The sequence below is a fragment of the Astyanax mexicanus genome, chromosome 25 (genome assembly GCF_023375975.1).
Source record: "Astyanax mexicanus isolate ESR-SI-001 chromosome 25, AstMex3_surface, whole genome shotgun sequence".
Lineage (NCBI taxonomy): Eukaryota > Metazoa > Chordata > Actinopteri > Characiformes > Acestrorhamphidae > Astyanax > Astyanax mexicanus.
The window spans coordinates 21,783,957-21,928,135 of NC_064432.1; the positions used below are offsets into that span (position 1 = coordinate 21,783,957).

At 38.2% G+C, this 144,179-nt stretch overlaps 5 protein-coding genes across 9 annotated transcripts; 2 read left to right on the plus strand and 3 right to left on the minus strand.

The window, feature by feature from the left end:
- Positions 1-23,705: 23,705 nt before the first annotated feature.
- trim2a (tripartite motif containing 2a) lies at positions 23,706-62,173 on the minus strand. 3 transcript variants are annotated; one of them, XM_015606778.3, is made up of 12 exons: positions 62,110-62,173; positions 36,700-36,878; positions 35,660-35,900; positions 35,104-35,255; positions 34,198-34,378; positions 31,060-31,789; positions 29,518-29,621; positions 29,250-29,417; positions 28,853-29,021; positions 28,476-28,546; positions 28,169-28,309; positions 23,706-27,191 (listed from the first exon to the last, which is right to left on the minus strand). In XM_015606778.3, exons 2-12 carry the CDS (start codon positions 36,831-36,833, stop codon positions 27,039-27,041), a joined length of 2,244 nt encoding a protein of 747 aa, XP_015462264.2. In that variant the 5' UTR covers positions 36,834-36,878; positions 62,110-62,173; the 3' UTR covers positions 23,706-27,038. The 3 variants fall into 3 exon arrangements, with proteins under 3 accessions (XP_015462264.2, XP_007230342.2, XP_007230341.2); XM_007230280.4 differs by lacking the exon at positions 62,110-62,173 and adding an exon at positions 52,586-52,709; XM_007230279.4 differs by lacking the exon at positions 62,110-62,173 and adding an exon at positions 45,711-46,177.
- Positions 62,174-71,770: 9,597 nt separating this feature from the next.
- fgg (fibrinogen gamma chain) lies at positions 71,771-78,552 on the minus strand. The gene is made up of 9 exons (XM_007230282.4): positions 78,421-78,552; positions 77,387-77,440; positions 76,867-77,050; positions 75,817-75,901; positions 74,920-75,050; positions 74,420-74,553; positions 73,804-73,988; positions 72,706-72,983; positions 71,771-72,253 (listed from the first exon to the last, which is right to left on the minus strand). Exons 1-9 carry the CDS (start codon positions 78,478-78,480, stop codon positions 72,066-72,068), a joined length of 1,299 nt encoding a protein of 432 aa, XP_007230344.3. The 5' UTR covers positions 78,481-78,552; the 3' UTR covers positions 71,771-72,065.
- Positions 78,553-91,746: 13,194 nt separating this feature from the next.
- On the plus strand, positions 91,747-94,762 carry lrata (lecithin retinol acyltransferase a). Its single transcript, XM_007230283.4, has 2 exons — positions 91,747-92,327; positions 93,974-94,762. The coding sequence occupies exons 1-2, from the start codon at positions 91,788-91,790 to the stop codon at positions 94,124-94,126; spliced, it is 693 nt and encodes a 230-aa protein (XP_007230345.3). The 5' UTR covers positions 91,747-91,787; the 3' UTR covers positions 94,127-94,762.
- A 6,858-nt stretch (positions 94,763-101,620) lies between these two features.
- Positions 101,621-139,606, minus strand: map9 (microtubule-associated protein 9). Of its 3 annotated transcripts, XM_022682032.2 has the most exons (16): positions 139,455-139,606; positions 138,483-138,562; positions 138,304-138,400; positions 137,336-137,899; positions 136,328-136,542; positions 136,098-136,209; positions 135,876-135,934; positions 134,648-134,718; positions 134,393-134,555; positions 133,068-133,157; positions 132,799-132,960; positions 131,696-131,841; positions 130,965-131,100; positions 129,903-130,014; positions 112,213-112,292; positions 101,621-102,445 (listed from the first exon to the last, which is right to left on the minus strand). In XM_022682032.2, exons 2-15 carry the CDS (start codon positions 138,555-138,557, stop codon positions 112,255-112,257), a joined length of 2,040 nt encoding a protein of 679 aa, XP_022537753.2. In that variant the 5' UTR covers positions 138,558-138,562; positions 139,455-139,606; the 3' UTR covers positions 101,621-102,445; positions 112,213-112,254. The 3 variants fall into 3 exon arrangements, with proteins under 3 accessions (XP_022537753.2, XP_022537750.2, XP_022537752.2); XM_022682029.2 differs by having other exon boundaries at positions 138,483-139,606; XM_022682031.2 differs by lacking the exons at positions 101,621-102,445; positions 112,213-112,292 and having other exon boundaries at positions 129,676-130,014; positions 138,483-139,606.
- npy2r (neuropeptide Y receptor Y2) lies at positions 119,641-123,683 on the plus strand. The gene is made up of 3 exons (XM_007232754.4): positions 119,641-119,985; positions 121,582-122,206; positions 122,441-123,683. The coding sequence occupies exons 2-3, from the start codon at positions 121,595-121,597 to the stop codon at positions 122,969-122,971; spliced, it is 1,143 nt and encodes a 380-aa protein (XP_007232816.3). The 5' UTR covers positions 119,641-119,985; positions 121,582-121,594; the 3' UTR covers positions 122,972-123,683.
- Positions 139,607-144,179: the final 4,573 nt, after the last annotated feature.

Below are 144,179 nucleotides of genomic sequence, written 5' to 3' on the forward strand. Positions count from 1 at the left end.
TTGAATGGTTCCACAATAACGAGGGGCTGTTTCCTCAGACTGGCCTGACCTACTTTGAAGTAGGCAACCTGCACCACGAGGAGGCAGAAGAATTGCCGGAATATGTCAGGAGAGGATATACTGGTTACATGGACGACAGCAACACTGACCGCATCGTTGTTGGCATCCCTAAACGTCGTGGCCGCTTCAGGTCAGTACTGAAAAGCATTTATGTGACGAGTCATGATGATGAGAGTAACTTTGACCCAGATGAAACCTTCCGAATCACTCCACAACTCCTCAGTATCATCAGCAACATGGAGCGAAAAAAGTTCCTCAGAAGAATCGTCCCCCGACGCAGATGATCTACACAATGCAGTCCTGGCAACATTTCCCAAAGCCCTGCTTACCCCCTGAGCTTCCATAACTTTACCTGATGTCATCTAAACCAAACTAAAGATTCTGCCTGCTTTTAATTCCCACATTTACAGTTATTTAATTATTAAATTTTTAATAGAAAAAACATTGATTGCCTCATATTGTTGTCTTAGCTTCTGTGTTATCAGCACAGAGAGATAGACGGGGAGTCTGAGTACTTTAGACTTAGGTGTGTCAGGTGAGCTCATACAAAATACACATCATTTATATATTATATGTGTGTGTGTGTATATATATATATATATATATATATATATATATATATATATATATATATATATATATATATATATTTATACACACACAGTACCATTCAAAAGTTTGGGCACACCTTCTCGTTTATTTTATTGTTGTTGCTTTTTTTCTACAAATAAAGTAAATGAATTTTGTAATCATTTTGTAATCATGTGTGTTTTAAACGCTGGAATGTTTTTAACTTTTGTCTTTTAACCCTGATGAAGGCCTAAGCCCTGAAACGTGGTGGTTATTCTTGTATTGCTAATAAATTAGACATTCTCCAGTAAACAAGTGCTGCTGGTTTTCACTGTTTTTTTACCTTTAAAGCTGTCATCTAAGCCAGAGGTGCTACTCTGGTTTGTTTAACACTTTTTTATTTACTAAATAATTTCTGCATAGTTTAATTTATTTTTTATTTTTAAATAATGAAAAAATACTGAATTTCATGTGCATTCAAACCTTTGACTGGTACTGTATATTTAAAAGAATAACATTTTCCAATACAGTTGTACAGTTGTTCTCTCCATTGTTCTCTCCATCAGCTTAGAACTCACCCCGCTTCAACATGTACTGCCTTTTAAGCTTTCAAGTAGTTATGAAAAATAATTCATAAAGAAAGACACAAAAGAAATTGCATTTTTAAATAGATTACCAAAGTGAATAAATGGGAAAATAAGATAAAAGGGAATTACACAAACACACACACACACACACACACACACACACACTGCCATAAATGAAAAAAAAAGATCCAGATCCAGTCAAATTTTCCAGTGCCCATGTTCTTGAGTAAATGTGATACACATACAGTTTTTTTTTTTGTGAGCAGTGTGCCAAGTCCTGCTGAAAAATTAAATCTGCCTCTTAATAAAAGTTCCAGCATCCAGAGATGTTCACAAGTCCCAGTCAAGTCTCCAAGCTGTGTTAATGTGTCCAATTTAAGCCTCATGTCTCTAAAAAACAAAGTCTAAGCCTTCAATTATTTGCTGCTATCCAGTCTGCTAAGAACACTGCACAGCTAGATTTAAGAAATGTAAAGCATTTACTGTATTATAAACAACAAAACAACATTTTTCAAAATAGTTAAAAATATGTGTTGCAAAGATAATCTAATAATTTTTTTTCTGAATATAGAGAGGTATGCTAAAAACACAGACTTTAACTTTGCAGTCTAAGCTTCTTTTTTAAGTTCTTATAATGAATCGTAATTACAAAGGGTACAGCAGCAGCTGCATGTACTGTAGTGCTAATTATACAGTCACAATAGTAGAGTAGAGTCCATTTTTTAGGGTATAAAAGAAAACAAGTACATTGAAGGTGCTTCACTCCTTATTATTATTTTTTTGCTGACTGTAATGTCTACAGTACATAGATTATAAATATATTACATTCGCTAACGTAGCATTTACCCCACTATAGCCTTTATAGGAAGGGTCATAAACAATATATTACACAGGAAAAACAACAGCTAATCAATCCCACAAAAACATACACAATACTATTGGTTGCGACCGCGAACAATCTAGACCTGAGGATTCAATTAATATTTTACAAAAAAACAAAAACAAAATGTTAACTTCATGGTTATTAAATAAATCAGTGTATTGATTCACTGCATGCATATTTGACTGGGTATCTGCAGATTCTTAAAAAAAAGTATTTAATTAATTTAGCTAAAATACGGCCTTACTCTGTCCCAAAATATCCTGAATCCATCCCTGAGAATATTTAAAATGTAGGACAGTAAAACACAGTTTTGCCCTTATTTTTTGCACTCTGCATTTTGCAGTGTTCAGATTTGACATGCAAGTTCAAATATTGGTTAAAATTTGGCACACTCTTACTGTAAAGTCTGTAAACGTGTTATTGGTGTTTTAAAAAATATCTTAACTAGTTATCTTAACTAGAATGTCCCCATACCAGCAGAAACCCTGGTTTGGGTTTCCTGTAGAACTACTCATATATGAGTAACACATTCCTGACTACTAGAGCCACCAGAGTATGAAGCTTTTAGTTTTAACACTGTTCACATTTTCCACAATTCCACATTAAAATACTGCGCATGTTACACTGAACCTGCACTGAAAAAATGTGTGCTTGATCTACTTAAAAAACCTAGAACCTAACAGTTCATCTTTATTCTAACAACACTTTCAATAGAAACACAGAATAAAGTTAATGTTCTCTTACAGCTCTACAACACTGAGGCCTGCCAACCAACTTATATATAACAACTACTGCACGCCTAGGATAAGGTAGCTTTGGGCAACAGACAACACAAAGATGGTAAGTAAGGGAGAGGCCACACCCAATATGCAAATATATGGTACCAGGAGCCTATAGGAAAGCTGCATGACCCAACACTGTAGAAAGAGCATTGACACAGGTAGTGACTAAAACCCTAGTAAATATAACAAGACTTTTGTTTGTTTGTTCAGGTGTACATAAAAAGATTTGTTGGGATTACATAAATAATAATAATAAATTATATTAAGGAAAAAATACATAATGTCTTGTATTTTGAACAAATGTGGAGCAATTAAAAACTAGATATATTCATGTAAAGGTAGAAACATATTTTTTGTTGTTGATAACACAGATTTAATTATGTTACATTTACTAACGCTCACATTTATTTTTTTCAGTGTGCAGTACATGATGGTTAGCACTTTAAGAGATTTATACATTTCTGCTTAAGTTGGACAGAAATTGCAAACAGTCCACATAAAACTGCACCTGTATTCCTAAAAGCTGGAAATATAAAAGCCTGTGTGTCGCCACAGCAGCATTTAAGGTGAAATTATAAATTTAAACAATCTAAAATCCTCATGTGAGTGACGTACTAAAGGTAATAAAGTGTGTTTAAGAAAGTTAGACAGAGGCTACTTACAGGTGGGTGCTTTTTATCTCTTTTGTCAGCGTTCAGAGCGGGTGGAGCTGTAGGTGGAGAAGTTGGCAGGCTCTATAAAAGCGCTCCTGTAGATCTCTCGCCCAATATCTCTACTTGAGAGTAAACTCTTTAAGAGATCAGCAGGAAGAGTAATTGCTGATGTATAAACAGCAGTGCTATAGAAAGTGTGTGCGTGGTAACGCACTGAACATCTAAACATTAGTTAGACGGTGGACACTAGGACCTGTGAGAATGGCGGGCTAATTAGCAACCTGCCCCTTTAAGAATATAAAGACGGTCTGGAGAGGAGCTCACAGGTGAGCGCATTAGTGGGGAGAGTACCTGGGCACCACGTGCTTGGGCAACAACAGCAAAGAGAACAGTAATGCTGTCTGCAACTAGCTTATTTCTGAGATTATTTCCCATCATGCTTCTGGTGGAGTTTACCTACAATACTTATTGCATATTGAGTTACAAATAATGTGTATGTTAATATTGTGATTTATCAGAGGTTCAATTATTTTATGCCACACTGTAACCAGTTCTTGATATTTTTATTAGAATACATTTTGTGTTAGTCTTTGCCTATAAGCTTCTTTTACTCCTTTTTGCTACAACCTTGTAGAGCAAAGAATTACAGTTTCACTGCTGTACATTCACCTTTGTTTTAGATAGAATTAATGCAATAAAGAACATCATTCTTGCAAAATGTGGGTTGATTAAACTTGTTTGTATAAAAAATAACATTGCACAATGAGACAAAATAGTGCAAAATTACATAACTTTACATATGATGACGTTAAAGTGCTACCTGTGTTTAAAATACTGTACATATTAAAGTAAGAACTATATTAAGTATATAAGGTGCCTTGCAATATTGTTCAAGTCACTATTTGCATAAGCAAAGTCTCAAGACTTACCATAATATTAAACACGGTTTACTTTAAAAGAGTGCCAGGACGCGAACTCGACTGACTAAAACTTTCAATAACCTCCTTACACTAAACGATCCAGATGACGCAACCACGACTCTAGCAAGACTCGTAATTTTATCCCGACTCTGTGACAGTGAAATCGCTTGAAAATCGTTAGGTGTAAGGTCGGCATAAGAAAACCGGTTAGTTAGTGTGCAATGGGAACAGAGCTGCTGCAGTGCTGAGTCTGACCACAGGGGGGCACAGCACTTCTATTTACACTATTCTAAACTGAATACAGGAACAGGAAGTGAGGTTGGAGCAGGAAGTGGTGCGAGGGCAGGTAAGATGGTTCCTGTTGGGGGTAAATGGTGGTGTTTGTGTTTGTAAACAGTTTGTATTTATGATTTAGAATCAGATCAGAGTAAAGTTGTACAGCGCTAGATTAACTCTTACTGTTGGGGTTCTGATTAAAGCATATGCTGGAGTTTGTGATCTGTTGCTGATCGGATTTACCAATCTGATCAATACTCTGATACTCTGATTGTAGATTGATTGAAGGCTTTATGGAGAGTGTTATATTGTGTATTATTACTCTGTAAATTACCAATTAATTAAAAAATGCTGCTGTTTGTTCAGGGTTTGGAAAGGAAACATTACCACAACATTTATCACAACTGGTTTCATCAGTGTTATTATTTGTTAACACTGTCACCAAATGAAAATAAAGGCATCAACCCAGGTTGGCACTGTTAGGATTGTTCCAGGTTATCAGTGATAGCATTGGCCGAGGTTAGCACTGATAACACTGGCAAAGGTTAGAACTGTAAAAATTGACCCAGGTTAGCAGTCTTTGGATACCCTAATAATTGCAACCTGCAGTGTAAGAAGTATCCAATCCACCAGATAAAAAAAAAGAAAATTGAAAAAGAAAATGTAAAAAAAATGTAAAAAAAATTGAAAAAAATGTAAATAAATGTGGGGTAATTCTACATCCATTTTCTCCATAGGCTCTGATAGAGCAGACGGGGTAGTCATATTATTTTTTACAAATCAATTAAACCTATGTAAAAACAAAATTAAGTAATTCCAGGAAAGCTATTATATGTATATATTTATATTATAAATATTAAATGCAGAATTATAAATGTTTATGCACCCCACAAACATTAAAAAAAAAATTGAAAAGTTGCTTTATGTATGCTTCCCTGTAATAGTCTGTGGTGATTTTAACTCCATAACTAAAGCCGAGAATACATCCTCAAAAAAAATGGATATGCATCAAATACTAGAATAAATAGAATTTATGTAAATGATAACAGGTAGAAACAAGTGGATTCATGAGGTAAATACATGAAAGATTTTCACCAATTCCGAACTAAAACTTAAATGAGCAAATCTTAGTAATTTTGAATAGAATTGAATTAAATAAAGAAAATAATAAAACATACAGAGGTTCAATAAAAGATTATATCAATAAAAAATGAAAAGGCTAAGTCTATGATGCATCCCTCTTAAAAATAATAAAAAAAGAAATAGATGAAATGAATGAAAATGCATTTAAAAAGGTACAAATGTTAACTTGTGATAAAGAAGAAAATGTAAACGTAGAAAACTGAATAAATATAATAATGATAAAAAAATTAACTTTATGTAGTAAAAATAATAGATAACTATATGACAGCTGAAAACATAAAAATAAAATGTATTAAATATAGAAATAGAGGATACATTTATAAAAAAAAATATTTAAAAACTTTTAGAGTACCGAGGGAAAAATAACTAAAAATTAAATTAAAAAATGAGTCAATTAAACGTAGGAAAATCTCCATAACTGGTTGTGCAAATTGGTTGTGAGCAGGGTAATGTGGGACAACTTAAATACACTAAGAGAAGTTTGTTTTATAATAAATCTGATACTAATTTCTAGATTGCTGCTCTCGATCAGAGAAAAGCTTTTGACTATGTATCACGCAAATATATAACAAATGCCCATGAAATGTATGTTTTTTTAATATAATTTTATAAATATGATAATTTTTGTATACTGAATCCATTGTAAGAGTAAAAATAAATACTCAAGAGTATTAAAGAAGAATTGATCAAGAATATTAAAGAAGAATTGATCAAGAGTATTAAAGAAGATTGTAGACTTAACAGGGTATCAGTAAATGGTAAAAAAATCTAATCTCTGCATATGCAGATGATATCATGGTAATAAAAAGATCAAGGTAAGCATTGGATATAATCTTTGAGCATTTTAAAATGTATGAGAAAGTGTCTGGTGCAGAACTAAACAAGGGAAAATCAGAGTGCGTTTGGGTTGGTACCGACAACCACAAATTCCCTGTTAACATATTAACATCCAAGAATGTGAGCAATTAAAAATATTAATTAGGAGGTTTAGGAGCAATAAATGTAGAAATCAAAATGAAAGTTGCGTGTAAAATTATAGCTAGTACAATATATAGAAAAGCAGAATGGATAGGATATGTAGAAGAGTGAAAATTGGAAAGTGGGTCATTCTAGAAACTATATGCCATATTAGGAACTGATTTATTCAGATTGTGTAAATACATTGAAAGAACAAAATATTAATTGGGTGTTTGACCCTAATAAATAAATATACCAAAAGATAAGTAATGTCTTGTATGGCAATATAGTTTATTATACAAAATATTACAAAATCAGAAGAAGAATTTTTAAATAATTTCCAGTCTTGAGAAATTGAGACAATCCTCACAGAGTAAACTGATACACGACAACATGACTAATAATTGTGACATTCTTGTTCAATTTCATTGACATTTCGGGCATCAACAAAAAATTTTGAATGAGGTACGAGCATTGGCTGCTCATCCATTATGTGGTGCTGTTTGCACAAACTGTATTGAGAAATGCTCACACTGCAGTGCAGCTATCAGTCTGATTTAAGAAATGCACAAAAGTGACTTAGATAATCTGTAATATAATAAACATGTAAATATTATCAAAATTTAGATTTTTAGTTTATTTCCCCCAACAACAATGGGTAACATATTGGTGAGAAAAAAGGCTTCTTCTAGAAATGATATTCCCTACTATAAATTAATTTACTCAGATTTCATAAATAAATTCAAAGAACAAAACATGTATTGTGTCTTTGACTCAAATAAAGATATATTTTCTGAAAAATAAAGTATAATTAAAATAAAATCCACCTGACAAGTTGCTATAGTGTTTGTCCAATCATGTTCTCTCAAGTGTGCCAGGCTCCACCCCATGGTTATTGTGCAGATGCTACCATCAGTGTGAGTCTTACTGCTGGAGTATAAAAGTCAGAGAATCAGTGCTCTTGTAAAAGTTTGGGTCTTCCTTTGGGAGAAACCAAATGTACCTGTTGCTCTCACAGTGCACCAAGCTCTTGGGTTTGGGGTCAGTATGTGGGAGTAATGGTGGTGGTCCTTCTTGGGGGGTCTGGATGAATGGCAATTCACCCAGATGCAGTTGGATTGTTCATCTTCAATGGTAGTTACATAAAAAACACATCATTCTTGCAATATGTAGCGGATGATAGAGGAAAACCATGTATTTACATAAATGATATTAAAATACTAAAATTCTTCTGCACCTTTATGAGAGGTTTAGAAGTTTACACACCTGGATTTGCTTGGTGATTGCCTCATTAATAAACCTCCAGATCCACAGAGTCTCATCTGGGACACTTGGAGGCCCATCAAGGGCCACCATCAGCCTTACAAACTGACCCCAACATGTACTATGTAGGGTCAGCTTGTGACCAGGCTAAATTTGGGCTCTTGAATTTGGAGAGCCCAAATTAATAAAGGGCAACAGCTTCATTGACTCTTATATTCAGCACCGAGCTTCACACTGATGGTAACCTTCCCAAAGTGGTCACAGAGGCGGAGTCTGAAATAGCAGAGACAATATAATTGGACCAACTCTACAGAAATTAGCATAGTGGATCAAGCAAACATAAACATCTATTAGTTAATCATTTATCAAATATACATTCAGCTTTATATAGAAATTAAATGTTTGTATTTTTAAGATTCAATTTTAAGAGACTCTGAAATGAAGAGTTCTGGATTCTATTTACGTACTTTTCTCTATACACCTCCAATCTCAAGTCTTAAGTACAACTCTGTGTTAAACAGATGGGCACTCCAGAACTGATCTTCACACTGATGGTAGCTCCTCCCACTTGATAATGAAAAGGTCTTATGTTTTGACAGTGTTGGGTTTGGGGTTTTGCCTTGCAAAAATATAGGAGGTAGGTGAACTTACTATGATAAATTGTCTGTGGATTGGATTAGGATATTGGATAGGATTGACTGTGTGATTGTGATTGTATGTATGCTCTCGACACACAAAAAACACATATTAGAAGATAGATAGATGGATAGAAGCATGATCTTTTTGGCAAAATGTGAATCTGATACTTGTTCTTCATGTTGTATCAGAATTTAAAGATGAATTCACCAGTAGAAATGCTCCAAAATAACTTTATGATAAAAAGATTAAACTCACAGCACTCTTTTATGGCTATATTTTCTAAACAGTGTTGCTGTAATATTGAGTTTAACCACAGGAGGGACACTTTTATTTTGCTATTTTCTTGACATTTAGGGCAACCCTGCCTACATGAGAAATACATAACGCCTTTTTCCAAATTGCTTTAAGCCATTGGCTGATGCACAAAATAACAGACAGCTACTTTAAACTTTTGATTTGAGAATGCAAGAAATAATTGATAGTTGATCTCTGTCGTACGATTGGTTGGTGCTCGAAATGATTGACAGTACCTCCACCTATTCTCGATGCCCATTGGTTCTCCGGTCTGCAGGTACATGTACTTCAATGTCTAAACAGATCTGCTGTAACACTGAAATTTTCCACAGAGATCAGCACTGTTATTTAGCTACTCTCTAATCAGGTGGCTGGAAGCACATGGAGGGTCTCAGGTGGAGGTGAGCAGCTGTTAAAGTCTCTGTATGTGAGATTAATCTGCTGCTGCTTTAGGAAATGGTCTGGTAGTGGAGTTTATACTGGGAGGACTGGTGTCTAACTCCAGTAAAAAGAGGAAAGTTGGTCAGTAGGAATGTTAATGGGACTGGAATGGACTCTGGAGCTGCTGGTCGTTCAAGGCGATTCAGGACTGCTGCAATTTAGCTCATAATGAGTTAATCAGGCCCTGCTCACCTGAGCTTAATTAAAGCACAGAGACAGGGAGAGGGCGGAGCTGCAGATCTGTGGGATCAGGTATAATTAGAAACAGACCCAGTTCAGTCTGTCTGATTCCAGACTGAGAAGTTGTGGGTCAGTTTATCTGGGCTGCTGAGCTTTACATTGGTTTAGACACACAAACAAGTATATATTTGTATAAACAAATTCTGGGTTTTTTATCTTCAGAGAGGTACTCTCTCATAGTGTTACTTAGGAAACCACAAACTGACAAACCTCCAGCAGCCAGCTAGAGTTTGAATATCCCGAAAAAACTATCTTGAGTTTTATACACTTTCACCACCTCACTCTTGGTGAGACGAGCTTGGCAAAGACTCATATAAAAAAATCTGCCCAACCTAGTAAGATCTCTCCATAGAGCATTCACCACCAAATCAAGAGATGAGTGCTGTGTTAAAGACTCATACAGTCCAGGACTGATCTTCACACTGATGGTAACTCCTCCTGATTAGTCATGAAAACAACCTTTCTAATACTCTTTCTAATAACCCTTCAATGGGTCCTCTGGGTCTCCTTCCTGTTGGTTGTGTCTCTCGTACTTCTCCAGTAGGAGGTGACCGAGTGAGTGGCAGCCAGTACTAAGGGTTCAGTTTAGACAATAAGGATCATAATAAACTGAACATCTCCATGACCATACACCTCTACTGACCCAAAAGTACCAGATCATTTTAAATCAGATGTGGTGGTATGCAGAAACCATAAAAAACCATAAAGACTGTGTGACTGCAAGTGTTTTTCAGAGGTATATGAAAATTATCCTCCACGGTAATATAAATAGGTGTTCATATTTTATAAAATGTTAAGCAAGAAGCAAGAAAATCCTCAAACGGTTAAACATATTTTAACTATTTTTGTAGTTGCAGCAGGAGAACAATAAACCAGTGCAGGACAGGGGTTCTCCAGGTCCGGGACTGGGAGCCACTGGTTTAGGCTGTGCTGCTAATTAGCCTGCTAGCAATGTTATAACATGTGAAAGTGATCTGATCCTAACAATCGTCTACCATGAGTTGAGTGTGCAGTGGAGAACAGTGCTGCTGCAATGCTGAGTCTGACCACCGGCGGCAGCAGCTCTCTTTACCCCCTAAACTGAATACAGGAACAGGAAGTGAGGTAGGAGCAGGACGTGGTGCAAGGGCAGGTAAGGTGGTACCTGTTGGGTGTAAATGTTGGTGTTTGTGTTTGTAAACAGTTTGTATTTATGATTTAGAATCAGATCAGAGAAAAGTTGTACAGCGCTAGATTAACTCTTACTGTTGGGGCTCTGATTAAAGCGAGTGCTGGAGTTTGTGATCTGTTGCTGATCAGATTTATCAGTCTGATCAATACTCTGATTGATTGAAGGCTTTATGGAGAGTATTGTGTTCTGTATTATTACACCAATGTAAATTACTAATACATTATTAAATGCTGCTGTTTGTTCAGGGTCTGGAAGGGAAATGTTTACCACAACTGCTTTGATCAGTGTTACCATTTACCAGTGTTTAATTCTCCCTGTTAGCATTGTCCCAGGTTAGCATTGTAGGCATTGTTTAAAGTTAACATTCTTAGTATTATTATCCCAGGATAAGACTGATAGCAGTACTATTTGGGAATTGCAAATTAAATTTCTCAGTTGGAACTTGGAAATTTTAACATCTGTATTCAACTGGAACGCAGCATAGTGTTTACCTTCTCAACATTTACAGTTTTTTACCATTTCTTTAAGCAATTTCTTTAATCTGCAGATCATCTAGTCACTTGTGCACATCGGAATAGCCATTTCCCATTTATTTTATACAAACAGCTTATTATTTTGTACAGCTGTCTGCTGTTTCTCAAATGATCAGTTGCTTCTGTCATGCAGATCACAAAATATTATACTTTACTCTGCTGAACTGAGCTGCACACCAGAACAGCCAGCCATTAGTTCACTGCTTAAGTGCTTTTTAAAAAATGATTTAAACAAGTTTTCAGAGTTATAATGCAGATTTTATACATTTCTGTTTTTCTGGTACACGTCTTCTGAATTGACAATTAATTAATCATGACTTTTTCTAAAGATAGAAAGTTTGTGATCATGTTCCAGAGGAAATAAAGACCACATGTTATCAATCATACACTGACAGAGGCTGGTCAAAGGGTACAGCTGATTGTTCAAACGTTTCATAGAGAGAACAGGTGTGTAGAAGCATCTGATGTGTATGCATAACTGTATCTTGTCCAGAATAATAATGCATATAATTCGTAAGTCATGTTTTATATTCTGGACTTTAACATAATGAAACAGGAATGAAGCAAAAAATATACCTGAATGAGGCTGAATTTAACCTGATGAAACACAATGTACTGACAGTCTTGTCTGTCTGTTCTGTGGTACAACAACGTCGTAAAATCATAAAGGTGAATTATGTCCAATTTTTAATTCAGGCTCATCTAACCAGTAATGTGTAATTATGTACTATTGAAACTAATTCATGATTCAAAAACTGCAGCATTTTAAAATAAGTTTTAATCTTGAGAAATTGAGACAATCCTCACAGAGTAAACTGATACACGACAACATGACTAATTGTTTTGACTGTCTTGTTCATAATCAATGACATAAGGATTTGTTGTTCTGATGACTCTGACAATCTCTTTGACATAACTAAGGGCATGAACAAAGAATTTTGAGTGAGGTACGAGCATTAGCTGCTCATCCATTATGTGGTGCTGTTTGTGCAAACTGTATTAAGAAATGCTCACACTGTAGTGCAGCTGTCAGTCTGATTTAAGAAAGGCATCAAAATTACCAAGATAATCTGTAATATAATAAACTTATATATTATCATATTTCCCCAAACAAAAATGGGTAACATAACAAAATGGTGAGAAAAAAGACTTCTTCTAGAAATTATATTCCCTACTATAAATTAATTTACTTAGATTTCTTAAATAAATTCAAAGAACAAAACATCATTTGTGTCTTTGACTCAAATAAAAATATATTTTCTGGGGGAAAAAATCCAATAAAAAGTAATTAAAATAAAATCCACCAGGCAAGTTGCTATAGTGTTTGTCCAATCATGTCCTCTCAGTTGGGCCAGGCTTCGCCCCATGGTTACTGTGCAGATGCTACCATCAGTGTGAGTCTTAGTGCTGGAGTATAAAAGTCAGAGAATTGGAGCTCTTGCAAGCATTTGGGTCTCCCTTTGGGAGAAACCAAGTGATCCCCTTATTCTCATGCTGCACCAAGCTCTTGGGTTTGGGGTCAGTATGTGGGAATAATGGTGGTGGTCCTTCTTGGGGTATCTGGATGATTGGAGGTTCATCCAGGTTTGCTGAGAAGGACCATCTAGAACGGATTTCAAGTCCTGTAAAAAAAGAAAATGTTTTTAATATATATTTATTGTTAGAAAAATGTGTAGTTATTAACATCTCTCATACAACAAAAACATCTGTCATTTTATAACACTGAACTCATTCTAAACCATTTTGAGAGGTTTAGAATTTTACACACCTGGAGGGGCTTGGTGATTCCCTCATCAATAAATCTCCAATTCCCCAGATATACATCTGGGACATTTGGAGATCCAGCAAGGGCCACCATCAGCCTTACAAACTGACCCCAACATGCCCTATGTAGGGTCAACTTGCGACCAGGCTTAATTTGGGCTCTTCCATGAGGAGAGCCCAAATTAATTAAGATCCACAGCTTCATTGTCTCTTATATTCAGCACCGAGCTTCACACTGATGGTTACTTCTCCAAGGTGGTCACAGAGGCGGAGTCTGAAATAGCACAGACAATATGATTGGATCAACACTACAGAAATTAGCATAGGGGAACAAGCAAACATAAACATCTATCAATTAATCATTTAACAAATATACATTCCGATTTATATAGAGAGACTCTAGAATGGAGAGTTCTGAATTCTACTTACGTGCTCTTCTCTTTACACCTCCAATCTAAAGTCTTAATTAAGCTGTGTTAAACAGACGGGCACTCCAGAACTGATCTTCACACTGATGGTAGCTCCTCCCACTTGATCATGATGTCAAAAGAGATTAAACTCACACCGACAATTAACCTCTCAAACACTTAATTTTTTAAGAAAAAAAAAACAGAAATCAGTAGTTTTTTTAAGCCTAAAACTAAACAACATTAACCCCGTAAAAAGGACGTCTCTCTGAGCCCTAGCCTTCACATCTATGGTACTAACTGCTCACTCCAACCTCTGCCCACAAACATGTACCTAAAGAAAGACTGTACATACAGCTCTTTTGGACTTTATTTTTACACTACCTATATCTGATTAGCTAATTGCTTAATGAATATGTAAATGAGAGAAATGTGGGCGTGTCAGATAAAGAAATTGAGTGAATAGTACAGTTTCAGGTTTGATGCTGTTTCCTCCACATGAGTATCAGCCAGCTAGTAATGCTAAAAGATCTGAAACTGGAAAACACTCATCTTAGTCAAGCGTTTAGACAGTCTAAATAAAACTGATCACTGCACTACTGCTCACTACTGATGAGATTAAGGAGGCTTTCTGAAGGTTTGAAACTCTCTGGTGAAAAGGTCTTATATTTACTATGTTTATATGTACTTCCATGTCTAATCAGATCTGCTGTAATACTGAATTTGTCCACAAGGAGCAGCACTTTTATTTAGCTACTTTCTAATCAGGAAACAGAAAGCACATGGTGGGTGTCAGGGGGAGGTGAGCAGCTGTTAAATTGTCTGTATGTGAGATTAATCTGCTGCTGCTTTAGGAAATGGTCTGGTAGTGGAGTTTATACTGGGAGGACTGGTGTCTAACTCCAGTAAAAAGAGGAATGGTGGTCAGTAGGAATGTTAATGGGACTGGAATAGACTCTGGAGCTGCTGCAATTGAGCTTATAATGAGTTAATCAGGCCCCGCCCACCTGAGCTTAATTAAAGCACAGAGACAGGGAAAGGGCGGAGCTGCAGATCTGTGGGATCAGGTATAATTAGAAACAGACCCAGTTCAGTCTGTCTGATTCCAGACTGAGAAGTTGTGGGTCAGTTTCTCTCTGTGCTGCTGAGCTTTACATTGGTTTACACACACAAACAAATAAACACATTTTTGCACATATAAATTCTTGCTTTTTTAATTTTCAGAGAGGTTCTCATCTACTCTCTCATGGTGTTACTTAGTAAACCACACACTGACAAACCTCTAGCAACCAGCTAGAGTTTGGTTGTCCAAAAAAAGACCATCTTCAATTATATTCACTCTCTCTACCTCACTCCACGTGGAATTAGCTTGACAAACACGCTCATAAAATTTTGCACGACACAATAAGATCCTTCAATCAAGCATTCACAACCAAACCATGAGCAAAATGCTGTGTTAAAGACTCATACAGTCCAGGACTGGTTTTCACACTGATGGTAACTCCTCCTGATTAGTCATGAAAGCAACCTTTCAGTGCGTCCTCTGGTTCTCCTCTCTGTTGGTTGTGCAGCCGGTACTAAGGGTTCAGTTTAGACAATAAGAATAATATAAACTGAAGATCTCCATGACCCTACACCTCTACTTACCTAAAACCTGTCAACCACAATCATTCTGTGAATCTGTTTTGTGTAGTGATTAAACTACATTGTGTTCATTTAGATCTGAGTGCTGCTGAGAATCTGTGGCACTGTTTAAAAACTGCAGGTCAAAATATGTTCTCCAATCAAGCTGATCGATTGATCTTAATTCAGCCTGAGGATGTCTGATTAAAACTGAATTTAACTGTAAAGTAGGTCTCTCTCCGTGTTCAGGGTTAATTGTGAAGTTAAACTGACAGGTGACTTTTTTGATGACCACAGTTGATCAGTCATTGAAGAAACAAAGTCATTTCATTTAAGAAGGTCTTGATTAACTTAAAGTGGATATAGCAGTCCACACAGACTGTTCAGTATGTGACCTAAAGATAAAGTGTATCCATATACATTTCAGGACTCATTCTTTTGCTTCTGTCCTCTGGGATGAGTTGAGTGTGCAGTGGAGAAAAGAGCTGCAGCAATGCTGAGCCTGAACACCGGGGGCAGCAGCTCTATTTACCCTCTAAACTGAATACAGGAACAGGAAGTGAAGTGGGAGCAGGAAGTGGTGCGAGGGCAGGTAAGGTGGTACCTGTTGGGGGTAAATGGTGGCGTTTGTGTTTGTAAACAGTTTGTATTTATGATTTAGAATCAGATCAGAGAAAAGTTGTACAGTGCTAGATTAACTCTTACTGTTGGGGCTCTGATTAAAGCGGGTGCTGGAGTTTGTGATCTGTTGCTGATCAGATTTATCAGTCTGATCAATACTCTGATAGTGGATTAATTGAAGGCTTTATGGAGAGTATTATGTTCTGTATTATTTCTTTGTAAATTACTCATGAATTATTAAATGCTGCTGTTTGTTCAGGGTCTGGAAGGAAACTGTTTACTATATTGTTTACCATAAAAGCTTTGACTAGTGTTTGACTTGTTAGCATTGTTAGTATTGACCTAAGTTAGCATTGTAGGCATTGTTCAAGGTTAACATTCTTAGTACTATCCCAAAATAGCACTGATAGCAGTCCTATTTTTGAATTACAAATGAAATTTCTCAGTTGGAACTTGGAAATTTGTGTTCAAATGGAACGCAGCATAGTGTTTGCCTTCTGAACATTTCCAGTTTTTCACCATTTATTTAACCAATTTCTTTCATCTGCACATCATCTAGTCACTTGTGGACATCACAATAGCCATTTCCCATTTATTTTATACAAACAGCTAATTATTTTATACAGCTGTCTGCTGTTTATCAATTGATCAGTTGCTTCTGTCATGCAGATCACAAAATATTATATGTTACTCTGCTGAACTGAGCTGCACACCATTCATTTTATTTAAACTTTCATTCAGATTATTTAAACTAGTTTTCAGAAACTGTAATGCAGATTTTATACATTTCTATTTGTCTTTTTCTGGTACACGTCTCTTGAATTGACGATCACTTAATTATGACTTTTCCTAATGATGAAAAGTTAGTGATTACGTTGCAGATGAAATGAAGACCACATGTTATCAATCATACACTGACAGAGGCTGGTCAAAGGGTACAGCTGATTGTTCAAATGTTTCATAGAGAGAACAGGTGTGTAGAAGGATCTGATGTGTATGCATAACTGTTGTCCAGAATAATAATGCATATAATTCGTAAGTCATGTTTTATATTCTGGACTTTAACATAATGAAACTGGAATGAAGCAAAAAATATACCTGAATGAGGCTGAATTTAACCTGATGAAACACAATGTACTGACAGTCTTGTCTGTCTGTTCTGTGGTACAACAACGTCGTAAAATCATAAAGGTGAATTATGTCCAATTTTTAATTCAGGCTCATCTAACCAGTAATGTGTAATTATGTACTATTGAAACTAATTCATGATTCAAAAACTGCAGACTTTTTAAATAAGTTTTAATCTTGAGAAATTGAGACAATCCTCACAGAGTAAACTGATACACGACAACATGACTAATTGTTTTGACTGTCTTGTTCATAATCAATGACATAAGGATTTGTTGTTCTGATGACTCTGACAATCTCTTTGACATAAATAAGGGCATGAACAAAGAGTTTTGAGTTAGGTACGAGCATTAGCTGCTCATCCATTATGTGGTGCTGTTTGCGCAAACTGTATTAAGAAATGCTCACACTGTAGTGCAGCTGTCAGTCTGATTTGAGAAATGCACAAAAGTGATAATCTTTAATACAATAAACGTGTATATATTGTCAAAATTTTGATTTTTAACATGTTTATTTCCCCCAACAAAAATGGGTAAGATAACAAATTGGTGAGAAAAAAGGCTTCTTCTAGAAATTATATTCCCTACTATAAATTAATTTACTTAGATTTCTTAAATAAATTCAAAGAACAAAACATCATTTGTGTCTTTGACTCAAATAAAAATATATTTTCTGGGGGAAAAAATCCAGTAAAAAGTAATTAAAATAAAATCCACCAGGCAAGTTGCTATAGTGTTTGTCCAATCATGTCCTCTCAATTGGGCCAGGCTCCGCCCCATGGTTACTGTGCAGATGCTACCATCAGTGTGAGTCTTAGTGCTGGAGTATAAAAGTCAGAGAATTGGAGCTCTTGTAAGCGTTTGGGTCTCCCTTTGGGAGAAACCAAATGAACCCCTTATTCTCATGCTGCACCAAGCTCTTGGGTTTGGGGTCAGTATGTGGGAATAATGGTGGTGGTCCTTCTTGGGGTATCTGGATGATTGGAAGTTCATCCAGGTTTGCTGAGAAGGATCACCAAGAAGGGATTTGAAGTTCCATAAGAGAAGAAAATTTTCCAATATATTTTTAATGTTAGAAGCACAGTAATGACACATACAATGTAAATGTGCATTTTATTAAACTGGTCTCATTCAAAACCTTTTTGAGAGGTTCAGAATTTTACACACCTGGATTGGCTTGGTGATTTCCTCATCAATAAACCTCCAAATCCCCAGATACACATCTGGGACACTTGGAAGCCCATCAAAGACCACCAACAGCCTTACAAACTGACCCCAACATGCACTATGGAGGGTCAGCTTATGACCAGGCTAAATTTGGGCTCTTCCATAAGGAGAGCCCAAATTTATTAAAGGCTGCAGCTTCATTGACTCTTATATTCAGCACCGAGCTTCACACTGATGGTAACCTCCCCAAAGTGGTCACAGAGGCGGAGTCTGAAATAGCAGAGACAATATGATTGGATCAACACTACAGAAATTAGCATAGTGGATCAAGCAAACATAAACATCTATCAATTAATCATTTAACTAATATACATTCAGCTTTATATTGAGAAAAAAGTTTAACATTTTTAAAATCCAATTTTCAGCGACTCTGGAATGAAGAGTTTTGAATTCTGGTTACGTGCTTTTCTCTTTACTCCTCCAATTTCAAGTCTTAAATAGTAGTCTGTGTTAAACAGACAGGCACTCCAGAACTGATCTTCACACTGATGGTAGCTCCTCCCACTTGATTATTAAGTTACAATAGATTAAACTCACACCAACAAGTAACCTTTCAAACACTTCATTTTTCTATTTTCTGTTTTTTAAGAAACAGTTTTTGTTTTAATAAAAATGTAGCCTAAATCTAAAAGGCATCAATCCCATAAAAAAGACGTCTCTCTGAGCTTTTAGATGGTTTTAACTCTAGCCTTCACGTCTATGGTACTAACTGCTCGCTCCAAGCTCTGCCCACAAACATGTACCAAAAGAAAGACTGTACATACAGCTCTTTTAGACTTTATTTCACGCTACTAGCTAATTGCTTAATGAGTCAGTAAATGAGAGAAATGTGGGCGTGTCAGATAAATAAATTGAGTGAATAGTACAGTTTCAGGTTTGATGCTTGACCTCCTGCTCATGGGGCCTTTGTAGTTTTGTGCTCTTGTGGCCAAACTGAGTATTACAGCAACTTTGTTTAAAGTGTAAATAATAGTGATGCCCTCCTGTGGATAAACTCAGTATTACAGCAGCTCTGTTTTGAGTAGCATGAAATTATTGATGTTGAAACTCCAACATCCATCAGTATCAGATCAGACAGATGGGCAGTCAGTAACTCGGAGTAAAGCAGAGAGATGGATTTAGTTTAGACTGGATTTATGGAGAACAGAAAATATGAAATATTATCAGAGTGTGATTATCTCTCTAATGACTCCAGCAGATCTAAATAAAACAGCTTAACTAAATATAGCCAGACTGCAGTAACTAACAGTGCAGGCTGTGATGTTAGCTTAGCTCGCTAGCGAGCAACAAAGCCTCATAGCCAGGTTAGAAGCAAAGCAAACGTTCTGCTTTTGCTTTACTATGTGAAAAGTGAATGAGCTCTGGATACAACAGACTTCAAACAGGAACAGGTGATCTGAGAGATAATAGAGGTTTACATGGGGTGTCCTACTGAAGATTCTGCTGATGAGTTACCAGAAATGTAAAAACTACTGAATAAATGGACCCAGATTGAGCAGAAATCCAGAAAAAAACACTAGATTTTTCTAGACTTCTATTAAATTTCTTATCACAGACTGCAAGCCTGGTTTCTTATTGAGTTGCGGCGGTGTGGATTTTGTTTTAGCATGTGTAGCTGTCTTAGAGCTTAAATACTCAAAAAAATAGTTATGTCTGATTATAATATGTTAGGTTGGTAGTATTGTTTATAACACCGGTGCTTGTGTTGAATATTACATTTTGAATACCCAATGTATTAAATGCTAAATAATTATGATATGTTGTTTGTAAGTGTGGATTAGTAGTGATTGACCCTGATCATGCCCTAGATTTCTCAGTCATAGCAGAGTAGGTGGAGTCAGTCATTGAGTTGCAGGTGGAGCTCCAGGTGTGTGGAGGGGAAATAGTCCCCCATTATCAAGAAAACTAGCGTGTTTATGTATAATGGAGAATAACGAGAGTCTGGGTATGAGTTTGGATTGCATTATTCCACATGGAATACCAAACAGTACCCTTTGCTTGGTGTCTGAAACCATGATTGGTGTTCATGCCACAAGAAGGCCCCCTGCCTTTACTTACTTTCGTCACTTTACTGACTCCACCTTCTTGTTCACTCTGTTCTTTACCATGTTCACCTTCACTCTCAACCTTATTAGATTTCACCTCTCTGAGGGCTCAGGTCTCACCTGAGACATGAGTAAAGAAGCTTAATTATGAAAGAATGAATGTTTTATATGTTTCTTGCAAGTCTTTTTTTCATACTACTTCAGAAGTGATAGGATTCTACTGAGGCTCTAAGAGAAATCGTGCAAAAAATATATAAATTGTTTTTTTATATATATATTTTTTTCCATGTCTTGGGTAAAAACAGTGCTCAGACAAATTAACTCTGATAAAGCAAGAAGTTAAGATAAATGTGGTTAAAAAGAAAGTGAAGGTGGGAAGCGAAAATGATAAAAAGAATGTTAAGGAAAAAAAAAAACAAGCCTTTTCGCAGTTTTAAAAAAAACACGCTTGGTCCAGAGACTAAGTAACAGATAATGTTTGGTATTCCGAGTGGAATAATGCAAGCCAAACTCATACCCAGACCCTCCTTATTCTCCATTATACATAAACACGCTAGTTTTCTTGATAATGGTAGACTGTTTCCCCTCCACACATCTGGAGCTCCACCTTCAACTCAGTGGCTGACTCCACCTACTCTGTTATGACTGAGAAATCTAGGGCATGATCAGTGTCAACCAATTCTAATCCACACTTACAAACAACATATCATAATTATTTAACGTTTCATACATTTTCTGGTAACTCATCAGCAGCCTCTTCAGTAGGACAACCCATGGAAATCACAATTTCACAGATCACCTGTTCCTGTTTGAAGTCTGTTGTATCCAGAGCCGATTCACTTTTTACATAGTAAGGCAAAAGCAGAACGTTTGCTTTGCTTCAAGCCTGGCTATGAGGCTTTGCTGCTCGCTATCGAGCTAAGCTAACATCACAGCCTGCACTGTTAGTTACTACAGCCTGGCTATATTTAGTTAGGCTGTTTTATTCAGATCTGCTGGAGTCATTAGATAGATAATCACACTCTAATAATATTTCATATTTTCTGTTCTCCATAAATTCAGTCCATCTCTCTGCTTTACTCCGAGTTACTGACTGCCGACCTGTCTGATCTGATACTGATGGATATTGAAGCTTCAGTTTATCTCTAATATCATGCTAATACTCAAAACAGAACTGCTGTAATACTGAGTTTATCCACAGGAGGGCATCACTATTATTTACACTTTAAACAGAGATGCTGTAATACTCAGTTTGGCCACAAGAGCACAAAACTTCAAAGGCCCCATGGGACTCCAACTCATCTAACGTGATGGTGGTTCAGTGGGGTCTTGGAGGTGTGAAAGTTTGAGTAAATGGTGGTTCCATGGGGCCTTGGAAGTGTAAATCTGACACTTGTTCCATTCTTCCTTCTTTATAATTACAGTTTTGGTATTGACTCCTGTAGTGACTAACCATCAAACATGGAGACACCATATTAAACACTCTAAATGTAAATATTGTGGGTGAACTGATGTGTGAACTACAGTCTCTCATGTTTGTGGGGAAAATAGTGCTGAAATCATCCAAAATCTCAGGGAAAAATGTACATATATATTTTTTTTTTTTACATGCAACTCTTTTCATCTAAAACGAAGAAAAGTTACTGTAGAAAAGCTACAGAAAAGCTTTCCAGTTTTATCTTTATTCTGATTTGAGGTGGTTTGCTTATAGTCTTATCCTTTCTTAAAACGAGAATAGTGTATTTTGGCCCATTAGTTTTATAGAAACTGATGAATAACTCCAGAAAAATCTCCCAGGAAAATTCCTATAGTGTTTGTCCAATCACGTCATCTCTAGTAGATTGGGTTCCGCCCCTTGATTACTCTGGAGATGTTACCATCAGTGTGAATCTGGTGGTGGTGGTGGTCGTGGTCCAAGTCCAAGAAGGATCCCCAAACTCCAAGATGTGTGTATAACTCATATGTGAATAAAGCAGATGGTAAAAGTGTTATGAAATTAACGGTACTGGTCCGAGCTTTCAATTCCACATCTCAACTAGGTTACATACATATGGATATTCCAACAATTTCTTTTCTTTCATATCTTGATGTTTCTCTCCAGGAGTAGACTACAACTCCAAACACTTCCTTCTCTCCACCATCAGCTTAATGTATCCTTTAGTGAAAGACCTCTAGCCCCTCTGAACACCATCTGGAATGTTTGGAGATCCACCAAGGACAACCATCAGCCACACAACTGACCCCAACATGCATTATGTAGGGTCAGTCCATGACCAGAAAAGATTTGGGTTCTCCAAGTGGGAGACTCAGAATTTATAGAGGCCCACAGCTTCACTGACTTTTATACTCCAGCACTGATCTTCACAATAATGGTAACGTCCCCAAAGTGGTCAAAGAGGCGTAGTCTCAACGTAATCAACAATATGATCGGACCAACATTTAAGCTAACATATTAACACACTTAGGCAATTTTATTTAAGTGTGTGAGTAAATGATGGTCACATGGGGCCATGGAAGTTCTGTGCTCTTGTGGCCAAACTGAGTATTACTGCATCTCCGTTTAAAGGGTAAATAACAGTGCTGCCCTTCTGTGGAGAAACTCAGAATTACAACTGCTCTTATTTATATAGTAAATAACAGTGCTGCCCTCCTGTGGATAAACTCAGTATTACAGCATTTCTTATTTATATAGTTAATAACAGTGCTGCACTCCTGTGGATAAACTCAGTATTACAGCAGTACTGATTTACATAGTAAATAACAGTGCTGCCAATCGTACAACAGAGATCAACAGTTAATCTGTTCCTTGTATTGGCTAATCAAAGTGTGAAGTACCTGTCATTTTGTGCATCAGCCAATAGTGGGATGGATACGCCGTTCTACTCTGCAGTTGGTCAAAATGTGATTGACGGTTAAAAGCAAAAATGTAATTGGTTGGTGCAAAACATGACTGACAGGCTCCTTCTCGTTTAAAGGGTAAATAAAATTGCTCCCCTCTTGTGAATAAACTCAGTATTATAGCAGCTCTGTTTAAGGAGTAAATCTTGCGGATAAACTTAGTTTTATAGTGGCTCTGATTAAAGTCTCCTGAATACTAAACTGCAATCCTAGAAAAGCTTCTTATTTACAACCAAGATTAGTCCAAATATAATTATGTACTACTGATATTAACCATTTTAAAGCATCATGTAGAGAGATATATGAAAAAACACTCCTAGGCAGGTTATGTTGTGTCCAAATGACTTTTATTAATGTGTACACAATCCTGACCAAAAAAAAGAAAGAAAAAAATGACCATAAGAGCAAAGCATAAATTTGCTAGATGAGGGCTCTGGACTTTACAAAACACCAGTAAAGTGGTGAAAAACTCCCTAAATTTGGAATGTACCATGTTAAGACAGGGCAGCACACAAACAAACAAACAAACAAACAAACAAACAAACAAACAAACAGCTAGTAAAGGACATCTTTAGTGAAAATTAGTTAAACTTGTATGTTTTATTGAAGAACCAAAGAATGCTCTGTTTCCTAACTTTATTCTGATAAGCTCCACCTCCTGCACTGCAATAAAACCAGAATTCAGTCAAGGTAATACCCAAACACAGAGTTAGCGGTTGTTTTTATCTGTGAGAAAAATGGTTTAGTATTTTTACAGAATTGCTTTTTTTTTAAAAGCCTCAAGCTCAGCTGTCATTTAAACATATAATCACATTCAATATGTCTTAATATAACATTTTATTTTAGATGTTATTTTAGTGTTTTACAAACAAATAATGTGTAAAATTTCTTTTTGAAACAAAAACATCTGAATATCAATTTATCAGTTTGACATTTTCTGTCACTTTAGCATGATCTACAGATCTGCCTACTATTTTGGACACATCTAGCCAGATCTAGTTTTTAATGATTATTCCGTTAATTTGATAAATAAGAGAATCTGATCACTGCAGAACATCAGTAATATCAGTTCATCAGTAATCTGACGTATTTACATGAATCTGGGTAATCAGATAATGGTAAAACTCAAAGACAGTAAATCTCAATTCTGAAATCTCATAGTGTAAGACGTGATGTAATCATCACAAAACACAAACTTCACACCGCAGCTTATTTTTAACATATTGAGCTGCAATACGTAAATACATCACATAGAAGATGAAGATCATTAATATATTTTAGTTTCAGCGTCGCTTCAAGTGCTGTATTAATACTAACAGGGTCTGTTTTCACTCATGCGCAGCCTGAGACATCCCAGAATACAAAACCAGGACTCTGATATTGCATAAGCATGGTGTAGGAGGTGGGGCTTGCTAGAATATGTGCAGGAAAATTAACAGGATCAGGATATCTCTCTCTAAACTATCACTTAGAAACATGTTCTGTAGTTAACACTTACTTCTAATTGTTAACTCAACACTACGGGCACTTCTGTTCCATTTGGCATCATGGTTCTGCAACAAGGTTCTGTAACAAGGTTCTGCATTGTTCATAAGTTAAAGCATGCTGTGTTGGAGGCCACAACCATAGTAGCCATTCTTCTTTAGCTATTCATGGTGTATTATATGAAAGTGTCCTAGAGAGAGCTCTGCTGATACACATTAAGCTAGAGATATACTTGCTGTTTGGCTGTACATATGTGTAGATAACCGGCTGCGCTGTGAACTGTGTGCACCTATGTGCTACTAGAATTACTCGAGGCTTCCACTACAGGCTGCCACAATGCCAAGAACAACTTTTACAGTGGAGAATACTAATTTTAGAATGTGTTTTGGGATTGTCAGATACTAGAGGGCACTCCCAAGTGAGTCCACAATGAATGGGTTCATATGGAGCAATTAAGGAAAATCATAATTTATAAATGTTTGATCATTTTTATACTAACACAAATACTAACTGTCTCAACACAACAATATCAAATGTTCCAGTGCTGCAAACATAATTTTTAAGCTATTAAATTCCAGTTTTAAACCTTTTAAACGGGACGAATCTTTTGTATTTTTGTGCACAACAGACACACCAAACAGACGCAGGATACGGAAGGCAGACATCCTGCATACACAAATGCTTAGCTAGCAGCAAGTATATCTCCAACCACAGGCAAGAAAAACTGGTGATGAATTTGTGTTAAACTTGTGTAACACAATAACAGACCCCGGCACTGAAAGACAAACACATAATCAATAATAATGAGGGGTTAAAAAGGTGCTATAAATTAAATACAAATTGAATTTTTTTAAACAAAATCTGGCCTTAAGGCTCAAGGAGCTTATTTATTTATTTTTTTTTTAAATAATAATAAGTGCTTCCCTTTCTTGTTGCATATTACAGAGTAAACATGAATAACGGACTGTACATGCTTAATAATCACACACGGCCTTTTGTGGGCATCAGACACACATAAACAGACACACAGAATGCTTATTGTGTTCATAATCAGCCTAATAATCAACTGTGATTACATCCCTTAAATTCCAGTGCATTCTTGTTTTTTTGTTTTTGTTTTTTAAAGATGACCCCGTAAACACACTGTTATGTCCTCCTAAAATAGTAGAACATATTGTTTTGGACAGAGAACACGGCAGGACTTTATCTATGGGTTGACCTGTGTGTTTAATTTCAGACTATGCTGTCACATCTTTATAAATAAAAGATTTGAAATGGGTAAAACGAGGCTGATCACAGTATTCAACTGTTTGAATCCTGACTTCATTTCCCAGAAGCACAGTAAACAGTGTTAACATGATCTGAACTATTGACTGTATATAAACATGGACAAAACAAAAACTAGTACTGGTTACTAGTACTAGCCTGCTTTTTGGTTGCAGTATGATGTGTAGCCCCACCCAGCCTCATATGTTTCAATGATAAAAACAGCCACGCCCATTTTCCAACTCACTTTTATCCTCTTTATTAACTTTGGTTGCATTAACATTTTTTGCAGTTTTCTATTTTGGCAAGTCTGATATTAGTGTAAAACGACCAATTTTATGCAATTAGCTTTTTTCCAATAGCCAGCTGACGTTAACAGTTAGACGTGCTGGACTTTTCGTCACACTAGACCGCAGCAGCCTTAGTTTGTCTCAGCAGTAAACAGAGATAAGACCTGGTACTGTATTTGATATAATTTAATGAAAATGGAAATGTAGTTTGGTCATAGAATACATGAACTGCACTTTTACAGTTGTAGCCATACAAAACGCTCCACTAGTGGTTTTCAAGGCTGTGCTACAAACTCAATGAAGGCGGCCTGAGACACTTGGTCTGGGAAAAGAGGGTGGGGCTACCAAATGAGTAGGCGAATCTGACTGCACTTTTGGTTTCACTGCACAGGCTCTGATTTTTGGAAGTAAATGGAATCACAGTGTCCGTACTTATATACAGTCATTGATGTAAACTGTAATCATATCAGTCTTTCATAACACTACTGGCTTCACTGCCTGTGTCCTCAGTGCTGTAATATTCAAACTCTTTTTTTTTTTTTTTTTTTTAACCTTTTACCTTTCTTCAAATCTCCAAAACAGCATTCTTCATTCAGCACTCCACCAGAATCAGCTTCAGAAAGAACTCCAGCATCCGACTCCCTCCCTCCCCACCAGTGTGTAATCCTATTTTCTTTCAAATAAAAAGAACAGGTAAGAATGAAGTAAGTGCCTTTGAAAGCTCAGAGAGCAGGAAGTAGGTCAGTATAGACGCCACAGAGGACGATGTGACGCAAGGGTGGTGTATGGCACAGAGAGTGTGGTGAGGCCGAGCTGGGAGATGAGCACAAACGTCTGTGTTTTGAGCAGTGAGGGATGAGGGACGGGGGAGTGTTATTGAAGATATCGGTAAACTTTAAAACAGTGGTTCCCCGAGTCAGCCACCACCACATGGCCGTCGGAGGTCAGGGCCAGTCCCTGTGGGCCGTAGAGCGGGTCAGCGGAGGTGTTGATGTAGGAAAGAAAAGATCCGCTGCCATCAAACACCTGGAACACAAAATATAAGATGTTAATGAGGGTTTAATATATTATAGACTTTGTAAAGTTAATATTAAACCCTCAAAAGGACACAGACGCCTGCCTTGGAGCAGTTTAATGGTTTTAAACCATGTAATGCGGCTAACTCGTTCCAGCCCTGGCGAGACCTGCAGCATTTGCTAACAGCTGGGTTTAAGAATGCTCCTGACTTTCGCTGGAACGCTTAGCTGTGATGGAACTGTATTTCCAAGCAGGATTACTCGCTGAGTTGATGATAGACCGAAGTCCTTGTGTGGCTATAGTAAACCGCCTATGTGTTTTTAGCATTATGTTAACTCTGATACTCATCATTTTGTCTATGTTGTCTCTTGGAATGGAATAAACAACAAAACTAGAATAAACACTGCAATATGACCTAAAATAAATGAGGGACCAGTTAACGGAATCGATATAGCAAGAAATTTCTCTACGATACCTCGCAACATCTGTGTTACTGAAGAGGATAAAAACCTCCTAAATAAGCAAATACCAGGAATGATGGATTATCAGTGTCAGTTTTACAGAATTTAAAAAACAATATTCTTCACCACATGTTTACACGATTCATTTAATTATAGTGCCACCACATAGAGTAATTAAGAAGTTAAAGTTATTAAGTCTTAGTATTAGTATTAGTCTTAGGGGGTTTATAGTGCCTATTTTCAATAAAAATATAAATATTTGATGCCATGTATTGATAATGTATCAAATACTAAAGCAATACGATATACTGTGATAAGGATATTTTGTCCCAACCCTATTCCCAGTTAAGCTGTCCATACAGGCCCCACATGAGCATGAGTATTTTATATTGCAGATGTAAACTGGTTAATGTATTAACTTTTTAGACTACTATGATGATAACAATCAACTATCAACGTGTTTATTACATATTGTGTAATCTTGGAGCAACACAGGTGGCCCACTATTAAGAAAGCAGATAATACCTGTATTCTGCTATTGCCCCAGTCAGCTACTATGATATTGCCATTGACATCCACTGCAACTCCAGTGGGGGCATTAAACTGGCCATTTCCCTCACCATTTGAGCCAAACTTCAGCAGAAATTCTCCCTCTGGATTAAATACCTGTACATGGCAGATTAAAAAATACATTTAAAACAAGATACATCACACTTTATGCAGTTTATCTGATCAAGAATATGCCCCGTTGCATAAGTATAATAGTTTCTGTTTACTATAATTTTTTTATTAAATAGCATGTTAAAGATAATGCATCAATATAAGAACATACCTTTACAGAGTGGTTATGGAAATCAGTTACAATGATTTCATTATTCTGGTTCACTGCTGCAAAATGGGGACCTATTAAAGACCAAACAGAGGAAGGGAATAAGGCTCTCATTTATGCCTCTACTATTCCTTATATTCTCATGCAATAATCTCAGTACAGTAAAATCAAAAAAGGCAAAAATCCATTGCTTGGATTTTTAAGTAGTGCTGCGAAGTGTTGATTAATTGTAGAACTGCAATCAGCCTCACTTGGTACTTTTATTTATTTAGAATGATTGGTTTAAAACATCTGCCAAATCGGCCGATGATTAAAAAAAAAAAAAAAGCAATAATCTGTCAGTACCGATATAATTCAGATAAAATTGCCTTGGGGATTACCTGCAAACTGTTTGTCACCATTACCACGATTGCCAAACTTGGTGACGAGTTTGCCGTTGGGCTGGAAGATGAAGACACAGCAGGCTTTGTTGTCCACCACGATGATGTGGCCATTTCTGTCAACTGTCACACCTTTAGGACCCATCAGCTTCCCTGAGCCGATTTTAGTCTGGTAGAGGAGAGTAAAGGTAAAGTTAGATCTACCTTACATTTCTTTTAGGATCAATGAAGTATGTAAGTATCTGTCTGTGTGCCTGTCTCTGATGCATTAGCTAACATTCACCTGTGATGGCCAAGGGAGAGAGTGCCATCTACCCACCCAGAGAGAGCATGGGTTTGTGCTTTATATATTTTAATAATTTGCATTGGGATGTTGAGCTTTGTGAATTCCCCTTACCTTAAATTTTCCATCGTTGGAAAAAATGCTGACCCATTTGTTATCATAATCTGCGATGATGATGTCACCGGTGGGGTGCACAGCAACTCCGGTGGGCCGCTGGAGCTGCCCTGGCGATCGCCCACGCACCCCAAAACGACTCTTAAACTGTCCATCATTAGAAAATATCTGCAGAAAGCATAGGCAATTACAAAACGCTCCTTACTAATCTAGGACATTTAAAAAAAAATTGGACTTTTAGCCAACTTTCTCACGTTTTTACACTTACCTGAACACACTGATTGTTACTGTCTGCTATTAAGACTTTTCCAACATTGGAAGCTGCCACTCCCTGCAGGTTGGTGAATTCTCCCTTATTTCTTCCTTTAGTTCCTATAATGCAAATACCAAGGTTATAGTGCAATGCAAAAGCCCATTTAATATTACTTCACACTGGAATATTTTGCAGTATTTATAAATATTATGCTATTTATTTACAAAAGAGAACATACATGCACCGACTGTCTGGAAATGCTTTGGTTTAGAGTCTAACTTTCGGGTTTCTGGCAAATATTTTCAGCATATTCACCCCTGCTGTGGTATTAATCAAAACCTATTGTCTGCTCCTCCATTGTGCCTGACTGCAGTACACGTTAGCATGTGTAGCATGACTGTGCTAGCCAGCATAGTCCAGATCATTTTAGCTAACCTAGCTAGCTACCTCAATACCCTCTGCCTTGTTATTCCAGCTGCACATAATCCACTGATTATTTTTATTAATTAAAATACCTGTCCCTAGTAAGCTAACCTAGTAGTTGTGATAAATAACTGGTTATGATAAATGACCTGGCTAAAGTAGCTAACCTGTTCAGGTGAAAAGCAGCAGCTCTGCTTCTGTCTTGTAGTCCTACTGAGTTTGAAGTCTTCTCTTGTCTTCTCCTGTCAAACTCACTGCCAAAATTTACTCTTGTTTTATTCTGTCTTTGATCACTGAGATTTCTGGCAAAAGCTGAGGCTTTTTATTTTTTAATTTGAAATTAACCTTTCTGCTGTCTAGCTTTGATGGCTGTGGCACCGCTAATTCTATACCTGGCAACAGAGGCCACACCCACACAGACTTTTGTGATGTACTGCACAGTTGTAGTAATAAAACAGAGACTCTGCATTCAAAAGATGACACTGCTGGAATTTTACAAGATTTCCTTAATATCTGACAACACATTTGATAATTTTATCATTTGCCAATGAAAATATAATCCTTAATGGTCCTTTTAAATATTAAGATATCCAGCATGCTGTATTTTCGGTGTTACGAAAAATGCCAAAACCTTAACTTAATACATCGCATATAAAAATGAGTTTCACAAACACAAATCAAAAGCTCTACATAAAAAATTCAGAATTATGCTCTCTGTAGTGAAACATACTATTGATCTACATACTACATTTAAAACTCAATAAACCAAAGCTCTTGATAACAATAAAAAAAATGTTGAATTTCCCACTGTAATTGCAACAATAAATAAAAATTGTGAAAATACTGGATGCTAATGTTGTCCACATAATTTTTTTAGGATACTGCATACACTGTGCATAAAATCACACAGGCACAGTAACATCAGTACAATGTTGCTTCATTTGGCATGGTTTATTTTCACACCAGTTTATCAGATTTGCACTGGCGGTAATCGTACAGTGCAGCCTTAATAACTATTTAGGCCTGCAGTGTAAAACAGCTGATAGTAAAGTAATTCAGTCTTAATTTGAATTATACTCTAATGGTTAAGATTTGATTTGCAGAGAGATTATTCTTATCAGAGTGCAAACCTACCGATTCGAAACATGAGGTCGTCCTCAATGGGGTTTTCCTTCCTCCTCCCTGAGCTGTACATGCTGGCTGGCCGTTTGATGGCGCGCTGTTTGACATGGCCGCTGCCTGGTGACTTCAGCCTCTTTTTGGCACCATCAGCATTGGCCAGAGGGTCAACAGGTTTGTTGGCTCGAATGCTGAAGGGACTCCCGCGGATGTGGTGGCCGTAGAGTCGTAGAGAGAGCGTGAAGCGTCCCTCTCGGGGCAGCGTGTACAGGAACTCGTATGTCCCGTTCTTGTGGTCCATGAGCTCACCCTCGTTGAAAGGTATCCCATCCTCTACGTCACTCAGCTGGGCAGTCAGTAGCGCGCCGCCCATCCGGCACAGACCGCCGTCCTTGTCCTTAGTTGTTACTGTGACGGACGTGGGACGCCCTGCCGTGCAGTGACGCAGTCCCTCACCTGTCGCTACAGTTTCCCCTGCGACAGCGTTGGTGGTAACGATGGCACCTAGGTTGTGGATGGACTTCCTCAAACCCTCTGTCTCGACCAGAAACTCCAGCTGGCTGTTCTCCTCGGGCTGCAGCGGCAAGTCCTGATTGGCCAATTCTCCCAGGCGCTCGCTCATCTGCTTCTTCACCAGTAAAACCTCAGCCTCGGATCCGTGGCTCAGCGCCTGCTCGGTGAAGCTGCAGCTGCTGCGCATGCCGTCCTGACCCTGCAGGAGCGAGGCCAACTGCGTCTGCAGCACCTGCACATAAACACAAACAGAAATAAACGCAATCTGCTTGTTTCTACACAAATTGTCCAATATTCAGCTCCACTGAGCATATAGGACACTTTGTAGATCTGTTGTATAATTCCACACTGTTTTTTGTATCTGTTTCTCCGCATATTTTATTATTATCCTCCATTCACCCTGTTCTTCAATATTCAGGACCCACACGACCACCACAGAGCAGCTATTATTATTATCAGTCATTCTCAGCACTGCAGTGACAATGATAAGGTGTTATTGTGTGTTGTACTGGAATGAGTAAATCAGATACAGCAGTGCTGATGGAGTTTTTAAACACTGTGTTTAATCACTCACTGTCCTTGTAGATAAGTCTACCTTGTAGATAAAGTCAGAGACAGAAGCTCAGAACCTGTTGCTGCACTTTTGCTGTTTGTGTTGGTCATCCTCTAGTACCAGGAAGACTAAACATATTTAATTTCAATAGTATTAATGTGATAGATAACAATTAATGTTAAGTTAGTATTTGTCGTCAGCCCAATGTCTGGACTCTCACAGATCATGCCGTATGAAAGAGGCAGGGGCAGAGCCAACCCCGAAAATAGAAATTATAATTACCCACCAGAAAAATAAAGCGAACATTAAACTGGACATTTGAACACATCCAGACATCACTTACACAGTCCCACAATACCCTTTCATTAACAAAAGCAGTCATTATCCAACTGAGGCACTGCCCTGTAAGCACTGAGAAGATTCTTAAACATTAGTTACTGTCTTTGATCATGTGAAGACCAGCTAAAACAGTTCTCATACACAACGTGGTTTACGTAACTGTTACTGACACCGTATCTTTAGCTGCTGATATAACAGCTTGTTTACTTATGGCTTGACGCCTTCCGTTTCAGTGTTATCTGCAGTTGTTCCATACAGCTGATGCTTTTACTCTCTCATGCACTTTCTAGAGAAAATGTAGCTGGAAAAACAATATGTATTGTTGTATTTTCTGATCATAGTAAACAGAAAAGACGTGGATGTGGGACAATGGCTTCTAACCACTGTCATACATCCAAACAAACACCTAATCAACACACATAAGCAAATAAACATATTTGTTGAAAATGAACTTTTTCATGAGAATTTAAATTATTACTAGTGTTTTCAGACATCACAATAATCAAACTACCTTCTAATAATAACAAACATAATATAATACTATCTATAGTCTGTCCAATCCAATACAATCCAAACCACGGTCACCAAATCCTTCTAAAACTACCTCACCTCAAGCTCTTCATCGCTGTGTTCATCCATCAAACCACGTCAAACTTCAACAGTAAATCAAATCCACCTGTTACACAGAATCTAGCTTACTCAGAATCTAGCTTAAGGGTAGACTGGCCTGTGTGGGGCTGTTCAGCCTGTTTTCCTGGTGAATCATTCCCATGTGACCAAGCCTCCAGTGCCACACCTCCAGATTGAGCCACATGGTGCTGTGTGTGTGTGTGTGTGTGGATGTGTGTGCTGCAGCTGCAGCTGTTTATTTTTATTATCTGAGTGTTGCCTGGGTATCTACAGGTATGGGGAAATTAAATAAGATTTTTTACAAAATTAAAAATAATTAGCTTCGCTGACAAGTCAATATTTATAAGAAACATAAATAAAATCAGGATTATCAAACACAGATATCAACAATTTAGCAATGCCTACAATACCATGTACGCTGTCTAAAAGGAGGTAATGAATGCATCTCAAAATAGCGCCCCTCAAAACTGTAAACAATTCTGTTGATACCATATAGTTCAGTCTGATATTAAGTCAGTAAGCTTACTTGCATATAAAGTTTGGAAACTGTGAAATGCAATTGACTGCTGCATTTGGAAGACATTCAAGAGACCAATTTAAGCTGTTTTAAGACAAATTTGTGTGCTTTTTTTTATAAACAAATGCAAGATTTTTAAAGACTTTTTAAGGATCTGCACATACCCTGTTTGGACTAGACTTGTGGGAGGAAGTAGTAAACTTTAAAAGCAGGCCAAAAAGTCATGCAAAACTCTGAAGTATGTAAACTATGTCAACACTGATCTACTGCTGTGAAGGCGCTGTTTGTGTGTTTTTTCTACTGTTTATACTTTTTTACTCTTATATTTTTTGGACTCGTGCATGGTTTCACATGCTTCTGGTATGGTTGCACAAAATACTAGAAGTGTAACTGCATTATTATATGTTATAATAAAAATTAGTAACATTGAATTAGTAACAGTGACATGGTTAAAGACTGGCACTCACAAACATAGGCCAACTAGAACTGTGATTGTCAGGATAGCCACATCAATTAAATACAAAATATATAATGTTTATATTAACACTGTTATGGTGTTAGTGAAGCACCGAAACGACAAGGCTCAATTAGGTACACTAACTTTCTGTTTGAGTCCATAATTGACCTCCAGCTCCATGAGCAGCACGCTCTTGCGGACATTTAGAGTCTTCTGCAGCTCATCGAAGGTGGCATGGATGTCATCCTCGATCAAACTCTTCTGATTTGTCAGCTGTTGCAGGATCTCTGATAGCACCTGCAAGGCAGAATCGATCTCTGGAAGTCTGGAAAAAAAAAGTGATGGAACAGGAAACAGCATGTACGTTAATGTAAGGTAAATATAAGATAAGTTCTTTTTTTAATACCGGTACTTTTAACACCTTTATTTCCTATATTTCAGCTGCAGCCACACTGCAAACTCTCCCCCTACCTCTCATCTCCACTAAAAATTAAAGGTTTAAGTTTTTTGTATGCTCTATTATTCAGCATCACATTTACTCAGTTTCCTACCTCATAGCGAACTGGCTGTTTTTCAACTGAATAATACAAACTTTACAGTGCTAGGATGGTACTGTTAACTAAACTAACTTAGCCTTAGCATTTGTTTGTTTACCAAAAGTCTGTCTGCCTTTTTCTGTGTAATTTTTACTCAAATGTAACTTGAGAAGGATTATTAATGTACATTTATGACTGAAGTACCACAGCTCAAGTAAATTCCTAAATAGAATAGCAATGTTGAGGTACAGTAAATATATTGTACATTATTGGTTTGTCTGCTGGGATATTGAAAAGGTTAAGTGTTTTAAATTTGTATTTTTGTAATTGCCTTTTCTTTGAAAAGCAATGCAAAATACATTTAGGTTATTTAATTTATTCAGTGTAAACAAATGGCAAAATTAATGAAAACCTTGCAAAAAGTGTATATTTAGTTTTGGTGTATCTCTAGAACCTACTGTGTTGATTTCTTAAGAATCTAATAAACCGCAACACCACACGCCCAGCTGCTTACCTCTGTTTGACGGCATCTAGCTGCTCCTGCAGGGAGGCTTTATGCTGCTCCAGGACGTCTTTGAGGGGCACAGTAGCATGCTCTGCATGTTCTCCGCTGGTGCACTCCTCACACATAGCTGTCTCACACGGCGGGCAGTAAAACTCCATCACCTGATGAAAGCAACTGAGATAAGCTCCATGCACATGACAAGACAGGCAGACACAGAAAAAAAACAGAAAAAAACAGGTACAGTAAGAATGTCTTCGGAGGAAAGTTACCGTAGAACCAGAATCTTAATGAGATGTTAAGAAAATTACCCTCCTCAGAACAGGTTTGGGATGCCAACATTCCTCCTCTGAGCACTAATGTACATTGCATATTTTTATAAGAACTAGATACAAGACATTCAAAGAGATAAATCTTCAGATAACATTGTAGTGCTCACCAAAATCATGTCATGAGACAGCAATGTGCAAACTGTTCATGGCAAACTGTTGCTCTGAAAAGGGCTGCCAAAAATGCATGATCTAATACAGAAAAACAACATCTTCTGCAGAAAACAACAGAATCATACATTGCCTCCGTGGTTTGGGCAGGAGAGAGGCTGTCCTGTTGCCACGGACTCAATGGAGTCCAGTCCGGTACGCTCGTCTCCTCGGCCGCTGTCCGGGCCCCTCTTCAGCACCTCCATCAGGTTGGTGATGAAGAAGTTGCTCTGCAGGGCCGCCACGCCTTTCTCTGGCAGGATGGACGTCTGGCGGCACACGGGGCACGACAGCGTCAGGCTGTGGGCTGGGATATAGTTCTGCAGGCACCTGAACAAACAGAACAGGGCTATAAAAACCCAGTCAACCAATACACAAGCTACAAAAATCATCTCCCACAGATAGAAAGGACAGTGATGGTCCAATGACCTCATACTCATCTGTGTGTCCACTTTAATAAAAAAAAAGTGCAAAGGCAGCACAACACACACTCCACAACCATGTCCAACATAAAATAATAGTACATTTCTAATTATAAATAACCCTATAAATGGACAGCAATAACCACAACTGTCCTCTAGATGGTGCCAATGTAATGGTATACTTAAATGAATCAAAATTAATGTTTTATTTTTTTTCTCCTGCTTTCCTCCCTAATTATGTCAATTATTAAATCAAATTAAATGTATTTGTAAAGCTTTTTACAACAGATGTTGTCACAAAACAGCTTTACAGAAATGCAATATTAAGAGAATCAGAAATAACATTGAACAGTGAGCATGGAGGTAATCCCACCCACTCAGCTGCACTTCCCTTTTCACTAGCAATGTCATCAAACACCAGGAAGGTAAAGACTAGCACATGCCTCCTCCAGTATATTTGAAGTCAGCCAACACTAGAAGGAAAGCACAGCCTGTGCTGACTAACATCAGCTTGAGAGTAATGTGGGACGAGAGTGCCATCTACCCACCCAGTTCCAATTCAGTGCAAAAATCAGTTCAGAAATTCAACTTCAGATTAACATCCAATCAAATCAAAAAGCTCAAAATAAATTTGTTTAAAATATAATTTCAGATGATTGCAATACAAAATAAAAACTCAAAAGGTGTGACTCTAACTTCACCCCTACCTTTCACAGAAGGTGTGGAGACAGGGGAGGACCTTGGGGTTGTCGTAGCGATCCAGGCATATGCTGCAGATCAGGAACTGCTTGTCGATCTGGCGCACCACGGGGCTTGGAAGGGTAGAGCCTTCACTGGCCATCCTAAAGCTCTCACACAGCTCTCACACTCTCGCTTAGCCTGCAGCCTGGACACAGAGACAGATAGAAAATAGTTTATTATTTCTGTAAAAATACACAGTCCGATACTGGTTGTCAGATGTCAATTAATTTCCAGTTAGTTTGGGTTGGGTTTATTCGAACAATATTAACACAGTCTTTTGACACACTGACAAAATGCTTCAGTGGTGTAAGATTCTTAAAAGCTACTATTTAAAAAATGTTGCATACTTAGTACAGTGATTTTATTTCAAGATGTGCTGTGGTTTATTAAATAAAAATATTTTTCTAAGTACCAAATTTTTTGTTTTAGTTGGTCAGTGTTCTTAAAGTATTGAGGATATCCACAATATGCTCAGCCAAATATCCAATAAAAACCTTGCACACATTTCTACAACAAAGTCCTTACAACTTGGTCATATCTACTATTTCTGGCTCCACAGAGGCAAGACTGTGTGGTGGAAGGAAGCCAGCCACCTGAAATCCATGCTAAAGACTAACAAAAACACAAAACTTTTAAAGCAAATCTTACTTAGACTATTTTTTTCAATCAGCTTTGCGTGTATATAAAAGTCAGTACTAATGGTTAACATATATATGGGTTTATAACCATATCTAGTATATATGAACAGTTATATCTGACAAGGTTAATATGTTTATAGAGGGGGTTTAACTTTAATAATAATAATATATATATATATATATATATATATATATATATATATATATATATATATATATATATATATATAGTATTAACATAAGCTTCAGTGAATCGTTCATAATGAATCAGTTATAATTAAAAATTGTCTGATTATATTCAAATATTATGTTATACATAATATATTGCTGCAAAATTAGGAAAATGCTACTCAAACATCAAGGCAGCCATGTGAGTTGTTCTTTTATTCTACCAAGAACTGACAGGGCTTCAGGGTGCAGGCTAACGACACACAGGTGAAGCTCATTCACTCATCAGCCAACCAGAGAAAGGCTTTTGACTGGCTTTTATAATAAGCAGTGTAGATTCAGTGCTAGACAGAGTTTTTACTATTTAAATCAGTAGCCTACTCACACAGCCAGCTTTGTACTACCTAACGCTAGCTAGTAAAACAGTGTTTGTTGTAGCAAAAAAAAAACAAAAAAAAAAAACCAAATACAAACCAAACAAATAAACTGGGGGAAAAATTGAGTTTCCTAACTAGTACAGTGTTAGCATTTCTTCAACATGATGTGTAAATATGATGATACTAGCATGTGCTGCAGGCATTGGTAGTGTGGGTGTTATCAGGTGAAAATCAGGTGTAAATAATACCACTAAATGTGTTGTTGCTGCTGAAATGTGTGAATAGTGTGTAAATGGTTATCAGGATCCCGTGGAGTAATATTGTGTATTATTGTAAAATAAACAGTTTAGTATTAATATTTGGAACCAGCTAAATCATGGAAGCTATACTGTATTAAACCGATTGGGTTAGTGTGGGCTATTGTAATGCATAGGTCAGGTGTGGCTGTTGTAATGAGTAAATGGCAAATTCTCTACTTTATTTTATAGTAAGTTAAATGTGATGAAAGAATAATTGCTTAGATTTATAATGTATTATTTATTATCACAGATGACAGGCACACCTACCTTGACTAGCTAATATTGTTGTACTTTTTATGTCAGTATTTTATATATATTCTGTATTTTTTACATAAACAGGTTACATTGCCTCTTCTTTTCTTACACTGTACAGTTTCCAAATGTAAGGGTGTCTAGAATATTCAATGTTTAAGCCATTGGAATGAAAGTATTTAGTTCAGAGTACTAAACTATTTTACAAGTGTAATTTTAGATGGGTGAACAAACATTTTAGACCTTAGCAGTGCTACGCAATGTTCAGCAATAAAACTTGCTTAAATTCAGCAATGTTCTGTCACTGTATAATAATAATAATAATAATAGAGGACAATCTGACAGTTGTCTAAGCAATTCTACATTAACGAATAGCTCTTCTGTTGCTGCAAATTCTGAGAAATGTTGCTCCAACATCAAACATTGTATTCCAAAACAACAAAAAAACATGGGCAGTGTTTGAATCTGTGCCATATACAATCCCTATAAACAACAACAATACACCCTGACTGAACACAGGCTAGGCCATGATGTAGTAAGAGGGAATTACAGAGCTTGGAGGGGTCAAATCCAGGCCATGGCACAGATGGAGGAGCGTGAACTGGGCTTGTTCTTCACATTGTCACAACTGATCTGGCAACAGTTTTACCTGAACTGCCAAAGTGGCTAACAGCAGCTAACAACACTACGTACTAGTCATTTAGACTAGCATGTTATCTGATTAATTGGTGTTGTCAGCCTTCATAATGTTCTGCTGGATCGGTGTATATGAATGCCCCATTTGAGCAGGCATGGATCTGCATAGAACCCACTGCCTTTACTGAAGAACCCTTCAGTATTGTCTTCTCTATTCACTATTCCAGTGTGCAGCAGGCCTAACTGGATTTGAATACTGTAGCAACGTACTGCAAAATAGTTTGAAGATACTTGGAAGAGGATCAAAGAGATAAAACATCAAATGCTGAGGGAAATAGTTCAGCTGCAGGTGTGTGACGACTGACAGATCAAAAGAATAACCATCACTCAAGCTGCACACGAAACTGAACCCCATGTACACCTAGTCAGCTCATAGGACTAGTATCTGTATTGTACATGGTAGTCAAATGTGTCTCTTTTTAGTCAGACTGAAATCTGAATGCTGTGTGGGACAGAATATGCATTAGCATGCTCCATCATTACTTGTATTTCAGATGTACTGGGACTAGTTTGAATGTATGTCCTGTATGAAATTATATACTAATAAGGAACTGGTGCGCAAGTGCTTGTTTCTACAAGTAGAAGCTGATTCGTCAACTGCATTACAATTCACTTATTATGATGTCGTACAACAGTCTGAATAATTAAATCAAAATATAACTTCATTAGTCACACATTCATACACAATACAACTATTTGTGAAATGGTTTGATTACCTTTAAATAATATAAATAAGACAGAGGACATGATGAATAACACACTAACATGACAAAGGCCACCTTGGCCGACATTTAGCCTCACATACAAGATAACACCTCACAACTTATTCAGATGTGGATGGGTCCCAAGTCATAAACTGGTGTAGCACTACTTCCATTTCTTTACTACTAAAACATATTACTTATGCTTGACTTTCTGCACCTCTGTGGAATAAAGGCCTGTGATTTGTTTTACAAAATGGCCTCAATAAATGAATAACATCTGCCTTTAAACTCTGCCGTTATACGTTTTGGTACATTATATTAAATGTAGAGTGTATCCCAGGATAAATGGGTCTATTAGTTATAGCAAAAATGGTGGCTATATGAAATGGTTTGTTTGACTTGTAACATTTGTGAACCAATTTTCTTTACAAAATGTTTTCCACCAATCAAATACACAGAGCATTATTAATTGTATCGGCTCCACTAAGCATATAAGATCACTTTGTAGTTCTAAAACTACAGGCTGTTCTCATTCTGTTTTATACTTTACTAACCTCCTATTGTTTAATCAACTCCCATACTACTAATGCTTTACTTTCTGCACCTCTGTGGAATAAAGGCCTGTGTATAATCATCAAGTGGCCTTACTAAAAGGATAGCATTTGCCTTTAAATTCTGCTATTATATGTTTTTGTCACATTATTATAAATCTTAAATGCATTGATGTGTTTCCCAGTCTGTGTGGAAGAGATTTTAGAACCAAATCCCACCAAGATTACTGCCTTCCACAGCACTGGTCTGAGCCTAAGCCTCACTTTCCCCTTTATGACTCTTTGAGTCTCACCATAACTATTTACTCTTTATCCAAAGCCTTTGAAAGCTTGTGTTTAAAAGTGGCTGGCACTGGACACTGTGGCATTAACGTGGCACCTATAAACACACAGCTGTATGGTTCCGACTGCTGTACGGTTCAACTGCGCCTGTGGGTCAGAAGTCTGCTTGGCCTGCAGTGAGGTTAAGCCAACTACCTCGTTAAATGATTTACAGCCAAAAAGGCCTATTTCTTCCGGAAACATCTCTAAAGTGCAGCACTATGCAGTATATCGCTTAAAAGCCTGACTGCACTAGAACTTTTCAGATCTATTTTTAATGATAACACAAAGTGGAGGTTTGAGGATGGACTCACAACTTTTTTATTGGTTTAATAAGTATATTTACAATAACATTTAGGGCGCTTAGCAGAAGACCTGGAGAGACTTAAAACAGTGCGTCGCTGTTCAGACAGAGAATCCAACTAACTAGTGTAAACAGAATAGACTGTAGTCTAAATCAAGCTAACTGTACGTCTAAGTGCAAGATGCTTTGAAACCTACCATGTTTGACTTTCATTGACCAAATTTTTGTCCGATCTAAAGAGGTGGTCTTAGTCTGACTAAACCTGATGGATTAAACTTACGATTTGCCTGAGATGTTTGGAGATCCATGCAAAACCACATTTCCATGCAATTTAGCTTGAAACATCAGCAGAGATTGCATTTTTGGATTTATTGGGGTAACATACATATGCGCTCTGTCACTCTCAGATTTTCCCTTAGATGCAGTTACCAAGGACACTTTAAATACAAAAGGTTGCTATCCACCCAGTTCTAAGAATCTGTCTCTTTTTCGAATTAAACTGTGTGTGTAATGGACAAAGGCTAATCCAAGAGTAGCTTTATTTAAAGGATAGGAATGTCACAAAATGCTTTCAAATCCTCTGAGGCCGAGATACCCCTCGCTGCAGAACCACAAGTCCAGGGGGTGGGGCTGGATCTGATCCAAGGGGTGGAGCCTGATCTCCTGACCACCCATATCTTCTTTTCATTGGTTTTAAGTCATCGCATTTCAATTCGTCGTTAAACTTAACACGTGTCGCTTACGTTTCCCGACCAGGACTTATTTTATCTTATCAAATAAATCCTGGAACCCAACCTTAAGACTTTTACCGTTTATAGATCAAAATGTTATTTGCTACGTAGCACATTTAAATCACACAATACAGATTTAAAAGAAGGAACATGTCTGTGATTACAAACATAATAAAATGCTGTACATTTCCTATATAAATATTAACTATTTCATTTTTTATCTTTAATAAAAAGGGCCTAAAGACAAAATAAAAAATAAATAATTAAAATAAAGGATGCCAATGAGTGTCTTATCTACCAGCTACCATGTTCATTTATTATTACAGATATTAATACACAATCAAAACGGCGAACAAACAGAAGCAATCAGATTTTCAATTAAGTAAAATCACCCAACGAAACTAATTAATAGTATTAGCAAAATGAAAATGTGTCTATTATGAACTTACTTTCACGTTCGTGATTGTTTACTTGACTCCGAAAGGCGAGTGAGTAAAACCGGATGGGGAAGAGTCCGATCTGCTTCAGACCAATGAAAACACGACGTAGGAAGAGTTGGATCAGATCCAGCCCCACCCCCTGGACTTGTGGTTCTGCAGCGAGGGGTACTTGCTGAGGCCAGCAAGATTCTATTATTCAGCTCAAGGTCCTCCTACACAGAGTTATCTGACAGACAGACTGAATGAGTCATCTTACTGTCCAACATGTCCAACAGTGAGGGGGTGACTTTGAGGGTTTGAGATGCTGTACTGTACCAAAGTCAGTGTTGCTCTAGGCAGATCCTTAAAAATAATTTTTAAAAAATCCTTACCATGGCTTCAATCAATTAAGTCTTAAAAATGACACAATTTTGTTTTTATTTTCTCACACGGATATCTCTTAATTTTAAATGCAGGTTAGCTTACTGATAGCAGACTGAACTAATCGGAAACACTGACCCTATTTGTGGTTTAGAAGAGCGCATTTCAACAACATTTATTATTACTTTCCTTTAGTTAGCAAAGACAGTACTGCAGGCTAGAGTTGAGATGTGGGAATTCTGGGCCAATGCCAATATTACACATGTATATATGCTCATGCCAATACCGATATACAGTACCACTTTGGACACACCTTAAATTCAGTGTTTTTTTATTATTAAAAAATTTGGAATTTTAACTATTAAGAAAAACATACGGAATTATTAAGTATACAAAAAGTATTCAATAAATCCTACTATGTTTTATATTTTAGATATAAAAGTATCCCTAAGTGCAGGATATCATCAAAAACATTATGATAAAACTGGCTCCTATGAGGACTACCCCAGGGAAGGAAGACCAAGATTTACCTCTGTTGAACAGAATAACTTCATCCTCAGGTCCTCAGAAGCCGCAAGACAGCACCCCAGATAAGTTCTTACTAAATGCTTCACATGGTATTTTGGTTTGTTTAACACTTTAAAGTTAATACATGATTCCTTATGTGTTCCTTCATCGTCTGGACAACACCTCTTAGTATTAACTAAGGAATAGAAACAAACATAACATTTACATGTCTTACATTTAAGCTTTCAACCAACTATATGCAAACAATAAAATAACACGAGTCTCATTATAAATTAGTTTTTGGCATCACAATTTTTGGTTTCACGTTTATTTAGCTAATTGGTTCTTACATAGACTGGTCAAAGCTTTAATTTAGTTTTGCTTAAATTAACAGGATAACTGAAACAATAGTTATTTTAAACTAATTAAATAATAATAAAAATAGCTTAAAAACGGCATGCAATAAATAAGTCAAACAAGTATCGGTTATAACAATAATAATTCTAAAAGTGCAATTATTGCCTGATACCAATATAATTTCGATATCATTATTAATCCCTAGAAGAAAGTAATGGATAGTTTAATAGCTGGCTTGCTAGATTAGCCAACATGCTAACCAACCATGTCAATGCACGCCCACACGTAACAAACACTAGCAGACTCAAACACACCCACATGAGACAAAGCTGGGGCAATATTAGCAACATGTTGCCTGCTACTGTCTAAAGTATAGAGGGCAGTCTGACAGCATGCAGCACAGCAGCCACACTAGCTAGGTCAAGACTCTCTGCATCACTGGAAGCTACCAAAAAAAGGACACAGATCCGGGCCCTGAGGGCATCCGTCATTCCATTCAAATGAACTGGAACATAATTCAACCGCAGAAGGGGACCATATCGCCATAGCAACACAGATAAGGGAGGGAAAGAGGGTCAATGACATCTGATCCAGACCGGCTGAGGAGAAGGCTTTGACTCTGATTCAGTGAGAAACGACTTCTGCTGCTCTATTTCTCCTCCAGACCTGAGTTGTACCTTCAGTAATAATGCAACATTTAGAGAACAGCATATTAAAGCATATTACATAATTTTGTTATGTAAATTTTTGTGGTGTCTCAGCAGATAGCAAAATTCTGGTGAATGCCATTTGCAAACATTACATAACTTCAGCCTGTACTTTACATATTCTGGGTGTGTGTTCAATGAAAAAAGTGAGGTTAAAAATATTTATGAAAAGTCAGATATATCCCTGCCGCAGTCGGGTCACCCTCATCGCTCATCCGGCCTCTGCTGAGATCCATTACATAATATTTATGTAAGACAGCCGGTGCCACACAAAGAACTGCTGCTTTATGCTACAGAGACATCCAGCAAAAAAAAATAGTGAGCAAAATCAGTGCTTACAAAAAACTAATATATACAAAAATGACTGACTAATAAACAACAAAACATACATAAGGCAAAGACAGTAAGATTAAATGTCAGAGGAATGCACATAATAGTATTTATATGATTTCTGCCACTGGTCACAGTAATCCAAGGAAGGAGAGACCACCATTGATGTGACAAAAGCTACCCTGTCTAAGTGGAATCAACAGAAATGACAAGAGGAGTATGTCAAAACCAACAAGGCAATGTATGGGGTCAAGCAGGCTGGTCAGAGTGCTCACTGACCCTTGACCTTGAAATAAGTGATGAAAGGTCTGTTGAAAGGTCCTATGAGTCTTTTTTCTCCATCAAATGGATGGACGATTGTGTGTGCTCTGTCTAGCTGTTGCGCTAGAAAAGCATATCCAATACAGACTTAAATCAGCATTCAGAATCATCATGCCTTGTCCATCATTTCCACTTCAGACCAGGACACTGTAACTGCACTATAAAACTTTGGTTGCACAGCGTTTTTCTTAGTTCTGGAGACAAGTTTTATGTAGCTACACCAGAGTTATATTAGTGTAAAGTCCTGTAATACTATACTACCACCCCAATCAACTTCAGATGCTGCTTCTGGATCTCTCAGCTTGACAATAAATGCATGTGTACAGATGTTCAGAGGGGGCATTTAAAGTGTTATTTGTATTTACAACAGCGGAGTACAACTGAATTATACTCCCCATCTGTAGGGGGAGCTCTAGAGAAATCCTATGAGTTTTCAGCAGGATAATGCTCACCCTCACACAGCAAAGGTTTCACAGTAATGTCTCAGCCAGATTGAAACATTAGCTTGGTCTGACTGATTGCCAGACTTATCACCAATCAAGCATTTATATGACCATCTGGGATACCAGCTTCTGCATCCTACGAGTGTGCAGGATCTAAAGACCCAGCTGTAACTGTATATTTGGGTAAATGTGCTGCCGGATGCCATACTGAACCTGTATGCCTCAATGCCCCACCGTATCTCATCTTGTATCCAGTTGGACCAACGGATTACTAGAGCCCCCTTTCAACTGTACAACTCAGTAAATATATCCTTTCAAATCATAAAAACTAAATAAGTACTGAGTAATATTCGTTTGTGTATGGATTCTATTTAATGTACACCATAGAAACGCAAACACAGAAAGGTGACCTACGTCAATGGAGTAGAGAGCAGCACGCCATACATACAATCAAATCTACCAAGGTCCTACCATCAACCGGTCATCCTCAGCAGAGTCCAGCCCACATGTTGACCACGAGTGATGCTCCAGCTATTGGTGTGCAGCTCTGCAGGGTTTGGAATGCTGAGGATAAGCCAGGAAAGAGATGACGACTCATATCCAGCTAACACCCCAGACTGGGATTAGTAAATGAACAGGAGCGGATCAGAACACTTTGACTAAGCCTCTCCCCTCAAGTCCATATTAATGCCCCTCTCTTTCTCTCTCGCTCTCTTTCTCTCTTTCATTCTTCATTCAGACTCCTCTTCCTGTGCTCACTTTGCACCACCCACTGCTCCTTTCTCTCCCTCTCTCTTACACACACTCCCTTTCTCTGTCTCACTTTCCTGCTGTCTCACTTGCCCACCCACTCAAACTCCTCTTTATGTTGCTGACTTGCACTGCAACAGCAAAGCACTGTGAGATATGGGACGCAGCACCGGTCAGCTTCACAGCGGGTAAAACGAGAGAGAGAGAGCGAGGTTAGATGAGAGTGTTGGGGGGTGGGATGAGTGAGAGAGAGAGAGTGAAAGAGAGACAGACAGGCAACTGCTTCTGTCAGCATGCATCACCAATGCTGAGTCACCGCACAGCAAGCAGAGGGAGGGGGGATGATGGAGTGAGAAAGTGAAAGACAAGAGAGAGAGAAAGATGAGAAATGACGAAGTAAGCTCACATGGCAAAAGAGTGTGAAAGAAAAATGTGTGTGTGTGTGTGTCTGAGTCTGTGTATGCTAGGGTAACACTTGACACATGATGAATATTAAGCAGTCAGTAATGGACTAAATTAATTCAGGCTAAATTAACCTGTCGGTGAGAATCTGAACACCTAAACCACCTAACTTGCTCTCTTAGACAGTCCATTATCAGCAATCACAGCTAAAGGGCAGGTTCACCATATTTCACATTTCAGCCCTTTGATGTACCTGTGTGTAGATTTCTAGGCACTATAGATAGGTTTAAGACTGCAATAAGGATTATTATCATTGAATACTACTCAGTTATTCTATTAAATTGGTGTGTATGCTCCTTGATTACAATAATGTATGCATAATAATGAACTACAAATTTCCTAATATTTCAGTATTTTCTATAATAATCTTTTCTTATTTTGTATGTATTCTGCATGTATGTACTGCTCTGGAATGCTTCCACTTTTGTGCAGTCTCACTTAGATAACCTCAATTGTGGGTTGTAAGATAAGTCTAAAACGGCAATAACATCGTGAAGAACAGCCAATGTAAATTGCATTACCCATCTAAACCAACAGAGGGAGCTATTCACATTGCAGACTATGATCATGTGACATAATGAGGCTGGAGGTACAGTGAGCTAGAGTGAGGTACCATGAGGAAGAATAAGGTAGTGAGGTACAGTAAGGTAGAATGCTGTAGGTTGAGGTAGGGTAAGGTAGTGAGTGAGAGAGGTTAAAAGTGAACACAACATCAAACTTATTAAAAGTGAGTGCAGCTAAGCAAAGTAATGAAAAACCTCTGATCAAATGCGCTACTTTAGCATTCAGCTCGTTTATATTTAACTTAGAATTTACAGCCAAAGGGCTGTCGCTGTGGCACCTCCCGTGACAATGCTCAGAATGCAGATTGTGCTGCGTCGTTCTTAAATGTCCTGTGACACATTTTTAATGCATCAACACACAAAACCCAGTCAGCGTAGGTTTAGGTATCTGTATTCACATCCATCACATGCATGAATTATGTATTTGGACGAATGTTCTTACAGCTGAATGCCATCAAATCCTCACAGCAATGCCTCTACTCTAAAATAAGTCTTTTGCAGAAAAGTAGAGAGCAAGAGGAACACAATCACTATATTTAGGGCTGTATATGGGCAGGACCTTGGCAATTAGATATGCATCATGATAGAAACCTGAGTAAAAGTAAAAGTTAATTTTTTGTCTACTCAGGACAATGGTATCCGAGGACAGGTGTGTGTTTTAGAAAATCTACGCAGTACTTTGATATATCTATATTTTGCTACACTAACTCTAAGACTGGGTGGTTTAACCCCATGCTCTTACAAATACCACACAAGCTAATCATAACTATCTATACCCACACAAAACCAAATGTAACACGCCTCATCCGCAATAAAGCGTATACAGCTCATACTCACGTGCTCTCAGTGAAATGGCAGATGCTTCACACCAGCTTTTTTCTGCTCATATACTGGGATAGCCAAGAATTACCGTACATCACTGCCAGTCCTCTCCAGAGGCTTGTTATGCTATGCTATGTTCCACCAGGCGCCAACTGCCCTGTTCCACAACGCTAACTGCCCAGGCCTTTCCAGAAGCCTGAGCTCAGCGGTTTCGCACAGGCTTGGCCCGGTACAACAACCCTGGCAGCGGCCCACGCCAGCCCCAGTCAACAGCTCTCCTCTCGCTGGTGTGATGATGAGTCAGGACCTGACTGCAGCAGACCACTGGGCCACTGCTACAAACATAAACAACAGAGGTGAGAGGCGGAGGCAGAAGGGAAACAATGGCTGTGGACACATGGTTAGGTGTAGTGTGTTTACAATCTCTGTGGTCAAAAAGGATGAGATCAGGGCTTGTACAAAGACGTGCAAGTCCATATCTATTAAATTGTGTCCAAATACAAATTTTTTATTACAGTGAGTACTCACACTCAGACGGAATGACAATAAAAGCCTATTGACTTAAAAGGCCTAAAGTGCTCCCAAGAAGACATAAGGTTTGGCCGAGCTGTTCCTCTTGCTGACAAGTGGGTCCATCTCAAGTCTCCTATTGAGACTTGACTCCTATTGCCAGAACAGTGACGGGCCCACAGACCACATAATACGAGCACAAAGCAGCAAATTACTCCCAGACGATATGAATCAATCTCAGACTCTAAGGCGTTTATTTATCTGTCACTTTTGGGCTCGCCTTCAGCCTGAGCGTAGGGTCCTGATGGAAGTCCTGTATTTCAAACTCATCATTACATCCGGCAAAAAAGCGTAGACTGTCATTCAAAAGTGACTGAAAAGCCACTCGAGCCCCACTCCACTGAGTGACAAGTGGGTGGAGAGGCCGCTTACACGCTGTTTCCAAGCAACAACAATGGTTCTTGCAGAGTAATTGGCCGTAATTAGCATAACGTGTCAGGCAAATGACTGCCATTTCTGTCTCCTCGCTATAAAAGCAGCGGTGAACGCTGCACTTTAAGGAAACTTTATGGATTGCATAAATTATATAAATTACACCCCTTACACTACTGCTGAAACAGCGTTCATGGATCAAGAAGGAAATCTGTTCAAAAAAACATACTCTTCATTTACTGTTTTTTTTGTACTTCTGTAATCATGCTATTTAACTACTTTATTATCATTTTACTTTTTCCTATTTACTTATTTAATTTAATGCCTAGCACAGAGTGATTGTACAAATGTAGCAATTCTCAGGTGGTTGCAAAATGATTTTTATAGAATTGTAAAAAGGTTGAATGCTGTTGCTGAGCTGGTCTGGTATCCAAGTTGTTTTTTTACATGTGGTTGTTAAGGGATTCCCAATTAGTTGCTTTGCACTTTTAAGTGGTTTCTATGATGTTACTAAGTGGTAGCTAAAATATTTCAGGTGATAAAAGGGCTAAGTGGTCTTACATGTGGCAACCTTGGGATTGCAAGGTGGTTGATAAGGTGTTACTAGGTAGTTGCTAGGGTATCCTATCTGCTTATGTTAGATGCTATAGTATCCCAGGTGGTTGCTATACAGTTTATAGATGGTTGTGATGCTAAAAGTCCTTACCATGCTGTTGCTAAGTTACTGTTATGGTATTTTAGGTGCTGCTGCTATAGAAACTGTTTAGAAACAGCATAGCAACCACATTGAACACCTTAGAATCTGTCTAATATTTCCACTGTAACCATTTAGCAACACTTTGGCAACTACTTATATTTCAAATGTATTCATGTATCAGACCAGTCATAATGAAAAATGGGCATGCATTGTGTTTAAGAAATATTAACAAAAAAAGACATACGTTTTTTGAGAGACAGTAATGACATATTACATAAAATTAAGATTTTTTAAAAAGCACCAACAACTAAGCAGGTGAATGGGAGCAAACTGACAGCTGGAACTCCATCATGTGAACAGAGGCGTCCTCTTGCTGAATTAAGCAAGCCGGGGGTGTTTATGATGACAGAGATAAGCTCGCTTTATCTAGGGAATATGAGGCGTTGGGGGGGTTAGACCCATTAGGTCCCTCTTTCTTTCTCTCGCATGCTTAACCATCACTATCCACCCATCACGCTCTACCCAGCCCCCATCATGTTCACTAAATCGTACAACATGGCTGTGGCACTGCCTCTTGACCCCTTGCTGTCTGCCCTTCCCCCCCCAGCATTTAATCATCCCAGGAAAGCTTACAGTTTAGTTCCATTCAATTCCGTTTAATTCAGTGTGTGTACTGAACGTTTTACAACACAGCTTTACACACAGCCTAACAAGCAAATCCTGGTTCATTGGTTCACCACCGACAAAGACAGTCATCAGACTACTCATCTTTGTAGATATGTCTCCCAAAAACGCTTGTCTCTTAGCCAGTCCTTGAGTACATTTACTCTGCAGGGACATCAGATTTGTTTCTCAAATCAGATCTGTTGATTGACTGATGACTGTTCACACTGTTATTTGCAATGAATCAGAATGGATTTGCATGTCCAGATATCACAAACATTTATGTTAAATAAAAATGCAAAACTGCATTTTAAACCATACAGTGTGTGTTATTATTCCACTAACTATGGGATTGCTAGGCAGTTGCAATGCTGTTTTAAACGGTTCCTATGTAGTTATGCAGTTGTTGCTATGGTATTTCAGCTGGTTGCTATGCAGAGGCTACTTAAAGTGGTGAATATGCTTTTCCGTGTGGTTGCTATGCTGTTTAAATTGGTTGTTATGCTGTTGCCAAATGGATGCTAACCAACTGAACTACAATTTAATCACGATACTTTAAATTCTTACAGAACTGCTCTTTTAAGTTTGTGTTAAACAATGACACTTGGTAAGTGCACTAAAGCAACAAGTGCATGCTTTAGGACACTTTCATTTGAGAGTCTAAAAATAAGATGAGCCCCTGCCTTCTTTCCTTCCTTCATACATGCAAATTAGGCCAGATGTCCTATCTGCCTCCTGGGTGGGTAAACTCATGGGACATGCACTGCTGATGGAGACAGAGGTTTATCTTGCAATATTTTACAGCTGTGTAAGAAACACCTACCATTAAAGTATAATAATACATTTCAAGAACAGAAAAATGCATACATTTATTGTGAAGGTCCTTCTTGAGCTTTCAATACAGTGCTAACCAATTTTAAGGATGAATGTCACAATATAGTAGACAGTGTGACACGCCACCCACCCCCCAACCACATTGTCATATCTAAGGGTTAGGTTTTTTTGCATGGGCGTCAGTGTGCAGTCTGGAGTTACTGATAACCACACATGGAGAATGCTGAGTGGACAACACTCACAAATGCAAGATTCCTTAATCACCAGCCCATGGCAATACATACAGTACATATACATACATATACATATAAAACATAATTCCCACAATTTAAAAAGTATTTTTTTATCTTTATTATGACCTGTTGGACGTACTACCAAGTTAAATGTTTACGGTTAAACATATTTTTTTTCTATATAAGAATGGACTTGTACCAAGAGTTGTACCATGGTGTATGGAATACATAACTAAATGCAAAATATCAAATGAAAACTTATTTGTGAACCTGTTTTTAAAGCAAGTTTTCATTTAACTGGAACTTGTAACTAAGTTCATTGTTTTTTTTTTTCTTTTTCATAGAAATGAGTGTCTGACTGGTGAACCAAGTCTTTTTACCTTAAAAGAACAAATTAAGCAAGGTACATGTTATAAAAATTATAATGTTAACACACACACAAGTCATTTTTACATTTAACGTGGTCATGATGAGTTTCTTTGATTTACCAAATTGAAAACCTCTGGAATATAATCAAGAGGAAGATGGATGATCACAAGCCATCAAACCAAGTCGAACTGCTTGAATTTTTGCACCAGGAGTAAAGGCATAAAGTTATCCAAAAGCAGTGTGTAAGACTGGTGGAGGAGAACATGCCAGGGTGCTTGAAAACTGTGATTAAAACCACTGTTATTCCAGCAAATTTTGATTTGATCTGAACTCTTAAAACTTTATGAATATGAACTTGTTTGCTTTTCATTATTTGAGGTCTGAAAGATCTGCATCTTTTTGTTATTTCAGCAATTTTAGTTTTTCTGCAAACAAATGCTCTAAATGACAACATTTTTGTTTGGAATTTGGGAGAAATGTCCGTAGTTTGTAGAATAAAACAACAATATTTATTTTACTCAAACATACACTTATAAATAGCACAATCAGAACAACTGATTCAGAAACGCTGTAAAGGGTAATCTGTATGTTTTAACTAACGTAAATAATCTGAACTATTTGGCTGACAGAGAGAAATCCCAACGCATTTAAAAGCACAAAAACATGCATCAGTTAGCATGGTAAGCTAACACTGCGCTTTTATCCATAAGTTAAACAAGTGGAGGAGCCTGTTGCACAAAACAGAAACTACAGTGAGAAACTGAAAGAATTAAACAAATACTTTGGTTAAAGCTCAGTTTTTGAAGGAAAAACTCAGAATGAATGTCGTTAAGGTCATTTTAACCCACAGAAAAATTCAGAAACCGAACCCGTCCATCCTCCTCAGTCTCAGTTTGTAACGGTCAAACCTGACTCCAGCCTCTCTCAGCCGTATCCTCCCTCCCTCTCTCTCTTCATATAACTCTATTTTTCTCTCCATGTCTTCCTCTAAAACCGTCTTTAAGCACTTACCTAAACTCCATGGCTGTTCTCTGCAGTTCCAGCCCTGATTTTGTGAGAATAGCAGCGACTAGAGCGATAAACCCAGCTCTTTACAACACCGACACTTTACCCGACCTCCTCTCTACACTAACCCTCAGCAGAGCTGTCAAACGGCTCGAGCGCCAAGGGGGCGGGGCTCAGCGCACAGGCCTACAACTGACCAATCAAAGAGCAGCTCTGCGGATTTAGGGCGGGCTCTCTCTGTGATGCGACCTTTGACTTGTGTCAGCAGCAGCAGTGACCTGAAATGCACCAGTATAGCCAGTACAGCAGGAGGACAGATCAAGTACTGTACTAATATTATATAAAAAAGAAAAAAAAATACAAATGAGCGTAACATTATGACCTCCTCCTTGTCTTAACACCCATTATCCATGTTTTTAGGCTTCACTGATCACATAGAACACATTGTAGATCTATTATTACAGAACAATACAACCTGCATCGGGGCCAAAAAAAAGATGCTCATCTGATTTTCTACCTGTCTTTTTTATTGGGGAAAAAGAAATAATTTCTCACTAACATGCTCTAAATGATCTTTTGTAACATGTAGTTGTCATTGTCCTTTTTTTTTAGTATTGCTCCTAAATTTACTTTGCATGACTAAAAACTATAAATTGTTTGAAGGCTATTTTACAGCAGTGCTGCTGGAGTTTTTTTAAAAACCACTCTTTACTCTATTAGACACTCATCTGTTCCTGCACTGATTTTGTTGGTCAACTTCCAGTCATTCATCGATGGTGATGTGTTTAAAAACTCCAGCACCACTGCTGTGTCTTGGCAGCACAACGCACACTAATATAGAGCTACAAATTGTCCTATGTGCTTATTGGAGGACACTTTCCTCTTAAAGGAGGAAAACTTGGAACTACAGTGGTTGTTTTTGTCTTTTAGGAGGTTACCTCATGCATGATTACTGCCAGACTTCTTGAAATAATCAGATGAGATAATCCTGGCCTTTTCTGTCTGGCTTTTAATTGAGTCAGTGGAACGTGCACTAGGCACATCCACACACTCTACAGCTGAACACATGTAGTTTAGGTCTATGTTCAACTGGCCGTGCAGTTTAAATCATCTGCCATTCCAAATATATTGAACATTGTACTGGACATGTATGAACATATTGGTTAAAAATAAGGGCAAATAGCCTGTTAGACTTATTTAGATAAAATTATAGACATAAGAAAAAATGTATACACTTAAGTATTTCGAAATTATAGTATTATAGTATTTCCAATTGTATTTCAAACTAATACATACTCTAGTATAGACCATGTACTAAACTTGTGTTACAAGTGAGGGTTTGGCTGGCTAATACATATATATTAATGGTAGAGCTAACCTGTTTCGTACTACTTACAGGATGCAATGAAATGTTGCTATGCTAACATGCCACTTTTTCGACTGTAGGGCGAAATGGATTGGGTATAGTTTCTCTTTTCATTTGTTGTTGTTGGATGTGTTTAGTTTCACATTAAGTTTCTAAAATCAGCCTTCCCCATCACCCACCACAGATCAACTGCCCATCGTCCATCATGCCTAAACGTGTCCAGATATGTCCAGATAAACCATAACGGCTACCCATTGTGCCCAGAATTATCCGTCCATAACATCCATTGTAATCGCAACAAACATTACCATTTCTAAGTATGTACTATAAATATTTAAGTCAGTGTAATATCTTGACCTGTTTATGTTTAGAGAAACCTCCAACCTCCAACTTTACCCAAAGCTGCAAACAATCCCACCCCTCAATATATGGACAGCAAAAGTGAAAGAGTGCTTCCATTAGCAGCGCTCACATATAGGACTTGTTTACAGTTGCTGCAGGCAGGCTGTTAGCTGGCTGGAGAACTGAAGCTCTGTTCTGCTCTGAAGCCCAAGAGCATCATCAAATAGACACCAGCTGATCCACACTGGGAGCATCCGGATCTGCTGAGTCATTCTGGGCCACTGTGGGGAAACAGGATAATTGTCCTGAAGCGTTGTTAAGAGCAGGAGTCTCTGGAGCTTTACACTGCACTTAATAACATGTACACAATACCCATGTGGAGATCATATTTAGCCCTTTACTGTTCTGTAGGAACATCAATCAAAGTGTCATTATCCCATCATCAAGAAACCTGGTAATCTAATCGCTAAAGTGCCACTGCCCCATGCTAGGCTAACATTGTTATAAAACATGGGACTAAGAAGACTGTCATCAATGAGAGATGCTAGGGTAATGAGTCTAACAAACACCGGCATAACTGTGACCAATGAGATATGCTAGGCTAACAATGCTAACAAACACTGGACTTAAACTGTGACCAATGGGACATTGGACTTAGACTGTCAATAACAAGAGATGCTAGGCTAATAAAGCTTAAACTGTCACGAACGAGAGCTCCTTTGCTAATAATGACAACAAGTACTGGATTTGGACTGTCATTAATAGGAGATGCTAGGCTAATGTTGCTAATAAACATGGAACTTAGACGGTCACCAATGGAAAACAATAGGCTAATATAGGCTAACACTGAACTTACACTACCACTAATGGGAGATTTTAGGGAGGTTAATAACATTATCATCTACTGGACTTACACTGTCCTCAACATGTGATTCTAAGCAAATAATGCTAATAAATACTGGATTTAGACAGTCACCAATATTAGATGCTTGGCCAGCAATGCTAACAAAAACATAAATGATACAGTTTCCAATTAACTAATTTCTGTAGACACACACCCAAAACCGTTAGTCCCTCCGAAATCCCTCACCTCTTTATTAGTTTGGTAAGAGGGTGTGGTTTAGCTTTGTAAGCAGGAGGTGGGACTTACTTTATTCTGTAAACACAAACATAAACTTCTCCACAGAGCTGAGACTGGGTGAACTGAGCTATAAGAACTGTAAACAGAGACTCAGTGATGAAAAAAAAACCCTTTAAAGGCCGTTGCTCCTCAAAGCAACAGGAAATAAAGAGATGGAGGGAGTGATTTACAGCTTCCAGCTTCCAGCATTCTTCAGAACACACCCTGACTGGTGTGGACCAGGAGAGCTTTAAATAACAGCTGGACAATAGTTGGCACACATTACCGCCAGCACATTCGAAGCATAAAAAAATACACCCACACACATACACACAGTTTTTATGTGTATACATTACACACACAGCATCTGTAAAGAATACACACCATGAAATGCGTGTTTACAGATACAATCCTCAACTGCTATAGGCCCATTAATATATCACTCTAATACAAAACATTCACTTCCACTAAAACTTAAGAAGGTTTTCCTCCTCCTGTAGATTTTTCACAATATTTTTTACATTATTGTGCCTGTATTTGTAGCTGGAAAATCATATTAAAATGATTTATTATTATTAATGAAAAGTTTATACTCTGTATTGACAACTGTATCAAAAACTGCATAATTGGAATGCATGAATTACTTGTTTTTACAAAACAGATATGTATAAACAAACATAAGTATAAAATTACAAACTAACTGTGAAAAACAAATTGTAATTAGTTTGTATCAATACAAAAGTTACAACATATTCTGTAATTTCATTGTGATGTATGATTGTCAAATAGTTGCAGTTTATAATTGCAAGAAGATGAGAATAAAATGTTTTAAAAAACTGATTGTGAACTTTTCAAAAACTTTAAAATAATTAGACATTATGGGATGTATTGTGCATTTGAGGCTACATTCACTTTCCTAGGACAAAAAGTACTATACTGTACTGTCCTGTTTCCTGATTGCCAATGCCAGCATTCAACTAAGACCGCCAGTTAGCCATTTGACTAAATCTAGCATGTTTAGATTATTACATAATAATGATAATTGATAAAGCTTAAATGATATTTATTGTCCCTGTTATTTAAATACATTAAGTCAAATAAAGTCAAACCCACCCTACTATCTATTACATTGCTGTTATGTATGATTAGCTGAGGAGGTGTGTGTTTGGTAAAGCTACATGCAACTCCAGTGGGATCACTGGTAGCCACTAATTTGATCTACACTCCGTTGCATTCAACAGCACTGACCTCTGAAGCTTCAGCATCCTCTAGTGTCTGGAGAAGGAAAAACACCAATGCTAAGTTGCATATGCATGTGTATGGAGGGGTATGCGTGCTGCACTTTGGTCACTTCTTTGACTGGCAGTTTGCCAACCAATCAAATTAAAGGCCTAATGATTTGCACTACGTCACTGATTACTGCACACCACGTGTCTGCACACCCCGAGGCCTATAGGGTCAATAGGTCACCAGGGGCTGTTTCCAGTCTATAAAAAATCAATACGAATCAGCTGCAGCTTACAAACCCAAAACAGCCATCAGTCACGCTACTGATACCCCATCAACCCCCAAACAGCTACGACCCTGAATCCTGCCTAGGAAATTTAAAAAATAGATATTTAATATTTAATAATAACATTTAATTTAAATTGATTAGGCATTCCTAATAAAGTGACTAGTGAGAGAAAGCACAAGATAAGGTAGGTGTTTCTAATGAAGTGAAGACAAGGTAATAGTAGATGCTTATAAATTGGCCAGTGTGTGGAAGTACAAGATAGGGTAGGTGTTTCTAATAAAGTGGCCAGTTGTAGATGATCCAGCAGGAGTGTGGTTCTGATCCGCAGCAGGGTGAAGCACTGCAGTCAGAACCGCATGCATTAATAAAGCTCTTTCGTTTGTGTACAGAAAGTGTGGGTAGATTTAGAGGCGTGGGCACGGTGCCGCAGGGACGGCTCTTACATAAAGCTGAAACAGACTGAAGAGCCGATGCCCTGCATTATTAAAGCTGTACGATGCCATGCTTTTATACGGTTATTTATAGAAGCTGACTGGCAGTGTGGTGAATATTTGATGGTATACAAGAGTTCAACTCATTACAGTGTGAAGATGTACTGCATGCTGTTATCAAGATCAACAACCAAAATCAACATTAGTGACAATAAATGAACAGCACTTTTAATATCAATCAGCTACATCAGGACCCAGAAGGCCAACCAGTCAGAACCCGTGGAGCTGCAGTCGAGTTGCGCTCGCGTCATCTGGATCGTTCAGTGTAAGGAGGTTAGGATTGAAAGTTTTAGTCAGTCTTTTTCGCGTCCTGGCGCTCTGGTAAAATCAACCGTTTAATATTATCATAAGTCTTGAGACTTGGCTCACGCAAATAGTGATGTGAACAATGTCAACAACCAATAGGAGAGCTCCTGGAAGCCGCAAGACAAGAATATTTTATGTGACTGTTTACAAGCGATTTAAAAAAGAACACATTTTGCAGTTAAAATGCCTTATATGGTTCTTACTTTAATATGTACAGGATTTTAAACACAGGTAGCATTTTAAAGTCGTTATATTATGTATTAAAAATATATATTATTATATATTATTAAATAATATATATTATTAAAAATATCAAGAACTAACAGTGTGGCAAAAAAACAAGTCTCTGATAAATCACAGTATTGATATGCACATTATTTTTTAATTAATATCTAAATTCCACCAGAAGCATGATGGGAAATAATCTCAGAAAGAATCTAGTTGCAGTCTTGCAGTTAGTGATCCCCAGTCTTTGCTAAATCTCAGTCTGTTAGTAAAAAGTCTGTGATGAGTCTTTAGATGCGAGAGGGTGTCAGACTTCAGTCTGTTAAAAGTCTTTTTTGAGTCTTTTTAAAGTCGTGTAGTGTAGGAACAGCTTTAGTAGACACAATTCATTCCCAGCCAATTAGCACTCAATAGTCAAAATTCCAGGCAATTAGCCCTAAAAGCGAACTTTCATCAAAGCAATGAATAGACAGAATGCCAGCATTATTTGACTATTGCTTCGACTATTAGAGATATTGTTCTGCCCAGTTAGGATGCACAAGTGATGCGAATTAAACTGACAACAGGTGCACAAGAGAAGCAACAGTAAGACAACCACCAACAAGTGAAGGGTTTAGCAGGTAGTGTCCACACCCAAATACTCTCTTCTTATCCTTCCTGACTGATTCTTCTCTAGCTTTGCATTTTGCTGTTGTCCTTGTCACTACTGGTAGCATCAGGCAGCACCCGCAGCCTTTCAGGTCTCAAGAGCATGGAGGAGATACCAGGACAAAGGCTGTTACATCAGAATAGCAGGACAGGATCGTGGAAGGGCATCAACCAAGCAACCACAGCAGAGAACTCCAGAATTGCCCTGGTTCTTTCCAAAGTTGAGAGGAAGTTTATTCAGAGTCTGAATAAGCCAATGTGTGATTTAAGCGTTCAATTTTTGTGAGCAGTCTATTAAAATCCACCCACGTCCCTTATGCCCAAATCCAATTATTATTCCTTATCTCAAACCAATTCATACAAATGACAGCATTTCCTAACAGAATTCAGAAGATGTCAGTGGGTTTATATCACAGAGTGCACAGAGTTTTTCTGTATGTTTCCAGTTTAAGAACGACTTTTTGCTAATCAACTGAATGCTACCCTTTAACAGCGCTGGAGTTTTAACTAAAGCTCATCAGAGCCTGAAACACCAAACCAGTACAGACGAGAATCTGAGACTTTAATGAGTCTACTCCATTCAGGTCACACCCATCATCTATAATGGTCCCATTTTCATTTACATACTCTCAACCCTAAAACCCATCAGGATCCCCCCCTAACCTACCCAAACAAAATCAATTACCACATTCAGCGCCGCCCATCAACACGACAACCTGCTGACAAGTTAAACGGAGCAGTGAAGCATGGAGACTCGGAATGGGTAATGCACTGGGACCACCAACCCAGTCTTAAAGAGACAGTCTGGAGATAATTCAGAATTATTATTATTATCTGAATACTGAGCATTTTGAATATTAAAACTCTCAAAAGCGACTTAAGATTTCAACTGTTTAATTATTCTTCATATTCATAAGGCATTAGACTACACAGAAATGATAATTTTCAGGTTAATTACTTTGTATTTTCTTTCATGCATGCATCCACTATTCTACACTATAATGTAGGAATCTTTTAGCAGTAGCAGAGACAACAGGAAGAGAGGAGAAATGGCCAGTTAATTTCTATGCTCTATTTTCATTAAATGAAATGGAATGTTCAGCATCACTTATCACACTCTGTATTTAGTTTATTCCTACTTTACAAATTGACTGTTTTCTAACTGAAAGATATGAGCTGTAGAGGACAGACATAGTAATGTTAGCTGAGCGACCTTAGCCTTAGCATCTTCAAAACAGCCCTGCTGAGGTACATTTATGATTAGAATAGCACTGCTGAGGTACATTTATGTTTGGAATAGCACTGTTATGGTTTATGATTAGAATAGCACTACTGAATTACACTTATAATTAGAATAGAACTGCTGATGTACATTTATGAGTAAAATAGCACTGCAGAAGTAAACCTATGATTAGAGTAGCACTACTGAGGTACATTTAATGATTAGACTAGTTAAATGTGTGACAAGAACAGCACTGCTGAAATAAATTCACTATTAAAATATAATGTGCTTTGCTTTTTTCTGTTAGGATATTAACGCTAAGTGTTAAGTAAGTGCTTTTCCTTTGAAAAACAAGAAAAAATATATTTTTAGACTGTTTAATTTATTTAGTGGTAAAAAGTGGCAAGTTATTTTGGGCCAAACATGTATATTTTGGTGCCCCCCTACTTTAATGTTCATTATATGGGAACATTATAAGGGAACAGCCACTCATGTTGGGTCAGCTGATCTAGCGCTGCACTACTATAGGTCACGGTGTTCCCTAAGGACTAGAAATTTCGTCTGGAGACGCCGCCTAATTCATCAAATCAGCGACACGAGTAATCATCGTCTGATCAGGACAATTCCCCAGAGTGAGTCAGCGATTACCGTCTACAGGGCCGTCTCACTAAACCCTCTTTTTCATCTGGGCTGTCACTTCTGATACTTATACTCCGGGTCTGATTTATTAGATTACACTACACTCACACTGCCATGTGACTTCAGTAACAGCCAATCAAAAATTACATGTTAATGAGCTCATGAGTATTTAGCACAGAGACTAAACTGGCCACAAATTTCAGAATTGTATTTTTTAAATCTGGCTTTTGAATCCGTAATAAGAGGTTGGATGCAAATTAAAAAAGTAATATCATGCAACCCTGTTTACACCTGGTCATGTCATGTGACTAGTATCTAAATTGTGCATGCATTTATACTTGGCAGACAATGGTATGTCTAAATTTCGGCAGTTTATGATGAGTGTATGGTTGTCTTGTCTTATCTTGTCTTGTCACTGATTCAGGTGTGCTGTTATATTCCACACAGGTTCCAGTGTGAATGAGGAGTGTGAGAAGGGAGAATCCAGGCCAGTCAGTGCTATAAATACATCACAGGCCTAACAGAGGTTCAGAACACTGTAAATATACAGGCATACAGCCATGTCTACTCTGCTCCATCATCATAGTAGGATCATAGGATGCCATTTCTTTGCAGGATTAAACATTTAAGACTGTTAACAATTCAATGTGAAATGCTTCATTCTAGAAAAGCTCATAATTGATAGTTTAACACATTAACACAGCCAATAAATGGTGTTTGGAAATAACACAAGTTTTTGGAGCGGAAATAATATAACATTCAACAAATATGACCTCTGCCTTGCTCATGTGTTCCCTGTCACAACCCTTTAACCCTGTTACTAGCATAAAAATTAATCACACAAAACGCTGATTGATGGTAGCAGCACAGACATCCTCTATACCTGCTGGTGTGTTGTGATTCAATCAGAAATTAGAAGATGCAGTATTAAGTAAGACGTATTAAAAGCCATTAATATCTGATTCGACACGATATTTATGGCACAATATAACGTTTTAACATCACTTTATGTGCATATGCAATAGTTACATCGCTATATAAATCACTATCAAAACTGTCTATGCATCTTGGCATGTTCTCCTCCACCAGTCTTACACGCTGCTTTTGGATAACTTTATGCCATTTCTGGTGCAAAAATTCAAGCAGTTCAGTTTAGTTTGATGGCTTGTGATCATCCATCTTCCTCTTGATTATATTCCAGAGGTTTTTAATTTGGAAAAATTAAAGAAAAACATCCTCATTAAGTGCTCTCTTATTTTTTTTCCAGAGCTGTATATGAAATGATTGATTGTGGATTTGTCAATTACAGTGACTTAACCTTGACACAGTCCATAATCATATCATTATGATTTTAGTGCACTATACTGTACTATACTGACTTCATACAGAGCATTACATTAAAGTCTCACAGTCTATAGTACCAAACCGCACACTACCACTAAACAGTACATCAGAACAGTACCCCAGCTTTAGTACACACTCATCTATAGTACACTAGCTGCTCAGCCTACAGAGTGCAGTGTTATCGTGCAGTGTGTGGTTTGGGACGCAGCCTTGAAATAACTGCATATTTACCTATAAGACCAGCAGAAAGACCAGAATTTAAGACCGATTTAAGTAAAAATAAGACGATAAAGTCTAAATTCATCACTTACGGTTGTGCTGAGACGGCAGGCGCGTGCTGTGTGATCAGCTGGGGCATTAACAGCTCTGCTGCCCCCCCCGCCTCACCACTTGGTTTGCCCCACAGCACGCGCGGACAGGCTTACTCATGTTTTCCACGCCCTTCCTGCGCTCGGATTGGCTAATTCTGTCCTCCCACGTGCGCTCTGATTGGCTAACAGCCCGTAGTCTCAAGCTGTTTGCTATATAACCAATCAGAGCGCAGGAAAGCTTATTTTGGCGGAAAATAGGTGGGAAAAAAATGATTTCAAACCAAACCCGTTGATTACAGGCTTATACTTGCGGTAAAATTCATGAATTATTTAGATGAATTATGTAAATTATGAGCTAAACAAACACCCAACGGACGCGATAATATATGATATCAGCTTATAATATAAGACGTAGCCTAAATATCTGCCTAAAAAGAGTATTTCAGTTCAGATAAATTGTAATTTATTTAATAATTTAAAAAAAGGAATAATTGATTTCAAAAATACACTAAATTACATGTATGTATACTATGTTTAGCTAAAGCGCTTTATTAAAATAATCTCATATAAAAAGCTTTAAAACTAATTTTATGATAAAAGTCTGTTTGCCAGATATATCACATAACAAAATTATTAAAAATACAGGGAAGTACCATTATGTACATTTGTTTTGTCATAATTTTTTACAATTATGATTCATCACAGAATATTATTTTGACTAATACAATTCATATTTTAAAGCAATTGACTTTTATAAGTATTATACACTTCTGTCATTTTATTCACATTTAAATATCCAATAATAAAAGCTTTAGTCTTAATAAGTAAAAATGTGTAATTAATGACATAATATTTATGTGGTTCATCAAAAAAAATATTTTAAAATCGATTGACACCACAAGTCAACACAACCTGGATACTGTAGTTAATTCTAAGTTTACTTATGAACTTATATATCAGATCTCTGTACTAAGACCTGATCGGGCTCTCGGGACCCTGGGCGAATTGGTTGGGCTAAGAGGATGGGGTGACAGGGCAGAACTGCATGGTTACCAGGGCAACCCTTTAGAGGCCTTCCCTCTAACATTGAGGAGACGGTTGCCATGCCAACAGTCCATTATGAGTCAGCCCCATGAAAACCCTGGGACGGGGGAGTGGGGGGGGATCTTAAAGGGGTGATGGGGGACGGAGGAGCAGTGAAAGTTATTTGCATTCCTTTTAAATTTGGATTTCCTTTGATACCGACTGAAAACTAGCAGCGGGTGCAGCCTGTACCCCTCCTCACCCGCACCCACCTTCATTATCACTGAGGATAATCGCATGAAAGAGTCGCATTTCCAGGCTTTGAGAGGCTTTGCTGGGCTGGAAATGAAGCATTTACGGCACGCATGACGGCACTGAGGGTTATTTTGCCATTCTGTCTTTATTTATTCAGCTCTTTTTCTTTTGGTTGAGGTATTGTTCCATTTACACTGAATAAAAGTAAAAGAGACAAGGCCTTCCCTCTTGCTTGGCCCACACTACAGGATAAAGAGGGACAGATCAGTGTTTTTGGGACTGATCTCTTATCATTTTTCAGCTTGATCAGCCAATCACCAACACAGCTTGAGGGTGGGGCTAGATGCAACATTAAACTTGGCAATATGTCACAAAAGTGCTGATTATTAAACAGTAAGATTTAGATTTATCACTGCTGCTGCTGTACTTTTGGTGGTGGTTAAATGTGGACTGACCAATTTGATGTTCTGTATGGTCAGCATCATTTGTTTGGCTAGTTGTTTTGCTGTGCTGTAGCTATTTACTGTACAAGCTGTAATATACGCTCCTGAGAGGGGTATCCAGTTAGTGAGGGTTAAATGTCCTTTATGAACTGACCACTGTAAGGGTCAGCTTAATTAATTACATTTCAGCTTTAAATCATCTGATACCGATACAGAACCATAGGATTTTCTATCTCTACTACAGGGTTTGTTTTTTCTTGTAACCGATGAGATATTATTTACAGAGAAATGAAAAAAAGATTTCAGCCAACACATGCTTGGTAAAATTACACATTCTCACAATTACTGCAATCACAAATACAATTTATAAACACAATTTAAATCCACCCTATATACTGTATCTGTATGAAATAAAGGATCATGTCCTAACAGAGAATCAGCACACTACACTTCAGAATATTTCATATTCACGATACATGATCACAACAGCCTAACTAGGGTTATATATTGTCAAGAACTATATATACAATACTATATTGAGATATTTTTGAAATATTGTGATATTAATGGCAAGGCCATTTATTGTGATTGTTACACCCTCTATGGCACAAATGAAATATTTTGGAAAAAAAATGGTATTAATATATCAATGACAAAATCCCCCACAGCAACACTGATCATTTTAATGATGCAGTGGAACTGGATACATTTTTTATTTAAAAAAAATTAAAACACTATTTTATTAAGTAAATGAAAACAACCCCAAAATATTTCTTTACATATTCATGCATATCTATAGTATATTAGATATTTATATTATAGATATTATAGATATTATATAATATTAAAATTAAATTTATTTGGTCAATTGCTGGCACCGTGTCCCATGTGGGTTTGGCTCTAAAAATTATTGTTTCACCCCCAGGTGAAATGTCAAACCCACTTCTACCCCACCTCTTTCAGTGAACGGAGACTTATCTTGATGTTATAATAACATATACTGTAAAAACGAATTATTTTGTTAAAAATAATAAAATAAAAAAATAGATTGTTAAAGGAACAAAGCCCGGTCAGTGTGGACCGGACATCAGCAGCACACAACAACCCCACCCATCTCCAACTACCATCATTCATCCTGTACTGGTTCTGAGTGCAGGATAGTGCAGGCTGGCTAATGCTGGTAAGTGCTGCTCCAGCTGCTTATGTTTATTGATCCATAATGTCTGGATCTGGATGCCACTTTGTCCAAGCAGCTCATTCATCCTGTAGCAGGAAGCCCAGTCCGCCATCAGAGGTTCATAGAGAATGCATCACATACTGATTATACTGATCACCACTAGTGCTGTTTAATCTAATCACTGAGGTAGATGACATTACAGTACTTACAGATTCTTTTTATTTTGGAAAACATATTATTTACTTGGTTATTAGAATCAGAATCAGAATTAGAATCTTTATTCGCCTAGTACAAAAGGCACAAGGATTATTTCTTGGTGCAGGTATCAACATTTAGATTGAATGTATTAATAGATGGATAAAACATCTAAACTGTATATAAGCACAAGATAGACTAAGAAACATGAATTAGAGTACACATGTAAAAGTCCAATAGGATATATGCAATGTAGGTGTTACAAGCAAGCAACAAAACAAAAATACAAAATTACCAAGGGTAAGTTCAATTTAAATATGCAAAAGTGTATAGTATATGGTAAAGACAGTAGATTATACATTAGTTTATACCGATTATATGATATAGTGTAATATAGTATAAAATGGTATAATAGAGTGCAGGTGCAGCACATACAAATAGTTAAAAGGTTCAAAGTTAAAATAAAGAAATGTAGACGTGTCCTTGGTTATTATTGCATTATTTTGAATGCTTATGCTTGTATTGAATTACACTCCCAAAGGACAAAGTACACTTCATACAATTTATTCTATTTTATTCATATTTATTTAGGTGTTAATTTTAGGTATTATTTTTCTTATCCTGTTTGAAGATTGAGTTAAAAACTCAGGTTCTACCTTCAGTGCTATGTAGAACCTACTTACCAGCGTTACCTTGTACAAATCCAATTGCTCAAACCACTTCAGGAGATGGTCTGAGACACATTTATAACAGAAACATGATTTAGACTGTTGTAATGGGTTAAATACAGATACACATCTATTTAATGAGGCTGTTCTTTATAACCAGTAACATAATTAACAGGCTAGTTGGTGTGTAGACATGTTGATCTTACCCCATCATAAGATCTGTAGGTTCTGGTGGTGAGAATTGATTGAAGAGACTCCTCTCAGACTTTTCTTTTCAGGGTTTCATCACTAATAGATCTGAAAAACATAGTTACTGTTATTACAGGAGATCTACACGACACTGAAGACCCCACAGAGGATGTAGTAAATGTGGGGGGGTCGGTGTGTGTTGTGCTGGTATAAGTGGATCAGATACAGCTGCTACATCTTGTAGATGTAAAGTCAGAGATATAAGCTCTGAGTCTGTTGCTGCACAGTTTGTGTTTGTCCTTCATCAGTGCTCACAGGACGCTGTTGGTGAGTCCAGCAGAGACACAGAGGTGTTTAAAAACTCCAGCAGCACTGCTGTGTCGTACTGCTTTTTGATTTTACTATATGTAAACAACATATAGCAGCTGGATCTTCTCTGAGGAGAGGAACTTTCCCCCAGTCTACAAATCTTCCGTTAGCTCCTTAACTCTAATCACCAAACACGCTAATCCAGCCCGCTGCCTTCAATGGACAGTCAGTGTTATTTCTAGTCTTGCTTGTTGTGTTATTGATAGTGTTCAGTTATTGATGGTAGAGGTATACAGTATTGTGCAAATGTTTTAGGCACATGTGGAAATTTCAGTAAGGAATAAGTGTCTAAGCTCAGTAAAACACTTATAGCATTACAGTAAATACTAACAGCAATTTTACAAAAAACAGAGATTTTACAGCCCTGTTTTCCTTTAAACATCTTCTAATCTCTCCTCCTCATCTGGGTTTAATAGAGTTATTTCTAGTTCTCATCATATTAATCAACACCTGGTTTGGAAAATTGGTAAATGTGGTAAATCAGGTGAGCTGCTGACGGAACTGAACATAATGTACACATGCTGGCTGAGGAGCATCCAGGAGAAATCTGAAACTACACTAACTGTTCTTCAGCTTGGCTCACAGGATAAAACATACTTAGTTAAAAATGAGAAATTATTGTTACTTTTTACTGTATGTATGATTATTTTGTATGTGGTGCTTTTTTCAGGTAAAAACACTCATATTGCTATATATTATGATTATTATTCAGAGTGGGGGTTTGAGATGAACTCATTCAAAGTGAATGAAATCATAAATGGAAGCACTATAACATAAATATACATATATATATATATATATGTATATTTTATTAACTATTCAACCCACCAGTGAATCTGCTGAGTTTTATATGGAATGATGATAATGGTCAAATAGTGGCAAATGTACTCACATACAGGGAATGTTTTTAGGCACTATTTTGCTGCACAGTTCCCTGCATATTGCGTATGTATCCCTCCATCATTTTAATGATATCTGAGAGCCAAAATCTTCTCAGATCTCTATTAAGAGAGTGTGTCAGGCATCAGACAGTGTACACATAATCATTTTTAAAATACTATATTATACTAAATGATAGTATAGTCTATAATGGTATTTTTGATTTCATTTAAGTAAAATATAGATCTGAAGTACTCATTAAAAAAGTAGATGGATACATGGAATGCTATATAGTGAACAGTATAGTGAGCACACAGCCAACACAGAGTTATCAGTTAAGAAAATGATGCTTGCTCTTACAGCCTACAACACAGAGGCCAGACAGTTAATCATAACATATGATATAATATATAAGTTTACCTAAAGTAGCCTGAGGGAAATTACTACACACTGATGGTGAGTGTCAGAAAATGGGGGCTATAAATACTATTTAAATAGATTGTGGTCAATGGCAACATACTGTATATGTATACACACAAATGCTCACCTAACCCTAAATAGTTGAGTAATGTTTGGAAATATCAAATTTCATATAAAAAACAGACTTAATTAATTTCAATTTAAACAAATTGTGGGTTTACAGTGTACTGTATTCTACTGTATTTTTATATTAAGTGTATTCATAATAGCAGCAATACCAACAACAACAACAACATCTTTCAGTTTACCTTAAGACAGTGACCGGTCATGATGTTCCCTTTAGAAGCAGCATCCAGTGCGGACATCTGGTCGTCTGGTCGTGGTCATCGTTCTGCTCCACTGAAGCACTGAAGATAGACGTATCCCAAACCAGAAATTTCAGGTTAAATTGAAGCCAGTTTTTTTATCCAGAGGTTACATTCCGCTCAGACGTGGACGCGGTTCTGTGGTCAGAGCTCAGGAAGCATGGGCCTCAAGTAAAGAGATTACAGGTGGGATTGAGCTGAGAGATAATCCTGAATCCTGAAGGCACAAGCGGAGAAAGTTAATCCAGCTGTCGCACTGACCGGTAGAGTCTCCTGCAGTAGAGCTCAGACCCGGTTCTAGACTGCTTTGCTTGTGGGAGAAGTAGAACATAATGAGTGGGCATGTTGATGGTCATATTTTTAAAGTCAGAGCTAATGTTACTGGCTAAAATTAATGTATAAAGTAAAGAAATAAAAATGTTGCATAAGTCATCAGAAAACAATGCATTATAGGGTTCTCTACAGTGTATATTTATTGAACGAAACATTAATAAAATACTTGCAGAGGGGTATGAATTAAGTCTGTGTTAGGAGAGATTAACTGCTACTAACCAAGTTAAGCAACAAAAGGGTTACAAGCCGGTAACATTGAGCAACAAATTACCACAGTTTAGCAAACGTTACCTTGTGTAACTCAGTTTAAACTGGAATAAGTGTTTAATTCACGCTTATATATCCCTGCCTCTCATTTTAACACTGACAGGACCTGTCGTACTGAACCAGAACGTCTCTGAATGAACTGAATGAAACCAAACAGTCTACCGCTATTCTACCACTAATATTTGTTCCTCGCATTGCGTTTGGGGGAACAAAAACTGGTATAGTTGCATGGGCAACAGGACAATATTTTACTGTTTACTGTAATTTATTGTGATAAATTGTCTTATTGTATCTATAATATGCTTAAATAATCTTATCAAGAATATCATCAGTCCATAAACGACACTGCCAAACTCTACATTTTATTATTTTGTTTAATTGTAATTATAAGTACTGTTGTACACATGAACCTTGTTAACAATTGTTGGTTAGTAGAATGTTTTCTGTGTGTGGGTCTTTCTCTCTTGCTCTCTCTCACACCACCCACACAGAATCCTCATTGGTCAGCTCAGCATATAATCAGGAAGTTCTATTTGTAAAAAATTATTTACGTGATATTGTATATAATTTGTGGTCATGTTCTCAGTCTACAGCAGAAACAAATGGATTGATCTTACTGTTCCAATACTTTTGGGGAGACTGTATATAATGTAATGTTATACAATGTATGAAAAGCAGGATAAACTCTTTTTAATACCCACGATTTTAGAAGAAACAACGGATGAGCAGGTGTTCCAATACTATACTTGTCCACATACTATATATCTCAGGTGGTATTTGTCTATTGATAAATAAGTTAAAAACAAATAAACACCAGAAATTCTGTTATTGTAAAACAGCATATTGAAATTGCTGACTGAGTGTGAACTCTGAGTCTATTGATCGAGTGGTTGAACATAGTCTGGGCCGGGTTATGAAATCCTTCCCCAGCACTGGACATTGGGGTCAGATCTGTGGGATGGATCACCTCATGGCGGCAGACTATCAGAGAAAAGTGGAGCAATGTTGACTTGCTGCAAATACACCCACACAGCAGTGTTACAACAAACACACTCTCAACAAACACACAGGAACACACATACACTACCCTTTTAATACAAATGTGGTCATTTCTGATTTCTGACATAGAGAAAAATGTTAAAACTAGTTTCTTGAACTAGTCCTTTTAAAGATCAAGTTATATCTATGCATACACATTTCTTTTATTTAACTTGTTTTCTACAGCAAATTCATTAGTATTTGTTTCCCTAAGATTTCAAGTTCTTTTGTCAGAATCAGAACACAACAAACCACCCCTCAAATTAACACTACAACCAATAACGATACAACCAGTCAGACTAAAGGTACAAACCGATATAGCCTCTCAGATTAAGGCTACTGATGGATACAGCCTCTCAGATTAAAGATACTGACCAATACCACCCCTCAGATTAAAGATACTGACCAATACAACCCCTCAGATTAAATATACTGACCAATACATACCCCTCGGATTAAAGATACTGACCAATACCACCCCTCAGATTAAAGATACTGACCAATACATACCCCTCAGATTAAAGATACTGACCAATACCACCCCTCAGATTAAAGATTCTGACCAATACAACCCCTCAGATTAAAGATACTGATCGATACAGCGCCTCAGATTAAAGATACTGACCAATACCACCCCTCAGATTAAAGATACTGACCAATACCACCCCTCAGATTAAAGATACTGACCAATACAACCCCTCAGATTAAAGATACTGACCAATACCACCCCTCAGATTAAAGATACTGACCAATACAACCCCTCAGATTAAAGATACTGATCGATACAGCGCCTCAGATTAAAGATACTGACCAATACCACCCCTCAGATTAAAGATACTGACCAATACCACCCCTCAGATTAAAGATACTGACCAATACAACCCCTCAGATTAAAGATACTGACCAATACATACCCCTCAGATTAAAGATACTGACCAATACATACCCCTCAGATTAAAGATACTGACCAATACATACCCCTCAGATTAAAGATACTGACCAATACAACCCCTCAGATTAAAGATACTGATCGATACAGCGCCTCAGATTAAAGATACTGACCAATACCACCCCTCAGATTAAAGATACTGACCAATACAACCCCTCAGATTAAAGATACTGACCAATACCACCCCTCAGATTAAAGATACTGACCAATACAACCCCTCAGATTAAAGATACTGATCGATACAGCGCCTCAGATTAAAGATACTGACCAATACCACCCCTCAGATTAAAGATACTGACCAATACCACCCCTCAGATTAAAGATACTGACCAATACATACCCCCTCAGATTAAAGATACTGACCAATACATACCCCTCAGATTAAAGATACTGACCAATACAACCCCTCAGATTAAAGATACTGATCGATACAGCGCCTCAGATTAAAGATACTGACCAATACCACCCCTCAGATTAAAGATACTGACCAATACCACCCCTCAGATTAAAGATACTGACCAATACATACCCCTCAGATTAAAGATACTGACCAATATAACCCCTCAGATTAAAGATACTGACCAATACAACCCCTCAGATTAAAGATACTGACCAATACATACCCCTCAGATTAAAGATACTGACCAATATAACCCCTCAGATTAAAGATACTGACCAATACATACCCCTCAGATTAAAGATACTGACCAATACAACCCCTCAGATTAAAGATACTGACTGATACAACCCCTCAGATTAAATCTACCGACCAATACACCCTCTCAGATTAAAAATACTGACCTATAAAGCTTTTCTGATTACAGACACTGGCTGATATAGTTCCTCAAATTAAGGCAAGTAGCGTATACTGACCCTTAGATTAAAGGTAGTAATAGATACAACCTCTGGGGTTAAAGATACTGACCGATAAAAACCCTCAGATTAAATATACTGGCAAATTAAACGCCTCAGATTAAAGATACTGACAGGCTCAAATTGAAGCTCCATGCTTTGAATGATCCATTAATCTAACATTATATATTTTATAGACTTATAATCTTCCCCATTGACCCAAAACACACACACTCACGTTTCATTAAAAAAGGTGGAAGGATTTATTTGAATACAATTAGATGAACATGAATGATCTGAACAATTATAAAAGTGAATGATGTGAAAACAGGAAATAGCGTAGCGATGTGGTGACGTCAGACCGTAAAGAATCAGGCTATTAGAGGAACGTGGGTTCTGGAATATCTTAGACTAAACTCATCAGATTAGACAGAAACATAAATGCAGACAGTCAAACTGCTGTAGATATTTTTTTCATTAATTCGCTAACAGTTTCTGTTAAAACCCTCAGAGGAGAAGTGTGAGACTGTGTGTTTAAGGGCTTGGTAGGTCTCCCTTTCCGAAATCGAGGCCGCCCTGCTGGCCCCCAGCGCTGATCCTGTTGATGGGAATGATCTTCATGGTGGTCTGCTTCAGGGAGTACCAGCGGCTGTGCCATGTGGCCCAGATGATGCCGTTGTCGAATCCGTACTGACCAGCATCCTTTGCAGTGTATTGGCCACCTGTGTCAAAATAACAAAGGGTATTGTTAAATTGCTAATGCTAAAAGAAAGCTAGAAGGCTGCTAACAATAAAGGCCTATATTCTTGATATAAAACAATCTAAATCTAGGTAATACAGAGCTACGATACAAACGAAAAAATAGCTGTCTCTCTGCTTGCGCCAATTAAACAAGAAGTTCTCAGCATCAATTATCATGCCTGCAATTAATTTACTCAGTTTCTTATCTCTTTAAGAACTGGCCATTTTTCAGTTGAAAGGTGCTGAGCTGAACAGGGCTGGGATAGTACCGCTAGCTGAGCTAACATGGACTTAACATAAACCAAAAGACTGGCTGCATTACTCTGTGTAAATTTTACTCACATGAATTGAGTAGCACTGCTGAGGTATGTTTATGATGATAATAGCACTGCTAAGGTAAATGTATTGTTCTTTGTTGGTTTTAAATGCTTACCCTGGTAGTATTTGCCGTTGAGATGAGCAGCGTGGCAGCGGTTCATCCACCAGCCTGAGCCGTCCTGTTTAGCACAGTTTCCGTTGAACTTGTCGTTGTCCTGGTCGGGCGTACTGAACTGCATGCCGTTATGGGAGGTGTAGAATTTGTCGCTGGGGTCGTCACCGAAGTCAAACCCATCAAAAGCATCACCGGCGTCTCCTCCGTGATAGTAGGCGTAGGTCAGGCGGTACTTATCCGCCTCAGGGGCTACTTTAAACATGGCGTAGTCGGCATACCTGCAGAAATGAGGAATAATTACATGATATACTTCTGGTGCTTTTGATCAATTCGTGACATTTAAGAGGAAGAAAGCTTATATCTAAATAGATTTTACAGATTTTTCTGCTTTGCAATTAATGGGACTTTTTATTATTTAAACATTATTTAAATTTCAATACTGCATTGTTTAAATAAGTTTTTATATAATTTTTATACTATATTTCTATTTTAACCCTGTGAAACACAATTTTTTATTTCCATATGGCATTATTTTTAACTAGGCATTTCACTATATTTACATTATATTTCTGTTTCCTGGGGAAAAAACACTTTTACAATTCTATACACTTTTATTTTTAATTACTTATTTTAATATATGTCTATTTTATTTCAAACAAGATATATCATTAATATTACTTATAATAATATTACCAATTATACATAATGATTCAAATTTCATAGTTTTTACTGCTCTGCACTACAATTTTGTACTTGTATTTCTTATGCAGCACTTTTATTCAACCTTTATTTTAAAAACTGCAACCTTAGTAAAGACTATTATTATTATTAATAATAATAATAAAACAGTCTTCTATAACAGTCTGGGAGGTGTGTAAGCGTCTGGACGTGTGTTATTAAGTGTTATTGGTGTTAATTGGTAACTGATGTTTGAGGTCAATTGATGGAACGTTTGCCGTATTAAACTTGGCTCAGAACCCACAGATCAAAGTTCTGTATGGATTCAAAGTTCATCACATGTTCTCCTCTAGATCATCCCACACACGAAACAAACCGCGGAGAGACAGTCACTAAACTGCATTTCCCATGATGCCTTACTTCTTAGCCCCAGTCCAGTCCACCATCTCCAGTCTGAGCACATACGGGACGCTGGACTGAACGGACAGCAGGTGGATCTTCTCGTTACCCAGCCAGAACTCGGTGCTGTCGTCGGGCGAGAGATAGCCGAAGCCCTCTTTATACGCAATCCAATTCCTGTTGAAGGGGACGGAGCCGTCTCGCCTCTAAAACACAATAAAGAATAATATATACATTTAAATCAATTCAAATTATTAATGTGCAGTAAGGAATAACTTAAAGTTAAAAATAAATAATTTCATTAACAAATGTATAAAAAGTGCAGTAAAACATACAAGGTATGCAATAAAGAATAATAAAAAAGGTGCATTAAAAAATAAAAAAGAGAAATATTATTAACAAATGTAAAAAAGTATTGAAACATAAAATGTGCAAAAAAAAATAAAATTGTGCAATAAATTATATTGTGATTAACAAATTATGTTTTCTTCATAATTAGTGAACAAATCCTCTGCATGTTTTACACAAAATTCAGTAAATTAATAAAAAATGTGCAGAAAATGGTCATACTGTTTGTAAGCTAATGAAATGTTATAAAGCCGTGTGAGAGATTATTAGAGGTGAGTGATGTGTTTACCCTCTGCAGGACGGTCCATCCCCGTCCGAAAGAGTCTATCTCACAGTACACCAGGAAGGGTGTGGGCGCTCGGGCCGGCTGGACGTAGTACAGGCCGCTCACCTTACCGCCCTTATTAGCAACGTCCTGACAATCTGAGAGAGACCAGCAACGTCTTAAAATGTTTTACAGGCTTCTTACAGTACATTTCATACTATTGTCCTTGTATTGTTATAGAGCAATGAATCGCAACGAAAACAATATACTGCAATAAAAATGACTTTTTAGGTACAGACTGGGAGGGTTTGGGTTATCTATTGTTTATATTAACTGCTGCCAAAAATCCCTATAAAACATAAAGTTACATTCTTTTATTAAAAGGACACCATCATAAGAAGTGCTTTCAGTAGAAAAAATAAAAACACAGGACCCATCACATTTCCATCACATATTTTTTAGAGAAAATGTAAATGTACAACAGAACTGATATGCCAATACATGCATGTCAGCGTATCCTGTACCTTTGCCGGTAACGGTCTGGATCTCCACCGTGTCTTTGCAGGGCACCTTGCACTTCTGGTCCAGCTGCAGAGCCAGCTGCCTCAGCTCCAGCATGCGCTTATCGTTAGCGGCGAGGGTGGTCTGCAGGTTACTGAAACCAGAGGAGAAAAAAAACGTTAAAAAAGGCCAGTCTGAACACAACAGATAACACTGCTCATCATGTGATTATTAATTTACAGAGTGATTTTATTCAACACTACAACCTAAAGGAATGTAATGTATTGGTAAGTATTGTAAATACTATTGTAAAATATTTTTGTGTAATATATTATAGTACTGTATTATGTTAAACTGTAAGCACTCTTAAAAAGGATGAGTTTCTTTGATTTTAACAAATTGAAAACCTCTGGAATATAATCAAGAGGAAGATGGATGATCACAAACCATCAAATCAAACTGAACTGCTTGAATGTTTACACAAGGAGTTATCCAAAAGCAGTGTGTAAGACTGGTGGAAGGGAGGTCTGAAAGCTCTGTATCTTTTTTTGTTATTTCAGCCGTTTCTCATTTTCTGCAAATAATGCTCTAAATGACAATATTTTTATTTGGAATTTGAGAGAAATGTTGCCTGTAGTTTATAGAATAAAACAACAATGTTCATTTTACTCAAACATAAACCTATAAATAGCAAAATCAGAGAAACTGATTCAGAAACTAAAGGGCTCTCTTATTTTTTTTACAGAGCTGTATTTATAGTAAAACTACAGAAAAAGTATATAGGTATTAATTCAGTCTGGATGATATTTTAAAACATGCAACAAAAAAAAGTCAGTAACACTATAATTTAAAATATAAAATTAATTTTAATTTTAGATTTGACTCCTGTATGCACACACATGAGGTAGTGATGTACTCACTATATCTGCTCCTCCTGAGACAGAATGCTTTTCTCAAAGCGAAGCACGTCGTCCAGCATGTTCCTGGATTTCTGATAGTACGTATCTGTTTACACAAAACACCAGTGTGGGCTTAATTCAGTGAATGCAGCTTTGATATACTGATCAAATTCTAATACTGAGCTAACGCTGCACTCTGATCTGGGATCAGCAGCTCAGGTAATTTGATTAGATCGGATTATTGTGTAGAATAGGTTCTATATTTATTAAAATAAAGACACCTGTTGGGCTGGTTTCCAGTCACTCTTTCAGTATTTTTAATTCTTACTTAATTTATAGGGTTCTGTATTGGCAATAAAGAGTGGATCTACTTAAAGCTTGTTAACGCAAAGTGTAAAAATAGTTCATTATTTGCATGGGCAACTCCATGCCCCCATCACTAGCATTGTAAGCCAATTGGGAGCATCGGCTAAAAGTGCTGTATTTGGGAATGCTGGGGGTGAATGGAGGTGGGCTATTTGACAAATAGTCACAATCGTTATCATTTTTCACTACAACCCAAGTCCGTTTCACACCAGATTTCTCCTTTAAGTACTAGTTAGCAAAGTACATAGCATTAAGAAGCTTTTGGAAAATGCACCCCAGCTTTGTACTAACAAGAAAAAAGATGAAGCATTGCTATGCCAACATACACCACTGAAGGCTGTCTAAAAATGTTTTTTCTTTTATTTATTATCTATAATTTGGTTCCAACATTGTTTCAGACGTGAGTATTTTAATAATAGTGTCCAGTTCTGAGTATATGTCATGAATACTTGAGTAGCTATCCTACATACTCCATGCTCAAACACTAGATAGTATTAATAATTAGTATTGGCGGTCATGATATATGTATCATATGTTGTAAGTTATAGAGCCTTGAACAGCAGCTTAGCATTGATGCTAACATAAAAAAGTGTTAATATAAAATGAATACAGTATTTTTGAGAATGGAATATTATGGCAATACTTAAGTGTATGAATATGTTCTGACTCCCTAATTTAAGTTGGTCTAAGTGTGAGGTGCGTTACCTGGCGCGGCTTTCTGAGCCTGAGTCTCGGAGTCTTTCAGGAACACCACTTTATCCTGAGCTCCTTTAGTGAGGTTGGCGATATCTAGTAAGATCTCCTCCATGTCGTTCAGGTCCTTCACCACCCCGGGTTTATATTTCTGCAGGTAATCTGCTATACCACAAGTGGTGGGACAGTAACTCCCCTGGAAAATACAACCACAGCCATCTCAGTACTGACACAGGCCTACAGTGCTCCAGTGCATTCATCTGACCTATAATAAAAACTGCTTACCATGCAACACTATAATATAATATACTATAATATACTCCAGTAATAAAGTATACTGTGGGTCTGTATCTATTATGCTGATGCAACAACACATCACCTTATAATGTTTTCTATTAAACTCCTAATCAAATCCCACCAGTGGCTCTAACCCTTTCTAAATGCATACTCAGCGGGACAGTGCTCGTCCACATACTGCCACCATCTGAAAAAAAGCTGATTTCTGTACTGTAGGTAACAGTGGTGTACTTACGAATTCGTCGTCTGGAACACATGCTTCACGGAATAGTGAGGAGTCCCCCCTCTGCTGTTAAACAGAACAGAAGATCACGGTCACTCTCACAATTCACTTTTATTTACTTTCACCCCACTTTTATTCACTTTTAATAACTTTCATCTGACATTTATTCACTTTTATTCACCTTTAATCACTTTCATCTGACATTTATTCACTTTTATTCACCTTTAATCACTTGAACTCACTTTAACACTATTTTATTTACCTTTATTCACTTTTATTCAATTTAACTCACTTTTATTCACCTTTATCTCATTTTCATTTACCTTTATCTCACTTTAACTTACTTTATTGCTATTTTACTTACTTTTATTCAGTTTTATTCAAGTTAACTAATTTTTTTTTTTCATTTACTTTAGCTCACTTTTATTCACTTCAAATTACTTTATCACTATTGTACTTACTTTTATTCACTTTTATTCACCTTAATTCAATTTCATTCACCTTTATTCAACTTAACTCACTTTTTTACTCATTTTTATTTACTTTAACTCTCTATAACACTATTTTATTTACTTTTATTCACCTCTGAACAGTGGTGCACAAAACTGTAGTTTAAATGCTATATTTCCAAAATTGAATAATCTTATTTATCTAATCTAATCTGAGGGCAAATAGCTAAAATCACAGCAGCTTATGTCACAAAAATTAATTATGTCAATCTTAAAATCATAATTAAACAAAGTATCTTCCACATAAAACACATTTAAAGCTAAAATGAACTTGAACTTGAAGATAAACTTCAATTTCAAATAAAACTTTTTTTTTTTTTTTTTTTTTTACAAACTGTAAAAAATTGTCATATTGTTATTTTAGCATTTTTGTAACTTAAGAAATATTTAGATCATATTTCAAAAAAATGTGAATCTGGCCGCTGTTCGTTATACAGTATCAGAATTGTGTATGAATGTGTTGGTGTTATATATTATTATCAGTGTAATAATATAAATATATGATTTTTTGCTGTATAGTAATTGTGTGTAACTTACCGCTGAGGTGAATGCGCAGAGTAAGAGGACGCAGGTGAGCGTGTGCGAGACGCTGGTCATGCTGGTGCTGTGTGAGTGTGAGGGGCGGCTGGTCCTGCAGGATATTTATCCGATCAAGGTCCTGCAGCGAGATGGAGATAACAGAACACTGAACAAACAGAACCCAGAACCTCCTCTTACCCCTCAGCCTGACTCACAGCATTTACCATCAATACAACAACACAATAACACACACGCACACAACACAGCTCAGGACATTCGTTATGTTATATCCAGTAGTGCAAATCAGAAAAAAATATTCTGTAATTAAATATGATGAGAGAGATTGTTAGTTAGATATGAGATATTCCAATTAGTAATATTGTACTATTAAGTTATTTAAAATGTAAAAATGTATCACTATTAGAGTGAAATGTTGTTTAATTATACTGTACTGCACAACGTTCAGCATGTTAGCTTGTGGCTAATACACCAGGGCTATCTCTCATTAGAGTCACAAGGTTCCAGGTTTGGCTGTTTGGTGTTTGGGTGCAATTCTCTCATACTGAGAGAAGCCTCTTCTAAAGCTGAGACACAAGAAAGCCTGCCAAGAGTTTAGTGAAGACAAGCAGTCCTTCACTAAACTGGTTGACTCAGATGAAGTCCAGCATGTGTGGCAACGTCCTGTTGAGTAGCACCATGCTTACAGCCAAGGTCCAGAGCTGCATAAGTGCTGCCAGCAATGGGGAGAGCTTAATTCTAACATTTACTGTGACATTCTGAAGCTTTGCTATACCCGTTCTTTTAGAAACTGGGCTGTTTGGCAGTTTTTCAACACAATAACCACACCAAACACACATCCAAGACGACAACAGCCTTGCTGAAAAAGCTGAAGGTTAAAGTTGATGGACTGGCCAAGCATTTCTCTAGACCTAAACCCTCTTGTTGATGTTACAAACCCTAAGGTTTGTAACATCCACCAGCTCTGTAATGTCATCATTATAATATAATTACATTGTAATGACATTAAGGGCACAATTTGGACATGTTGAACATATGTGTTTCCAGTTATTTATACATTAATGGCTGTGTGCTGAGTTATTTTCAGAGGAGGGTAAATACATACTGCTATACAAGCTGTACACTGACTACATTATATTAAATCAAGCTTCATGTCTATAGTGTTGTCATAAATATACAGTATATAATAAAATATTTGCAGAACTGTGGGGAGTGGTCTAATCACTTTTGTTGAATACTTTATTTAAATCAAGAACTCTCTTCTGTACACACAAGAAAATAACAGTCTGTAGAGAGTTCTCCACTCAGGACTGAGTTAATGATTACTCCTTTTTTACTCAAGAGAGAACAACAAACGTCCTCTCACACACACACACTCCCACACACTGTCTGGACTGTGGCCCAGTTCTCCTGTTTGATGACACTGAGTCACTCGTCACTTTACTGGAAGTGAAGAATTAAAGACAATCTGCACCCAAACTAGATTTTACGCAATCCTGGACGAGCTGAAGACCCTGTCAGTCTGCACGAGTTTTACCTGAAACATTCTCTGACTCATCAGTTCTTTCTAAACCCAACACTGCTGGGTGGGCTTAGGCTTAAGTTTCTTTGGGTAGAACAGGGTGGGTTTGGGTGGTTTTGGGTCAAGTCAGTAATGGCATGAACTAAGGTTAAGGCTGTTCAAGGTGGATGAGGTTGCATGTTAGATGTTGGCACTTCAGGGTGTGTCTGGGTGGGCCTGGGGGTCACAATGGGTCAAAGTGGGTCTGGGGTGTCATGGTGGGCCTGAGTGGATCAGTGTGGGCCTGGGTGGGTCTGGGTTGATCGGGGTGGGTCTGGGTGGTTCAAGGTGGGTTGCGTAGGTCTGGGTGGGCCTGGGTGGATCAGTGTGGGCTTGAGTGGATCAGGGTGGTTCTTTAATTGGAATGAGCTGGAGCTTCACAGCGTGAAGGAAAAGCAGCAACTATTGTTCAGCACCTCCAGAAACTCCTTCCTTCAAGACGCTGAGAAAACTATTCCAGGTGACTCTCCCTCATGAAGACAATACCAAGAGTCTGCAGATCTGTCCTCAATGATAAATATGATACCTAGAAGAATCTAAAGTACAAAACAAATTCTATTTTTTTGTAACACCTTTTGTTTGCTAAATAATTCAGAATTTGTGAAAAAATATAAAAAGACAGAAAACACATTGTGACTGGTACTGTATATGTTTTTAGCTCAATGCTAAAGTTGCAAAACAATATCTTAGACTGGTTTTGAAATGATCCAGTCTAGTTTATACTGAATCTCTTCAAACATGAACTTTAAATCATGAATATTAAACCCTGCACACTGCAATAGCAGTCATAAACCACTAGAGGTCATAAACTGTCAACAATAACTGTGAAAAAGTGAATGTTGGTGAACTGTTCCCAGTTCAGCAGAGACACTGAGGTGCTGATTTACCCTCCTGTTACCTTCAAATTTACTAACATCTTTTATGTTTGGGGTCAACTTGACCCCAGCAACTACACAAACGATTATATATTATACCATAGTAATACCATAATAATAATAATAATAATAATCATAATAATAATAATAATAATATTAAATGTGGTGGTTTTCTCTTCGCTGATCATTGAAGAACAGGGTGAAAGGAGAATAATAATAAAGTATGTAGAGAAACAGCTATAAAAATACAGTCTGTAATTATTACATAGAACTACAAAGTGTCCTATATTATCAGTGTAGTGGAAAATATAGATGATGAATGTAAAGACTAGGGGATTTTATGAATCGTATGCTTTTGACCACCAGATGTCACTAATAAATAAGGGTTTGAAACCAATTCACGTTTATGGAAAAAATTGGTATAATATTAATATAATGTGCCTTTTCTGTCACAACATATTATTACACATTTAGAGAAATTAACACTTAACTTTCACTTTAAAGAACTATTTCTACAGTTTATGCCATTTTTACATTTTTGCCATGTCTGCAGTGCTGCATGGTTAAGATTAATAATCATTTTAAGTGGTTAAATAATTTCTTACATTTTCTTTATAGAATACAGTTTTGTCACAGGATGGGCACATGCATGACAGGAAATAAAAAGTGGATACGCTGGAAAATATGATTTTATATATATATATAAATATAAGACACAAAAACACAAACAAATGTACTATTTTTTTATTTTAAGCATATGAGTTTTCACACCAACATTCTCCCTTTAAAAATACACTGGTCTGACTCCAGACTATAGAGGAGTGAAAATAAGAGAACAAGGTTCAGTTAAATCAATCAAAATCACCCATAAAAAGACTGAGCATCCCACCAACAGACCATCAAGACAAATAACCCACACTGATAACCAATCAGCACACATTCTGTTAGTTTAACCTCACAGAGGACAATTAGAGGGTCACTCTAACCTCTTCACTCTGTCCTTCCTGCAGGACCGCTCAGCTCCTTCATCTGATCTGATCGGTGTTTTAAAAAGTACTGTTCACACTCTGAAAGTAAAATATTTAATACAGAATTCTGATCCACTTCAGAAAACTATTTGTCCACAAGTCTCCAGATGTTCACACACAGCTGTATAATCTTCATAGAAAAAGCACCGGCGAATAGAACGGGACGCTCTGAAGTCAGCATGCCCATTGGTGTTCTCACTGCTCCTGGGCTGACTGCAATCCAATTCTCCTCACAGCACTGTTCCAACTATGCTCAACTTATAGGAGTAAAGGCTAATGCTAATGCTAATGCTAATGCTAATACTAATTTTAGTTCAAATACTTTCAGAAAATATTATCTTTGTAAACATTTAAAATCCTAGATGTTCACTGACTGATCACCTTTAAGCCTTAACTGACTCATTAGGCTATAACTGACTCACCTTTAAGCCTTAACTGACTCATTAGGCTATAACTGACTCACCTTTAAGCCTTAACTGACTCATTAGGCTATAACTGACTCACCTTAAGCCTTAACTGACTCATTAGGTTTAAAAGATTAATTGGGCCATAACTGACTCATCTTTAAGCCATAACTGACACATTAGGCCCTAAAAGATTCATTAGAATATAACTGACTCACCTTTAAGCCTTAACTGACTCATTATGACTTAACTGACTCACCTTAACTGACACATTAGCCCATGAATGCCTCCAAAGGACTTTAATTTCAGAGTTTCCCTCTGGGATCAATTAAATATCTATCTATAAAGTATTTATCTATTAACATATTAGGCCTTAAAAGACGCATTAGGCCTTAACTAACTTACCTTCAAGCCTTAAAAGACTCATTAGGCCATAACTGACTCGTCATTAAGCCTTAAAAGAATAATTGGGCCATAATCGATTTACATTTAAGCCTTACTGACTCATCAGGCCTTAAGACTCATTGGGCAATAACTGACTCACCTTTAAGCCTTAACTGACTCATTAAGCTTTAAAAGACTTATTAGGCCATAACTGACTCACCTTTAAGCCTTACCTGACTCATTAGGTCATAACTGACTCACCTTTAAGCCTTACCTGACTCATTAGGCCTTAAAAGACTCTGGATAACCTAAATTACTAATTAGGCCTTAAATGACTCATTAGGCATAAATGACTCACCTTTAAGCCTTAACTGAAATATTAGGCCTTAAATGACTCCAGAGGTCTTAAATGACTTATTAGTCTCTGACTGACTCATTAGGCTTTAACTGGCTCCATAGGCCTTACATGACATTTAGCCTTGATCGACTTGTTAGGCATGATTAGGCTGACGGAAATTCCAGAGTGTAATACATTCAGTTAAAATTTGGCTGAGCAATCAAAAAGCACTAAAATTGGTAGCATGCTAATTGGTAAGTTTGCTTCCAAAAAAATGACAAAAACAATGAAAAATCTAAATTTGAAATAACTATACTATGACTAACGCTACAATTGCCTTCAATCTATCCTACACCTGTCCAGGTAGGATTCCAGATAAGAGTGGGATGAATTATAGCAGAGTGCTGTCGGTTAGCTGTTCACACCGTGAAATTGTGTCACCTGTTACCAGCTGTCACATGCCTCTATATCGTTAACAGGATGGAAAAATAAAGGTAAGGTCGAGGTCAGTGGAGCAGTGTTCTCTATCGGTTAGGTTATGTAACTCAAAGAAAACAACAATGAAAACAAACTAAAATAAACGTAACATTGTGGACATTACCGATGCAATTTGTCTCCCACACAGAGAAGGGAACCAGCTGGAGATAAGAGCTGAGGAACTGTACGGCTACATGCTTTATTGCTAGCAACCTGTTAGCGTATGTCAATCATCTCTCATTATTATATGCTGTAATAACTGCAGTTTTTTATTATAGCCTCCTGAACAGTCCACTTTATGTGATCACCCGTACCAAAACAAACGAGCCGGGCGAAGAGAGCAGCATATCATCTGTTCTAACGCAATGCTAAGCGCTAACACTGTTTATCCTGACCCCTCGCTGACCCACTTTTATGGTGTGATTGAACGGTGGATGAGGAAGACGAGCGATACCGAGCGGGCCTGACCCAAAAATCAACTCTCTCGTGAACCTAAACAACTCTGAACTCCTGCTGAACTCGCACTCGCTTTCCCAAGTCCTCAGAAGCTCCCGGAGAACGTGCCAGACGCTCGGAACGCTCCAAACAGCAGATAAGGGATGCTAGCGATGAGTCCAGTCAATGCGGTGGGTCTCGCTGATGACCTGTTGTTTTAAACGATCGGAAACGCTGTTGTTGTTCTCAGGCTCTTCTTTAGGGACAGTGGGTGTAGTTTGACTCTTTGACCCTTCAGACCCTAAATGTATTGATCAGGATCATTGGTTCAGCTTCTTTACTCTTAGCTCTAAAGCACACCTGAAACATTACCAAAACTACCAAAAACTAACCTAAACAAATCAGTTTTAGTCAAGATTTACCATTCCTGAAGTCGTCCCACCAACAAATAATAGAGAGATCTGTCATTTTTAGCCTAGCTAAACTTCAACTGAGAGACACAGAATCTAAAACTGACAAAATCTATGTTTTTTAAATAGTTAATTAGCATTTAATTACATTAAAAAAAGGATTTAATCACCTACCAACGCTAGCTTTCACAGGCCTGCTAGTTTCTTCTTTCGGACCCTTCTTCAATTCTGCATTCATTACCTGTATAAAAGACACTGGTCCACAGACTCAATCAATCACACTCTAAACTCTCCAATATGGCCAAGACCAAAGAACTGTCTAAAAACACCAGGGACTAAACTATAGACCTATAGACTCCACAAGGCTGGGCGGGGCTACATGACAATAGACAAGCTGCGTGGTGTGTTATTCTAAAATGGAAGAAACACAAGATGACTGTCAATCTTTCTCAGTCTGAGGCTCCATGCAAGATCTTGCCTCGTGGGTTAAAAATGATTCTGGAGGACCTGAACCAATGACCTGAAGAGAGCTGAGACCAAAGAGTACCGTTAGTAACACACTACACTACCTGTATTCAAATCCTGCAGGGCACACAAGGTGCCATGTTCAGACCTGTTTGAAGTTTGCCAATGCCCATCTGGATGATCAGAGTCAAGCTGTGTGTGATTTAGTCTCTGTATAAATACAAGAAACTCATCAGAAAGGTCTGAGATAAAGTTGAGCACAAATGAGCACTGTAAAAAATATTCTTCAACTGAAAACCTACCAAAACATGGTCATCCACCCAAACTGACAGATCGAGCAAGGAGAGCACTGGTCAGAGAAGCAGCCAAAAGGCCCATGGTCACTCTGGAGGAGCTGCAGAAATCCACAGCTCAGGTGGGAGAATCTATCTGCAGAAAACTTAGCAACTACCCACAGTGAAACATGTCCTCTTCAAATGTTTTAATAGAAATTTAATGAAATGATAATTTGGTATATTAAAAAAAAACGACAAGAGTTTTTTATATGACTCTAAGGAGGGAAATAACAAAAAAATGCAGAAGGCTAGTGGAAACCACACTGCCAAAAGAGACCCAACGGTTGTGACACAACCCCTGATTACAAAGTTAAATGGAGAAATTAAATGTCTCTCGCAGAAGAGGCCTGGAGGTCACCGGGTCTTGCCAGGACAGTTTCTTAATGCGTGTTTTGATATTTCCCAAGGCTGCGTAATTAGGAAAAAGTCAGCATGTTAAAAAATTCAGTGTGTATTCCAGCCCGGTAGTCCCGAACCCAGTTCAGCACATTTGTTTTCTTAAGTGGGCTCTTATCGGCCGGCCTGCAGGGACGAGGCCGGCCCACTGGTCGGGCGGGAGGTCATAGCTAGGGCAGCCCAAGTTTAGCGGCCGTTGACCCAGCCGTGACTCAACGTCTGGCACGACACGACTCTGACCCCCGGATCACATCTGCACTTACGACCTCTGAAAGAGAGCTGCAGCCGAAAACTTGCAAGAAGCTACAAGGAGCTCTGAGGCCTGGAGTCTTACAGCCCAAACCGTGGGGCTAATGTTCTGCTGATGTTCTGCTGAGAGGTTCTACTGCAGGAATCTCCGTTTAGTCCATTTATTTAAGCAGAAGCTTCAAAGAAGCTCCACCTTCAACGAATGATTATTTTGGTAGTCAAGTAATCTGGTGAACATAGTTTCAATTAAATGCCCTTTAAATGTCCAGAAAATGTGAAAAATTAAATGTGAAATGCTCTGATATTTAGTGTGTAAATTTGTAATCTATTATGTTTGTCACTTTTGGAGACCAAGCGGAGTGTGAATTGAGTGTGTTATTGCGTTTCTGTCCCCATTATTTTGTGTTGTGTGTAGCTTTTTTTGTCGATTATTTGGAGTTATCATTGCAGTATATAAGGAATCATGTAGTAACTTAAAAGTGTAGGACAAACCAAAAAACTCTGAAGCATTTAGGTGTTCATATCTAGGCTGCTTTAACCTAGGCTTTCTGAGGTACTTTTTCTTTACTTAGTTGAGAAGTTTTTGTCATAATATGTATTAGAACATTACTCAAATAGAGCTATTCATTGTATACCTGTAACTCTACCTCTTCACTACTTTACAACTGATGCTCTTAAACTATCATTAGGAGGCAATAAATGAACACTATTTCAACAGGACAATGCTTGTTCACATACTGCTGAATGAAATTGTGTGGGATGTTATTGGTGTATAAGCTCTATTGACACTCAAAAATGCCCTACTGCAAAATCCACAGGAGATGTGTGAGAATATTGGAGCTGTATTGGATGGATAATCATTTATGATAGGAATCCATTACGAACCTCTACCTCAGAGACGCCTGGCTTTTGCAGCATTACACATGTGTTCCACACTAGATCTGTATACTTGGCTCAATAAATAGGACCAAGATTTGCTTATATTAGTCTAAATGTATTGTTCTTTGTAACTTTTATCCTACTTCTGAATAGAATTGCAAACCAACACTTGATTGATGAGTGTTGCATTGCTCCTTCAGTATTATTGGTTGTTTTAAATGGTCCATAGAACGTGTTGTGTTGGGTTAAGTTGCAAAAGTTTGGGAACCCCTGCTTTTAAATATAGTATTATTCCTAGATGGACTGATGATAAGAACTTGTTGCCTCAGGATGTTGATTTTACACAATGACACAAACAGTGTGCTCAGCTTCTCTAAATTCAGTCTTCTGTCTCAATAATTAAGACACTAATGAGTGTTTAAATGCAGTGTGGCCTCTGTAATGATCACCTTTGTCAGATAAAGAGCGCTGAGGTCAGAATGAGGCCTTGGCCTGAGTGCTCCATTAGCATCTGTATCAGAGCTGCTCAAGGGGTCATTTTCAAAAGCCACCCAACCGAGACCGCCAACGATCGGGACAATCACTCCATGGGAATTCCTGCATAGGAATCTTGTGTGGCAATCAACATGCCAGGAGCCAATCTGCCAATCCCATTATACAGTATTTATAGATTAGATAAGTATGCGGTAGATTAACTGGATGAATTACATCACAATATACCTTCCATTTGCATTTACAATTAAAAACAAACAGTAACCGGAGCACAGCCTGTAGTCCATTACACTGCCTAAAGCACTGTGCAAACACTTTATGTCCAACTAGCTCTGAGACAGTGAGCCTCAGCCCAGAGAAGACGATGCTGTTTCTGGATGATGTTTGAGATTTAGCTTCTTTTTTATCGCATGATACAGCTATTGATACAATCTGCTTTTTTGTGGAATACAGCATAAACTGGGATTTCTGAAAGAGTTTCTGAGTCCATGCAGTGATTTCCAGAACAGAATCTGTACAGCCTGTTTATAATGCAGTGCCACCTGAGGGCCTGAAGATCACCAGCATCCAATATTAACAGGCAACCTTATTATATCTGCACAAAAGGATTTCTCCAGATTCTCTCTGAATATTGTGATGATTTAATGCACTGTAGATGTAGTTGGGATATCTCTGAAATCTTCTCAATTTGAGTTGAGGAACATTTTATTCCACAATGTTTAAATGCAGTTTTTCACAGATTGTTATAATTTTAGCACATTTTTACTTCTAAACCTGCTATTAAAATGATCTTTAAAAAAAAAGGCTCCTACTGCAGCTATTTTTATTAGTAACACTTACATTTACAGCCTTTGTTTCCATATCTCAACTCCTTAAAGATGCATTGCTGCTATTAAATGGTTCTAAATTAGTTAATGGCCTAAATTTCCTTCGGGATAAATAAAGCATCTATCTATCTGTCTGTCTGTCTGTCTGTCTGTCTGTCTGTCGGCCTGTCTGTCTATCTTTTTCATGAAATGGTAAAATTTAAGTCTCACTTTAAACATCTAATATGTGTTCTATGTTCTATTTTGTCATTTAATGTTCATTAGCATAATGGTATTTCATGGTCAAATCTTTTATATACAGGGGTTGGACAATGAAACTGAAACGCCTGTCATTTTAGTGTGGGAGGTTTCATGGCTAAATTGGAGCAGTCTGGTGGCCAAGAGTGTGCAGGTTCAATCACAGTTTTGCTCAAAATATTGCAATGCACACAACATTATGGGCGACATAACAGAGTTTAAAAGAGGACAAATTGTTGGTGCACGTCTTGCTGGAGCATCTGTGACCAAGACAGCAAGTCTTTGTGATGCATCAAGAGCCACGGTATCCAGGATAATGTCAGCATACCACCAAGAAGGACCAACCACATCCAACAGGATTAACTGTGGACGCTGTAAGAGGAAGCTGTCTGAAAGGGATGATCGGGTGCTAACCCGATCTAATATGTGTTCTATGTTCTATTGGTACTACAATATGGTTGTATGAGATTTGAGCTCTCATAACTTTAAGCTTTCAATTTCTTTTTAAGTTTTATAAATACTTTAACTCTTCATACCTGTCCCAATATTCAGGAGTCATGGGCTACTCTATAAGCAGCTGCCGTTACACATTACCATAACTGATGCCCACAGAGGAAGAAAAGACTATAAGAAGTCAGCAGTAAAAAATCTTGCAAATTAATGATGAATAGTCCATTTAAAATGATGATAGCACACAATCAGTAGCATGCGTAATTAACATAAGGGAGAACAATCAACAAACAGATCGAAACAGACCCATTTAGCAAACAACACATCACAAGCCCCACCCACTCACCAGTATAAAAAGAACACTGTATGAATGTGATGGAGTGCGTGGGCTGATATCAGGACTAGGGTAAATTCCTCCATAATGAGTCAGGGAGCCAGACATCCTGGAGGGAATCACAGGCCTCACAATCCTTTCAGGGGATTCCGATTACACGCACTAGATTCACATTAATTCATTCATTTATTTATTTTAGAGCTAATCAAGCTAAGCTAATCAAGAGCTAATAATGACGTAAAAACAAAACTGCGCCAGATTATCAGACGGCAGGAATGTAGAAAGAACCCCTGTGTAAAACCCTGCAGAATTTGGGTCAATCTTTTTAGATGCACATTTGCAGTCAACCTAATCTTCAGGAGGGCTTAGGTGACGCTACAGAGGGAGGTTTTGTCTGGGGATAATCAGCTATTGTACCCATAATGCTGAGAATCTAGCCAGCTGTAAGATGTGGTTCGAGTGTGTATACGTACACATAGACACATTTCCTAATCAGGAATAGCAGTTAAAACACAGTTAAAGCTCTAAAACTATAGATATTACGGCATATTTTTATGTTTGTAATTTTTATATTTTTATGTCCCTCACTGCAGACTCTAAACTGTTCTGTTACCACCTGAGAACTCTCCTCACTGATTCACTAGAAATAATGTGACAAAAATGAAAACTAAAATTAAATCACCTCATTTGCAATATAATTATTCTCTTAAGCAAGGGTAATCAGTGACAAAAATATAGTTGTATTTTAAAAAGCTATTTTGTCATTTAATGTTCATTAGCATAATGGTATTTCATGGTCAAATCTTTTATATATACAAGGGGTTGGACAATGAAACTGAAACATCTGTCATTTTAGTGTGGGCGGTTTCATGGCTAAAATTGTTGGTGCACGTCTTGCTGGAGCATCTGTGACCAAGACAGCAAGCTTTTGTGATGTATCAAGAGCCACGGTATCCAGGGTAATGTCAGCATACCACCAAGAAGGACGAACCACATCCAACAGGATTAACTGTGGACGCTGTAAGAGGAAGCTGTCTGAAAGGGATGTTCGGGTGCTAACCCGGATTGTATCCAAAAAACATAAAACCACGGCTCAACAAATCACGGCAGAATTCAATGTGCACCTCAACTCTCCTGTTTCCACCAGAACTGCCTCTAAATTATTGTGGTCTAAAACCATTTTGCTATTTATAGGTTTATGTTTGAGTAAAATGAACATTGTTGTTTTATTCTATAAAGCTCTAAAACTACAGATATTAGGTAAAAAAAATTGTTCAACTGCAAAATAGCCCACCACTGTAGACTCTAAACTGTTCTATTACCACCTGAGAACTCTTCACATTCTTCTCCTGATTCACTAGAAATAATGTCTGTAATGTCGACCCTACACTAAAGGCTTTTCAAATGTTTTCACTGTTGTAGTTTGCAGATACATTGCAATATGCAATAAATATTAATTTTATATAAGCATACAGTATATTTAATTTCCACATTAAATTAAATTAAAAGCTCAATTCAATTGGATAGCAGATATGAAACTATGATATGAAATGAATTCTGTGTCAAAATTGTACAAAATAAGCAGCTTTCTCCTTTATCCAAGTGGAAATATGTAGTGAAATGTGCTCCCAAAGCTTCTTAAAGTCTGGCACAGTCCAGTATTGGGGGAAAATCCAGCCAAAAATCTAGTTGATAAACTAAAATGGATAAAATGAAAATACATTTCTTTTTCCACAAATGTGTAAAAATATCAGGCACAATTGTTAATAAAAATAAAATTAAAAACATGTCATTCGCAATTTAATTGTAGATAAAATTGTATTGTATTTTAAAAAGCTATTTTGTCATTTAATGTTCATTCGCATAATTGTATTTCATGGTCAAATCTTATATATATATATATTTGAACAGTTTGAATCAGTTTCTCTGATGTTGCTATTTATAGGTTTATGTTTGAGTAAAATGAACATTGTTGTTTTATTCTATAAACTATGGAAAACATTACTCCCAAATTCCAAATAAAAATATTGTCATTTAGAGCATTTACTTGCAGAAAATGAGAAATGACTGAAATAACATCAAATAATGCAAAGATAACAAGTTATTAAAAACCAGGTTTATTCCACCAAATAGTGATTCAGAAATCACTATTTGGTGGAATAACCCTGGTTTTAATCACAGTTTTTATGCATCTTGGCATCATGTTCTCCTCCACCAGTCTTACACACTGCTTTTGGATAACTTTATGCTACTCACTCCTGGTGCAGAAATTCAAGCAGTTCAGTTTGGTTTGATGGCTTGTGATCATCCATCTTCCTCTTGATTATATTCCAGAGTTTTTTTTAATTTGGTAAAGCTGTATTTCATGGTCAAATCTAAAATTAGAAGCTAAATGGCAAACCTATTATCCGTACGGAGTCATTACAGCAAAGGTTAATATGATAAAAGTACCTTAATTCAAACTTTAATGTCCATCTGAGTGTCTCTTAAAGCGTCATATAATCAAACATATCTAAATTTATCACTGAAACTGTATGCAGGAATTAGACTACAAATTCACTGAGCTCACGTTTTCACCAGCTAGCAGTTTTTTTTTTTTCCAGAGTGAACCTTCAGCTCTGAGCCTAAAACAACACCACCTGATAGGAGCAGCACCTCCAGCCAATAGTCTCCACCCCCATCCTCCCAGTCTCCTCCTTCCTCACAGCCAGGCCTCTATAAATCCCTCAGTCAGCCTGCAGAGCCTGCCTCACACTGCCCCACACTCCCTCACACCTCCCTGCAGCCCCACCATGCTGGACTCGCTGACCTTCCTGCTGGAGAAGCTCTTTCTCCTCACCAACTTCTCCCTCATCTTCAGGAAGAGCTGGCCTTCAGACGACTGCTCCCCCAAATCCGCACCAACCGCGCCAACAGTGCCCCCTATCCGCAGAGGCGACCTGCTGGAGGTGCAGCGCACGCTCTTCGTCCACTTCGGCATCTACCTGGGCGACAACAAGGTGGCGCACCTGATGCCGGACATCATGCCGGTGCTGACCAACGACCCCAAGGTGGTCCACACGGTGGTGACCAATAAGAGGCTGATCCTGGGCTGTATCTATAGAAACGCCAGTGTGCGCGTGGACTCGGTGGAGGACTTTGCGTACGGTGCTAATATTATCGTAAACGACATGGACAGGAAAATGAAAAATCCCGCCATATCTAACGAAGACGTAGCGAGAAGAGCGGAGAAGCTGATTGGTGCAATTCCCTACAGCTTGCTTTGGAATAACTGTGAACATTTCGTTACCTACTGCAGGTACGGAGCAGCGGTGAGCCAACAAACCGAGAAGGTGAGGAGCTCTACTCTAGCTAGCCAATTAACTAACTGACCAATTAACTATCATTTTGGGCAGCGTTCCAATTTGCTCCATGCTCCCTACATAGTGGGGTCAGTATCAATATAGCATGCATTTTGTGTTGGTCGCCAAGTTTCCCAGTCTTACTCTAAATGAACACATTATTACACATATATAAAGAAATAATGTTCAACCTAACATAAAGAACTTATTCTACATTTAATGCAGTTAAAAATGGATGCATTTCATAAAAGTACCAAGCTTTAATTAAAATATGTCTGAGGATTCCTGTCCACATATTGTGATAACCCCGCCCCTTTAAGACATCTAGACTATAAAGGCACGTGATATCACTACACAACACATAAGTTTGTATCTGAAGTTTAAGTAATAAAAATGTAATTATACTGTAATTATAAGAAACTACTGAAATTCAGAAATATCTCAAATCTCTCACTCACTCACCCTCTCTGACACACACACAAACAAGCACCCTGACCCCATGTGCTTACATGCACAGATACACACACACATGCACACACACACACACACACACACACACACACACACACACACACACACACACAAACACACACACACACATGCACACACGCACACACACACAGTTGCTGCTAAAGTTTTCTGTTAAACTTTACTTTAATGAAGTAACTGCTGAGTAGTGTGAAAACTCATAACACACTACACAATAATTTTAATCATGATTAATCACAGAATATTGTTGTAATTAATACAGTTATTTGTTTAAATGATACCAATAATAAGTACAAATACTTTTTTTACTTTTTTTTTTTTAGAAGTTTTAAGAATAACAAGAAAGATGAATAGTGATTAATCACAGAATATTTTTACTTTACTTATTACTGTTAATCATTTCATATTATGGAGCCATTATGTAGTCTTTTGAGATGTTTTTTTTTTGTGAATTATTATTAAAAATGTTTTATGGTATACAAGTTTGTTACTATGTTACAGCCATAATTGGACCAATACTAGCGCAGTACATTAAACCATATATTTATAGTTATGGAGGTAAAGTGAGGCAGAATAGGGTAAAGAGAGTGAGGCAGTGAGGTAGAGTAAGGTAAAATCAGACTGTAAAAAAAAGATGTGTGAAGTAGAGTGAGGTATAGAAAAGGCTGAGTACATTACAGTGAGGTAGAGTGAGGCAGCGCAAGCTAAAAGGAGGTAAACTAAAATAGAGTAAGGTGGAGTGCGGTAGAGCGAGGTTGAGTTGGGTAGGTGGTGGTAGAGTAGGTAGAACAAAGGGAGGTAATGTGAGGTAGAGTGAGGCAGTGCAGGGTACAGTGAGGTAGAGTGAGGTAAAATGAGACTGTAAAATAAGGTGTGTGAAGTAGAGTGAGGTATAGCAAAGGCTGAGTACAGTAGAGTGAGATACAGTGAGTTATGGTGAGGTAGAGTTAGGCTAAGTGTTACAGTGAGGTACAATCCGGTACAGTGAGGCAGCACAAACTAAGAGAAGGTAAACTAAAATAGAGAAAGCTGGAGTGTGGTAGAGAGAGGTAGGTGGAGGTAGAGGGAGGTATTGTGTTTTAGATTAGTTAATGCATCACTGCAGAACACTGTAATAACATTCTCTCTCTGTCTGTTTGTTCTGTCAGTTCTGCACGGGTCTGAAGACGGCTATCCGGGATCAGAGAAGCGTTCTCCTGACGGTGCTGCTGGGAGTGATGTCCATCATCTGCTTCGGCCCCGCCCCCTGCACCACCCTGCCCACCATCTTCATCCCCTTCACCCTGTGGATGGCAGGCTGAGCAGCAGCTCACACACCAGCTCCTGAACCAACTCCACCCGTGTTCTTACAGTACAGCAGCCTCTGACCCCGCCCAAACTCACACTCAGCACCAGCAGTACCATCATCACCACCACCAACATCACCAACATCACCACAGAGCCACGCCATGCTGACCCACACCCTTATAAACCAACAGCCAGGTTCTGAACATCACCACCAAAAAAAGATGAGCGCACAGCGTCATAACGAGATCATTTTGGATGATCTTTCATCACAGAATTGAGAATTGTATAATATATTGTTAATATAATAGCATATTATATTTTACAAGGATTTTTAATTAGGGACATAAGGGGTGGAATCTAAAGAGTGAAAAAAATAATAAAAAATTTGGCTGAATACTGAATAGTGAAAAATATATATATATTTTTTTGTTTCACCATTGCATAATTTACATGGCCTAAATGTTTTTTTTGTTGATATTCAAAGAAAAAAACAATACAATACTACAATTTCACAATATTTATTAAAACCAGATTTGATCACATCATCATAAACGTCATTGTTCAGCATAAATTATTACTTTTTACTTAAACGGCCGAATGCTGGAAATGCTTTTTTGCCATTTTTGACCAAATAAATTGGTTGCCAAATATTTGGTGTGTCCTCTTTTTAAATTATTGTCCCTATATCACACACACACACACACACACACACAGTAGCTACTATTTAAGGAACAGTGAGAACGGAGTCATGGCTGATGTGTCTGGGAGAGAAAGTCCTGTACGATTGTTAATAGTGCCTTATTTATATCACACTGAATGTCCCTTTACTTTATTCTGTACATAGTTTGCATATAAGAGACTTGTATTTGCACATAATCACCTTTACTTTGTAAGCACTGATGAGAGCGGACTGTAAATCTGTATTGTACAGTAGTGTATATTTTTAATACTGAATCTTTGTATAGTATAATAAAAATATTTACAAAAACAAAAAAAGCACTGTGTTCACTTTTAATGTCCTCAGACCTTTCTGGCCTTTGTGTTGAAGCATCTGTTAAGGATTTGTAAGGAACAGTTATAAATGTCTGTAGTGTTACACGGATTATTATATCATTAATTACATAATTAAATAATTACATGGCTGTATCACTGCTGTTGGACATAAAACATGTATCTCAATTTAGTTTTTGACTTTTCTCCATAATTAATGGTCTAGCCAATAGAACCAATGGAAATTCCCCATAATATGCGGAAAGTTGTAGGAGTAGGAGTCTAATGATTTTGGCAATTGCAGCAAGCCATAAAAACAAGCTGAACTCTTTGAACTCTTTTTGCAGCAGGAGTAAAGGCATAAAGTTATCCAAAAGCAGTGTGTAAGACTGGTGGAGGAGAACATGATGCCAAGATGCATGAAAACTGTGATTAAAAACCAGGGTTATTCCACCAAATACTGATTTCTGAACTCTTAAAACTTTATGAATATGAACTCGTTTTCTTTGCATTATTTGAGGTCTGAAAGCTCTGCATCTTTTTTTGTTATTTCAGCCATTTCTCATTTTCTGCAAATAAATGCTCTAAATGACAATATTTTTATTTGGAATTTGGGAGAAATGTTGTCTGTAGTTTATAGAATAAAACAACAATGTTCATTTTACTCAAACATAAACCTATAAATAGCAAAATCAGAGAAACTGATTCAGAAACTGAAGTGCTCTCTTATTTGTTTCCAGAGCTGCATGTGTGTGTGTGTTTATATTGTGTTTCTGAGAATGATCCAGTGAACTGAAGATGAACTGATGAAACTTGTTTCATTTCTGCAATTAGAATCAACCCCCCCCCCCCCCCCACACACACACACACACACTCCCTTACAGACTGACCTCAAACACACAAAGTTCACATAAACACCATCCAAACCGGGAAACAGCAGCGTTACTCATACACCATACGCTTAAATCTAATCTGCACACACCCTTTATAATGAACAGATTCAGCTACTTCATGTTGCAGACTGCTGACACAGTCCTGAAAAAGCACAAGTCCATACTGAGAGGTGCTGAATATGAGAGTTTGATGCAGATGATGCCTACTGTAATGCCAGTCGTGGACTAGAAGGGTATAAAGCCCCACAGAATTAAACTGTAAAGGAGGGTAAAGAAACAGAAACTCCAGTAAAGTTACTGTTCATATTTACTGTTATATCAAGTCCAAAGTCAGTTCATTGTTTTCCCGCAAAGTTTTCCAAAATCTTAAAATCTTCATGCTTCCCTTTGCTGAGACTCGGATTTCATTTTCCAGCAGGATTGGCACACTGCCCACACTGACAAACGTCAAACTTACATAATATTCAAATTTTCTGAGACACTGATTTTTGGGTTTTTATTGGCTGTAAGTCATAATCATCAACAATAAAAGAAATAAACGTTAAAAGTAGATCAATCTGTGTTTAATACATCTATATAATATATCTTTTTTTGTTGGGGGCCAGAAGGAGAAATATATTTGAAGTCACGGGCCACAGACTCCGTAATAAAACAAATAATGAAATATACCACTTTAAATAATACATTTTCCTGATTATTTCATTTACACACCATTTTACTTGACTTACTATCTTTATCTTTGACAGTGTTGTGTAAACTAAGATTTTTCAAATTGATGTTTAATTTCATGATGTCTCTTAATGTTAAACTCCTTAATTATGGCAACTTTTAGACTCTTTACCCCGTTTTTCTGTGCTAGAAATACGCACCCTCTCCGGTTTTAGACTCTTTGGCCCATTTTTTCTGTGCTAGAAATGCGCACCCTCTCCGCTATTAGACTCTTTGGCCCGTTTTTCTGTGCTACAACTGCGCACCCTCTCCGCTTTTAGACTCTTTGGCCCGTTTTTCTGCACTAGAAATGAGCACTCTCTCCGCTTTTAGACTCTTTGGCCCGTTTTTCTGCACTAGAAATGCGCACTCTCTCCGCTTTTAGACTCTTTGGCCCGTTTCTGACACCTAGCGTTCAAACTTTGAATCTCACATTATAAAAACCTGCTTAACAGCGGGCCAACTTTCATTCTATTTCTAAAATACCTCGCGGGCCGCTCCAAAAAAGGAAACAGGCCGCAAATGGCCCGCGGGCCGTAGTTTGGACACCCCTGTAATATATTTTCTGAGATGCACCTGTACATTACAACCCAACAGCTGAATGCGATCAATCAAATCCTCACAGCAATGCTCCAGAAACTAGTGAAACTGAACTGTTTGAGTAAGATGAATTTTAACCTCCCAGGACCTGGCGTCCACATGCGTGGACATTGCATTTTTGGCCGTCTAGACCACAACAGTAAATTTTGCTCTACAAGCAAAAGCAACACTTCAAGCAACACTTCAAATGAGCCATATTTCTCAAAGGGGCACAATTGTTGTTTCTACATTTTTTTTAGTTTTGCACTGAAAATGCTGCTGTGTTCAGGCACAAAAATGTTTTGCACAATTCTGACTTCATTGTGTTCTGTATCATAAGTGGACATCATTTTTCTCAGAAACTACATCAGGTAAAAAGATACATGATTAGCCCAAACAGCAAAAAGAATAAAAAATGCATGCCATGCAAGAGTTCGGATCTTAGGAGTATAAACATGTTTGTGAGCAGTTAGCATCAGCGCTAAGAGCGCTAAGACTACAGTGGGATAATAAGTCACCTTTATTTGCATTGTAAATCTATGGTAAGCTGATTGCATTTGGACAAAGGCACTGCTGGGAGTCTAATCTATTTAGAGGGGCTTTGGGTTCAAAATCCAGAGTTCACAGGTCAACTGCTGGATTTGCTGACCGACTGGAAAAAGCAGAGGTGGTTTAAAGAAGGGCTTTGTGTGAAGGACATATTTAAATATGATGTTTATTGGTGAAATCTGCTGTACTCTATAAAATAAAGGTGCACTTTCATTTGAACGTAGCCTTCAAGTTGTTCATCTGTAAAACCTGACAAAAGTGTAAAAACAAGTGATTGTAATGTTATGCTTGATCTCTTCCTTGCATTACAGTATTTATCACTGAACAATGGTCCACTGAGAGAGAGCAGATTCTGAGCTCTCTGGGTAAGTGAGTGTTACGTAATCTGCTCTAAGCACTGAAGTCTCAGTTAAACAATGTTCTGTCATATTCTTTTTCCCACAATTCTCCAAATAAGCTTCTCTCAGCAGGCTTTCTCTGCTGCTGTTCTGACTCAGTAGGCCACTCTCTGCTCTAGAAGTTGTGTAAGATGTTGTTAATCTTATCTCTGAGCTCCAGTCTGAAACACAGCACCCAGATATCAGCAGATTCTGACACACAATAGAAGCTGATTTCTCTTATTTAATAAACAAATACAATGGCTGACCTGTAAAATTCATGATAAATCACATAGGGAGTATGCAGGTTCAAAACCTGGTGATGCCACAGCCATACGTCAGTGTCTGAGAGTCCCAGAGAGTATGAGTGCGTCCCAGTTGAGTAGTGATTAGCAGGGTGGTGGTGTATGAGGTGTTATTGTGTGTTGTGCTGGTATTAGTGAATGAGACACTGCAGCAGTGCCGCTGGAGTTCTTAAACAGCATGTAGATGAAAAGTCAGAGACTTATCTGACCTTGTGGACCTTCATGGTTTTGACCTGCACTCGTTTATTTGTCACTTTATTTTCATTCCTCATTATTTCTCAGAGGCACATGCTCACTTTACTGCAAAAATGTATAATTGCTACTGAACGTTTTGCACTTTTTTCATAATCCACTGCTGCAGATAACATGTACTTACTTGTAAATAATTTCCATAACACATTACTGTTTTCATGTATATATTTCCATCCTGAATGTAAATTTAACACCAATTTAATATTTATATTTATTTAGTTTATTTCATTCTTTATTGTATATTTTCTACTTTTATCTTCACACGGTATACTTGGCAAGGAGCAAAGAAAGAATTTCATTGTACGAGGAAACTTGTTTCTTACTGAGCACATGACAATAAACAATTTGAATCTTGAATTGAATCTTGAATACTGTCACACACTCCTCTATTTGGCGTTGTTTTAACCAGTCACTGATTAATTTTCACTCACATCTGTAGTCATTTTTTACTTTCTCGTTCCTTACATTTATTGCTATGGTCCCAAAAGCCACCACAAACTGAGCTTTAATCAACAGCTATACTGAACTGCACTCATCTATTTTCACTCACACCAAAGACATAGAGAAGCAAACTGTGCTCCTTCAGTGCACGTCCCATAGTCTTCCTGACCTTTACTCGTCTTTTTACTAGTTTTTTTTATCCCTCTTTCCTCATGCTGGTCGCTGTGCAACCACTCTGTATTTTTTTAGTTATTATTTGTAGTGTAAAAGAACTGTTGCTCAATATTTATGGAGATTTCTCCATAAATTTCTTCCGTTTCTCCATCAGGAACCTGAGAGTAAGCCTGCTGTACACTGCAACATCTCAGAGACGTTTACGTCTACAAGCTTACTAAACAGTGAGCATGCGAAGCTCTGTCACTTCTGCATTTTTAAATCCTAAACTTCCTCTCCCACAGGAGTTCGCATGATTATCATTATTATTATGCAATAGAATAGAAGTTTATGAATTATTTCAGTTATTTTTTAGGATAATCAGTTAAAACAGAGAAAACACACACACACACACACACACACATGAATTTCAGCCCACATGCCCAAACAACTGATCTGACTGATTTTGACCAAGAAGATTAGGAACTTATCCCTCAGAAAAATCTCGAAATTCACACCGGAACAGTCGCGTGTCTGGCACCAAACTGATCATTAGAACAGCTTAGAGAGAACAGAGTACGCCTGAGAACATAAAACCTCACACACACACACTATAACCCTCCCCACCGCACACACACTATACACACACACACACACACACACACACACACACACACACACACACACACACACACACACACAGAAAGTGCATTACACTGAGCAAAAAAAAAAACAAAATCTAAACATTAACAACTGGAAAACAGCATTTACTGCACAGCTGAAGCTGTTGGTATCCCAAGCGGTTGCTATGGTGCTGATGGGTGGTTGCTATGCATTTACTATGGTATCACCAGGTGTTCGTTGTGGTGTTGCCCAGTGCTTAATAGCTGTTGCTATGTGTTCTTATGCTATAGCTGTTGGTTGCTGATGAATGGTTGTTATGGTGTTGCTAAGTGACAGTTATTTGGTAACTGTTGGCTGCTAAGTTGTTATTAAATGGTATTAAGTTAAAGTGTTGGTTGCTATGGCATTGCTAGGTGGTTACTAAGGTGCTGCTATGCCATTGCTATGGTGCTGTTAAGAAGTGCCCAATGTGTTAATAGGCTGTTGCTAAGTGTTCCTGCGGTATAGTTGTTGGCTGCTAAGGTGTTGAAAGGACTAGAGTTTGATCTCTGATGTGTTGTTATGAGGTTACCATGGTGAAGAGGTGTTTACAGAGTGGTGGCAAGAGTTACACTGTTTTAAAGTCGTTTATTCTAAGGTTTTCTGTTAACTTGTTCCACTAGAGAGTTATGTTGGGTTGAATTCACTGCAGCACATCCCATAAAGTAAGACCAGTAATACCAGTAAGATCAATAAGACCAGTAACAGCATCTTATAACAAACTTGGCTGTGAATAAAACCTGCTGGCGAAAAGTGTGATTGAGTCAGCAGCACCATCTAGTGCACACACAGCATTATAGTCTCAGCCTGAAGCCTCTGTCTGTGGGTTCTGATCAGTGATGGACTGATTGACTAGGAAAGAAGGTTTATATATATATATATATACAATTAGTTAATGAATTCATTTGCTGGTTTACTACCAACGTAATCAAGCATTTTACTGGCTAAATTGGATATTATATTAGCTGGAGTATCAAGTTATTTAGACATGTAATTAGCTAGTTATATTACGTAATGAATTCATGAAGTTTATTTTCTTGTTTATTTATTTAATAATTATTTACATTTTATTTTCACTGAGATTATTGTTATTTATTAGCTATTATCTAGTTTATATTATTAATTATTATTATTGAATGGTTTATTCTCTCTAACTGAATAGCTGTTTTACATATTTAATCATCAACATTACTGGGTTATAATTATTAGGTTTATCATCTACTTTATTATTGAATTATTGACATTTAATTACAACTTTTCTAGTTGGGTTGTTAGGTATTTTACTTATTACACTTCCTGGTCAAAAAAAGGTCCCCCTCTGAATTCAACTAAGCAAATAGGTAAGAGCTTCCCATTGGCTAATAATTACTGCATGGGTGATTATAATGTTTCAGCTGGCCACAAGTTATTTAACCCTACCTGATGCAGGGAGAAGCTTCTCATTTATTAAACAACGGTGTGGAAAGACACTGTGATCCTGTGGCCGTAGAAAATACGTTATTCTGTTTCAGAAGGGCCAAATTAGGAAACTCAAGGGAATAAAGGAACTAAACACTTGTGTAGACTTAAGAAAGGCACTAATCAGTAAGAGTAATCAGAAAAAAAAACTTTTTAATTAGCAAAAGAGTATAAAGATTTGATTCTGGTACAGTGGAAGAAAGTCATGTAAAGGTCTGTTGAGTCCAGATTTACTCTGTTCCAGAGTGATGGAGCATCAGGGTAGGAAGAGAGGCAGCTACAGTACAAGCCTGTGGGGGCGGAGCTATGATGTGGAGTTGCTGCAATAGGTCAGGTCTGGGTTCAGCAACAGTATGTGCTGAAAGAATGAGGTCAGCTGACTACCTGAATATACTGAATATAGACCAGGTTATTCCATCAATGGATTTTTTCTTCATATTCCATATAAGATGATAATATCAGGATTCATGGGGCTGGAATTGTGAAAGAGTGATTTAGGGAGCATGAGATCATCATTGATCATTTTCACACATGGATTGAGAGAGAGTTCACCACAGAGTCCAGATCTTAACCTCATTGAGAATCTTTGGGATGTGCTGGATGGAGAAGAGCTGCTTTGTGCAGTGGTCAGACTCTACCATCATCAATGCTGCTGAAAGATCTTGGTGAAAAATTAATAGATTAATCCAGCAACACTGGAATGAAATAAATCTTGTGATATTGCAGAAGCTTATAGAAATCAAAGATAAAGCCGGTCCAATTACATATTAGAGTGTGTGACCTCTCTTCACTAGATCGGCAGTCTTCCTCTCGGACAGATCTACAGGTCAGGTTGTGTCCAGAGGGCTGTAACACCTCCCACTGTGTCCTTGGTCAGGAGGTCATGGGGGTCTGGACAGTGCAAACTGCTGCAGGCGATGAACATCCTCCAATCTTTACCCACAATCCTCAGCTCCATCTATAACCTGCGATTTCATACAATAACAGCTGCTGTAATTCACTTTCATATAATTAATACACCTTATAACATCAGCAGGAATGGGAGGAGCTAAATTAATACTGCACACATATAAGGAATCATGTAGTATCTTAAAAGTGTTAAACAAACTAAAATACTCCTGCGGTATCTGAGGCTGGTTACTCTGACGAACTTCTCCTGTGCAACAGAGGGAACTCTTGCTCTTCATTTCCTAGGGCAGTCCTGATGAGTGCCAGTTCCATCATCATATCGTTGTTGATGGTCTTTGCGGTGATTGCACTTGAGGATACTTTTAGTTTTTTACATTTCATTTCATTTTAAAGTATTTTTTCTGTAAGTTGAGTAGTTCTTGATTCTCATAATCTGGATTAGAACATTACTCAAATATTCACTATTCACTGTATACCAACTCAACTTCTCAACATTACAACTGATGCTCTCAAACACATTAAGAGACAAAAATTCAAGTAATCAACTCTTGACGAGTTCAGCACAGCTGTTAACTGAAAGCCTGAATTCCAGGTGATTCTACCTCATGAAACCGATGTCCAATGCTGTCATCTAAGCAAGAAGTGCTAATTTGAAGAATCGAACATATAAAACATATTCTGGTATAACACTTTTTGGGTCGATTCCGTCCAACATAAAGGTACACAAAATGTTTATGTTGGGTTCTTCAAAAACATAAAGGCTCTACAGAAATCAAAAGTTATTTCTAGCTCTAAAATCATCAGAGTGAAGCTCAGGTTTCGCTGGCAAACTAAAGGAATGTCAGCTTGTTCACACCCACACAACATCACCACGACAAGTTATGTTTATCATAAAGCACACACACACTCACACACACACACACACTCACAGAGACTCCTATGAGACAGACCCTATGGTCATTGCAAAGTGATGACAGGTTGGTTTCTAGCCCACCCAGAGCTCAGGCAACAACACGTCACTACAGCAGCTCATCACCAGAGAGAAAAGTCTGCTACAGCTGAAACTATGAACCACGGACTGGAGACTGCACAGAATAAAAGACAGGGTGAAGACACAGAGCCACAGATCATGGGCATGGACAAGACATTGGTCAGAGTCACAGATTAGAGATTATACATGGTAGAAGACAAGACTTTGTACAGAGTCAGGGACAGGAAACTAAACCGAGGCAGAAGACTAGACAGTAGTCTGGGCAGAAGACAAGGCAGGGACATGGTTAGAAGCCTGGATATGGATAGAAGACTAGACAGGAGAATGAAGAAGAGACTGAACAGGGGCGGGATGGACAAGAGACATTATGCAGGGGTTCAGATAAGAGAAAATACAGGAGGAGCATGTACAGACAGGCCTGTTGCAAACCAATCAATTGGAGCACCAAATGCCTTGAAAAAGCCTTGTGTACATGGCATTGGACAGGAGACCTGGAAGGTCACTGTCCAGGTGGAGTGAGAAGACATTGCAGTTAAGAGGCAGGACAGGAAATTGAACAGGACTCTCTGGGTAAATGAAAGAGGCATGTACAAGACATTGGACAGGGGCACTGGAAGGACATGGGCAGGAGATGGAGTTGCTGAGTGTAAATCCCTGAGTAATAGGTCTTAACACATGGGCCCCATCTTACACCCTGTGCAAGGTGCATCGTGATGCTTGTTGCAATCTTACACCCTGCCAACCGTCTATTTTCATTCGCCATTAAAAAAGCAATCTGCCAAAGTCTTCTTAAAGGAAATGGCAAGTGACACCCTAATTGGTTTATTTCATGTTACACCCCAAACACACCCATGATTAATAAAAGTAATTAGTACATGCTTTTTTGGCATTTCGAACTGCACAATGTTTACTTTTCCTGTCGTTACGATAGCAAAGACACAATGACACACCCAAACCAAGCTATATGGTGCAGGATTGATCTCTCGCCTACAGATCACAAAAATAGGGCCCAAGGAGAGACCAATAATTATGTAAATTCTGCATAAAGAGCACACTGATAGGTGAAACAGACCAATCAGAATGTCCTCTGTGTCAAATATTCTCACTTGATGGTTCCCAAAAATGCACAAGCGATTTCCAGTAGATGATTTAGTAGCATCAGGGACCCTCTATCAATATATGGGAGAATCACAGTAGTCTTGTGAGAGGTGGGATGTCTGGATTGATTTTAAAATAATCCATTAAATGTTTGTGTGGGCTGTAAGTTAAAAAATGTTGGGGATCTCTGCTCTAAAGGAATAACCTGATGACCATTGCTGTCAATGTGGAGGCAGGAGGTTGGGGTGGATTATAATGGGACATTCCTTTAATAAACTGTAAATTAAAAAAGATGCTGATCTGTTTCTAAATATCATGGATTTACATTAGACCCACGTTCACATTCAGCTTCACATCAACTGATATAAAGAAGAGTGAAGGACATTTATTCTCCTTTCAGTGTATTAATGCACCTGCTCACACACGTGCCCTGCCTGAAAACATGTCTAAATGCTATACGAGCGTCCGAGGGCGCTAAAAAACGCACTGCTCTAATTCCCTAATGAGCTTTTTAGTGGACTCATGAATAATTCACCTCATTCAGTAATGTGCTCAAACCTGGCAACCTGACACCTGAGCAGTGACGGGGTCAGACAGACACATGAGTGAGGTCGTATTATAGAGCGAGAGTTAAGTGACCGCTGTTTTATTCAGTTAAGAAAGACTCTGAGGAGCGGCTTTGACGTGAACTAGCCCTGACGTGAGTCTCTCAGACGAAGGTGACCGAACTCTCGTCTCTACAGAACGTTTCTGATTCTGTTCTCAGACTTTTTGAATAAAACAGATCTGTGGGTATGCTCATGATCTTGGCATTATTAGCAGTGCACTCTTACCCACTGTGCCAACCAGTGACCAGTCCCCTAATCAGTCATTCCTGACATTCAGTGCCAAATGGACAGGCTTTTATCTCGTGTCTAGACACCAGTTCTTCTTTCTGACGGATTTTTCCTACTTATATGATTTATATTAACATCATCTCCTCATCACTCACAGCCCACTCTTCCTCAGCCATCACATCTGCACTGCCCTGCTGCTCAATCAGGACATGCTGTTATTCATGGTGATGGAATACAGGACTGTACAGGAAGTGATAAATGCTCTCAGTTCAGAGTTGCTGGAGCAGGACGAGGAGCAGGAGTTTAGGGAGAAAAGAAATGTGAGCAGTTAGTGGCTGATTTTTTATTCAAGGTTCAATTTACGACTGTTTGAAGAAAGATAACATTACTTTAGGTTAGCAGTCAAAACAATGAACAAAATGTAAAATTTAAACTGTTCAATTCTGGTGTCTTTTGCCACACAGACACAGTTTAGCATGAAATGCGTACAAAATCAGTTTCCCTAACATGGTTTGTTACCCATTATTGGGGACACCAAATCATTTGGTGGGAGGACTTATTGACCTCTGATTTGTCCTCATTGCATTCTGTGCATTCAGTGATATGGGATGAAGCCAAAGTTGGAACGCATGCTAACAGCAATGTAGGACAAGGGCCATAACCAGGAAAGTTAACTCAAGGCCCATATCTAGCATGCTAATGCTGCATTAGCATTGTTGATCGAGGCTGTTTCCCAGTGGGAATACTCTTGGTGCTTTACTTCAAAGTTAGTTAGTATTCCCTTAGTGAAAATGTGAGACTAAAAACATCTTTTGACAGCAATTGTTTAAATGTATAAAAATGATAGAATGTACAGAATTACATGCAATTTAGGACCTGATTTAGCAACACAGCAAATGGAAAAAGACACCATAACCTGTCTAATGGGTCTGGACAGGCACAGAACCGTATGGCACAGTCTGTACCATTGACAATCATTTAAGAACCCATACTTTCTGTTTTGTAAATCTGAACGTGTCTTGTTTAGTTTAGACTGTGAAGTTTGGGAAGGGTTAAACTGGGCTCTGTAATTATTGCCGCTGGGGTTTGTTACTGTTGTCTACAGGCAGTGTGCTGAAAAAGGGCGGCTCTATCAGGGCTTTATTGTGAGAATATGGGTCGTATCCAGCTGGAAGTGTCTCTGAGATAGAGTCGATCTGATCGATGAAGGATTCAGGCCTGTGAGCAGCGCGGAGGAATTACTGCCATCCTGTCCGAGAGGTGCAGCAGCCGAGCACCAATTAGACCCTGTTCATACGTGATGCTGCTGAATAGGTATCCAGCTGGTTTGAGTGTGTGTGGATGTGTGTGTGTGTGTGTGTAAAGAAAGTGTGTTTTGTGATACACCTAGGCTTGACCCTGCCTTCCTGTGTCATGAATTTTACAGTGGCATGCTAAAGTTTGGAAACACTTTGTTTGGGAATGACACATAAATGAGGGGTGGGGCTTTATTAAGTTTGTCCTGTTGGGCGTGGTTTTCTATTGTACGTGTTGTTGTGTTGGTCACATCCTTTAACCCTCTTGTTTCACACTATAAGGTGCACCGGTTTAAAAAGCACACCATCAATAAACGTATATTTTCTGGTCTATTTTCATACATAGGGCGCATAAGAGTATAAGGCGCATTTTATGCAACACTGGTAACTAGTAGTAGGAACTGAGTTGTCGCCAAGTTTTCCTTCTAATTCAGCAGGTCTTGTGACGTGGTAGCAAAACCTGTGAAGCTAAGCTAAGCTTAGTAAACAAAACTTAATTCTTAAAAAACAAAAAACTTTTCAGATGAGTCAAACAAGTCAAATGAGCGCTGGATGTTAATCTACACAGATTTCTCTTCTGAAAATTGTTTATTTGTGTGAGTAAAGCACTTTTGTTTATTTACAGCAAGCTTAGATGTCATTAGCATTAGCATTAGTAGCTAACCGCTTGCGGCAGCGCTACACTGAGGAACCCCACGATAAGCCAGGGCAATATTAGCTAGTGGTTCGTCCCACATAGCTTGTTTTAACAAGGGAACACGCAGCATGTTATTTTAACTTTTAAGTTTTGTCTTGGTGGAGACAACCACAAAATCAAGTAGCGAGTACCCTACTTCTGTTTGTGTAGCTTATTTAGTATTGCTAATATTAACTCAATATTGAATCATTTATTGTTTCTGGTAACTTTTACCAGCTTTCTGAATAGCATTGCAATCCCACACTTCCAACAATGCTGTTGTGTCTTAAATTATTATCTGTCATCATTTGCGCTAATAATCTCTATGCTACTATGATAAAACTAGCACCATAAATTTAAGCTAAAAATGCAAAGAGCACTCTGTTTATCTATTTAGAAACAGCACTCAACTACTAATGGACTCAACTACGTTCAGTCCATTACCCCGACTAGCAGCAGAAGAGGGTTCACCCGGCTAGGTCCAAAGCAGTAGCTAGGCTAACAGAGTGCTAATGGGATTAATGGTGATTCAGTGCAGTGGGGACAGAAATCTGCAGGCAGACAGTAGTGAGTCTCATTAGCTTGCAGTATGAAGAAGGCTGCATGCAGAAACACTGAGTTAAATGGATTGCGGGAAGAGCTCGTTCTGATGGTCGTAGTTAATCTCGGCTAATGGCTCACAATTAATCCACAGTTATTTCAGCAGATACAGCGGAGAGATGTTGGGCAGAAAATAAGGAAATGTCGAAAGCTCGTTTTGACCAGGGAGAACAAGGAGGTCTCTTTAAAAACAGATCCTCCACCCCAAGATCACCCACTCTCCACTATACACTCTCCACCCTGAACTGAATTTTTCACATTCTGAGCAGGATGAATGCAAGGAAAGGAGCTGGCCCTGATGGTGTAGGAGCTAGCTGGCTACAAATGGCAGTTTTACACTATTATACGATTTTAGCCCAGTGTTTTCAGTCGCACACAGTTTTTCGTTGATCGTCGACAAAACTCTGCTTGGAGGCAAATCGGGGATCTCTCAGCGCTCGCTCAGTAGTGCAGTGTGAACTCCTGAAAGACGCTTGATGAGTCGCAGACACCCAGCAAATATTTGGCATGCTAAATATCTGATCCAGTCGGCGACTGGGAGTCAGGAGCAGAGGTTACCCACAGCCAATGGATCAAAGAAAGAGAGAGAACAACTCCTGCACGACCAGGGCTGATTATAGAGACTCTAACCACTTTTTCTCCTCCCGTTAAATCACTGTTAAACACTAGAGTGAGTCCTCTATGAATGGGGTGAATGGAGATAAAAGCTAAAAACTTAAATTAAAATTATTAATGATTTACTTGTTCTGAGTATTCCTTTAATTTTCGAAAGTACTTTACTAAAAAAGCAAAGGAAGTCTCCAATTATTTCAGCCGATCTCTAAACTCCTCCAAAAAAGGCACAGTTGTGTTTTTTTTTCCTTAAAAGCCTGAAGAAAGTTAATCTGTCTCCCAGAATCCTGGAGAACTCATCAACTGCCTCTCTGTATGATACAGCAACTGCTGAGATGCTTTCCACAATGTTTCTCATTCCAAATCATGGCCTTTTTTTTTACAATAACTGATATATACAGTCCATCTCAAACCCTCACTCTGAATTAGTTCATCTCAAACCTCCACTCTGAACAAGGAATTTAACATTCAGTGAAGCATTTTGATTCATTCTGAATCGTACAGAGGTAACTGAATCAGAGTGAAATTTAATAATTTCCTAAAAATAATCCAAATGGAGTTAAATAGGAGTCAGTGATTCACTCTGCTGGGTTACAGCAGGGTAAACAGGCTGGTGTGCTGTTTGTTAAACTCTTCCAGAGCAGATCAAAGCCCAGCGTGAGGAAGAGGAGGAGGAGGAGGAAGAACACCTTGGGGAAATGACAACATGGATTGTGTTCTAAAGTGACGAGCCGGTTCTGCTGTGACAGAACGTCAGAGAGATGAAGCAGCGACAGGCTGTGAGTCACACGACGTTCCTGATTTTGGAAAGCATTTATTCTGTATCACTGGATGAGCTGCGTTTTACAAGCTGAGGATTGTGGGAAATCATGTAAATACAGGCTTGATACGCAGGGATACTGTAACTGCTCAGGATTTACTTAATGGATTATTTTGGCTCAAAATCTGAATTAATATTACTATAATAATAATGCAATCCCAAATCAGGAAAGTCTGAAGGTCTGTAATCTCTGTACACAAAGCGAGCCTTTTTACCATGTCCAGAAGCTCCGCCCACTTCTCTACAATACAGAGTTACTATATTCACTAATACCCCTTACAACTTCACTACTGTACACAACACAAGCCTTATGTTCACCATGACCAGAAGAAGCTCCGCCCACTTCTCTACTACAATACAGAGTTACTATATTCACTAATACCCATTACAACTTTACTACTGTACACAACACAAGCCTTATGATCACCATGTCCAGAAGAAGCTCCGCCCACTTCTCTACTACAATACAGAGTTACTATATTCACTAATACCCCTTACAACTTTACTACTGTACACAACACAAGCCTTATGTTCACCATGACCAGAAGAAGCTCCGCCCACTTCTCTACTACAATACAGAGTTACTATATTCACTAATACCACTTTACTACAACTTTACTACTGTACACAACACAAGTCTTATGTTCACCATGTCCAGAAGCTCCGCCCACTTCTCTACTACAATACAGAGTTACTATATTCACTAATACCCATTACAACTTTACTACTGTACACAACACAAGCCTTATGATCACCATGTCCAGAAGCTCCGCCCACTTCTCTACAATACAGAGTTACCATTTTCCTTACAATGGAAAAGACTGATCTGCTGCTATAAATCTACTTGTTGAATTAGATTTGGTTATTTGAGGAGACGTGCTGTACAGTGACAGGTTCTCCCAGCGTCTTTCAGCTTCTAAAGCTGGAGCCGCCGTGTCCTCAGAACCCCCTGCAGGTTTCCTGTATTTACGGTTGACCTTGTTGAGGCAATTACTCTGCAGAGAGTCAGCCACAAAAGGAGACAGCGAGAGAGACAGGCTTTATCTGCTGCCTCTTCACTCAATCACACGCTACGTTCTGCAGGGGCTTCGGCCAAACCGATCTGGCACCAGTCATTAACTCTCCAGACCCCAAGGTCTCCATGACACGCAAACGATGACAAAGTGCCATCAGTTCCTAAAGGAGCGGAGAAACAGAGCAGAACTGTCAATCACTGTAAATCACATGCTTAATTCTGCATCATCACGCTGATGGAGCTCCAGGAGGAACCCGCCGGCCTGATAAATAAATCCCAGCGCAATAAAACCACAATACATAAAGCCCCCTCCAGCCTGATCTAGAGGACTGACCTTTATCAAACCTCTGTAGAGTGAAGTGAGGAGCATTAGTGTTGGGACAGAGGAAGATCTACACATTCTGGACATTCCACAGTGTAGGCTGCATCCTAGGTAAACTGCAACGTGAAGGACGGTGGCGATGTAGCTGTAGTGCTACATCACATGCTCAAAAATATGCAGACACTACATATAACTAGAGAACACAACTAAAACTAGAAACATTCATTTCCCGAAGGAACACAAAATAGTTTTAAAGCTAATTAGGACGAATGGGGGAAGATAAAACAACAATTAGATGAGCGATGATGAGTTTCTTTGATTTTACCAAATTGAAAACCTCTGGAATATAATCAAGAGGAAGATGGATGATCACAAGCCATCAAACCAAAGTGAACTGCTTGAATTTTGCACCAGAAGTGTCATAAAGTTATCCAAAAGCAGTGTGTAAGACTGGCGGAGGAGAACATGCCAAGATGCATGAAAACTGTGATTAAAAACCAGGATTATTCCAAAAAATATTGATTTCTGAACTTCATTAACATTAACCTCTTTTCTTTTACATTATTAGAGGTCTGAAAGCTTTTTTGTTATTATTTATTTCAGCCATTTCTCATTTTCTGCATGTTGTCTGTATTGTATAGCATAAAACAAAACTGTTCATTTTACTCAAACATTTACCTATAAATAGCAAAATCAGAAACTGATTTGGACCTGAAGTGATCTTTTAATTTTTTTTCAGAGCTGTATATGGGAATGGGAGGAAAGAGGGATGACAAAATAACTACAAATAATCAAGAGAAATTCAGGATGACTGTAGATTAGAACTCAGTTACATGAACTGATGATTTGTATGTAATTTGTATGTAGCAATTAAAAAACAGAAACTATATGGATTTGGCATGAAATAAAAGGAATGGGTGTGAATGGGATGAAGGAGGGATAAAACATAACTACAAGTAGATGAGTGCAGGTTGAAATGGCTGTGGAGTGAGGGTTACCTGAACTGAGGAAGTACTTGCAGTTTAGTTTATGTTGGACTAAGGAGAGATTGGGATTTCATATGGACAAAAAATCAAAAGAGTCAAAGCTTTTTTTTTCTGTTATTCCAAATGTTTGTTTCCTGTTTGTTAAAATTTGGAAATATAGCATTAAAGAGCATTAAAAGGAAATTCAGTTCTTTATGTTACTATTGATGTATTTATATTTACACAGTAGAGCAAAATGACAGCAATATCTCAGGACAAAAGGATCCTACCTCCACCATGCTTTAAACTGTATGCAGATAGAACATGATTATTTTTCTTTGCTAATTCCAGCTTTACTGTGTGGTATTATTGCTGATATTGCTGTACTAAGGGCAAATTAACCTTTTATGTGAAGGCCTTCAACCCCTTCAGAGTTGCCCCAGCAATCTGTGTGACCTTTTCAATCTGTCTTCTCCATACATGCTGATGTGTTCTGGTGAGATGAACATGCCATATTCTGTCCTCTTGTTAATAAAGGTCCTGACAGTTTTCTGAAGGGCCATCAGGTCCTATGGAATCTCTGTTACACCCACCTTCTGTCCTGCGTCTGATCGTCTGATCGTCTTCTCGTAGCTTCATGGTCCAGTCTTTGGGGGTATGTAAAGTTGATCCACTGAAAGAAGAAGGAACTGGAATGAGAATAGTGATACGGTCAGATCTGTGAGTATTCCCTGTTATTGGTTTCTAGAGAACGACTGACAGAAATTACCAATGAACTCATACGACACGTGTGAAAAATGAAATAAAAACAAATCACAGTGTTTCATAAATCTACTTAGACTTGTACTTGATGGCAGAAAGTATGAACCCAAGATATTTCAACTTCATTTAATTTACTAACATGCACGCAATTTACAAAACTGCTAACAATGTGACTTAGAAGAGTTGGAGCAACAATGCTAGCAGAGACAGTACCCAGGTTAGACAGGGTTAAGGCATGTTAGCTACAATGCTAACAGCTAGCTTCTGCTGGGTTGGAGCCACAATGCTAAAAGATAAAGCAGACACGCTCGGCTGGGTTGGGTGGGTTACCCTGCGTTCACATTGGAAAGCGACAACAGGACAGGTGACCATTCGTTTAAAATGGCAGGGCGCGATTTTTAATTTTCTCAACTTTATGCAAATGAATTATGACACTGGGAAGTGACATTCTTACCCGATTGGCTTCTAGCTTTTCTTTTGGACCTATCAGAAACGGCCAAGAGTCAATCAAGCTCAGGAGTCATAGCTGCAGAATAAGGTGGCCAAGTGGTTCCTCATATTCAAACTATATTTTCCCTTAAAGATATATATATTTTTCAAACGTGAATAAAAATGACTGGATGGTGACTGTTTTATATAGATAAAAGAAAAACATTCACCATGTCTTATTAGAATCAATTTATTATTTAAGATCATTTTAGTGATCTTATTTTAGTTAATATTTAATTTTTTTTTTTTAGGACCGTTGAAGCAATACAATTTTTAGTGCCTTTTTTCTTGTCGGAAGCTGGATTATGATACAGGCATGCGTTGAGCTTTGACACGCCCACAAGCGACAATCACGGGGCGACACGAGCGGCTTCTAGTGTGTTGTAGCGTTCTAGTGTGAACACAGGGTTAGGTGTGATGCTAAATGTGTCATTAAAAAAATGAAGGTCAGTCAATCTGAAACATTACAAGAACTTTGAAAGAATCTTTAAGTGCAGCTGCAAAGATCATCAAAAACGTTATGATGAAACTGGCCCTCATCAGGATGACACCAGAAAAAGAAGAGCAAGAGTTTCTTCTGTTGTACAGCATAAGTTAATCCGAGTTAGCAGCCTCAGAAACTGCAAGTTAACAGCTCCCCAGATAAGAGAAGGTTTGTTTAACACTTACTACAAAAGTTACTACATGATTTCTTATGTGGTACTTCATACGTGTGTCCAAACTTGTTGAAATTTTCTTAGTATTTTTAAGTAATACTAAAGTCTTTCCGGTACTTTTTTTACATAACGCTACAAGCTCCCACCTGCCTCCAGATGTTCTGGACAATAAGCCACCATAAACACGAGGCCTTTTCATTATCTACACTGTGTATTTATAGCGAGGTGCCAATTAATACCATAAACTAAAGCAGTTAGCAGCATTATGGATCGAACAAGTAAGGACTGGAGCCAGCTCCTCAGGGAGCAGGTTATTTCTGGCCCTGTGTTCCTATGTGCTGGGAGTTGAGCTCCAGCTAATCACGTCAATTAGACAGAATGTACATGTGTTTCTGTGCAGCACACGGAAGTAAATGAAATCCATATCACTTAATTATCCTGCTCTCAGGTGACGAATGCGCTCGAGGAAATTCTATTATAGGCGGGAAGCACTGAGACAGAGGAGAGTGCGGAGCGTTAGGTGTATATAAGATAAACATTACATAACACACTTTAGCACGTTTCAAGCCATGCAAGGTGTACTTTTCCCGTTGATACGATAGCAAACACGCAGAGATACACCCTAAATCAAGCTAAACAGTGCACAGTTAACGACTCGCCTATATAACACTAAAATAGAAGCCATTGTGTAAAGTCCACACAGAAGAATAAGATGCAATAATAAAGTCTCTTTCACAGATTAAATACTGGAGGATTATGTTGTGTGCACTGTATGTATATTACATGTTTAACCCTCATAATGCAAAATGACCTTCGCTGCAGCGAGAATGCCCACGAGACCGGCCTGCAGATTTCACTGTGTTTACAGAGCCGAGCTTCTGAGCTTCCGGCGCTGCTGTTAGAGGTGACTGAGCTGAGCGAGGCTCTGGTTCTGACTGAACCTCCACTCTACCTGATTTAAACATGATTAGATTCTGGAGGAATATGCAGAGTTATTAAAAATCAATGTCAGCTCCACTCAATCCCATTTCAGACGATTTATTTAGACCGGTCAGAACCGTACCGATCGGCTCTGCTCAGTGTACTTCAGACATGTAAACCCTGGACGAGATTTCTTTATTTCAGACTCTGATCAAGCGTAATATTAAGACCACCTCCTTATTTCTACACCTATTAATAAAATCTTCAGCTCCACAGAGCATAAAGGTTTGGCAGAGTAGATCATTTTGTGCTGTATTATAGTAATTTAGAGAGAGAGAGAGAAGTTGCGAGACAGAGAGAGAGAGACAGAGCGAGCGAGAGACAGAGAGAGAGACAGTACGAGCGCCTAACCCTGCGTTAACCCTGGAAAGTGACAGGCTGCACTCTCTGGTGCACTGTTTCCTGTAGCCATATTCAGCCTGTGTGCTGAGAGCTAAACTTGTAATTGCAGGTTATGTCAGGCTAAGTCAGTAGTGAGTTGCTAATAGCAACAGTGCTACAGCTACACTTACTGGGGTGCAACACTCTTGTGAACATTAGTTCCGCATTACGTTTATTGGTTCCATAAATCTCTTATAGACTGCCTGTACCGTATATTCTGCATGTTTGTGTGATCTGAACTGTGACCCCGTATCGTGGTGGTTTCCGTAAAGAATACACGTACCATTACACCCCTAATGTCCACATCCCCCTTCTAATGAATGCATTTAGATACTTGAATGAGTTGCATTTATTGATGACACAGATGTGCAAATGCATTTAGACAGCTTGTCTTGTCCCTGTAGAAAATAAAGTAAAGTGCTGTCAATAGAACAAGAGTATCTGTATAATTATGAACCTACTGGTGCCATGTGTGATGGCAGGTTTGGGCTAGCTAGAGGGGTATAAAGCGTATAAAGCCCCCTTCATCACTAAGACATCACAGTGTGAAGCAGTGTCTAGTGATTCATATGTGTCTAATGTTCCCCCTTGTTTTCTGCCGAAAACTATTAGAAAGTCTTTCCTCTACAGTAGACACACAGTTACTCAATCAAAATCAGGATAAATGTATTTAAATATCCTTGCAATCAGAATAAACAATGAGAGATTGAACTGCAAGTTCTTCAGGAGGACGACTGAAGAGCACTGATGCACCCGCCATTAACCTTAAATGATTTCTGTAAAATAAGGCACCTTCAATAAAAATCAATTCAGATTAAAAGTGACTGTTAATATAAATCCTGCACGAGCCAGAAAAATGGCGACAGCTCCGTAGATCACCTGCGTGATTCTGACACTCTGACATTTAGCAATGGCTCTAACAGCAGCATGATTAACGCTTAGCTGAGGTTATTGATACTGCAGCCGTTAAACAAAGTGGCTCCAGGGGTTTATTGGAAGCAGTCAGACCAGTCAGTCCACAGATCCAGACCCCAGAGGAACTTTATTACAACAACAGTGTAGGAGAGGATCGATCGCAGATTGAGATTCTGGGGGTTTTAACTGAGGTAAAACACGGGTATGTGGTGAAAAGAGTCTGACAGGAAGTCCACTGTTATAGTAAAATAATGCAATCATGTTAAACTATGTGATTTTGCTGCACAATCCCTAAGAACTAATATCAACTCGTTTTAAGTGTATACTGTATGCGTGACCATTGAATACTCTCTACTGTGACAGAGTTAAAGTAACTCTTTTTTGGGGAGTTTTCTGGCCTTTTGACTCAGGAGTTCAGGAGTTCTTGACTCTGTTACATCCCATCTAGAGTAAAAAACAGCTCTCAGCTCCTTCACAGTGTTAACAATTAATACAAACAAATTTGTTTTATTAAACTAATATTATTTAAAAAACAATGTAATATTTTAAAACATTAGTTCTTAGTGCATTGCCAGCACTTTATCACACTTAGCAGTGCAGAAGATGGTAACTTGCTCTTATAGCCAACAACACGGCAGCTAGGCAAACAACCATTATATGAAATATAATGAAATACCCAATGGAAGGAGCCCTGATGGGCACGCCCATAAGAGAGTTCAGTCGCGCTCCTCAACACCTTGGCATAAACTCTGAAATAAACTCTACACCGCCAAAGTGTTTCCCCTCAACTCAACTTGTAGTCTAAGCTGGAGAATAAACTCACACAATTCAACACTTTCACACATTTTCGTTTAACTCCAGGTTTTTGAACTCCAGAAATTTGTGTAGCATTGTGTACATGCTAGCTTTCTAACCTGAGGAACCCCAGAGGTAGAAGTAGTGTAGTAGTGAAATCATCATTATTATTAATAATATTGCTGATATTTATTATTCTCTAAAGTTTAGCTTAACCAGTTAACCCCCTTCTTCCCTTACACACTGCCTCCTTTAATCAAAATTGCACTACAGAAAATGTTGCGTTTCCACACCCATAACCACACCTCCAACATGCTACCTGTCACATATTAGCCTATGTCTGCCTTGTGTTTCTCCCTCATTTGGTCTCTTGTGCTCCTGCCCCTCTGTTTACCTGTCATGTTTCCCAGCCATGTGCTTCTGTTGTGTTTTGGTCTTGTCTCCGCCCTAGCCCCACCCTGTCATCAGTGATTTGTAACCCCGCCCCCTCTTGATTGATCCTCAGGTGTTTCCAGTTTCCTGTTCCCTCCTCATGTATATAAGCCCCTTTGTTTCAAGCGTTCGTTGTCTAGTCTTTTGTGTGATACCTTGCTGTGTGTCTGTCAGGTTGGTTTTTTGTTTCTAGAGTTACTGGTTTTGATTATACTTTAATCTCATCTTTGTTATTTTAGTTATTTCAGTCTTGTAATTTCGTCTTGCGTTTACCCGTGTTTGTTTTCTGTTTATTTTTAGTGAAGCTTTGGTTTGTTTGTTTGTTTTAGTTTGTTTATTTAATAAATAATATTATAAATATTTCTGCACTTACGTCCACCCTTCTCATCTGTGACATAAGACAAGACCAAAACACAACAGAAGCACATGGCTGGGAAACATGACAGGTAAACAGAGGGGCAGGAGCACAAGAGACCAAATGAGGGAGAAACACAAGGCAGACATAGGCTAATATGTGACACTACCGCTCACTGGCTCTACTTTGACCGCAGCAAACGTGAAACATGTGACTGTTGCAACAAGGCAAGCAAACCAATCAATTTCCTAGGGCCCCAATCTGTGTGAGCACCCCTTTAAATTCTGTGATGCTCCATGCAGGAAAGTACAACCACACTACTGTAATAGTGTGTTTAGAATAAGTTGTGCATGAGTTTATGTTGTTTTTGAAAGCAAAAAAAAAAATCATTGTCCAGATTGAATTATTGGAACATGGACAAACTACCCTGCTCTGTCTAACTGTCCTATATACATATGTGTAATTACATAACCTGTACCAGGTAATGTGCAGCAGTGTAACAGTACCTACTTCACCAGTAATTACACTGTTATTACACTGATAATGCATGACTTACATTAAACCAAAATCCCTTAAAAACACCCGAACAATATGATTCCAGCAATTTTAACCTTCTGACAATTATTGTAATTAAATTAAAAAATAAACATGTTAGCTAAGTTTATCCACCAGTTACTTCAGGTTTATTGGATAAATTATTAGTGGTTCTGGCATTATTACAATGTTATATTAGTATTATGTAAGTATTATAAGTACTAAGTTGTTAAGTCAGGGCCTAAAGTGAAAGATTTCAAGACTGAATGTCATAGTGGCCTCAACATTATTACCACACAAATGTGTGAGAAATATTAATATTTCCTATGTCTTATGCAAATACAACAGCTGTAATAAAACAGACATTGAAACTGAAACATTTGAAACAACATATTTTCTTCATCAAATTAAGTCCCATCATTTTTTCAGGGACTTGAAACCTTGAATGGGGTCAAATTGAGCCCAAAGATAATAGGAGGAATGAATATATAATATAATATGAAATATATATATAAATGAAATATAATGATTTTTAATGTTCTGTACAGCACACACTCCTCCGCTCTGAACTGAAGGCGCTGTTTAGCAACATGCTAACACGATGAACGAGTGAATGAGCTTTTTATTCAGCTGCTTGATGCCTGCAGAACTGTAACTTAATTTAGCACGTCACATGCGGCTGCATTATCATTTCCACCTCGTATGAGTCAACACAACGCCTGGGTTTTGTGTAACAAGTCCCCCGGCTTCACAATAATCACATTTCCTGACATGGCAGCCCTCACTGTGAGCAGCCGTGGCGTTTCTGCGGACAACATGGGTATGCCTGGCAGTGCCCGTTAGCTAAACAATCAGCCCCCTGATGCAGTAAACCTCTGTGAATCCAATGAAATTACAGAAAATTGGTCATGTGATCATATTTTGATGTTGTTTTAGCAGCTTCGATATCTGTTTTATTCAGATAATACGCAGATAAAGGTAGAATAGTGCAATATTTCTGCTTGTGTGATGTGTAAACAAGTAAAACACAGGCTGTGTCCCAACTGCATACAACACACACTATCCGGTATAGACTATATGCTAATATTTATAATTCAGACTTAGCAAGTTTATTTTAAGATTTATTTAAAATTTTCTCTTTTATTTTTTCTCCCAAATTTAGTCAATTATCTCACCTATTCAGCTGCTACTCAGCTGTATATCCCCTTCACTCTTTTTAAACTGCTCGGAGGAAAGCGCAGCAACTCGGTTCTGATACATCAGCTCACAGACGCCCTGTGCTGATCGACATCACCCTTTGGAGTGATGAGTGGAAAGAGTGTTATCTACCCACCCAGAGAGAGCAAGGCAAATTGTGCTTTCTCAGGGCTCCAGCAGCTGATTGCAAGCTGCATGACCGGGATTCGAACCAGCATTCTGACAATAGTTCTGAGGCATCAAGTAACTCATGTGAGATCATACAGAAGGTTTATGGCAATACAGGCTGCAGTACTTGTATACTGTTCTGTGTTTTCCGCATACGATAAATCAATACATAATTATTTCACATAAAAGTTTATCTTAATTGACCACCATTTCAAGATCATTATTTAAAAAATATTCACAAAAAGTTCCCCTTTTTGTCGCATTTTGAGAGTTTCAGTCAAATAAAATATTCACGATCATATATTTCAACAAAAATAACCTCGGTTTTTAATCACAGTTTTCATGCATCTTGGCATCATGCTCTCCTCCACCAGGGCAGAGAGAGCGCCCCCTTCAGTGGATGTATATAAAGGCAGCAGGAGATGAGCTCGCGCTGCTAGAAGGCTTTAGAAGCGAGTGAAGGAGGAGGAGGAAGAGGAGGAGGAGGAGGAGATCACCAGCGCACTCTGGCACTCGCTCTCGCTCCCATTCACTCTCATCCTCGCTCTCGCACGCCTCACTGGGATTAAGGGCGGTTTGACTCCGGCATGGACGGATCTACTCATCCTCAGCTCGCGCTGGTCCTGCTCACCTGTGCGCGAGAGCTCTCAGCAGGGCTGCAGTGAACTTCACGCAGGGGTCTGGTCTGTGCGCGAGAGCAGGTAAGAGCATGACACACCTGCATTACACAAAATCTGCATCATATTTAAAACACTTCAAACTACACAGAAATCATGTTTCCATCTTAATCACTATTTATTTCACTTTTTATTTCCTGACATGTATTGGTGAAATTGACCAGTTGAGGAACATGTTGAATTGTTCATGGTGACTCTGTCCTTTTACTGTTTCAAAGGTACAAATATTTAGATTTACCTAATATTTAATGTTATTAAACCATTATTTTAATTACTAATTAAATTATGGTATGTTTTAGAGTGACAGGGTGGAGAACATAAGCTTTAAAGAAGCTTGTAATGTCACTGATTATGTCAAAGGTAAGCTTCCTAAAGGGGCGGGGTTATCCCAAAATGACAGGATTGACAAGAAATGTAATAACAAATATAAATGTAAAAAAAAACCTGGAATATAATCAAGAGGAAGACCGATGGTCACAAGCCAATAAATAAAGCTGAAATGCCGGTGCAGTGGATAACACCACTACCTCCCAGTTAATTATCATGTGGGAGATGAGGGTTCAATTCCCGGTCTGGGTGATTATGCTGCACTACACCAATTAAAGTCCTTGGACAAGACTCCTAACACTAATGCAGCCCACCTCTGTAATAGGAACAACTTTGTAAGGTCACTCAAAAGCAGTGTGTAAGACTGGTGGAGGAGAGCATGCCACAATGCATAGAAATGCATGAAAGCCTAATATTGATTTCTGAACTCTTCCTGAGTTAAAACATTAGTATTGTTGTTTCTTGATTCTTAATTAATATGAACCATTTTTTTTGTTACATTATTTGAGGCAATGCATCTTTTTCCTTATTTTGATCATTTCTCATTTTTTTTGCAAATAAATGCTCTAAATAGTATTTTTATTTGAAATTTGGGAGAAATGTTGTCTGTAGTTCATAGAATAAAACAACAATGTTCATTTTATTCAAACATAAACCTATTAATAGCAAAATCAGAGAAACTAATAATCTGAAAGAGGAGCTCTCTGGAGATGTATTATATATTTTGACAGAGTCTCATTAAAGTTAAAATACTAGAATTAGTATAAATCTTGAAATGAACTCTTTAAGCTTATGTATAAACGTTGGACCAGGGCTTCGGGGTGCAGGTTTCTGCCGTGCCATACTAATCAGTGTGACACCTCCCTCATTCCCCTGCTGCTGCTAACCTTTATCCAGCAGATTAAACATCAGCAGACACATGACTGCACTTTCAGCAGTGATCAGTGACCAGCCATCAGCCTGTAACTGCTGGAGAACCGGCTGCAGAAGCTCATGCTGCTGTATCTGCTCCACACGCATCCTAAAATCCAGACTGTTCTCAGTCCAGCAGAGACACTGAGGTGTTTAAAAACTCCAGCAGCACTGCTGTAGTGTCTGATACACTCGTACTACCAGCACAACAAATGTTATTAACACCTTATAAACCACCATCATGAAGAATGGGTGCAGAAACAAGGAGGTGGTCATAATATTATGCTCTGTTATCATGTTATCATTCTTTAAAAGCCATTTTTCTAATTAATTAGCACTGTAACAGATACTGACCGCTCTATATGGTGTCTCTTTACCCAGCTGTTGTGCATGGATGCCAATCATGGAAACAAGAAACCAAGAGAACTCGACTCTAGAGGACCTCACCGGCTCCTCGGCCGCCTCCATGAACTGCTGCTCCCTGCCCATCATGCAGGACGAGGGCGCTCTGCTGGACGGTCTGGACGACAGCACCAAGCTGATTGGAGTTCAGGTGATTCTGATTCTAGCCTACAGCTCCATCATTCTGTTCGGCGTGACCGGAAACGCCCTGGTCATCTACGTCGTCTACAAGTTCCGCAACCTGCACACGGTCACCAACTTCTTCATCGTGAACCTGGCGGTGGCGGACCTGCTGGTGAACACGCTGTGCCTGCCGTTCACGCTGATGTACACGCTGTACGGCGAGTGGAAGTTCGGCCAGGCCATGTGCTACCTGCTGCCCTACGCTCAGGGCCTGGCCGTCAACGTCTCCACCATCACGCTCAACGTCATCGCGCTGGACCGCTACCGCAGCATCGTCCACCACATGGAGACCAAGATGTCCAAAGACGTCTGCGCCGTGGTCATCGCAGTCACCTGGGTGGCGAGTGCCGTGCTAGCTAGCCCACTGGCCATCTTCAGAGAGTACGTCACCTTTGACCTGACGCCAGAGCAGAGCATCCAGGTACAAGACTCATCTTCCAAATCTGACTTACTAAAGTGGCGCTATAATCAAATGTAAAGAGTATGCCTGCGGTGATATCATTGATACTGTGAGCAACGAATCGCAATAATATAGTTATTGTAGGGTGTCCTGCAGTTTACTATATCTGTGATATATTCAGAAAAGCACACTGTACAGTAATTTATCATGATAACATTAATGTATGTTGGCATTGTGCCCCCCTGTGCCCCGCAGGGCTGTGCTGAGAAGTGGCCGGGCAGCAGCACGGACGGCACCGTCTACAGCATCTCCATGTTCTTCCTGCAGTACGGCCTGCCACTCTCCGTCATCTCCTTCGCCTACGCCAGGATCTGGACCAAGCTCAGGAAGCACATCAGCCCGGGCGGGGGCCGCAGCGACCGCCACCGCCGTCGGCAAAAGACCACCAAGATGCTGGCGGTGGTGGTGGCGGTCTTCGCTGTCAGCTGGCTGCCCTTCCACGCGTTCCAGCTGGCGGTGGACATCGACAGCAGCGTGCTGGAGATGAAGGACTACAAGCTGCTGTACACCGTGTTCCACATCGTGGCCATGTGCTCCGCCTTCGCCAACCCCATCCTCTACGGCTGGATGAACAGGAACTACAGGGGGGCGTTCGCCGCCGTCTGCAAGTGCGGCCGGGCGGAGAGCAGACTACGCAGGGTGCACAGCCGAGACACCGTCAGGATAAAAGCTCACGAGCACCAGAGCACCATCAGCGTCCTGACGCAGGCCAACACGCACCTCTAAATGCTGTGCTGAGGGACACATGAGGATACATGATGGTTCGATGGTTAAAAGGTCACATTTACCACAGTATTCGATGGAACGGGATTGTTCTTTATATGTAAATATTTTGGTTCTTTACTTATTTTATTAGCTTCTTTAGCTTCTTTAGCACTGGAGCTACACGGCTAACGTAGTTAACAAGATATGGAAGATAAGCGCATGTGAGTTAGTGGTGCGAACTGCATGTCCGAATCTTCTCATACTTTCCTAGAATATCTCAGGATTCAGTGATTTCTAACAGTATCGTATTTAAAGTGAATGCAGTCTGCAGACGTCTCAAGTCTCCTGGAAGTCACGGGAGTCTACCACATATCAATATTTATACATAACAGTCCCTGGTACCCGCACATCAGATAAAATCACCGGGAGTCAGTAGGCGCACGCTGGCAACGCAAAGAGTCTGTGACTCTGCAAAGATTCTGTAAGTCAGTCAATCAGTTTTTAGTGTGGGTGGGCAGTGTTTTTTTTTCCCCTCCTGCACAGGATGAGCTCATTTCACCTCTGACTACTCTAAAGTATATCCATATCTGAAAAGGTAAAAAACAATGAAAGTCATGCTGTACAGTTTATAATAATGATTTTAGCATTGCCCACAAGGAATAAATGATTGCAAAAGGCATGTTGGGGTGAGTTAATATGTGACTATCCCTCCATATATATCTGAAGTAGCTACTGCTGTTAGCTATGCTAACCCAACATTCCAACAAGGAGAGCTGCATCTGTGGTTGAAGGAGCTCCATTTAAAACATCCACCCAAAGATTCCCAAGTCTGCTCTTTCCATTCTGTGGAGGGAAAATTCAGTTATGAACCTGATATTGTCAGATGTTAGCCTCAGTGCTAACCTAAGAGCCTTAAAAACACCCAAAGCTTCCACTTCACCTGAGTCTCAGAATTGAGCCATTTCTCTCTGTCAGGATGCTCTGGTGTTGGTGTCCCTCCACAGAATGGTAAGAGCAGATATATGGATGTTTGGATGGATATTTTATATTTATCTTGTTCAAACAAAGACCTTTTAGATCCATTAGCCTTGTAGCTCCAGTACAAAACTAAAGAAACTAAATTTAGACACTGAACACGTCTGGCTGATTGACTACATTTAGGCTGAAGGAAAGTGGTGCAAATCATTATCCACTGTTTTATCAGAGTTCTGAGAAGATTTTGGATATAAAAATAGTTTTTAAAATTGAATATCATCGCTGTCCAATGAAACACACAGCTCCATTTTTGTCGATTTTAAGTTTACTACATATTTCAACAGACAAACTCTCTCTTACACTGTGCCAAATTGTCTTGATGATTGGACCAATAGAAACTCTTCAAAATGACCTGAAATAAACTCTTTTTACATTGACTTCCATTGAAAGTTTACAAGGTTTTTTTCTCTCTCCTGTAAAATTGCTGTTTTGGAGAGAAGTATTTTCATTGGACAGTAACGATATCATTAAGACGGTGGAAGGATATATAATATGTATAGAGTGTAGCACATTAAGAAATAGTCCCTAAAGAAAAGTGTACTCACTCATATCTCAATCCTTATAAAACTAAGAAGATGCGTAGGATCACTGGTGGGTTTGAAGACTATATAGAATCAGTGTGGATGAGCTGAAGATCTGAAGACTGGAGGACAGTTAGAATTAATGTGGTACTGTGACGTGTCGTGATGAGGCAGAACATGTGAACTGTAAATTACTGTGAGATCAGGACGCTGTTGTTGTTGTTGTTGTACAATGTTTGTTCCTGTAAGATACTGTATTTACTGTATATTTTAAATCAATGACTGTATAAAACATGGACACCGTGGTCCATTTCTTTCTGTTTTATAGAAATAAAGCCGAAATCTTCAGTCATGTTGTCAAATTTGAAATCAGAACAGAGTCAGACCCACCCCCTTCTCCCAGACCAAGCGTCTCAGACTGCCTTCATTGAGTTTACAGTACTACCGAGTCCTAATAAAGGTAATGTTAGCTGGCTGGATACCATTAGACTTACTGAAATCTTTAACAGAGTTAAAGGTCTCCTTCTGCTAAAATCCAATTTTTTTTTGTTCTTTGTATAATAATATAGGTCTCTCTGCAGTAGCTAGTAAAAGAAAAGGCTCAGAAAACAGGAAAGGTTCATAGACCTACGTCAACCAGTGAGTTCATGGTCTCACCTTCCTTGGCTTAAGACCGCCCACAGACAGAGCTGAACCCGGGCTGCAGTAGAAGAAGATAGTCAGATAAGGAGGATCTAACAGCTCTGTTTACGGAGCTTGTTAACGTTAGCTATCTTGAGTAAGTAACTATACGTTTAAATCGGATCTCCGGTTGATTCTGCATTATCCCAAGACCTTAAATATACACTAGGATAGCATGGTTTGAAAAGGAAGCACAACTCGACAGAACACCGGTCAAAGCGGGCGCTACTCGCATCAGATTTAATAATATAGAGCCTCTGGGGCTTGAGAGACACTGCTATGTCCATGCCATACCTGTGTGCTGGATGGAAATAAAAAAAGAATGATGAATATAATGTACATCAGTAGAATTAGGGATCTAGAAGACAGTAACAGCAGCTGTTCACTGTGCTTTATTTTATAATCTGTAGCGAAACAGACAGGATAAGGCAGGGATGTGACAGACAGCAGGCTGGATGTCTGCATTGCCTCTGTATAAACTCTGTATGATGGTGAGTGAAGAGACATGTGGGCACAGTTCACTAATTCAGCACCAGCGCTGCCAGTTCAGCAACTATAGCACCTATATTTAGCCACTTACCAGACTGTATAAATAGGTTATTTTCAAAAAAGAAAATAGCGACATATCTAACGACATTATGTGCTAATCTACAGCTACGCCCTACAGAAGAGAATAGCTCAAACTGCCTGTGAGTGAGAGAGAGCCCAGCATTCAGCACATGAGCGCCTCTCGTGTCTCATAAATTACTGCATATAAACCAGAGCTGCACAATATATATGATTTCACATCATAAACGAGGAGCTGTTTCACGAGTGGAACAAGACGACAGACACACTGAGGTCAATACAGTCTCTCCAGTTTCCCCTCGTCAATCGATTCACATCCAGAGTGTGAGAAAAGTCAGACTGGGAAAATAAATTGAACACTCGTGACCTTTAGCTGAGAGTGTCTGAACTGATGCTGATACGTGATTGACACCAGTCTACACACTCTTTCCTCAAAAAACTACAATAAACAAGAAAAAGTCATCTTAAATGTCATGTGTATACCTAATATTGCTCATTTTGAATATGATGTAGTTAATGATGTAACCTAAACTAGTTGTCACACACACAGTGCTGTCCACTGCCCTATGATTTGAGGACTGCCGGATTGATTCAGATCACGCTGCTTCTCTATCAGCAGCCGGAGTCCGAGAGAGCACAACTGGTCATGCTCTGTCTGGGTGGATAGGTGGCGCTCTCTCCCTTCATTACTAACAGTGTGATGTTAGTCAGAACAGGCATCTGTGAACTAGTTAAATCAGCTAACCAGTGATGCTGCATTGATGGGTGGCAGCTGGAAAAAGAGGCGGAGTCTGACTTCACATGTATGGGAGGAGGCATGTGCTTGTCCTGACCCTTGTCCTACTGTAGTCGGTGTGGGTGGGGAAACTGGGCTTCCAAATTGATTAGAAAATGGGATAAAGAAATTAAAGAAAGGATTAAATAATATTATGAAAAAGAAAAATCCATCCTCTGCTGCTCTGTTTCTGCTGCAGATGAAGATAAAGGGTTTGGCTATCGATCCCCCCAATCACCTGACTATTTATTGGCCCTCGGCCGCGGGAGGCAGGAAAGATGGCGGCAGCATTATCCCGCGGAGGACGCTATTGAGTTTCTGTCTGCAGGATTGATGGAAACACAAAGCCGCTCATCTTACTGCGTCTGTAATTAAAGCAGAAACTGACATAATCTTGATTTAATTTCCCCTGGAGAACGAGCTTTACTGCCCTACCAGAACAGACACACTTAATATACTGATGATGGATTAATACTGCCCGGCCAGAGGGTCCAGAAACGTGGGGAGGGGGGAGGGGGGTCTTCAGGACTGGAGTGCATCAGGAATGAGAAATATCTCTGTTTATTCAGAAATTATTCACAAAAATAAATACAGATAGTATTAGGCTGAACTGTTCCAGGTCCAGCATTATAATACAGCAGTTATTACAGGCTTTATTGTGCTGCCACCTGCTGCCAGTGTGAACAGCAGAGTGCACAAAAATGTGCATTAAGGGGTTCAATCATGGTTATATTATATTGCTTATATTGCTTGTTTCTTTTTTATACGAAATTAAATACAACTTTAACATATATAACAACAAAACGTTACCTATAATTCCTTTAATATTTGCACAACTCAAAAATATTTAAACATTTTCTTTTGAGTAGAGCTTGGTAAAAAATGTGGGAAAACTGTTTGTATGGATTTATGATTTTCAATTGTGCTTGTATTGCAGTTTTTTTTAACATAAACATTTACAATAAATTACAAAAAAACAAAAATGTAACACATATGACAACATATGTCCCATAATTCTATTACTGTTTGTGCAACCCTTTTACACAGTATAACAATATTTCTGGGTAAAACTTCTTTTTTTAAGCAGGAAGAAAAAAAAATTAAAAATGAACAAATATAACAAAATTTCCCCCATAATTCTATTAATGTTTGTGCAACCCTTTGCAAAATGTATCTTAAACACATTTTTGGATAGAACTTATGGGCAAAACTGTAAAAAAGAAGTGTTGATTTATAAACAAAATTGTGGAGTTTTAAACTTTGATGGTTTTGAAGTTTTGTTCTTTTCTTATTCAAACGAAAACATTTTTATACGGTAAAAAAAGAACAAAAATGTAACAAATATAAAAAGATGTTTCCCACAGTTCCAAAAGTATTAGCACAACCCTTTTATATAACAATATTTTAATTAAGTTTGTATGTATAAAGCATCACATGTACATTTAATATTTTATATTTATATATTTTTTCTGGTTGATATAAAAGTAAATATTCACAGTGTTCTGACTGTCTATTGATATATCCACCAGAGTCAGATTATTTTTGCATAATATCAATTATTTTACTCCAACCTTGGACACACAGCAGGCATTACTAATATCGCAATCTTCTCTATAATTAACTGGTTAAATCTAATAATAATCCCTGTATTTTCTAAAGGAAAACTAAAACTACTAAAAAGAATGAGTATGTGAAAAAGCTATAGGATTGCTAGATATCTACCTATTCTAAATACCGAGTACCTAGCCTGAGTATGAATGCAAACACTCAAAGGTTAAAATGTAATAAAATGTCTGTCTCTACCACACTAGTGTTTGGTAATAGCTTTAGCTAAGGATCGCTAATCATAGTAAGGTAATCTGAGTGCTTACTTGCTGAGGAGAAAATTAACCAGCTCAGAATCTCTCTTCTGGGCTTATCTGGTTCTAAACTGTCTCCATCTCCTTCCATGGCTGCAGCACACTGCTTATGTGCTGGTGTGTTCTATACCTGACAAAATAAGTGATTACTTAAAAATGACAAGTTTCTTTGATTTTACCACATTAAAAACTTCTGGAATATAATCAAGAGGAAGACGGATGATCACAAACCATCAAATTAAGCTGAACTGCTTGAATTTTTGCACCAGGAGTAAAGCAGCATAAAGTTATCCAAAAGCAGTGTGTAAGGCTGGTGGAGGAGAACAGGCCAAGATACATGCATTAAAACTGTAATTAAAAACCACCAGGGTTATTCCACCAAAATTGATTTCTGAACTCTTAAAACGTTATAAAGAGATAATATGATCTTGTTTTCTTTACATTATTTGAGGTCTGAAAGCTCTGCCTCTTTTTTGTTATTTTAGACATTTCTCATTTTCTGCAAATAAATGCTCTAAATGACAATATTTTTATTTGGAATTTGGGGGAAATTATGTCTGTAGTTTATAGAATAAAACAACAATGTTCATTTTACTCAAACATAAACCTATAAATAGCAAAATGAGAGAAACTGATTCAGAAACTGAAGTGCTCTCTTCATTTTTTCCAGAGCTGTTTATACGGTTCCTCAAACCATGACTGATTGTGGAAACTGCAAAAATCTACAGCACTTCATGCTTCCCTCTGCTCACAACTTTTATAGAGATGAGGATTTCATTTTCCAGCAGGACTTGGCACACTGCCCACACTGCCAAAAAGTATCGATTGGTCTTATATAATATTGTAATTTTTGAGACACTGATTTTTGGGTTTTTATTGGCTGTAAGCCATAATCATCAACAGTAAAAGAAATAAAGGCTTAAAATAGATCACTCTGTGTGCAATGCATCTATATAATATTTGAGTTTCACATTTTGAACTGAAATTCTGAAATAAAGTAACTTTTCAATGATTCAACTTTAATTTTTTTTTTAGATGCATTAGTATATAATATATAATTGCCGGAAGGTGATGATTTATACGCATTTGAAACAATCTAAAGGATAAAAACCCAGTTTAGGCCACCATATTTGTGATGTGATGTAATTGACAGTTACCGTTACCTTTTACTGGGATCCATCCCTAATTCACCTCACCTGATCCAAACGAACTGATCCCATGACCTTTGTACCGTGAAGGTTAAGGACCATTTTAGGCAGATGCTGCTATATATATGTATATATATATATATATATATATATATATATATATATAAAAAGAGAGCAACTACTAAACTCATTAGCGTTCTTCTGAACACCCAATCAGATCAGAGCACACAAGCATGATACAGCAGATCTGCTCTGTAATCAGATTAGACTGAACAGCGTATGAAGAATATCTGATACAGTATCGGTCTGATAGATCAGCCGTTACAGAGATACGGTGGAGATGCTGGTGAGATGCTCCTTATTTACCGAAGGGAACGGTTCTGTTGGGTGGGCTCCAGGGGGGAGGGGGCTCGTCCTGAACGATGGCCTTGATCTTCTTCTCCTGTTTCTCTCGTTTCTGCTGAAACTCTTTTCTTTTCTGTAGAAGAAAAAAAAAAGAAATAAATACAATATTGTACATCTGTATACAACTGTTATAGTTAAATATTTTATCTTTAATTTTAATATGTAATCTATGTCCATTTCACCTTTTTTGATATACAGCTCCGGAAAAAAATAAGAAAACACTTATTATTATGAGTTTCTTTGATTTTACCAAATTGAAAACCTCTGGAATATAATCAAGAGGAAGATGCATGATCACAAGCCATCAAACCACCAAACTGAACTGCTTGAATTTTTGCACCAGGAGTAAAGCAGCATAAAGTTATCTAAAAGCAGTGTGTAGGACTGGTGGAGGAGAACATGCCAAGATGCATAAAAACTGTCATTAACTACCAGGCTTATTCCACCAAATATTAATTTCTGAACTCTTAAAACTTTATAAATATGAAGAGGTCTGAAAGCTCTGCATCTTTTTTGTTATTTTAGCCATTTCTCATTTTCTGCAAATAAATGCTCTAAATTACAATATTTTTATTTGGAATTTGGGAGAAATGTTGTCCATGATTTATATGTTTTACTTAAACATATATCTATAAATAGCAAAATCAGAGAAACAGATTCTAAAAACTCATATACAAAAGTACTGGAACAGTGAAGCCAATCACTTTATTTCTACAGTAGACTGAAAATATTTGGGCTTGATATTAAAAGAAAAATAAAAGGCACAGGATCAACAATTCAGCTTTTATTTCCAGGTATTTATTTTACTTCCTGGATCTGATGCCCAATTCAGAGGATAGCACCTTCTGTCTGAACCCACCCATTTTTCCTGTGAGCAAAAGTACTGTATTCTAGAGCATTAGTTACCAGGTCATTGCTATAATAAAGGTGCTGCTGGTTTCTAAGGTGCTTCTAGGTGGTTGCCATGGTATAGTATATCAAGTGATGTTTCTATAGTTTCTAATAGATCCTAACTACACATACCAGCCATTTCTCATACATCTCCAGCGCAGTCTTCTCTCTCTCCTCCTTCTGATATTTCTCCTCGATCTCTTTGATCTTCTCCTTCTCTCGCTCTTCTTTCAGCTTCTCCTGAAGAGCGTCCTTCTTTTTTTCACTCCTAAAAGTAACAGAGAATCACAGGGATTTATACTGATCTACAGAAACACACACAAGCATGACCTTTCTAGCATTATTATTATTATTGCTATATTTTTTGTACATTTTTGTTCTTTTTCAATTCTCCTACTGCTGAGATACTGATACCATCCCACTTAATTTTGTCCACAGCCAAGAGTTTAATTTCTTCTTGTACTTTATCAGTTTAGGTAACTCAGCTCTGGTTTAAAGCAATACTGACCTGCACTCATCTTTTTCCCATCCCATGTTTTTCCCACCTATTATTATTATTATTATTATTATTATTATTATTATTACTACTATTTTAGCCTTAAAGAAAAAGCTTTGTTGAGCTATAGTTAAAGCTCGAAAGTTTATTAATGGAAGTATTTGTAAAATCTCTCCATTAAAAATTAAGAAAATAAGATTTTTTTTTTGCAGCAAATAATTATTTAGCATTTAAATATTAAAAATATGAACAAACTGATGGTTTTTATCAAATTGGATACAGTATGATAATCAATTTTCCAAACATCTGGACACCACTGCAATCCGAATCCTGTCAGACTTTATTAAGTGTGTTCTCTCTCTCTTACCACAGACTGAAGGATGAGCCGCAGTCTCTCCTCCGCTCCTCCTGCTCTCTCTCCTTCCTGTCCTTCAGCCGGTTCTTCTGCTGCGTCTGTTTGAGGTGCTGCTCCTGCAGACGCTCTTCATGCTCCTGCTTCCACTTCTCAAACACCTGTAGAAGACATGAAAGGACAGATCACTGATATATCTTTATTATCTATATTTATCACACCTTTTATTTTTACTCACTGATTAACTACTGTTTCATGTTTTACATTTTCACTGTTTTATTTATTAGCTCTATTTTTATTACTCAATCCCCATCCTCATATTTATTTTATTTTACCCATTTTTAGTTTTTCTGTATTTCTCTCTTTTTATAGAGCCTAGTGATGTACTAGCATTTTTACACTTTTATCTAGTGATCTAAACATGATATGCATTTGCTTAGTAGTTTAGAATGTAGAATAGTTTTTATTTCGATTGAAATACAGATGAAATATGAATAATCTATTAATAATCTAATTTTCTCTCTGTATCTCAATTAATCACACAAAATCATTATTTTGTTCCTTTATTTATCAATTGACAGCCCTAGAATAAACGTAACTTGACTAAATATTTTCAGGAAGCACATTAACCCCTCAGAAACCCACACTTACACACACTGACATGCCACATGCCATGTCTCATTGAAGCTAAAGAATGCTGAAATTATCTGTGGGATATGTGTGTGGACAAATCTAGCCAGATGCTGCCAGTCACCATCATTTTCATCCACTGCACTGTCCACTGTGGTTGGTAATATTAGCCTCCTTTGACCGATGACCGTAAAACATTCAAGGAACGTAAGATATCTTATGAGGCTCCAGCTCCCATAAATCATGTCATTTTTTTTGCTCAAACTTAATCATAAGATACCACCTCACAACTTACACAGATTTGGGCATTCCAAAGCCATTCCCTGGGGTAACTGCTGGCTGGCTATTATATAAAACATTTAATTACCATGTAAACCAAAGTCTCCTTCACCTCTTATGGACACGCAAGCGTCAGAACTGGAAGAAGATGGTCTGGTTTGGTGAATGACAGATGGCCTGAGGTACAGGTAATCTTGATGTTTACTCACTCTTTTCGCAGTTTCCTTTTTCTCCTCTTTCTCTTCCTGCTCTTTCTGCTGTTTCTTCAGCACCTCCTGCTTTTCTCTCACTTTCTCCCTCAGGGTTTCCTGTTTCTTCTCCTTCCAGGCTTCATACGAGGCTTTAGCTTCTGCTTTCTTGCTCATCTCCTCCTACAAAAGCCATTTCATACAACATTTCAGAAGAACAGTGAAGTTTCTGAGCTTACAGCATGATTTGCTTTCACGACTTTGTTTAGAAAAAGCAAGTCTGCACTGACCTCCACCTTCTTCTCCACCTTCAGTTTCTCCTCCTGCTTTTTTAATTTCAGAGCTTCCTGCAGTTTCTCCTCTTTCTTCTTCAGCCACTCCTGATGATGTTCAAAATGTTCCGAAGGGGGTTAGAGATCATGCAGTACTAAACCCTGGAGAGTGCTCTTAAAACCTCCACCCACAAAAACCTCCACCCACAAGAAAAAACTGCAAGCTGGAGATTGTTCTCAAAAACCTTCACCCACAAAACCATCCACTCACAAAAAACTCCAACCTGAAGATCACTCTAAAAACCTTCATGCTCAAAAACATCTACCTTGAGGAGTGATATAAAAACCTCCACCTACTAAAAACCTCCACCCACAAAAAAATCGCGCCCACAAAAAAAACTCCAACCCAGAGATTGTTCTAAAAACCTCCTCCCTCAAAAACCTCCATCTACTAAAAACCTCCACCCACAAAAAACTCCAACCCAAAGATCTCTCTAAAAAACTCCACCCACAAAAAACTCCAACCCGAAGATCGTTCTAAAAACCTCCATCCCCAAAAAACCCCACCCTCAAAAACCTTCACCTTGAAAAGTGCTATAAAAACCTCCATCTACTAAAAACCTCCACCCACAAAAAACTGCAACCCAAAAAGATTGCTTTAAAAACCTGCTGCTTGATGAGTGCTATAAAAACCTCCACCTACTAAAAACCTCCACCCAGAAATATACCTCCACCCACAAAAAACTCCAACCCAAAGATCGCTTTAAAAACCTTTATGCTCAAAAACCTGCACCTTGAGGAGCGCTATAAAAACCTCCACCCACTAAAAACCTCCACCCACAAAAAACTGCAACCCAAAAAGATTGCTTTAAAAACATTTATACTCAAAAACCTGCTCCTTGAGGAGTGCTATAAAAACCTCCACCTACTAAAAACCTCCACCCAACAATAAATCTCCACCCACAAAAAACTGCAACCCAAAAAGATCGCTTTAAAAACCTTTATGCTCAAAAACCTGCACCTTGAGGAGTGCTAAAAAAAACCTCCACCCACAAAAGACTCCAACCTGGAGACCTCCAAACCCTGCTTCTTGAAGAGTGCTTTGAAAACCTCCACCCTCAAAAACCTCCATATCTTTAAGAGTGCTCTAAAAACCTTCATTGTTGGGAGTCATCTAAAAACCTCCACCCTGGAGAGCGTTCTCAAAAACATCCACCCTTCTGATATTTTTTTACGATTCTAGGTTTCGGATATTTTGTCCAGTAATCATGACCAGCAGAACTTCATGGCACTTTTACTCTTTAATGGTAATGTTTCAGTGTTGCAGTAGAGTTGGGTCTGACCTGGTACACGGCGGCTCTGAGGGAATCCGCGGTGTCCGGCTGGAGCTGCGGCACAGATTTCTGATCTAAAACCTTCAGAGAGCCCAGGTATCTGGACTGTGCTGAGTAGGAGGAACAGGCACTCCTGGATTTCCTGGAGCTGAGCGGCCGAGAGCTGGAGGGTCTGCAGGTGAAGAAGCAGAGCTGTGAAGCTGGAGAGAGAGAGTGTGTATGTGTGTGTGTGTGTGTGTGAGAGAGAGCAGAGAGGACACTCACCTGTCCTGAGATCTGTCTGATCTGTGACTCTGTCTGCTCACTGTTAGACCAGTAGGATCTTCACCTCTCTGCTGCAGGTTACAGAAGATCACAGTGAGGAGGGATACAGCAGTAACACCAATAGCTAATAATATATCCACACACTACAGTATTGTATTATTATTATTATGTTTTTTGTTATGTATCGATTCTCAAAAAAATGATTGTTTTTTAATTAACAATTTAAATTTCCAGAGTTTGTTCCGTTTCGCTGTTTCTGTTTGTAAGGCTTTCTTTCAGAGTTTAGATTTAACAATACAATAAAAGCCCAGATAAAATGAATAAATACACAAACAGCCAATTAATATTAAAGCATGCTTAAGCATTATTAAAAAAAATACTATAAACATCAAAGTGTCATTTAAATTTGCACAAATATCTCAAATCAAAAACACAATTTGTGGTGAAATGATTTTACAAGCAAAAACGCAGGTGTGCAGGTGTGTAATTTCTTTTAAATCAGAATATGGTCATATTAATATCTAAATTCTGTCAGTATTTACATCTCAAACGTAGACATTTTTGTAATAGTTTTGGAAAAACTAGAACAACATTTCTCCCAAATTCCAAATAAAAATATTGTCATTTAGAGCATTTATTTGCAGGAAATGAGAAATGTCTGAAAAAACTAAAAAAAGATTCATATTCATATTCACAATTTTTTTAAAAGTTCAGAAATTAATATTTGGTGGAATAACCCTGTTTTAATCACAGTTTTCATGCATCTTGGCATCATGTTCTCCTCCACCAGTCTTACACACTGCTTTTGGATAACTTTATGCCTTTACTCCTGGTGTAAAAAATCAAGCAGTTCAGTTTGGTTTGATGGCTTGTGATCATTCATCTTCCTCTTGATTATATTCTTAATTTATTTTTAATTTGGTAAAATCAAAAACCTTTCATTTTTAAGTGCGGTGAGCCGTATAGAAAAATCTAGCTTTATAAATTTGGAATACATGAATTACGTGAATTAAAGTAACAAATTGGTGGTATATTTATGCAAATTTGCTACTGTTTATTTGCTTATAAATTACTGCCAAACAAAAGAAAACATGCACAAAAATAAATGTCTAAAACAGTCATTTCCCTGCAGCAGGGTTGTTCTAATTTGTTATGTGTATTTTGTATCAGTGTTAACTGTCGGCTCATTGTATTCCTGAAATAAAGAGATTGGTTCTTGTGGACTTACTGGGTTTTCTTGTGAGGAAGTGGAGTATTTATCTCCTGTGTTCTGATTCAGGAACAGATCTGCATCAGGGGGAGAGAGCTGGAGTTAATGAGTTTATACTGAATATAAATATTACTGCATATACATCACATGATGCACAGATACACTAATCTACACCGACAGAACCTCCACCCCCCGTCCATCTCCATACAGAAAGAGAAGGGGACTTTATTCTACACATACCGGAGCTTACAGCGCCCTCTAGAGGACTGAGCACAGCCTCGGTGGTCCTCTTTGTGGGTGATGATGACAGAGTGTCATCCATAAGAGATGCTGTGTAGGGCTCTTCTGCAATCTGCAAGCACACACACACACAGTAGTTATACACACTCCTACCTACAGCTGCTCCACCTTGTAGATAAAGTAAATTCAGAGATTCTTAATTAAAGCCCCTTTTAGACCCGTCCCCTCACCTGTACGCCGTCACTCCCAGAGGAGCCCAGTCTGTGGGAGGATGCAGACATGGTGGTGTTTCTGTCGGAGAAGGAGAGTGGGATGGACACTGAGGAGGTGGCAGCTCTGCTGGATGGTGTTTCTGCAGGACCATCTCCTTCATCATGGCCGCTGCTGCCCACCGGAGCTCCCCTCTGTCTGGGTCTGGGCCTCGGGGGCTTGTCCTCAACCAAACCTGCAACCAGCAAAAACAGACATTTCTGACCCAAACACCCCAGTTTCATACTAGTGACCCACCAGCAGGCACACCACCAACCCACTGGTGACCTATCTGCGACACAAAAGAGACATAACACCTACTGACCTACTGGCATCACACCAGGGTCCTACCAACATCACATAAAGTTCCTAACGGCGTCACACCAGGGTCCTACCATTGTGACACGAAGTTCCTATTGGGGTCACACCAGGGACCTACCACTGTCACACCAGAGACTTACAAGTGTCACACCAGGGACCCACCGGCATCACACCAGGGACCTACCAGCATCACACCAGGGACCTACCAGCATCACACCAGGGACCTACCTGCATCACACCAGGGACCCACAGTCGTCACACCAAGCACCAAACAGTATCACACCAGGGACCCAGCAGTATTTTTGAGTACACAATTGATGTATGCTTCATTCCCATCACTTTGGACCAATAATTCTGGTCTCACTTGTTGTATATTGCATTTAAGTGCAGAGAGCCAAGACATCAACAAAAACAAAGATAACAACTTCAATACTGCTAGTGCTGCTGCTGGCTGACAGTTATTGATATACTATATGGACAAAAGTAATGGGACACACCTCTTGGTTGCAAAACTGCTGTTAGACCTGCAGGGGAACCAAAAGGGAAGCGACTACACATCAACGTCTATGGATTCATATGTTCTGGTTATAAAAGCTCAGGTAGGATTGTGGAGGCATCCCAATACTTATATCCATATAGTGTTTAAACGTTTAAATAATGGCACTGACCTGTCAGTGGTCTCTGTCTGGCGCTACGTTCTCTGGGCTGAGGAGGAGGATGCTCACCATCTTCTCCAATCAGAGCTCTCAGCAGGTCCTCATCTCCTCTCTCAGAAGATAAAGCTTGAGGACTGTCGTAGAGCGCCCCCTCTGCTGGAGAATCCCACCGGCTGTTCTCGGAATTCAGCGGCAGCGGAGATTCTGACAGGCTCTTTCTCGACACTAAGGATTCTGATTGGCTCTTTCTTCCTGAAGATGACTCTGATTGGATCTTCCAGTCTGCAGGTAGGTCAGACTGGGGGGCGGAGTGTGTATGGTGGTCACCTCCCTCTGGGAGTGACCTCTGGCTGTCCGAGCTGCCGGCCGTGTCTGATCTCCTGGCTGAGTCGAGCTGATCATCCTGCACAGGGAAGTTCCTCCTCTCGCTCTTCAGGAAGGAGACTTTCTTAGGTCGGACGTTCTCCTCCTCCTCCTCATCTGACAGCTGGAAGTTGTTGCTTTTTGTTTTGGATTGTCCGGTTTTAAAGATGTCCATCTTCTTCCTTCTTGTCTTCAGCAGCTCGTTCAGGATATCTGAGAGGAATTCACAATACATATGATTAAGGAACAATAAGTGATTAAAAATGCACACTGATGATCGTCAGACTTGGGTTTTGTGGTGTCTATATAAGATAGATCATATTCTCTCTTGGAAATAACTTTTTAATGGGAAAGGGAACTAAAACATCTTGCAATTCAGCCTTTGTGGGATGAGATTTGGCCTAATCTGACTGTTACCTTAAAGAATCTAGCTCATCAATTAATTAAACACAGTCATGGTATTAACTCTGCAAGTCATGCAGCCGTCTGCCAATGGTGCTGGCACTAATAGAAGAAGAACTTATGGATAGCATCACTGCTAGCTGAATGTCCGCAGTCATGGCTTAATTTATTTATTTATTATTGCTGCTCTGCCAATGTAGCACTTATTTACTCACCATCGTCATCATCATCAAAGTCGTCTGAGTAAGAGATGGTGTTTTTCTGGGCTGCTGTGTGTTTAGCTCTGGCAGAAACTGCAGCTTCCAGCTCGTCCTGTAATCAGACCCACAGGGTCAGAACTCATCACTCTCATCTCTATCTCCCGCTGAGAATAACCACAGGAAGAGTCAGTTACCTGGAAGGTGGTTCTTTTGGAGGTCTTGGGGCTTTTGGTGTAGGCCAGGGTGGTGCGGAGTGGTTCCTCTGCCATCTGACCTGACGAGCGTAAAATCACAGGGTTCATTCAGTAATGCTGCTAACACTGCCTTTATTTTCTTCCTTATATGTAATTAAACACACAAATCATATTCCCTTGAATGTTTATCTTATTTATACAACTTCAGACTGCACAGAAAACATACAGTTCTGGACAAAAAAGGAGACAACTTAAAACTTTTAAAAAAGTTTCTTTGATTTTACCAAATTGAAAACATCTGGAATATAATCAAGAGGAAGATGGATGATCACAAGCCATCAAACCAAACTGAACTAGAGAGGGAAAAGTTATCCAAAAGCAGTGTGTAAGACTGGTGGAGGAGAACATGCCAAGATGCATAAAAATGGTGATAAAAAGCAGGGTTAATCCACCAAATATTGATTTCTGTCATGTATAATTAACTTTATAATTATGAACTTGTTTTCTTTACATTTTTCGAGATCGTATTTTTCAGCCATTTCTCCGTTTCTTCAAATAAATGCTCTAAATGACAATATTTTTATTTGGAATTTGGGAGAAATGTTGTTTGTAGTTTATAGAATAAAACAACAATGTTCATTTTACTCAAACATAAACCAATAAATAACAAAATCAGAGAAACTGATTCAGAAACTCTCCAAATTTGTTTCAGAGCTGTATGTTGACACTATGTTGACTCCCAGCTCTGTGTTTTAGTTGTATTGTTAGGTAGTTAGCCTGTTTTCCTTCTACTGCATTCTTACAAAGAATAAACGGTGTTTATCGAGTACAAAAGCTGGTACATTTTAAACATTAATCCACATTCAGATCACTTAAACTGAATCAGAATTCACATGCTGGCTGACCGAAAACTCCCAGAACCGAATTAGCAGCGCCGCTCTAGCAACATTAACCCAATAAACCCAGCTTTACCATCAGAACCGCAACAGAATTCAACAGAACCGACACACTCCGAATTCAAAATAAACCGAATTTAAACCCGCAGCAGCTCCAGAGACGCCATCTGTTTACAGCCGTTACCAAGAAACACACGCGCAAAGGACGCCGAGCTCGCGCTAAACCAGGCAGCACTTCAAAATAAAAGTCACTTCCTCTCTCTGACAAAAGTCCTATAATTAAATTATATAAACCTAATAAATGTGTTTTATTTTGTAGTATTTATGTAATGGCTAAATACTATATTATATAAATTGAAATAATTTTACTAGTAATATATATTAAACAAATTTAGCTTACCGCAATATTTTATTTTTTGAGGATTTGTATGCTGCTTTTTATATTGAAGAGGAAGGGTTACTGTAAAAATATAAATAAAAATAAAAGAAAACAAAAGAAAACAAAAAGAAAAACGTCTAATTGTTTCATTTTTTTAGTTTTATTTATGATTTGCTATGTGATTTTTTATAATAAGTGCACCATGTTTTTAATTTGTTTGTGAAATTATTTTAAGAAATTGAGTTTTTCTCTCTGAAAAACAATACTATATAAAATAAGCAATATTACAAATTATGGAAAATAAATGGGGGCAATATGTATGCACCCTGCTACAATTGTGTTTCTTTTTTGTTTAATTTGGTTTAATATTCTGTTTTATTATTTTTTCATTTTTGCTTTATTTTTGCATAATTGCTTTAATGCACATAACAATCTTTACCATAGTTTAATAAATTAAAGTTGGTGTGTGAGTCAGACACCAGGTGGCGCTGCAGACTCAGGTACACGCTCGCGTGCAAGAGCCACAGTCGCTCCGTTACGTCATTATTAAACGTTTAATTTAAATTATTAATATGAAATATAATAAATATGGCAAAACAGACTTTATTAATCAAATTATTTACCATTTGATTTTTATTTTCTTTGTATAATTTTTTCACCTGCAATAAAAAGTTTTATTTAAAAGTTTTCAGCCATTTCTCATTTTCTGCAAATAAATCAAAGAAACTGATTCAGAAACTGAAGTGGTCTCTTTTTGGTCTCGTTTTTTCCAGAGCTGTATATCCAAAATGATGTGTATGATGGTCAAGCAGGAATACAGTAAATGGGAGCACACTTTTGCAACACATTCATTCTTAATGGACAACAAAAATCAGATTTTAGATAAGTTTATAAGAAAAGCATGCATCCAATCAGAAAGCTGTTCACAGGCCTAAACTGCACTCAGACTGGACAGTGCGTAACTATAATAAACAGGGCAGATGTGCTCGGCAGCAGCTCTGAACTGGGCTGGGGGGGCTGAGGCACGAGGCCGTAAAATTACTCGAGCATCAGTGACCTCCGCTGCCACTGCCATGAACATACACTGCTGTTACATAACAGCACAGATAAGCCCCGCCCACAAACAGCTGCCCTTTCAGCCTGTGTGTGTGTGTAAATGCTCTAAATCAGGAACAGATCCCTCATTCAGAAGAAGTCTGCTGGCTAATCCTGCTGTGGACTGTCTGAGGTTTCAATAAATATACAGCTCTGGAAAAATTAAGAGACCACTTCAGTTTTCAAATCAGTTTCTCTGATTTGACTATTTTTAGGTTTATATTTGATTAAAATGAACATTGTTGTTTTATTCTATAAACTACGGACAACATTTCTTCCAAATTCTAAATAAAAATATTGTCATTTAGAGCATTTATTTGCAGAAAATGAGAAATGTCTGAAATAACAAAAAAAGATGCAGAGCTTTCAGACCTCAAATAACGCAAAGAAAAAAACAAGTTCATATTCATACAGTTTTAAAAGTTCAGAAATCAATATTTGGTGGAATAACCCTGTTTTTTAATCACTTTATAACTTTATGCCTTTACTCCTGGTGCAAGAATTCAAGCAGTTCAGTTTGGTTTGATGGCTTGTGATCATTCATCTTCCTCTTGATTCTATTCCAGAGGTTTTAAATTTGGTAAAATCAAAGAAACTCGTCATTTTTAAGTGCTCTCTTATTTTTTCCAGAGCTGTATGCAGGGTAAAAATGACTTAGAAAATTCCTTGTTTAGATTTGCTTCTATTTTACCATAATCATCATCACCATCCTCATTACAGCCCAGACGACACTTGTGTAGGTTCGATGGTGGGTTTGGATGGTGGATATTAAGACTGAGGTAAACTGGCTGTTTACCACCTCCCTCGGCCGGGCCTGACCTCTCTCTGACCGCTCACAACAGGACATTATCATCAGCTTAAGGGCAATCATCTGCTCATAAAGCCAATACTGCTGAACCGCAGCACCTGCTGTATCTGTGCTGTTTCAGGAGCTCTCGCCCTTCAGCCGCTGCTCGCTGTGCAGATCTGGGTGCAGATTTAGCTGATTTAGTGTTCAGTGTAACATAGCGAATTGCAGCACTCAGACCACACTAATAATCCAGCATTAGGGTTAAACTGGAGCGCAGAAGCTTCGGTCGGTCTCAGCGGTGAATAGAGTAAACAGAGCTGAGCTCTGATACTGTAGTTTTTAATTTGTTGGAAATAAAAAGCTCTTGCCAGAGCGATGTTCTGACTCTGATCATATCTCCACTATCCTGTTTAAATTAAGCTTTTGTTGTGGGAAAGAATGCATGTAAAGTGACCCACAAATCTTTCCTCCTGAACTCTGCACTGCTGTCCAAAGTGAACACTCTCACAGCCCAATATATATTTTTTTTACTATTTCTTGTCCATTTTCTCCCAACTTTCCTACCCATTCATCTGCTACTCAGCTGTAAATCCTTTATCACTAGTGATGCCACAACATAAGGAGGATGAAGACTAACACATGCCTCCTCACACATGTGAAGTCAAACTTTGCCTTTTTTGAACTGCTGCTGATGCAGTATTGCCAAGTAGCGCACTTGGAGGAAAACGCAGTGACTCGGTTCTGATACATCAGCTCACAGACGCATTGTGCTGATCCACATCACCCTTGGAGTGATGAGGGGAAAGAGCACCATCTCAGGGCTCTGGCAGCTGATGGCAAGCTGCATGACGGGGATTCAAACCAGCAATCTCCCAATCATAGTGGCAGCGCTTTAGAACGCTGGACCAACCGGCGCCCAATCAGAATGATTCATTTTTGATTCAGCATCATGACCATATTAGGAGATATAAACCTAAGAAGCAGAGAAAAATAATTATATATATGGTGTATGTATGGTATATAAGTCTTTAACAGATCTTGAGTCTCTAAAACCAACAAGATTCTCTAGCAAGTCTAAAGGAATTACAGGTTCTTATAGATTTGTTACAAACTTTGATAGGTTTGTATGATGCTGTTAAATAAATGATTATGAGTCCTTATAAACTGTTCATCATAGTTTTTGGATCATTATAGACTCCAGTGCATATTTTTAAACATTCTATTCACTATGTAAAGTCTTCTAGACATGTAATAATCAATTATATGTTCCTATATGCTTGTTACGAACTCTATTTAGATTTTATATATATTATATAGACTATTATACATCCGTGTAGTATTCATTCGTATGTTACAAATGTTATAGACAGTAGTATATACCTTATGAATATTTTATGAATGTTTATGATTGTACGCATTTTTAGAATATATTGTGTGTGTTATACACTCTACTGGCTCTTCTAATAGCTCTAATAGATTTGAACTCCTATATGTTGTATATGTAGGTTGTTACAGATCGTACATATGTATGTCTATAGATCATATATACTGTATTTGTTTGGGGTTGGAAAGGTCTTCGAGTTTTTATGTATACACATATAGTTATTATTGTGAAAATAACAACTGAAATCATTAATTTAATGTAATGAAAGTGATTTTAAGCATTAGATCCGTGTATATATGTCCACACTGTGTTTTGATAAGTGAGGACGCAGGGCTTTCTCAGCCGTCCAGTGAATGTAAATGTCATTACTGCTACAGCAGGACTCAGTCTGGACCACCCACTGTATATAATTGGCGCTGTAACGCTGTGGCTGATATTAGAACAGTCAGGATTGTATGGCAACAAATCCACCACCCACTGCTGTCTGAGCCGAGATCCTCCGGCACGCCGCTCCTCAGCCAGCGCCGGAGGCGAGACCAGATCCTGTAATTATTTCACTCGCAGGATTCTGCAGACGGGCAGATTGTTAGTGACGATGTGTCAAATTTCATATTTTCAGCATTCAGAAGATTAATATTCACACAGATCAGATCTGCATTAGTGAATGTGATGACATACTCTTCATAATCTGATTCCTGCAGAACAATGGAGTCTGTCAGTAATCCAATCAGTGCATTGACATGATCAGATCATCAATTTACTGAAGGATTGGAGATGTATAGCTGTTTTAGATTAGCCATTACATTAAAACTGAATAACATTGATGATCTGGTTTTAGTCATGTGATGTAACGTAATGCAATGCAAATAAATGCAAAGAAAACAAGTTCATATTCATAAAGTTGTAAGACTTCAGAAATCCATATTTGGTGGAATAACCCTGGTTTTTAATCACTTCATTTTCATGCATCTTGGCATCATGTTCTCCTCCACCAGTCTTACACACTGCTTTTGGGTAACTTTATGATAACCACTCCTGGTGCAAAATTCAAGCAGTTCAGTTTGGTTTGATGGCTTGTGATCATCCATCTTCCTCTTGATTATATTCCAGAGGTTTTCAATTTGGTTGAATCAAAGAAACACATAATTTCTAA

Excerpts from the sequence above, each read along its gene's own strand:
- trim2a (XM_015606778.3), bottom strand. The coding sequence starts at position 36,833 with ATGGCCAGTGAAGGCTCTACCCTTCCAAGCCCCGTGGTGCGCCAGATC. Across the intron at positions 35,256-35,659 it reads GCCCAAACCACGGAGGCAAT|GTGATGGAGTTTTACTGCCC; the intron begins GTATGATTCTGT and ends TGCTTTCATCAG. Across the intron at positions 28,547-28,852 it reads TGGTGACAAACAGTTTGCAG|GTCCCCATTTTGCAGCAGTG; the intron begins GTAATCCCCAAG and ends GGTCTTTAATAG.
- fgg (XM_007230282.4), bottom strand. The coding sequence starts at position 78,480 with ATGACCAGCGTCTCGCACACGCTCACCTGCGTCCTCTTACTCTGCGCA. Across the intron at positions 77,051-77,386 it reads GTGTTCCAGACGACGAATTC|GGGAGTTACTGTCCCACCAC; the intron begins GTAAGTACACCA and ends TGTATTTTCCAG. Across the intron at positions 73,989-74,419 it reads GATGGACCGTCCTGCAGAGG|AGGCGAGACGGCTCCGTCCC; the intron begins GTAAACACATCA and ends ATTGTGTTTTAG.
- lrata (XM_007230283.4), top strand. The coding sequence starts at position 91,788 with ATGCTGGACTCGCTGACCTTCCTGCTGGAGAAGCTCTTTCTCCTCACC. Across the intron at positions 92,328-93,973 it reads TGAGCCAACAAACCGAGAAG|TTCTGCACGGGTCTGAAGAC; the intron begins GTGAGGAGCTCT and ends TTGTTCTGTCAG.
- npy2r (XM_007232754.4), top strand. The coding sequence starts at position 121,595 with ATGCCAATCATGGAAACAAGAAACCAAGAGAACTCGACTCTAGAGGAC. Across the intron at positions 122,207-122,440 it reads CGCCAGAGCAGAGCATCCAG|GGCTGTGCTGAGAAGTGGCC; the intron begins GTACAAGACTCA and ends TGTGCCCCGCAG.
- map9 (XM_022682029.2), bottom strand. The coding sequence starts at position 138,590 with ATGAACCCTGTGATTTTACGCTCGTCAGGTCAGATGGCAGAGGAACCA. Across the intron at positions 138,401-138,482 it reads CCAAAAGAACCACCTTCCAG|GACGAGCTGGAAGCTGCAGT; the intron begins GTAACTGACTCT and ends GTCTGATTACAG. Across the intron at positions 135,935-136,097 it reads AGAGGGCGCTGTAAGCTCCG|ATCTGTTCCTGAATCAGAAC; the intron begins GTATGTGTAGAA and ends CCCCTGATGCAG.